At 42.5% G+C, this 144,179-nt stretch overlaps 1 protein-coding gene and 1 long non-coding RNA gene across 2 annotated transcripts; one reads left to right on the top strand and one right to left on the bottom strand.

Annotated features, from left to right (window-relative positions):
- The first annotated feature begins 6,080 nt into the window (after positions 1-6,080).
- Positions 6,081-12,593, top strand: LOC124234666 (uncharacterized). Its single transcript, XR_006887370.1, has 4 exons — positions 6,081-6,281; positions 7,269-7,416; positions 10,835-10,943; positions 12,136-12,593. It is a non-coding gene; the product is annotated as an uncharacterized LOC124234666 (long non-coding RNA).
- A 73,000-nt stretch (positions 12,594-85,593) lies between these two features.
- Positions 85,594-128,309, bottom strand: AQP9 (aquaporin 9). The gene is made up of 6 exons (XM_046655296.1): positions 127,864-128,309; positions 104,308-104,434; positions 99,559-99,696; positions 98,005-98,123; positions 92,214-92,431; positions 85,594-87,537 (listed from the first exon to the last, which is right to left on the bottom strand). The coding sequence occupies exons 1-6, from the start codon at positions 127,972-127,974 to the stop codon at positions 87,363-87,365; spliced, it is 888 nt and encodes a 295-aa protein (XP_046511252.1). The 5' UTR covers positions 127,975-128,309; the 3' UTR covers positions 85,594-87,362.
- Positions 128,310-144,179: the final 15,870 nt, after the last annotated feature.

Genomic DNA, 144,179 nt, shown 5'->3' with positions numbered 1-144,179 from the left:
GTCTAAAGCCTTTTGGATCTGGATGATGACACTTGTAGCAAGATAGAATGCTATTTTTTCAGGCATGGAACAACAGAACTGACATTCGTTTTAAGTTTTGTGTCCATTCGTTTGTTCACAATCATTCATTCAAACACTGATTTAGTTTTTCTTTAAAAAGCCCAAGGTCTTAAAGACAGAATTAGATTTAAAGCCTGCTGGTTTTCAGAACCTGGGTTCACATCCTGCCGTTAACCAGTTGTGTGTCCTTGGACAATTTCTTTTTCTGAACTCCCCTACATCCACGTCCTCACTGGACAGATAGAATGTTTACCTTGCGGGGTGAGGTAAGGAACAGCCATGTTTACGTGAAGCCCTTGCACAGGGTCTGGGGCATGGAAGGTGCTTAACAAATAGATGATTTTACTATTATTCTTGTTATTGTGCCAACTATGAGGATGGACGTAGGAAAACCAAGACGGGTAAGATATGGTTCTTACCTGCAAGGCAAACACACACACATACACACACACAGGTAAATCCACGCTCTCCTGGCCCCCTTCCCCCAAGCCCTCGTCCCGTTCTCCGAAGGGAAACTTTATTAGCTGTTTCTCTTTTTTTCATTCTTCTGTGGTTTATTCTATAATTCAAAATAATCAGCTCATATCATTGTTTCCTAATTTCATCAGCTTTAGAACGTCCTATTGACTCCTTGTTATGCTAATAAGGAGGTTACAATTTAGGTCACGTGGCCCTGTACTTCTGCCCCTTCTCTTCCTGGTGTGTGATAATTATCCCGTTTTCTAACAATTCCTCAATTGCTGATATTTTTTACTTTACTATGCTTCAACCTCTATTTCTTGTTCTATCAGCTTCAGTCAGTGCTTTACTCTCTCTAGGAAAGATAAGGTTATCCCTCTTTCTCTTTCATCTCTTACCTTCTGTAAGACATAGCCAAATTCTTTAAAATGCAATTTGATGAATGACAAATTTGCTGAATTTACCGAATTTGGGCTTTTGGCATTTCATGTTGCTGTGATTGCTTTGGAGTCCTCCACAGTAGTTCCATTCTTGTGGAGGATGTGAGAGGACTCCCCGGGCTCATTCAGAGCCTCTCTTGTCAGTTACACCTCGGCTTTCATGTTGTCAACATGCGAAAGATTTGTGTTCAGTTCTGTAGTAAAGGCTTCCCTGCTTTCTCTGTGGCCGATTTAAAAAGTTATAACCCCCACAAAAGGCATTTGCGTTATTATGAGCAGTTAATCATTGTCCCCTGCAGGGAGGGACAGTATGCCAAGATTACATGTCCCTGTCTATGTCCAATATCAGGAGCTATGGGCAACTTCCAAGGCAGGAGGTACAACAACATCAAGCTCAAATGGCTTTTCTTTTCTTTCACTCTATCGTTGCTTAAAATGATGTCACATTTACTTGGCTTTGTATTTGGATTACCACCTTCACCTACAGACTTTGGCCTTCCTGACATTTCTCGTCTTTTATCTTTCTTCCTCCCTTCCTCCCTTTTCTCTTTCCTTTCCGACAAAAAAAAAAAAAGCCTCAAGTTTACTAAGCCTTTCAGACGTAGCAACTCTTGCAGAGTCCTTGTCTTTCTCCCTGTCTTATGTTCTCCTACTGAGCTTGGACTTGTTGCTGTCTTCCGTATAGCTGTCCTTCCGGATTTTTCTGTACAGTCCTGTGTTACTTAATGATGGGGACACGGTCCAAGAATGCACTGTTAGGTGGTCTCAACAGTGTGCCAACATCATAGAGTGCATGTACTGCACAAACCTAGATGGTATAGCCTACTGCACACCCAGGCTATATGATACTGATCTTATGGGACCAACATTGTATATGCCTTGCGTCGTTGACCAAAACATCGTTATGTGGTGCGTGACTGCATAACCTTCCTAGGTCAGATCCACTGTTTCCTGGATCCTGTGTCTTTCCCTTTCTGGTTTGTTCTCATTCACTGATGATGTATATCCCTAAATAACTTCTTAAGAAAGGCAGAAGTAGTTTTGTGAGGCATTGTTTGTCTGAAAGTGTCTTTATTTAGATCAATTACGTTTGATTGATAGCTTGCCTGGGTAAACAATTCTGTCTTCAAAAATCATTTTCCCTCCACTTTCTTCTGACATCCAGTATTGCTTATGAGAAGGCCGATGTCAGCATTTTCCTTATCTTTTGCTGGTAATTACAGTGCCCCCACTCAACATCATAGATGCTTTTTATATTTCCTTATTATTATTATTATTATTATTTTTTTGGTGAGGAAGATTGTCACTGAGCTAACATCTGTGCCAATCTTCCTCTTTTTGCTTGAGGAAGATTGTCACTGAGCTAACATCTGTGCCAGTCTTCCTCTATTTTGTATGTGGGAGGCCTGCCAGAGCATGTCTTGATGAGCAGTGTGTAGGTCCATCCCCGGCGTCTGAACCCGTGAACCCCGGGCTGCCAAAGCGGAGCGTGTGAACTTAATCACTTTGCCATGGGGCAGGCCCCGCATATTTCCTTATTCCTGATATCATGTGTCCATTTGTGGATCTTTCAGAAATTTTCTGTGTTGGGCAAGAGTCATTCTCTGATAACTTGGAATTTTAATTCTGGGGAAATTTTTTCTATTATTTTGAGTAAGTTCCTTCTCTCCACTTTCGTCACTTTTCTGTGACACCCGTTAATTGGATAATGGCCTCCTAGTTTGATAGATAGTCTCTTTCCATGTCTCATCTTTTCTGTCATACTTCTTATCTATGGGTTTAGCTTTCTCTTATAAAAGACTTACTTATACTTTATGTTTAGCCCTGCTATTGCATTTTTAATCTATCTTTCTAAAATTTCAAACTTTCTTCTTTTTGACTCTTCCTAATATATGTATATGTAACAATAACATAAGACAAAACCCTGAGTTTATATACATGCTAGTAATATTCTGTATAACTAATATGTATTATATGTATAAAGCTTATATATAATATATATTTTCCTATTTCCCTTTATATATAAGATGGTTTTGTCTTATGTTATTGCTAGCTTTCTTGCTTGCTTCTGATTTGATACTTTCTGTTCATTGAATTACCTGTTTCCTCAAATCAAGTTTTCTTGTAGTTTTATGTTTTTCATTTTTTCAAGCTGTTGGTTTTCTTATAGGTATTTCTGTCGATTCTTCAAGCTTTCTGATGTGCTGCCAATACAATCCCTTTCTGCTTGAGTTCGTGAGTCTGCTTTAGTTCTGGGCAAGGAAGAGCTCCGATTACTATTCTCTTTCATTTATCCCACTTCACAAGGCGATTATGTTGAGGGGGGCCCTGAACGGTTTGAAAAGAACTGCAAGGCTGCTCTCAAAGTTATTCTTAATGCCAACATATAAAACGTTACATGTTCAGACTGGATAGAAGAAAGCCTAGCCTGAATTACTCAGGGATGCTTTAAAATATTGTTTTATTATTTTCAATTTTTATGAGGAGATTTACCTCAGCTAAGAAAATGTTGCAGGTAAAACCCACTGGAGAGTGAACAGATGAGAATATGTTTCTATTTAAATGATGCCTCTAATACACTTGAGCACTCTCTAATGTTTCATGTGGGGAAAACATGAATTTCACAGTTTTACAGCATTTCCATTCATTACCTCTCTGATGGGAAGGTAGAAACCTAAACTTTAGCCCAAAACCTTGATCAGAATTGGATTTAGTGAGAATAAAAGCTGTCACAAACCTTGCATTTCCAATGAGAAGGCATGAGATGGTCCATTTTATATTCACATATATACGATATAGACAGCTTAATATTCAGCAGAGATATACCAAATGACAATAATAACACGCTTATTAGATCAGTGTCAGATTCAAAAGGGAACTAATATTATATAAATCAATTTTCCTTTGAAACCAGCAGAAAGATGCACTGAATTAGATTCCATTTTGGAATTGCTTTACCAGTGTCAACGCTTCACATAATTTCTTCAGAAAGAAACCAATTTGATCTGAGAACACCTGCAAGTCTCTGGAACATTTACCCTGGCACCTGACTCTAAGTTTATAATAAGTTCAGACGTTCTCACAGATTGTGACATATCTTCGTTATTATGAGCAAATAGCGTCTGTGTATTTAGAATCCAATTGAAAGGGAAGCCCAGGAGCTCTGCGAACATCCCCTCAACAGTCCGTGAGGTCAGGGAGGGACAAGGATGCTCGGTCCAGGGCCTGTAGGATTTCAGTAGATTTCCCTCCGTGCTGGAGGAAGAGAATAAGGCTCTGAGGCAGTGAGTTCACTGCTGAAGGATTCACGGACGTCTCAATTTACTGCAGGGCTCTCAAGTGACCACGTCAAGTCATCTGCCAAAGTCCCACAGCTGAGGAGCAGCATTGTGGGGATTCAAATATCTACACCATACCCACACATGGAGACATGGCGTGTTTGGATGTGCCCATGGGATCTGCGCAACTGAGGGAAGAGGTAGTGTTAATAGGGCAATGGGACCCTAAAGAGGTTTGACAGAGATCTAGAGAGAAATCCAGTTTTCACTGTGCCCAGGGCCAGACCCCGTCTGGTCTCGAGCTCTGTCCTCAGGGTTGCAGAGTTGTACTTCCCACGCACCTCCCTTGCTGACGCTTTCCCGGTAAATGATTAGACGAGGAGTATTGATGTTTTCCTGAACCATGTCGCCTCTCCAATCATTAACGTGGCCCTTTAGCTCCTCTCTTGTCACCCAAACTTCTTCCCTTTGAAGCCAGTTGTGAAAGAGATAAAGTCCCAAGAATTATATCTCAATCCTAGGTCTTTCCCAGAAGGCGGTGAGTCATCTGTTTGAAAGGCAACCACCCTCCCACCCTCTGTACATCTCGTCCATCCTCACCAGCCTGTGGCCCCTCTCCCACCTCTGACCCAGTCACTTCCCTGTGCAACTCCTTCACAGCTCCCCACAGAGCAAGGTTTGGTTTCTTGCTCTGGCCCCCCCAGTTACCCCCATCTGCCCTTCCAGATGGAGCTCTCGCGCCCTCCTCGGCCAGTCAAACGGAAAGCTTCGTGGCTCCCTCCACACTGTTTTCCTGTGTTGGGCCTTTCTCTTGCCCCCAGCTGGGATGCCCTGGCTTGCCCATCTCTGCATATCTAAATTCTCCTCATTTTCAAGTCCAGATGGAAAGCCAACACCTTCCCCCAGCCTCCCTGGTCTGACAGCTGCGGCCTCCCTAATAATACCAATAAGGCTAATAAGGCTACTGGTGGGGAGCTAAGCACCCTCTGAGAGCTTTATGTGGGGGACCTCATTTCATCCTCACAACCTGTGACACAGGGACTGGTTTCAGGTGACAAAACCGAGGCTTAAGGAGGTTAACTTGCCTAAGGATCTCGAGCTCTGAGTGCTGGACCAGGGAAGGGAGTGCAGGCGTGCCTGAGCTCAGAGCCTGGCTTTCCACCATTCTGGGATGCTCCAAGGGCCTGAGTTATTGATGTAACTGGGGTCTTTCCCACTGTCAAAGGCTCTAATGTCCTGGGGAGAAGGACGATGTCCAATTCACCTTTGCTTCCCTGCCTAATTCTACTATGGACTGGGTGCTGAATAAAAGTACAAGGAGAAGGTGAGGCTCTTCTATATGGATGGGCAGCAGCACTTGCCACTGGGGCTCCCCTGAGGCCTGCTGGGTTGTCGGACTGTTCCCTCACTCCTTCTCAGGTGCCCAGAGTGCTTCCCATTTCTCACCACTCCATCCTGTCTTCTCTCCCTTGTCCTTCTGTCTGCCCAGCTGCCACAGGGGGAGACCATAGAGCCCTCCTCCCACTTCTCCCCTTCCGCTCAAGCTGGTTTGATGTCCTTCCCACCTCCATGTGTCTTTCCTTTTCTGGGCTCTCCGGAGCTGAAATATTCACCTTCCCTCTTGTGGTACTATGTCTTTGTTGTGTCCTGATTAGAAATAAAGCCCAGGGGCCAGCCCGGTGGCACAGCCGTTAAGTGCGCACATTCCACTTCAGCGGCCCAAGGTTCACAGGTTCAAATCCTGGGTGTGGACATGGCACAGCTTGGCAAGCCATGCTGATGTGGTAGGTGTCCCACATATAAAGTAGAGGAAGATGGGCAGGGATGTTAGCTCAGGGCCAGTCTTCCTCACCAAAAAAGAGGAGGATTGGCAGATGTTAGCTCAGAGCTAGTCTTCCTCAAAAAAAAAAAAAAGAAAGAAAGAAAGAAAGCCCAGCCTCAGTGCCTTACCTGAGTACAATCGGCTCCTCTGATCGCCGCTTCTCGGATGCCTCCAGCACTCACAATCGGAACTGTGTCCAGGCTCTGAATTACGGACTGCCAGGTAATTGATCCATCTCTCCATTAACATGTATTTATCAAGGTCTTATTATGTGTGGGGTCCTGATGAGGCTGCAATGAACAGAGTCATTGTCCCTGCCTGCATGGGCCCTTAAAGTTTAGCGTAATGTATTATAATTGGTTTGTGGAAGTCATCTTGTCTCCTCACCTAGACTATTAATTCCTTGCTGGCAGGAACCTTATTTTCTGGTCCTCTTGTGGCCTCCACACAGCCTAATACAGTGCTGGGCATGACATAGAAACAGTAGCAATGGATAATGTGTAGTGAGTTATAAAACATTTACAGTTTAAGAAGCATTTTTCACGTATATGATCACATTTTTAAATTGAATCATTAGTCCCATGAGGTCGGCAGGGCAAAACTGAGGAATGTTGGTTCTAAGTAGTTTAATGATTTTACAGTTCTTAAAATCCATATTCAGTAAATATGGTTCAGCATTTATTAAATGAGCACGGGGAAACTACCTTTCCAGTTTTTCTGTTCAGAGCAAGAAATTTATATGCATTGAACCTTATATAACAGTAGGAATGTTAATTTTTATAAAACATGATGTATTTAAAAAAATAATATTGGAAGAGCTTAGAATGAAAACTCTTGTCCCCACTCTTTCTTCCCCCTGTGCTACTTCCCAGAGACAGTCAACTGGACCTTTCTGTTTTTGTTTCCTCTGCATGAGAGAGAAATGTAAATAATTGTAGGCGGAGGGCAGACGGTAGTAGATTGCAAATGGGTCCACAGATTTCTCCTATTCTGTTATGTTCACTCCTTTGCAATCTGACTTTGCAGCTCCCTCCATCAAGAGACAGAATCTGTTCCCCGACCCTTTGAATTGGGGCTGGCCCTGGGACTTCCTGTGTCCAGTATGTAAGGCAGAAATGATAGTTTGCAAAATCTCAGGCTAGGCCTTAATGGGCCTTGTAGCTTCTGCTTTTGAACTTTTGGAATGCTGTCCTGTGGCTGTCGTTTAAGGAAACCAGGCTAGCTACAGAAGAGTGAGAGGCCACATGGAGGGGACCTGAAGTACCCCAGTGGACAGCGAGCATTACAGCCAGATGTGCAAGGAAGCCCACCTTGGTCTGTCCAGTCCAGCCACCTCTCTGGGGAATGCAGCCCACAGGTGAGCCCCAGCGAAACCAACGGAGGAACTGCCCAGCAAGTCCACAGAAATACGAGAAATAACGAGTAGTTGCTGTTTTAGGATACTTTCTTTTTTTGTCTATTTTTGGCATTATCCTTTAATTTCCTGCTATGACAAATGAGGACTTAGTTCGTTACTTCACCCTGCTTCCGCCACACACCCTTATTTTGTAATATTATCAATAATCTTGGCTTCTCTCTGCATCACCTTTGCAACCTCAAAATACTTAAGCCTTCATTTCTTCTTCCATAAATAACAATATCTACTGACTCCCCACTTTTTAACTTGAAAACCTTATTGCTCCGGGCCTTCTTGCACCTGTGTCATCTCCTTTCACCTCTCAGTTTCTTTAGGCTCTGCCTCCAGCTTGCAGAGCTGTCACCAACATTTGCCTCTGGAGCAGTCTTGCCTTTTGTGTTATTAAAATCTCTTCTGTTTTGATTGTAATGGGTAAATTTATATATTCAAGATAAATAAGCAAAGGAATAAAATCGCCAAAACTAGAAATTGTGCTAGCCTATCCACAGTTTTTCACATTTTGACTATGCTTGAGCCAAACATCAGATTAAAAAAAGAAAGCCAGTCTGCTGAACACAGTGTTTCACAGAAGGCTACACAACAGACACACACACTCACACACATGCATGCACAGACACAAGTGCACACACATCCTTCAACTTTTTTCTCTTTCCTTGATTTATTCATACAAGCTACAAGTATGTACCCAAAGCTCATGCATTCTTTTTAATATAAATATTTAAGACAGCATTCCAAACACAAGTAAGCCTTCTGGTTATATGAATCCAAGTAGTGAATGAAAAAAGAAAGCCTTAAACTGTTGAGGGGAAGATTGGAATTACAATTTTAAGAGAAATGAGTGAACGTGTGATATCCAAGAAACAAAGGAGTCCACGTTGCATTCCATCAGAGACAACACTATGAAAATAAGGAAAGAGAGGAGGGATAGACAGACCCCAGGTATCATCTGTGCTAATTGGAGTGGGGAAGTGTTTGCAAGGGATTGGAGCTAATGACCGCGCTGCTCAGAGCAGCGGGGTGACCTCTGTGTCTGGCCGCATCTGGAGCTGCATTTACATCTTCTTCATGAAAGAAGGAAACTAGGAAACAACAAAGGTAGGGTTTCTATTTTAAGCGGGAGCAAAAGAAAGAAAAACAGATAATGAGCTGTAACCCGCCAGCTCTGGTGGCACATTTCAGCCTAAGAATGAGGTTGTCCATCCTTCCACCTCTTCTCCACGACTCAGAAGCTACAAGAGTTCACCACAGCAAGCAAACTTGTATGTTTGTCTGTGATCACTGACGTATTTATTTATTAGAAAGTGAAAACAGCAGTAGCATTTATATATGTATTTATTTACTTTTATTATTATATTTCAGTAAATTTCTTAAGAAACTGTATAGATTTGGAGTGTTTTCCCTAATCCTAGCTTTCCTGTATATCCTGTTCATTTTATGACACAAAATTCCATAGCTTGGTGGTTTTACCCACACATCCGTGGCATGAAGGATGAAGTTACGTTATACCGGTCACTGCTCCCTCCTTTGGGTCTGGCTCAGTTATCTTTTATCTTTCTCTGCTTCTCCCCCTCCCTTTTTCTCTCCCTCCTCTCCTCCTCTATTCCTCTTTCTTTGACTTTTGGCGTTTAGGGCCTTCCCTTACCTTCTTGTGATCTCAGCAATGCATTTAAAATTATGTTTGTTGTAACTGGTGAAGGACTTCGTTTTCAGCAACAAGGTCCTTCAGAATATTCAACCCACTATGCTCCCAGAATGAAAGTCTGTATCCACTTTTCATCTTGCATCAGTGTGTTGAAATCTCTCATCCATCTATAGCCCCTTCTGATTCTCTTCACTGTTGTTGACTTTGTCCTTTTTTATTCTTCTAGCTTCATCTTAATGTAGTCTCTGGGGAAAGAGGAGATAAATGTGTGTGTGTTCATGCATTATTCTGAGCCGCAAACCAGAGTCGTTTTTTTCCAACTTCATATTTAAATATGCTCTGCTTTGTTCTTCAGTGGTTTTAATTGCACACCAAAAAGACAGATTAAAAATAAATAGAAATGTCGATCTAAGTTCTAAGGAAAACAAAATTACCATTTAGCTAGTAACCTTCAAAGTGATGAAAAAATATTTAATACTTTGAGAAAGTAATTTACGGAGATTTTCAAGGCTTTTTTCAAAAGTAAGTCTAACGTGTACCTAGGGTGTCATTGTCTACATATTTATTTAAAATATTTTATTTGTTTGAATAAGTGATGTGATAAGGTAGCACTTTACCTTGGGATGATCTGTGGGTTTTTGTAATGTTAATTACTCTCATTCACTGAGGCTATCAGTTACTCACATGGCCATAGTTACAAAGCCTTCTTAAAAATAAGTTTAAACGTTGCTCTTTTATGATTTTAATGTCTGACAAGACTATATTTTGAGCAGTGTCCTTTGCAGTTGATAATAACGCCTGGATTCATTTGACAGGGACATTTAGAAATATACTTTTAAAAAAATTCACAAAAATAGGATTCTCCCCCAGCAGTATTTGTATAATTCACTACTGTAGAAAAATAGTGTTTACAGGAATCTCTTGGATAAACATGCTAGTTTCTTTCTGCACATAGACCTCGGCAGGAGACGGCCGTCATTGTTCGAGCGAGGAGGCATCCAGGTGCCTTCCTTGCAGTGGCCCAAATTACTTTCCGAGCGACGGCTCTCCTGAATATGTGCAGAGCAATCAATCACTGGCACGCTCTTCCCTTTGGAACCTTAAGGCTCTGTCTGTCGGATGCAAGTCCAAACCCTGGTGGCAGACAAGAAGGCTACCACTTATGCTTAGCTACCAAGTGTCTCACTCTCTCTCTGTCTGTCTCTCTCTCTCATACACACATACACACTTGGGACTTTGAATTTGGACTGGAGTGTCACAAGGATGAGATAAATGATTGAAGTCATTGAGTTAATCCGTGGTCTGCCAAGGCGTTTGAGCTGTTCCTGCCACTAAAATCTCTGAAGATGTCTGTTTCTGCCTCTTCCCTGCTTGGCTTCTTCAGTCTCCTTTTCAGTCCTGTGAGTTTCCTTCCCATACATTCTCTTTCCACCTGAACTATCTAGTTACTTTTCGTTGTTGGCTAACAATTCACCTTAGTGTGATTCACCTTATAACACAATATGATTGAGGGTCACAGGCCACCAAGCAATACTGCAGTGGATGATGTTGGGAACATCAGTCCAACCTGCTTAACTCCCCAAGCTGGGACTGTGGTATTCAGCAGACAAGCGGACTATCTTCACCCCTGCTGGTGTCAGAACCATAAAAGGAACTATCTGACACAGCAGGATTGAACACAACTCCACTCTGATTTCTTTTTCAAACTTGAAATAGGAATCAGATTTTGCACAAGAAACTTCTCAGAAACAGACGGAACGACATCGACACAGCCATGGCTTCCCTTCAGCCAGCCTGAACTGAGTAGAGAGCCTGGATTCATTCGGTAAAATTGTTTCTACTTTCCTATCTTTTCTGTTACCTCTTTAAATGTTAAAATAATTTTAATTATGAGACATTTCAACATATAGAAAATAATATAATAGAATCCATATACCAAAGCGTTACATAGGACTAGGTTCAGGAAATTGTAACAGAAAAAATGAAAAAAGGGGCTTTAAAAAGTTTATTTTCCTGCCATGACAAGAAGTTTGGAGTTTGGCGGTCCAAGCTGATGTGGTATCTTAGAGACGCCCGCGAGGCCAGGCTTCCCTCTTTCTTCTTCTCTACCCTCAGCACCAACTTAGGTGGCTTCCATCCTCATGATCTGAAGATGGCTTCTTTTCTTTTCCAGGCAGAAAGAAGACAGAAAAGGGTCTTCTCCAAACACAGAACCTTGTTGTTTTTGTTTTATTGCCTCAGGAAGCCCTTCCCTGGGACTTTTGCCTACCTCTCTTTGGCCAGAACTGTATCCTATGGCCATTCCAGGCTACAAGAGACTTTGGGAAGGTGACATTACCAACCTCATAAAAATCAGGGTTCTATTAACGAGACAGAAAAAGAGAATGGACATTGGGCAAGCAACCCACCAATGTCTGCTGCCACCTACTACCAGGGTTTAACAGATGTTAATATTCCACCAATTTGCTTCAGATCTTTTATTTTCTTTTAAAGATACAAATCATTACAAATAAAGCTAAAGGCCCATCTTGATCTCTTTTTCCTCCTTCCACCCCAAAGGGAACCTTTAACCTTAAGTTGGTGTGTGTAACTCCCAGATAATTTCTATACTTTTATCATTTATCGTGGTTTGGTTTCTGATAATGTTGGGCTAGATAACTCAAGCCTTTCCTTGGCATAAATATATGTAAATGCTATCTCAAGTATATACAGAGATTTTTTTTCCTAAACTATATTTTAAAATCGAGTAAAAGTCTTATGGAAATGACAAGATCATAAAGAACTATTAGGCCCGAGTTTAAGGAGAAGGGACTAGGGAGGCAAGTTGAAGCCCAGCTGTGCTGGCACCGCCCTTACTTAGTGCCCTGGGGGTGGATTGGAGCAGATTCACTTCTGGTCTACCTTCCCCTGAGGGTGTGGTCTTCCGGGACCAGCTCGATATGGAAGAGGGTTTCCTACTGGAGTCCGGGTCTCAGGGTGAGCTCTCGGCCATGACTTCTTTTTCTCTCGCTTCACAGCGCTACCAAAACTGAAGCCCAGGTTTGCCTAGATCAACAACAGCCCTCAAGGCCAAAGTTGTGTCAATGCTCAGGGGTCCGTCGTACCTGCAAAGATGAGCTCTCCACGAAGGCAAGGGCAAATGAGCACTACAAAAGTATTAATAGTTGCAATTTCTCAGGCATGTTTTTACTAATCTTATGATCTCCTTCCTTCTATGTTCTTTGAATTTACTCTGTTTTGTCTAATTTTTTATCTAATTTCTTAGCTCATTGATTTTTTCTTTATTAATAAAGCAAAGTCATAATTTTCTTTTCTATAAATACTACTTTATCTACATCCCAAAAGTTTTGATATACAGTGCTTCATTGTGATTTATTTCTAAAACATTTCTAGTTTCTTTGACCTACAAATTATGTATTTAATATACATTTTTATAAATATATATGAAATATATGATGCATTCAGGAAAGAGCATAATCATAAAAGGATAGCTATATAAATGTTCACAGAATGAACATATCCATGTAAACACCATCCAAATCAGAAATGAAACAAAGATCTTACAATCTGTCTGCTTTTCTTTTTGGTGAGGAAGATTGGCCCTGAGCTAACATCTGTTACCAATCTTCCTCTTTTTGCTTGAGGAAGATTGTACCTGAGTTAACATCTGTGCCAATCATCCTCTATCTTGTATGTGGGACATGGCCACAGCATGGCTTGACAAGTAGTGTGTAGGTCCACACCTAGGATCTGAACGTGTGAACCCTGAGCCCCTGGAGCAGAGCCTGCAAACTCGACTGCTACACCACTAGGCCACCCCATAATCTTTGTCTTTTAACTGAATTGTTCAGTCCCTTTACATTTAAGGTAATTTCTTCTAAGTTATCAATTTTCTTTTAAGTATACTAATAATCTTTTCTTTTTGATTGTTTTATTATCAGAAGTTATTGCAGTTCTAAGCCCCATAATTATTATATTTGACAACACTTCCTCATCGAGGATTACTTCTTCGTGAGTTTTAAAATTTTGGATTGTGAATTCATATTCAGCAAGCTTTTTCTGTGAGAATGCCATGCAAACGGGCTGAGGAAACAGTCCTTCACAATGTTTTTGTGCTTACTCCTGTTAGGTCATGTGGATTTGAACCCTTAATAAGTCATAGGCCAGGGATTTTGTGCTTCCAGTTGTATTAGTCTGAGTCTAATCAGGAGACAGAAACCACACAATACTTTAAATAGGTTAGTGAGAAGAGAGTAGCTAAAAAGATAGGAAGAGAATGCTAAAAGGAAGGACAAGCTTGGAATGGGGCCTCCCTAAGGCTGGGGTCCAGACCTTGTTGGTGACGGCGTGGTTAAGCTCACAGGAAGGCAGACAAGCGTACTCGGCTGCCCAGACTCAAGTGGATCCACAGTTGCTGGGCAGGCAGGAAACAACTTCTGGGGTGCCCGCATGCCAAGGCTATTACGTGGGTGCACGCAGGGACTGGAGAAGCCATTGTAGGCATGAAATGGAGCATGTGACATCTGTGTCAGGAGGGCCATGGAAAAGGTGGTGACCAGGCTTGGGCTGGGGCATTGAGGTCCCTGAGGGACTGTGCAGAACACCACTGGGTGTGCCCACACACCCACACTGCTGACCAAACATGCAGCAAGAGCGAGAAAAAGCCAAAGCCCCACGAGGAACCAGGAGGAGAAGCCCCCTTCCTCCTGTAATGTCCCTCCAGTGCCCTCTGCTGACAAGGCATAGTATCAGGCTTCAGGCGTCCAATCCACTATGTATCAGAGACCAGATACTAAAAGGTGAACTGGTAACTGAGAGGCAATAAATTGATAAATTCCCTGCTAGGAATGACATTTTTCCTTATCCAGACCGTGGGTGAAGACACACTTCCTTGATCTATGTGCCAGTGGGTATGTTAATATTCGTCTACTATTCTCTGAAGGTGCTGCCCTCTGAGACTAGCTTTACTCAGGAGTCTTCTTCCCGCTCTCACCTCAGGTGGACTCAAGGACTCCTTTCCTGTTCCCGCATGGGCATTAACCCCAAACTCCATGGAAGCTGATGTCAATATCACCTTATCCCATTGAACAGCTGCTCGGTCAGCCCATCACTTAATACTTTCCTTTCATGTTTTCTCTTCATCGTAATCACTTGGGAACTTCTCTTTTTGGTTGTGAACTCAGTTGTGTGCTAAAAACAAAGAGGAGTATGTTACACCCAGCATTTCTAAGTGGTCTTAGAGAGAGGGTTTTCAGTCTGTATTACTCTGGCAGCTTCACAAGACCTGGTCTTGCTCTTTCTTCAGTTTTCTTTTGCAACTTTTGGGACCTGGTGACTTCTTGAAAGACATGCTAGAAGGTTTTAGACGTAAATAAAATAACCTTGACTGCAAATTGCACGACTCTGCTTTAGTCTATCAGCAGACTATGGCCGCTAATTTCAGGTGGCTGATGAACTAGACTCTCTCGGGCTTGGTGGAGCGGCTTGTACAGTGGTTGTCCCATGTGATTTTCATGTGTGCGTTTTAAAAACACTCCAGAGATGGATTCATGCTAGCAAGGAGGGGTTTTAATTTCCACCTGAGGGCTCTGCATACTTTGGTGGGCGGGTAACCAATTTCCGTTTCATTAGTTATGTAAAATGTCACTTATCTCATTCTTAATGACTGGAACCACATTTCTATTTCTGATTTATTTCAGCAATGGATTAACACAACATATAGGTCGTGCTATAAATTGGCCTTCTCCTTAGTGTAATTTTGGAGGTTGGTATGTTACTTTACTGGAGAAACTGATGCTCTGTAAATTTAAGGAGATCCTCCTCTGAGCTCCTGACATTTTTGTACATATCTAGACTACATCGCCGATCAATTGTATTGCAAGTTTTGTTTACTTGTCTCACATTTCCTCTGTAATGGGGGATCTGTGAGGATGGGATTTTGTTATCTGCCCCAGGGCCTAGCACCGCTCCAGAAGGGAGGTGATAATTAAATATTTGTTGAATAAATACATTTTTGCCTGGGATCGTACAGCTAAGAGTAACTCGCATTAACTTATTTGGGGAATCATTATACTCGAGCAGTTAGCTAGAGCAAAAGGCTGTGAGGGAACTGTGGCTGTGGAGGGAAGCGGAACCCAGATCTTGAATGTCTTGGATGCCATGCTAGGGTTTGAGAATTTTCTTAAGGATGCAGGGAAACATTCAGAAGGTTCTGTCTGAAGGGAGACATAATCAGACATGCATTTTGAAAAGATCACTCAGTTACTTTTATATGGATTATGTCGTTATACAAATGGCTCTCATTAAATACTGGTGGAATGAGAATAGATGAAAGAAGAAATTAGGGAGGTGCTCTGAGACTTTCTATAAATGAGCTTTCCTTTGGTTTTACTGTCTGAGACAGAGTGCCTGCTTGGAGGGTGTTATGGGTTAAATTGTGGCTCCTCACTCCCCCAATTCATATTCTGAAGCTCTAAGGCCCAGAACGTCAGAAGGTGACTGTATTTGGAGATGGGGCCTTTAAAGAGGTAATTAAGTTAAAAGAAGGGCCTTAGGGTAGGCCCTGATCCAATCTGACTCGTGTCCTTCTAAGAAGAGACCAGGACACAGGGAGAGACCAGGACACCAGAGACTGCAGAGGGTCAACTGCGCGAGGAGGGGTGAGAAGGCAGCCGTCTGAAGGCAAGGAGAGAGGCCTCAGAGGAAACCCACCCTGGTGACCCATTGATCTTGGACTTCCGGAGTCCAGAGCTGTGAGAAAATACATTTCTGTTGTTTAAGTCAGCCAGTCTGGGTGTTTTATTTGGCAGCCCAGACGGAAGAACAGAGGAGGCCTCAAAGGCTGGCCCGGGCTGGGCGTCCCTGCCTACTTTGTTATATGTTAAGGTCATTGTAGGAGTGGCGGTGAAGGGCTTTTCTCTTTCCACTGATTGGAGGATTAGAGAGAACTGGTAAAATGCATTAGGACACATTTACCTTAGGCCTAAAAGCACTTCCTCAAGTGTAGGAGATGAAGTAGTAGGATGTCTGCCCAGTGGCTTCTCAGGTTTAAGGAAACGATTGATCAGATTTCAGTAGATCCTGCCTGAAAGTGAAGGAATCCATTAAGTGGCATCGTGAGATGCTTTCCAGCCTTCTGGGTCTTCACTAATTATTTAAGTTATTTATTCAGCATTTTTTTCAGGCTATTTATTTATTTTTGAGGAAGATTAGCCCTGAGCTAACATCTGCTGCCAATCTTCCACTTTTTGCTGAGGAAGATTGGTCCTGAACTAACAACTGTGCCCATATTCCTCTACTTTATATCTAGGATGCCTGTCACAGCATGACTTGATAAGCGGTGTATAGGTCTGTGCTCAGGATCCGAACCTTTGAACCCCAGGCCGCAGAAGTGGAGCATGCCAACTTAACAGCTATGCCACTGGGCTGGCCTTATTCAGCATTTATTAGTCATGCAAATGTACCAGGCACTGTACTCTGCACTGGGACAAATAACTAGAGCCTACCTTTTAGGTTAATTTGAATAACTCAATTAACTAATTAAGATTAATTAGACACAGACCTTGCTCTCTGCAAGGTAACCATGCAGTGAAAAAGACAGACATGAAAACAGATAATTAATAACACAATCAGGGCTATAGTAGAGATATTACCTGGGGGCTGTGGGAACACAGTGTGCCTGAAGAATAGGGAAAGACTTCACACAGGAGGTGACGTGTAACAGGGTCTTGAAGGGTGTATAGGAGTTCGTTAGACTGATGAAGGCACCAGGAGAGAGAAGAGCATTCTAGGCCATGGGAAGAAATCCTGTGCAAAGGCTCTGAGGCATGAGGGCCATGGTGTGTTTGGGAATCAGTGAGGACTGCACTGGGGCAGGGTGCATGAAGGCGAGAGCACAGAGCCATGGCAGGTGAGACTGGAAAAGTAGGCTACTGCCAGATGTGGTGGACCTAGCATTCCATGCTTGGGGACTTGACACTGATTTCGCAGGCAACAGAGATTTAGTGGTTCGGACAAGATCACTGCAGCCACTGTGCAGAGACCCAGTTCTTCACTGGATCATCTTTGCCACCCCAGTGGCCACTTCTGTTATGACCATAGCAGATGCTGTGTGCCTTTCTGCTTGCTTTCCCTGCTGCCTTGCCTCTCTGGTTTCTACCTCTTTTCTGAGTTTGTCTTTCCAGTTTTTCTATCAGTCCAAGAGAGCTACCCAATGTCCTGCCAATTGTCCTAGTCGAGCGAATCAGGTTTGGTCCCTGTCCTGGGAATAAGAGCATAATTAGAAGGAAGATTACTGTAAATGCTTTTGTTAAACTATCTCTCATATTTTTTTATTTCAGCTTTATTGAGGTATACTTGACAAATAAAATTGTAAGATATTTTTGTGTACATTGCGGTGATTTGATATGCATATACATTGAGAAAAGATCTCCCCCATCTAGTTAATTAACACATCTATCACCGCACACGTTTATCTTTTTTTGGTGAGAACATTGAAGTCCTACTCTCTTAGCAAATTTCAATTATACAATACGGTGTCGTCAATGATAGTCACCATGTTATACCTTAGACCCTCTCATATGTTAATACTCAATGTTCAACAATAAAAAGAATTTTTAAGTATCATTGGCATATCAATCATGTCAGCCAGATCCTAATGTATGTAATAACAATAAAAAATGAAAGATATTCTTGTAACTGAGGAGCTTATGATTCCTAAAAATTCACAAATATAACGCTCTGCTGGACACCTGCCTCCCCATCTGGGCCTGGCCACTCACATCACCTGATACTGACTCACTCAAAGATCTCAGACTACATGGGGCCTCCCTCCTTCCCTCCGTCCCACAGTTCTGGTCAGTTCACTCTCCACTCTTCCCAGACTACTGACCTGGGGGGACGGCTCAGGCCACTAGCCTCCTTCCGACAGCGCATCATCTCTCTCCTGCAGGCATCTCCATATTCTGTACCACTTCCTTGTCTTTACTCCCCCACCCCATGCTGCTTAGAGCCCAAAGCCCGTTCCCTTAAATACTTTCTTGCGAATGAATCTCAACATCCTTGCTCTTGTCCCGTTTGCTCTACCCACGTGGTCAACCCTGTTGCTAGATAAATTCAACTCTACCTCTGGGCTGCTGAGTGGGGCTGAAAGAAAAACAGTTATAGTAGTCCCCCCTTATCTGAAGTTTCGCTTTCTGTGGTTTCAGTCACCCGAGGTCAACAGCAGTCCGAAAATGTTAAATGGAAAATTCCAGAAATAAACAATTCATAAGTTTTAAATTGCATGCTGTTCTGAGTAGCGTGATGAAATCTTGCACCATCCCGCTCCCTCCCACCTGGGACGTGGATCCTCCCTTCGCCCAGCGTGTACATTACCAGTGCTTTATTCACTTAATAGCCGTCCGGGTTATCAGATCGACCGCTGTGGTATCGCAGTGCTTGTGTTCAAGTCACCCTTATTTTACTTAATAAAGTCCCCAAAGCACAAGAGTAGTGATGTTGGCAATTCGGATATGCCAAAGAGAAGCTGTAAAGTGCTTCCTTTAAGTGAAAAATTGGAAGTTCTCAACTCAACAAGAAAAAAATCATATGCTGAAGTTGCTAAGACTATGTTCACCTTTATTACAGTATATTGCTATAATTGTTCTATTTTATTATTAATTACTGTTAATCTCTTACTGTGCCTAATTTATAAATTAAACTTTACCATAGGTATGTACATATGGAAAAACACAGAGTACATATATACACGGTTTGGTACTATCTGAGGTTTTAGGCATCCACTGGGGGTCTTGGAAAGTATCCCCGTGGATAAGGGGGGACTGCTGTGCTCAACCACAGATCCTTGCCCCTATTACATGAGCCCCATCTTCATCCTTGTCTTCATCACTGAGGACAAACCGCTCCATTTTCTGGTCAGCTCTCTCCACTTCATCAGAGGGGCCTTCTCAAACCCCATCCACGCTCCCCAATCGAAGACACCATTGCTGCCCCTCCCTGCCCTTAAATCTCAGGAGATGACTTCAGCTCCCACTTCAGCAACAACTCGTGTTTATTGAGTACCTACTCCTATTTGTACAGGGAGCAAGTGATGTGTTTATCTGAGGGAAGGAAAAGTAAGCAAAGCCTCTACAATGGAACAAGCTAGGTGTGTGTGAAAAACAGGGAGGAGATGGGGTGGCTGGCATAGTGCGGGAAGGAGAGTAACAGGAGACCAGATCACCAGGTGGGGAGGGAGTCATACGTAGGGTCAAGGCGGCCATTGTGAAGATTTAGCTTTTTATCTGAGTGACTTGGGAACCATTGGAGGACTTTGGGCAGAAGAGTGACAAGATCTGTTTTAAGTTTTAAAAGGATCATTCTGGTTGCTGGGTGGAGAAGTGACTGGAGTTATAAGAACAGAAGAAGGCGTTTCAAGGATGCCAGAATTGTGGTGTCCCTTTGGGGAGGAGATGAGTCTATTTTTGGTTGCACAAAGGAGAACAACAGTGGTGGAAGCACAGGGGCGGGGTTGGGAGTGACGAGGAGGTTTAAGTAAGGGAAGAAGGGCACATGCGGATGATGGGAAGCCTACGGAGAGCCATTAGGGTAGACCGTTCTTGCTTGCTTTGCTACCCAGCGTGGAATTATCTCCCTGCTGGGGAGACGAGAGTTGTTGTTGGAATGTGGGGCTGGGGATTCCCTTTAAAGAACTCCTGGCAGCTAGAGAATGGGCTGGGGACCTAGGCTCAGCCAACTGAATGCTCACACCCTGGACCTTCAATCTTGCTGGAATGATGCACAGAAGACATTCCATCAGCTGAGAAATTCTTCATGATGGCTGCAGCAAGTTGAGAGTCCTGCTGGTGGCAATGGTACCAGAGATGGTATCTCAAGCAGAGTCCTCCCACTCGGGGGCAAGCAGTCCTCGGTTGGGCTTCCTCTCTCACGTCCTGTTCTGTGCAGGCCCTGTTTTCCTGGCCTTCAGAGTCATTTCTGTTGCTTCCAACCAAGAACCCTGCAGATGCAATGGCAGAAGATTTTTATCACCCAAGAATTTTGCAAAGTATTACTTTCTAAAGAAAGTCTATTCTCATTCAAGCAGCCCTCACTCTAGTTGCAGGGTGAGAAAGGTCACAGAAGCTATTCAGAATGAAGTTGTATTTAGAAAAGAGAAGAGTGGGGTGAGAACAAAGACAGGCAAAAGTGAAGATGAGATGAAACAAATTAAAATGCTTTATGAGATCAATTTGAATATCACAGAATAAAATCAACACATTTTGGCAACTTTTTTCTTTTAAAATTGTTTTAACAATTCTTTTGATGAGAGCTGCTGATTAAATTTTAATTCTGTTCTTGAGAAGACTTAGTTGGGTATTCTGATTAGGTAAGAGATTGTTTCCTACGGACCAGGGAAGGTTGAGCACTCTGTGTTTTTTTGCATTTCATAAGCTCTCCTAAGTTGAAGAAGCCTAATTTTATATCAACTAGAAACTTCACTTCCAAATCATCAGCCTGGATAAAACAGTGGCCTCGGAGTCAGGAGTTACAACTGTGAAAACTCAGTTTCTCTTTGTTCAAGCAAGGAATAGAGAGAGAATAATCTCAAAAGCTTCGTGCAGCCCTAAAATTTTGATTCTACCTTAAACTGTTAAAAACTTTTGAAGACATTTTAAAAACACAGAAAATTGAGTAACAGACAGATATATCTATCATGTAGCTTTAACAGATCTTAACATTTTGCAATATTTTCTTCATATTTTTAGTTTTTTAAAAGTTACTATGCAATAAAATTGGCTTTTTAAAAAAATTCTTTTGATGTACAGTCCTATGATTTTTTTTTCACTTTTTTTTTTCTTTGTGAGGAAGATTGGTCCGGAGCTAACATCTGTTGCTGATCATTCTCTCTTTTTTGTTTTTCCTCCTCAAAGCCCCAGTACATAGTTGTATATCCTAGGTGTAAGTCATTCTAGTTATTCCATGAGGGATCCTGCCACAGCATGATTTGATGAGCTGTGTGCATGTGCGTGCCCAGGGTCCAGACTAGCACACTCTGGGCCGCCGAAGGGAAGCGCATGAACTTAACCACTTGGCAACGGGGCCAGCCCCTTTGTTCACTTTTCTTAAATTGTGATAAAAGATGTATAACAAAAGTTACCATTTTCACCATTTTTAAGTGTACAGTTCAACGCTTTAAACACATTCGCATTGTTTTGCAACCATCACCACCATCCATCTCCAGAACTTTTCTCATCTTCTCAAACTGAAACTCTCTACCCATTAACAGTGATTCTCGTATCTGCCTCCCCGCAGCCCCTGGCAACCACCATTCACCACCACCTTTGTGAATTTCAGTCCTATGAATTTCAACACCTTGTAGATTAGATGTTACTGTCATCACCATCAGGACAAGAAGAGTCCCATCAACTCCCAAACTCCCTTTATAACAACACTGTCCTCTGATCAACTGCTCATCTGCTCTCATTACCCTCGTTTCTTCTTTTCACTGTTGTCATAAATGGAATCATAAACGATGTCACCTTTCAACACTGGCTTCTCACCCGCAGCATGATGCCTTCGAGGTTCCCCTAAGTCTGTTCCTCTTTATTGCCCGTCTACCCCTCTCCCCTCTCCAAGGGTAAACTAAGGGCCTTAAGTTGGGGTGTTTGAGTCTCATGAATATTTTTATAGTTTTAGTGTGTATGTGTTTAGCCACGAAACAATATATACCTTTTGTTTCCTATAGTTTAACACTTAAATAACTGGTATCATAACATGCATGCCATGCTTTAAGTTGCTTTCATAAGTTATCCATGTTGGTGCCACGTTAATGGTGGGTTATTAAATTTCACTATAATATTCTGTTGTATGAATACATATGTATAACATGAATTTGTCCATTTGCCTATGCATGGACATTTTTTTCCCAGTCTATCTCTCTCTTAACCCCACCCTGATTAGCAGTGTTAGGCCCCCTAACCCAGTCCCACAGCAGACCTTACAGATGGTCAGAAATGCCCACTTAGAGGTCAGAATGGGGAAATCTGAGATCTTGTCTCCAGGCTGGTTGCTTGCATGGCCAAATACCAGGACACAGTTTGTGTCTGGATCCTCTGACCCCTACTTGACCCAAAGTTTCAGCGAGGTCTCAATCTTGGGCCTGTGTTAGAATCCCCAAGGGAAACTTTAAGAAAAGGAAGAGAAAGAGAGAGAGAGAAAACTTAAAAATTAAATCAGCATTTCCAGGGCGATGATATTTTTTCAAAAGTCCCCAGGTGATTTTAAGATGCAGCTAGGGTAACAAACCCCTGATTGAAGAAAAGCTCAGCAGGTGGGGAGCTGGCTTCCAGCCCTGGTCCTAGCACTGAGAGCTACTCTGCACTCCCCACCAGCTCCTCACCTCTTTTAGTCCCTGTGGCCTTCCTGGAGCTGCCTTTTCCTGCTTCTAAAACCTGATCCCCAAGGTCCTGGCCTCAGCCCTGCTCCTTGACGGGGTTTCTCTGCTGCTTCTGGTGCACAGCGACATTTATCTCGTTTCTGTGCCTGGCTACAGTTTGTAAATTTCCTTGACTTGTGTTTTATCTAATGTTTCTATAAATTGGAACAAAGGTGTCGCCTGAGAGCATAAACTCCTGGAAATGGCTTCTATCTCAGACTCCAGAAAGCACGCTTACCTGCTGAAGGGTCGCTCCTGTGACTTCAAAGGAACACACGCTGCCCCCTTATAAACAGCCCTTTTTTGGGGTTTTACCTTTTTAAAGTGAAAATGATTGCCTTTTCTCATTACAAAAGTAAATCATGCTCGAGGTCAAAAGTTAAAATGTTGTGGAAATGTCTGCCTTAGAAAGTAAAGGTCTCCCATAATTATTCCCCTGCAGATGATTACTGCAAATAATTTTGAGTATATTTTTACTATGCACATATTAATTTTTAAAAAATAAAAATGGAATTATATTGGTGAGTGTGGGAGTGTTACACTTAGTGTATCACGGCAAACTGTCTGTACTCAGATACTCACCTCATTATTTTCAGAGGACACATAGTCTTCCTTTATCTGGTTGTACTGTGGTTCATTTAGTGATGGCCGTTTGGGATGTCTTGATCCTGGGCATCACAGACGGTGTTGAAATAAACATTCTCACATGTCCATCCTTGTGCATTTGTGTGAGGTCAAAAACTGCCTTAGCTCCTTGGAACCCACATTTCCTACCAAAGCCCGGAGTCAGTGCATTCCCAGGGGGAAGGAAAAACAGCCTGGGGAGTGTGGAGGAGGTTGGTAGCTGCCCCCACTGTCAGAACACAGTGGACACTCGGTGCTCCCTTCAGAGGCTCAGCCGTGTTAGAATCAGCTTCCTGAGTCTCTAAACTCTCCATGTTGTGCATGATGGGACAGTCTCTTCGCTCCACCTTCTCCCTGACCTGCCCGGATACCAAGCACCAGCTTCTAGAAAGTCAGTTTGAAAAAGTTTAGTGCTGTGTTTTTCAAACTGCAGGGATGTGACCCATTAGTGGGCTATGAAATCAAATTAGAGGGTCACAAATGAGTAATTTAAAAAATCAAACGGAATAGAATAGTACAGAAAATGTCAGATGACATCACATGAAGTGTAAGTGTTGTTTGCTGAAATTTTATTTCAGGAGTGTGTGTGAGTGTGTGTGTGTGTTGGGTAGTGTCTTAAGTCAGGTTCTCCAGAAGCAGAGCTCAAGAAAAGAATTTGGGGGTGTGTGATCTCTTTAGGGAGTGCTCTCGGAAAAAACGAGAGTGAGGGGAACTGGACAGGGCAGGGGAGGAGTAAGAAAGGGTCAGCCCTCATGCCTGATCCCGTGGGGAGCTCTGAAACTGTAGCAGAGTTGGTGCTGCCTGAGACAAAAGGGTTTCCTCATGAACCCCAGTGTCAACAACCAATCATTGGCTATAGGCTGCTCTGAGGAAGAGAGATGTGTAACCTTCTGGAAAGGCAGCTCCTACTCAGCCAAGAGCAATTCTCCAGCGGAGGAGGCAGCTGTGATCTTCAGCAGCCAAGGGTCTCAGCAGCTGGGGACGGGGGCACCAGCCTGTACAGAGTTACCAACAGAGTCTGTTACAGGAAGTGATACAAAATGTACTTCTTAGCGTGGATCACTGTAAAAAATGTTTGAGAACACTGGTTTAGAAGATTTTAGTCCATCAACCTGTGGGAAAGAAAACGAGGCCTTTATCACCACCCTTTCCTTATTCATTAGACAAAGGCAAATTCCCACGTATAACAGGAATTTTATTCCCATCAGAGAAAAAGAGTCATCAGCAGAAAGAAAAGCAAACACATACCACCCTGGGGATTTGGGAATGGATGGGCTGTTCGAATGACCTAGAAACCATGAGATACACATGACACATGTTCAGGAAGCATTAATTTTACTCACTTAAGGATTTTTAAACTTTTTCCTTACTTCCATGGATATAGTACGGAACAAATATAAAATTCACATGAGCTTTTAGATGAAGAATAAAATTACAAAGATTTCTGATTACGGACGCCACCTTGGACTGCGCTCCCAGACTCCCAGAGGTTCTAGTTCATTTGCCTCTGCAGTTAGATGCTTAAGAGAAAATTATGAAAAGCAGCAGTTAGAGTAACTATTCTTCCCCTTTCAGGAGGGTCCAGTTAACATGGAAAGCCGGGCCCAAGTCCTCCAGGATCCGAGCAGTTGGCAGGGAGCTGATGTTTACCCAAGGAACGGTCTTGCTCCCCAGTCTTAATCCACCAGAACTGTTCAGTCAGTCAGCAGACACTTAGTAAGCACCAACTATGGTGAACAAGACAGACCTTCCTGCCCTGATGGGCCCTTCTGCTCAGGGGAGACAGACAAAACCAAATAAATAATGTGAGAGTCATTAGAGCTGCTCACCAAACCTTTCCATCTGTCTGCCCATGTTTGGAGTGCAGGGGTAGAGGTCCCTTGTGGGTGGGTGGGGACACTGATGAGTTCTGGCCAACGAATCATGACTGGAAGTGATTTGTGTCCCTTCTGGGCTGAATAGTTAATGTGAAGCTCCCTGGGGCTCTGTTTGCCCTCTGGCACAATGACCAGCAAAGTGCTCCATTTGGTGGCTGTTCGGTCAGCCTGGTCCCTGAGCTGAGCCTCCCAACCAACCCTCAACAGACATGTGGAGTGGGAAAGCAACAAACCCTTGTTTCAAGCTCATGAGATTTTGGGGGTTTTATTCCTGAAACATGATCTAGACTATCCTGACAGATATAAACAATAAAGTAAAATATTAGAGCATAAATTGTGATAACTGCTGTGAATAAAGTGAACGAGTTGCTAATAGAACATGACAGCATGGCTGGCCCGGTGACATAGTGCTTAAGTTCACACACTATACTTTGGTGGCCTAGGGTTCGCAGGTTCAGATCCCAGGTGCAGACTGAGCACAATTCATCAAGCCATGCTGTGGCAGCATCCCACATAAAATAGAGGAAGATTGGCACAGATGTTAGCTCAGTGACAATCTTCCTCAAGCAAAAAGAGGAAGATTGGCAACAGATGTTAGCTCAGGATCCACTTTCCTCACACACATGAAAAAGGATGTGACAGAGGCTGGTCTACATAGTCAGGGAGTGCTTCTGTGAAGACAGGAAATTTAAGCTAGGATCTAATAGGTGGAGGTAATGCATGTTTCCTTGATTAGGTCAGGCCCTCTATAGTAGGGCCAAGACTAAGGCAAGGCCAGTGAGGTACCGAGGATGCAACACAGAAGGGCCCCACTCTCTGGGCCTACCCTACACTTATGTGTCCCTGAGAGTGTGTGCCTCCTTAAAGACTGGGCCCTTAGGGGCTCACACTTAAGGTGACACTCTTTCTCGGGATCATGCAAGCACAGAGTTGACCCTTGGAAGTAAGGGCCTCCTTAAACATTGCACCCTAAGCACCTCACTTGCGTCACTCTCGTCCCAGCTCTGCTCTGCACCCTGTTCTCAGTAAAAATAACATACAGGCACGTAGCATTTGGACTACTATGTCTGTGTCCTTGGCATTCTGGGTGTATCGGCAGATCTAGTCTGAAATAACACTACGCTTATTGGGACTATGTGACAGAGAGCATGGCATTTCAAGATGGGAAAGTGAAGAATTTTCAGGCTGCCGAAAACTGGCTTCTTTCCAGAGTCTTTGGTGGGTAACCAAGCAAGGAGAACAGGGAGTCTGGGCCCGGGCCAGGGCCTGGCCCCCTCCTCAGCATGATGAGGTTGATTTGATTATGCCCACTTTATGGAGAAAGAAACTCCCAGATTCTAAGGCATTGCCTATCTGCACACAGATCTACTAGCTCTTACCCGCAGAGGACAAGGGGTAACGGAAAGGATAAGATGTGGGGGCCAGAGTGCTGTTTGGAGGAGAGGACGGATGACAGAAGACAAAGCCGTCTGCTTTACAAGATCATCTTAACCCCGGCCACCCCTGATTCGACCTAAACTTTCACAAATCCACCACCTCCTGGGTCATTGTTCTCAGGCATTTTCTTGCTAGATTGATGAACAAGTGGGTGTATATTCAACAAGACCCCAAATTTATACAGACTTTCAGGGGCATGGAGAATCTCCATTTTGCCACAGCTTAATTTTTTCATTTTTACCAAGGTGTAATTTACAAACCATGGAATTCACCTGCTATAAGAGTAGAGTTGATGATTCTTAGTGAATTTATACAATTTTAAAGCCATTGCCACTTCTCTCATCCCCAAGTTTCCTGTCGTGACTATTTATGGTCATTCCCCATTCCTATCCCTAGTTCTAGGTAATCATTGTCTACTCTCTATATCTATGGTTTTGCCTTTACTAGAGATTTCATATAAATGTGCATTTGGTTCTCTCACATAGCATAGTGCGTTTGAGATTCACTCATGTTATTACCTGTATCAATATTATTCCTTTACATTGCTGAGTGTTATTCCGTTGTGTGGATATACATTTCATTTATCCATTCACCGGTTGATGGACATTTGGATTGTTTCCAGTGTTGGAATATTGTTAATAATGCTGCTATGAACATTCACATACAAGTTTTTGTTTTGACAGATGTTTTCATTTCTCTTGGGTACATAACTGGGAGAGGAATTGCTGGGTTGTACGGTATGTTCAGGTTTTTAAGAAACCACCTAATTTTTTTCCAGAGTGGCTGTAATCATTTTACATTCCCACCAACAGTATATGAATGTTCCAATTTCTCCACTTCCTTGCAAATACTTGTTATCATCAGACTTCTTGGTTATAGCCATTTTAGTGGATATGTGGTGATATCTTTTTGTGGTTTTAATTTGCATTTTCCTAATGTCCAATGTTGTTGACATCTTTTCACGTGTTCATTAGCCATTCAAAAATCATCTTTGGTGAAATATTTATTCAAATCTTGTCTCATTATTGAATTTTGAGAGTTCTTTATGTATTTTGGATACAAGCTTTTATCAGTTATATAAATTACAAATATATTCTCTCAGTCCTTGGCTTATATTTTAGGTTTCTTAATAGTGTCTTTTGAACAGTGTAAGTTTCCTAGCTTTGAAGAAGTCCAATTTAACAATTTTTTTCTTTTATGGATCACGCTTTTGGTGTCATATCTAAAAAGTCTTTGTCAAATTCAAGGTCATAAAATTTTTTTCTAGGTTTTCTTCTTGTTTTGTAACTTTAGCTCTTACGTTTAGTCCTATGATGCATTTAGAGTTATTTGTTTATTTATTTATTTTTTTGCAGGGAAAGATTTGCCCTGAGCTAAGATCTGTTGCCTGTCTTCCTCTTTTTCTTTTCTTTTTTTCCTCCCCAAAGTCCCAGTGCATGGTTGTATATCCAGTTGTAAGTCCTTCTATTTCTTCTACGTGAGCGGCCACCACAGCACGGCAACTGACAGATGGGAGGTGTGGTTCCACAACCAGGAAATGAACCCAAGTTGCCGAAGTGGTGAGAGCGCTGAACTTTGACAACTAGGCCATCAAGCCTGGCTCCATTTTGAGTTAATTTTGTGTAGGTACATCTTTTGAACCCTCCTCTTGACAAATGTGGAAACCGAAGCAAAGGGAGTTAGCTCAGGTTCTGAAGCAAAGTAGTGCCAGAGCTACAATAGATTGTTAGGGTCCCTTACCGACAGCGTTTGCCCTGATGGGGCATATTTGAGTCCACATCTTCTAGCTTTGAGGCTGCATGATTGTTACCTCTAACCTCACTTGTTAAAAAGTCCTTCTGAATGTCTGAGCCAGGTGTTTTTTATGAGCTCAGGTCCGCTCTGTCTGCTCCTGGACTCAGTAGAAGCACAACTGTTGAGCATGATTGTTTATACACTTGGAGCCAGCTGAGCCCATCTCACCCACGTTTCTTCCAGCTAAATAGCTTTGGCTTCTTTTCCTCCCAGGGGCTGTCTCGGCCCCTCCCATCCCTTGCACTGCTTCCCGACACTAATGTCCTATACATGGCGCTTGCCACTTAGTGTTGAATGTTACAGCTTTGAAAGCAAGGGGAGGCTGGGAACATGCAGTTGGGTGGATTTCCCAGAGGATGCAGGAGGGAAAACAGCTGCCGACTTCCAGCCCAATTAATCAAGCAAGACAGCTGAGATTGTTAGGCCTTTCAATTTCCTGGGCTCTCTTGGAGGGAAGGAAGACCAGGGCAGAGAGACCTGTGAGTAAAGGCTGGTCCAAGGGAACCCAAGAATCATACATGTCACTCAAACACTTACAGAGTTGGTGGTCTATCTTCTCATAGTTTTTATCCAACTGTAATGTCTGTTCTTTTCACCTGATCTTAGAAAGACTGCATCAGCAATTATCTGCTTCTTGATGAAACAAAGTTTTAAATTCTATTTAGGTGGTGGTTTGACAGCAGTGAGTTGGGAGCAACATAGATGTTCATCTTTACAGGAATGGAAAAGGGGTATCTGGTGGAGGCATGCTACAGAGTGTTCTGCAGGAGATGGATGCATTAAACCAGGTGTGCATGTACACACAAGTGTGGAAAGACCTTAAATATATAGAGTTGAGTACAAAAAAGAAAGAAAAAGATATAGAGCACAACATGAATAATATTGATCAAAACCACGTACACCCTCAAAACAACACTTCATGTTTTGCAAGTATGCATACTTTTATCAGGACATACCTCAATCACCTAAGAGCAGTTGTCTAGTGTGGGGAGTGAAATGATGGTGGGGGTCTGTATTAGTTTCCTGTGGCTGCTGTAACAAATTAGCACAAACTGGGTAGCTTGAAGCAACAGAAATGTGTTCTCTCAAGTTCTGGAGGTGAGAAGTCCACAAGCAGTATCACTGTGCTGAAATCAAGGCATTAATCCCTCTGGAGGCTGTAGGGGAGAAGCCACTCCCTGCCTCTTCCAGCTTCTGGTGGCTGCTGGCTTGTGGCCACACCACCCCCACCTTCAACGCCAGCATCTTCAAACCTCTCTGCTCCATCTTTACCTCACCTTCACCTGTGTGTCAGGTCTCCCTCTGCCTCCCTCTTATAAGGACACATGTGATTGCCTTTAGGGCCCCCCAGATAATCCAGGATGTAATCTCCCCATTTAAACTCCTTAATTGCATCTGCAAAGACACTGTTTTTTTGCCATGTAAGGAAACATTCACAGGTTCCTGCGATTAGGATGTGGATGTCTTCTGGGGAGCCATTTTTCAGCTTACCACAGGGTCCTTTACTCCTTTTCTTGGACACCTCCCACGAGATCTCTCTGCAATTCACGTTGGCTCAACTTTCAAACGTATCAAGAATTGACCAACTTCCGCCACCTCCGTGGCTCCCAGCCATCCTAGGTGAAGCCACCATCACGTCTCACTGGCCTCTTACCTTACCTGCTTGTCTCCCCACAATGCATTGTCTACACAGCAGCCAGAGTATTTCTTTTCAAACCTCAGTTAGATCACATTAATCTTCTGCTTTTCATTCTTTTACTCTGCTTTATTTTCTCTTTACAGCATTTATTCACCAGTTGTCATATATTTATTTACTTGTTTATTGTCCATCTCCTCGACCAAAATAAGCTCTCCAGGAGCAAACACTTTGTTTTATTCTCAGCAGAAAAAAAACAGTGCCTAATACATCATAGACACTCTAAATAGTTGTTGAATGAATAATGGAAAAAAGAAATAAGTATAAAGAGAGAGGGGCTCTGCATAGACTCATAGTGAAGATGTGTCATAAACGAAGGAGTACAATTTACTCTGCTGTTCTACTGTCCAAGGAAAATATGAGTAACTGTAGAGCCCTAAGGTTACATAGCAGGATAGATGGCTTCACCTTCAGGCCACACTAGAGTCCTGTGGCCAGTTAGTGGACATGCCCCAGGAGTAATTCCTCTGGAGACCGGAGTGGATTTTCCATGGGAAAATCATTGCTCTTTGTGTACTACGCTACTGGCCAATAAAAAAGGTCAGTTAGTGGACACATTTGGATCAAGTCAGGCATCTCAATATCTGGAAAGTCATGTCTGTCCCACCCCTATGAGAGGGGCTCCCTCCCTCTATACTTTGAGAGCACTGCCAGCTCCCCTCTGGCATAGCCCTTGCCATACCCTGTTGTACTGGCCTATATAACCGTCTCTGTGCCACACCAGAATTCTGTGTGGAAAGGTATGATGTTTTAGTCATCTTTATACACTGACTGTTGAATGGATAAATAATATGAACATACATTTCATTTCACTAATTCAATTCAGTGAACATTGATTGATGCCATGTGTCTCGTTGTGTTGGTCTAGGGATTGTGTGTTATACCCTCTGTGTGGATAGAACCTCCAGACTTCTGCTGGGGCAGGAGAGGAGCAGTTGCCAGGCAATCAATGGGACAGACAAGATCTGGGGCTCTAATTGCTCCTCATAAAGACCCTCACCAATCCTCCTGTTGTTAGCCTTTTCTTCACTTCTGCTTCTGGATCTACCCAGCACCACTAATTTCTGGGCCTTTGGGGGTGCTGCAGGATAAATTGAGGTGCTTCTTATCTTCACTATAAGGGCTTACGATTCAGCTTTCTCAGGACGGCTCGGTCAGGAACCACCCATCCATTTGCTTTCTAGCTTCAAGAAATCTGTTGCTCTTTTCTCCTCTTCTCTGGACTTCGTCTTTGTGAGTTCATACCCCCTTGTGCCCCCATCTTTTTGGTGGGATTTGAGTAGGAAAGGCTACTGTGTTTGTTGAGAGTGCATCTGTGTTGATTTCCTATTGCTGCATAACAAATTACCACAAATGCAACGGCTTAAAACAAATTTATTATCTTATAGTTCTGAAGGTTGAAGGTCCAACATGAGTCTCACTGGGCTAAATCAAGAGTTTGGCAGGGTTGCATTCCTTTCTAGAGGCTCTGGATGAAACTCTGTTTTATTGCCTTTTCCAGCTTCTAGAAGCTGCGTACATTCCTTGGCTTTTGTCTGCTTCCTCCATCTTTAAAGTCAGTGACAGTGGGTCAAGTCTTTCCACACTGCGTCACTCTGACCTCCTCTTCCTTCTCCCTCTTCCATCTTTCGGGACTCTTGTGATTACATTGGGCCCAACCTGGATAATCCAGAATAATCTCCTTATCCTAAAGTTAGCTAGTTACCAACTCTACCTGCAACCTTAACTCCTTTTGTCACGTAAAGTAACATATGCCCAGGTTCCAGAGACTAGGACATGGACATCTTGGTGGGAGGAGCATTATTCTGCCTATGGCAGCATCATTAAGTGGAATTTAGAAATATGAAATTGAGTTTTCAAAATTACCAGAATAAGTTCATTTGCCACCATCTTCTCTCAAGACTTAAAATGACTCCAGGCTCCAAAGAAACTTGAATTTTTTGTACAATCCACACTTCTTAAATTTTGCATAGGAGTTTCCAAAGATGTATAGAAAATGAGCAATACTTCCTCTGAAATCATTTCATTCCTGCAAGGAAGTAGTAGATAAGCTTTTGTTTTAAGAACTTCAAGTAACTGTAGTGGACTGAATAGTGTCTCCCCAAAAGAGAAGTCTGAGTCCTAAGCCCCAATAGCTGTGGATGTCAACCTCTTTGGAAAGGAGGTCTTGGCAGATGCAGTTAAGGATCTCACGATGAGATAATCCTGGATTTAGGGTAGACCGTAAATCCAATGACTGGTATCCTTGTAATAGAAAGAAGAAGGAAATTTGAGACACACAGACACAGAAGAAAGGCTGTGTAAAGATGGAGGCAGAGGTTGGAGAATAGCCACAAGCCAAGGAATGCCAGGATTGCCAGCAACCACCAGAAGCTCGGAGAGACAAGGAATATGTTCTCTCTCACAGCCTCCAGAAGGAACCCACGCTGCCGACACCTTGATTTTGGACTTCTGGTCTTCACAACTATGAGAGAATAGATTTCTGTTTTTTTTTTTTTTTTAAAAGATTTTATTTTTTCCTTTTTCTCCCCAAAGCCCCCCGGTACATAGTTGTGTATTCCTCGTTGTGGGTTCTTCTAGTTGTGGCATGTGGGACGCTGCCTCAGCGTGGTCTGATGAGCAGTGCCATGTGCGCGCCCAGGATTCGAACTAACGAAACACTGGGCCGCCTGCAGTGGAGCGCGCGAACTTAACCACTCGGCCACGGGGCCAGCCCCATAGATTTCTGTTTTTTGAAGCCACCTAGTTTGTGGTAAATTGTTGTGGCAGGCCTAGGAATCAAGTATAGTAATCCTTTAGCCAATTTCTCCTGTCAAGTAATAAATACACACGTTGTGTTAACTTCATTTTACTCAGAGAGGCTATTCGTCCACTGTGAGAGCTGCCCCTGTAACCTTCAGAATGTGTAGAGGCCATTTCTATAAAGGCAAAATCAAATGGAAATGTGCGATAACCGTCTGGTTCATATAGGAAAGACAACCTAAGATTTATTGAGGCAGGCTCTGCGTTAAATGTTTTACAGTCATTATTTTATGCAATCCTCATAATATCTCTATGAGGGGGTTACTATAATAATGTCTTTGTTATGGGCTTGGAAACTGTAGCAGAGAAAGGTTAAGCAACAGAAAAAAGATTCTAATCTAGGTCTTTCAAAACCCTAAGTATTTATGCCTAAAGAGCCTAATTGGCAGTTGAAACTGATCAAATCTTCTAAACAATTGTTCATATTTCCCCTTTCCATCATCTATATAGAAAAAGCTAGAAAGTTCAAGGGTTCCTGGAGCCAACTCTGAAAGTTAAAACAAAAAAATGATGAGTTGAGTAAATCCAGAATATTCCTTCATTTTCATATCAGACCCAAAGGCTTTCTCCTAAGAGAAGCTGCTAAAGAGTCAAGTCATTAAAAAATACGTTAGAAGCTGCTGCATAGATCTCACTGATACTCATTTGATTAAGAAAATATTATCTTTCCCCACAGCTAGGTTTTTGTCAGAGATGGGAAAAGATAACTGAACTGGCAGGTCAAAGGCTCAGAGAATTCATTACTAAGATAATAGAAAAAAGGGGAACTTCGAGAGGCCCTTTGCGACTTACCAGAGTTTGCAGGGCGATCGTTCTTTCCAGGGTCTCCACAGACCCTTGTTCAGCTCAGAAAGTAAAGACCAGTTGATAAGCCTGGTGCACAGTAGGTGACCCCGTGGATTATCTTCGTGGCAAACACCTTGAGCAGCTTCCCTTTCACTTTATGGCAAGTTGGTTTAAACAAAATTAAAATGAAAGCCAGTCAGTGGCTGTAACCGCAATCCCAGGGTCACAGCTGCGTGACTAGTTTGAGTAGAAAATAAGCTCCCATCTCTTTTATCTTTCAGTATTGAGATTACGTCTTTTTTGCTGCCAGAATCCCCCATTCTGGTGATAAGTCTCAGGGTTTACTCATTCTATGATAGTAATCCTGGTTACAATCTCTTTGTGGAGAGAAAACCCAAAATTCAGATCCTTCCATCCTGCCTCCTGCTGCCACATGCTGCTCCTGTCACAGCCCAGGCCGACGGCTGCTCTAGAGCTGGCCTTGACTGGTCTGGTTGCAGGAAGGCTGGGAGCTCAGAAGCTGGGGCCTGGGCCATGCCCCCTCTCTTCTTGGTGTCACTGCCATGGTGGTGTCATGTGTGGAGGGGAGCGTGCTGATGGAGGAGGTGGGAAAGGTGCAGAGCCCTGGGGTATCCTCGCCCAGGCTTGTCTCCAGAGGCCTGCGGCCCTTCCCCTCCAGTCTCAGGATCACTTCCTATAGCTTCACCCCCAGTCCCCCAACCCCATCACCCAGAAGTTCTTCCTCTTCCACTGCCAAGGACTTCCCCTGGGCTGGCATCTGTGCTGACACCAGCACTTTTCCCAGAGTGGTGGTTGGGTCAGAATAATCCAAGGTATAGGATGTGTGCTGTCACCAGGGCAGTGGTAGAAAATAAAATTGGATAGCCAAGGTGCAGCCAGACCGTGGTGGACCTGGGATGATTGGCCAAGGGATCCTTGGAGGATTTTGAACTGGAAGGGAATCACCTGCCTGAAATCCCACCTCCACTTCCAGCCACTGCAGCCTATGTCTCAAAGATGTTGATTTTTCAGTAGTGTGCCTGGGTACCTGAGGCAGGAAGATGGTGAGAGGTGACTTACTGTGCCCACCCCTCCCGGCTCATCCTGGGGAGCCTTCCTTGGGATCTCTTCCCTCAGTCATTGTCCCCTCTATTTCTGATTCTGTGAGTGAGCTGGAGACTTGAGACCTCTCAGCACCTAAATTATGTTTGAGACGCTCTCCCCATTTCCTGAGTCAGCTGCTGACTCCATCTCCTTGACTCTCTTCTCTTCCTTCAGCCGCTGTTCCAACCAAGGCTGTGTATTAGTGAAAGAAGGTGTTTGGAAGGAATGCTACATCAAGGACTTCCTTTCCTTTCAAGGCAGGGTGGGAGGGCAGGGAGTGGAGGGAAACAGGCACCAGACTGGGTGCTCAGAGCCCCGAGTGTGGGGTTGGGCTCTGCTGACCAGCCTTGGCACGTCCCCTTGCCAAGACTCAGTTTTTCCATCTGTGAAACAAAGGAGTTAATCAAGATGACTCCTAGAGGTACATCCAGCTCTCATCTGATGACTCAGTTTTGAAACCCTGCTTACTCATTTTCTATTATTTTCTGAACACTTGACACTCCGGTTGCAGTTCCCTCTCCTCTCTGTACTCTGTCGGCACAGAATGGCATTCTAATCACCTTGGCACTGATATATTTCACAGCATTTTTTATCTCAGAGAATCTTGAGAGTGATATAGACAAGCACAAATTTGATACAAACTAATTTTTAATGTGGCTCTTCCCTCCCTCCCTCCCGCTCTGTCTCTACCATTTATCAGGGTGTCTGTTTACACCTGTCTCGGGTGCATTTGTTTGCTTAAAGCTCAAGGGATGCAGAGATACAGCACTTTTGAGATTGCTGGAAGCTTCTGGAAATGGGCTGCCACTTTTTCTGTTACTTCAGAGGGAAGGGCAGGGAGAGGAGTCCCTGCTCAGACCCTGACAACCTTGCTTCTCGTTTCTTGAGCCCAAGATCTCTTGGGAGCTGGCTCTACCGCTAATTCACCTGGTGACCTTGGGCAAGTTATCGGACTTCACGGAGCCTCAGTCTCCTCCCTGTAAAATGGGGATCATAACTGCGTCCACCGTGTTAGGTGGTTGGAGACTTCCTGCTTCAGAACCGCCTGAAGTACTTGTCCCAAATCCAGGTTCCCGGGCCCCAGGTCAAACCTACTGAATTGGCATCTCTGGAGTTGGGGCTCAGAATCTGTGCTTTCAACAGCTTTCCCAAGAGACACTTTCGTAGGCTAAAGTTTGAGGACCCGTCCCTTAAATGTATGATGCTTCCTAGCTCATCCAGCATTTTAACCCGCATCCACTCTCTCAAACATCACTGCGACTCTGAGAGGTAAACAAGGTGGCCTCCCTTCCTCTTTATACGTGGAAAACTGCTGTCCATGGCCACACAGTGTCCCCAAACCCCAACACCCAACATCCCCTTCCATTTTTCTCTCCCGTGGCTGAACCTTCTTGCAGGAAAGGATGCTGGGATGCAGCCCGTCCCAGAATTTGGCTTGACTTCTTTTCATATCTTTGTGTTCAGTGGGTGAGTTTCCTTGCTCCTGTTTGGCAGATAGCCATCATCTCCCTCTATAAACGTTTTTATCTGCTGCTGCTTTTATCTTATCAGACCCTCAGTATGTCTTCATCTTTCTGCTCCTAAAGATAATTCTTGCTTTGCTTTATGTCATACGTGTCATCTCAGTCTTGGCTCAAAATAACGAATAGATTTGTTTCCAGTGAGGAAAGAAAGCTGGCAGCTCTCTGCTTAGATGGAGCGAGAGTTCTGAGCTTTCACCTTCTGCTCCCCGCCATGCCCTTTCAGGGACTTGGCTGTACACTTCGAGAGATGCATAGGGCCCCGGTCCCCCGGCATTGTACGGGGGACAATGTTGAGTGCCACAATGAACTGAATAAATAGGAATGAGTTGGGAGAAAGTGGGGTGCTGTAGTCTGGACAAGTTGAGGCAGTGTCTTGGGTCATGGCTGCCCACATCTACAGTAGAGACAGGAAATATGCCAGGATCGGGGCGGGGCTGGGGGGTGGTTATAGTCACCTTATCTGCAAACTGAGTAGCCCAGAATGCAAGTGAATTGGCTCTTCTGAGAGAAGCAATGACCTCCCACCCCAACCCCTGCCTTGGGGCACTTGGTTTGCAAGAGACATCAGATTTGACTGCTGGAAACCAAGTGAGTGGAGTCCTAGGGCTTCTGTGGGAGGTTAAGGATGCAAAGGTGATTGTTCCTGTGACACTACAGAACCATCACCACGGGGCAGTGAGAGATGGCAGGATGGGGATGCAGCGGGGTGTGGGGGTGCAAAGCCAACAGACTTTAACACCTATCATTAGCTTATTACAAAATGTATTGTTTACATTTCTTTTAATAAAACTTGCTATGATACACAGGGGCAGCATACACCTGCACAGTGGTACCCGGCTCCAGGCCTGGCTGCCCTCCAGAGCGGGAGGACTCTAGTGTGGTCCTGTTTGCGGGCAGAGTTAAACTGAGGCTTCATATCATGGGCATCTCAGATATGAGTTTCCCCAAAGAACAATGGACTCCTGTGATGATCCCACCATAGACCAGGGTTTCTCCACCTCAGCACTATTGACATCTTGGGCAGGGTAGGTCTTTGTTGTGGGGGAAGTCCCGTGTGTGGTAGGATGTCCAGCAGCTTCTCTGGCTTCCACTCATGGACGCCAGGGGCCCACATCCACTCACTCCCAGTTGTGGCAACCAGAATGTCTCCAGATGCTGTCAAATGTCCCCTGGGGCCAAAATTGCCCCTGGTTGAGAACTGCTATCATAGAGGAACAAGAAGAACATATTTTCAGATACTGTGGGACTTGGAATGGTTAGAAAAACACAAAACCTTTCTGTGAGGGTGTGGCCTAAGAGTTACCCGGAGATGGCCAATTTAGCACAGCCCCTCCCTTGTTCTTTGAGGCCTTGTCTGAGGATGGCCCCTGTGACCTGGGACCTCGACCTCTCCCTTCTCCCAGGCTTTAGAGCCACTGTCCCAGGACCGTCCTGGGCCAGGTCTTGCTTCTGACTTCCTTTGGGTGCTGTTCATCATGCAGCCAGACACCCTGCCTCTGCTAGGCTAGATTCTAGAACTGCTCCCTGCATGGATTATCCTGTATTCCCTCCACTGCTGCTTCTTAGTGGCAACTTCCTCGGCCAAGAATCACCCTTTCTAGCTCGTTTGAGACTGAGTCATTTCCTAGCTCACAGGCAGCCCTGTTGCACCCTCCGGAGTGTGCCTCAGGGAGGAGGGAGCAGCCGGGACCAGTGTCCAGCACTCTGCCACCACTGTGCACCAGGCCTTCTTGGCCTGATGTGTGTCCCCACTCCTTGGATCCAAATCTGCCCTGGCAACTAAATCATCTGAGATGCTTCTTAAATTCCAGCTTCAGGGTCATCCCCCAGGAGGGCCTGGAGCCTGGGAGTCTGCTTTCGCACAGGCTTCCCAGGTAACAGGGCACTGCCGGGCTCAAGAGAGACCGAGAGCTGACCTTGCTCTCGAGCAGCTCAGTCTCCCATGCCGTCACCCAGGCCTTCCTTCTGTTGACCCTGCACTTGCTGATCTAGTTTCCAATCCTTGATTTCACTTTTCTTGTCTTTACATTTATTTTTGAGTTGAGAAATCCAAAGTGAGACAGTTGTGTAGAAATCCAAATCAGTTACCAGACGTCCACACGGGTGCTGGGCGTGGAGGCCATGGGTGGTGAGGTGAGGGTCCAGGGTTAGGAGTCAGAGTCAGAAGGCTGGTTAGGATCCTACTTCTACATCGCTGCATCGATTCCTCTCTACAGACTTTGTTTCTCCATCCATCAAACAGGGTTGGACAGAAAGTGCATTTCAAAATCCTTTTAAAGTGATGGGATTCCATCCTGCCTTCAAATGAAAACTTGTTTGGAACTCCAATATAAAAAGCAGTGAAAACATAGTTTGAAGAGGGAACAGTCCTCCAGATCCCACACTCTCAGCCTTCTCTGTGGTCCCTCCTGTCCCCAAAGCTTCGCTAGAGGAATCCGGGGCTCCACACACACAGAGTGAGGTACCCAGGGCCTACTCTCTGCCTTGGCATTTGTCGCTGGCGTGCACAATGCCTGGCCTCTGGGCGTGAGCAGCCACAGCTTCATTTTCCTTTCCCACTTTAAAGTAAATTAAATGGAAATACTCCCCCCGCCCTTAGGTAAAAACTCCAACAGGCCCATAATTTTCAGCTCACTCTCAGTTAATATGGTCACTTTAAGTCACAAAACACAGTCTCAATTCCATTGTGTCTGCTCCAAGGGATTAACCAAAACTCTGAACTTAATTTTATGGCAAATCTTTGCACCTTCTCTGCCCGCTTCCATTCCAGCTTGCTAGGCGATTTGTGACTCCTCCAGGGTCAGAGAGGAGGGAGAAAAGAGGTGGTAAATAAGGAGTTGATCAGTGCCCGAAGCTGGCCTCGTGCTCGCTGGGTCAGTAGACATGGACTGCTGTGTTTCCAGTGAGGGGCTCCCCTGGGCTCCTCACCCCTGGAGCTCTCCCGCAGATCCGTTGATCTGGTGGGTGCATCTCTATTCCCGGGGGCTGCTGGTCATGCTCCTCCCTAGGAGTCCTGAGTCCATCTCCAGCTTTGTGCTGCTGAGCTTGCCCTGCCCCTCCCGCTAGTGCAGTTGATTAGGGCCCAGGACAATTCTGCTACCCCCTGAAACTCTGGGAGCGATGGAACCCAGAGCAGCCGCCCTGATGCTCTCCTGCCGCTTTCTGAGGTGCAGGTTAGGTGGCTGCCCTCCATGGCTCAGCTGCGGGGAGCACTGTCAAAGCTCTCGGAGGGGGCCCAGGGTGGCCCATCATTCATGAGACTTGAGGTACTATGGAATAAGGAATATATTCTAGCATTGAGACCATACACAACTGAGGGAGGCACTGGGGAAGGAAAGGTTTGAAAAGAGGAGCTGAAGGTCAGAGAAAGGTCACGAAGCAGCCTTAGCACAGCTGACTTCTCAGCGCCCTCAGGGACACCTGAAAGCTGGGCTGTCCCAGCTGCTGGAGTAGGACCATGAAGGGGGCAGGGACAGAAGTCTGTGGAAGGTTGTCTGTTCATCATGGCTGCTACCTTGGAATTTACAGCTAGGTGTTTGTAGGCCTGAGGTCACTGCTGCTCGGTGAGGTCAACAGCCGGGAAGGAGAGCTGGCGACCGTGCAGGGAAAAGTGAAAACAAACTGGAACCCACAGGCCCTCTGTGTTTGTCTCTCACCTCCCTTAACTCACAGCAAGCACTGGAGGGTGAGGGCAGCTTCTCCACTTCCGCCTCCCAAACCCCACACAAGTTCACGTTCAAGAAACTCAAATCCGGAACATTCTGTAAAGGAGATTCTGGGAAATGCAGTACCCAGTGAAAACAAATTGACACTAGAACAACCCAGCACAAGGAGTTGTGAAGCTGGTGCTCTTCTTCTTTTGTTTTGTTAATTCGATACTTTGCTTTTTACTCACATCTGTTATATCTTGGTGACTAGTAAAAACTTCCAATTTTAACACGCTGTTACCCATTCCATGATTCTTACCTTTCATTTGGCACATTTAAGAGCATCCCTCAAAGAAGCAAAAACTCACAAGCCAATGATGCACCATTTGCAACTTGCTCTTGAGGGAACCAGCAAAGAGCTGTTCTCTGGCCTGGGGCTACTTTTGAAAATGCAATCAGTGGAGCAAGAAGGTCATGGGGGAAAGGAGCATATCTGTGACACACTCAAGCTGGTGACTAGGACGTTAGTCATCAGTTTCAGATACTGGAAAAGAAAACTCATTAAAATAACTCACATTCACAGGAGTTGTTGGTTATATTTTCCAAGTTACAAAATTTAAGACTAAATTTAAAGGTATTAGTGTGCATCACTAGCCCCACATGGAGATGGGTAGCAGCTGCCGGGGATGCTACAGTCAATTAATTGCTGTGTTTTCCCACAGTGTGGTGCAAAGCAGTGGAAGGGAAAATGCTGGAAATTGCTTTTAAGGATGAGCCAGTTGGAGCAACCAGCTGACCTCCATCCATGCTTTGTTGCGAGTTTCCGTGGGTGTGGCACACACCGCCACCAATCCACTGAGGTGGCGATTCATTCTAACCACTGCTTACCAGACAGTCTAACAACTTTGACTCAGGGAGAGAGGGCTTGGGAAGGTGGGGTGAGTGGCCTCACTGCAGAGCTGTCAGAAGAGAGGAGGCAGACGAAAGGAAGAAGGAGGCCAAGATGCTAAGAAATCTACAGGGTGTAGAAATGTACAACCTGGTGGGGCAGGTATAGAGAAAAAGACTCATCCTCTGCTTGTGAATAGAAACTTGGTTCTCTGGCTCTAGATCCCCAAGAACGCTCACACACCCAACTATATCCTCTTTGCTTGTAAAATCTGTGTCCTCCCACTCTCCCTTCATCCAGCTAGGGAAGGCAATATTGTGCAAGAAAATTAACAATATTGATAATAATAGCCAACACATGTTCGAGCACTTATTGTGTGCTCGGACTATTGTAAGTACATTAAACATGTTAGGTCATTGATTTCTCACAGCAACCTTATAAACTGGATACCGTAATTGTCCCATTGTCGTCATGCAGAAATGGAGGCACAGAGAGGTTGTAAAGCAGGTCCAGATGGGAGAGAAGGTGAATTGGCTTATGTAGGGATTAAAAGCATTAGCTTTGAATTCAGGCCATGAAATACTAGACATTTGGCTTTGGACAAGTTGATTAACATAAATGAGTTTTAGTTTTTCATCTAGAAAATGGGAATAATCATAGTTCCTCTGTCTCAGAGCTGTGGGGAGGGCTAAACATTATTGTGGCATTTATATGCCTGGTACATAATAAGAGTTCAATAAATGGTCTACTGTTACCATTCCCTCCTAGGATCTTTCAAGTCTTTTTCACCCCAGTTGCCAACCTCCCCCTCAAATGCCCTCTTTTGCCATCTAAAACCTGTGTGTGTGTGCATGTATGTGCACGTGTGTGCCTGCACACTCCTGGTCACTGGGGAAGAAGGGAGAGGGAGAAATGGGGCAGCCACTCAGAACTCAGCCCAGCTCTGGGAACTATGCAATTGGCTGCAGCATCCCTGGGGTGTCATCTACCTGCCACTTTTTGTTTGTTGATTTATTTTGATTTGACACACCAGGGCAGATGGCTGGGGGAAAGGGAGTTGGTAAGAGTCAATATTTGGTGACATGTGAATAATGCACTTGCAGAATTAATCAGCCTTATCATTTTTGGCTGGTTGCCATGACTGTGGAAAGTCGTGTGTCTTGAGTAAGTCAGAGTAAAGGGATCACCGCAGATCACTGCTCTTTGTTTTTCTCAATCAAGGCTCCTTACAGCATCCCTGACCTCCCAGTCAAGGCCGTGCTCTCAGGCACCGTAGGTACTGCAAATGACAAGAGGCTCATGGATGCCCCTGGATGAGGGGATGGACCATGTGTATTTTAGGGCAATTGTTCAAAGACCAGAAGACAGGCTTGGGAAACAATAGAATTACCAGCATTTTGTTTTGCCATGTAAGTGCATTAAAAAGAAAAAAAAGCCACCAATATCTATAAAATGGCATTTTAATACCCAAAAGCAGGAAGGACAGAATTTCGGAATGAGGATAGTTCTTTAAATAGAAGAAATTTAGTTTAATGAAAAAACTCTCCATCATCCTTATTTTTTCCCATTTCGTTGATGATTAGTGAAAGCTTCCTAACACACTGGCCATGTAAGTGTACTTTATATATACGGAGGCGAGAAGACAGAACCCCTGAAACAGAGCTTCATTTGGAATTCCTGTGGGTATGATTACTGGAGACTTGGAGGCAGAGCAATCAGCTACTCTGGGCCTCGGTGTTCCCAGTTATAAAATGGGTATATCAATTCCCACCTTGCTTCCTTCATGGGGTGATTCTGAGGATTAACTAGATGATAGAGGTGGAAACAAGTGCTCATCTCTTACCGTATTTGGGTGGTCCACGGGGGCCACAACTGTGTGTCTTTCTTTGGCGTCCTTAGTGTCTGTTGCATAGAAAGTGCTCGATACAAGTCTACTGAATGAATAATACAGCAAGTCAGATGAGTGAATGCAGAGCCAGGAATCCAAACCAGACAGGAGGGGAGGGCACTCCCAGGACAAGGGCTTAGCTATACCTCCTTCCCCTTTCCAGGTTGGCCATTGCTTATTCATATTCATAAAGCCTCGATTCAATACTTAACAAGAGTCTTAAATCTCGAGCAAACTCCACCTGGTATCTCTGGAATCCATTTAATTTTCTTTTCCTTGGGGAAGACATTTCCAGTAGTGACTGTTGTTAGTATTTGTGACACAACAGGTTAGGGTATTGACTTTGGAGCCGGGCTGCCTGGGTTCAAACACCGCCTCCTCCACTTATAAGCTGCATGCTCTTTGGCAAGTTACTTAACCTCTCTGTGTCTCAGGTTACTCATTTGCAAGTGGGGATCACAACAGAAGCCTCCTCATGAGATTTTATGAGGATGAAATGAGTTAGAGCATGCCAAGTCCTTAGCATCGTGCCTGGCACATGGGGGGCACTCAGTAAATGTTAGTCTGCTGTTATTAATGCTTAGAGGCTGCAGTGAGACCCCTTCAAAGAACAGAGACAGAAATTATCCTTTGAGGGTCCAGCTAGATCCCAGCAGCCATGAGCAGAATCTGAGAGAGACCGCTTGGCTCCCAAGCCTCTGAGACTTGATTAATTTGTCAAGTCAGGCAATGCCAATTTGTTCACAAGGGCATGGTCACCATGGGAACTAAGAAAAAGGAGAGGCCCCCAGACAGTGGTGAGCAAGGTCCATCTGAGCTTTGTCTTGGTTGGCGGTGGTGCCAGGAACATTAAACATCACCATTTAAGTCTTCCCAACCTGCTGATAAGGGAGACCCAACAGTGAAGACAGCTGCCCCGGCAGTCTTAACAATTGCCATCTTCCACCTGCCTAACTCCTCTCTGTCCTGATCTAGGACCATAAAACATCGTTCCGCAGCTAGTGGGCTTCCCTCCCAGATCCATCTTCAAGAGGAGAATGGCTTGATGTATCAGTCCCGCGACCATGGTCAGTTGTTCTCTGTGCCTGTCCTAAGACCAAAGGTCAGACCATGGACCATGGTCAAGTCACTAAGTGAATACCGGCCACATCGCGAAGCCTCTCAGCAGACAGCTGTCACCCCTTTTCTTACTTTGAACTTCTGTGGGCAGAAGTCTTTCTGTGCCAGCTGACACATAGACAAAGGAGCAGCTCTCGAGTCCAGGCAGGGCCAGTGGCCAACGCGCTGTGCACATTGCTGACAGGAGCATTCAGCGCCCTGAACAGGATCGGACCCACCTGGAACCAAAGTCCCCAGGTGGCTCTTCCTTCTAGCAACTAACTCTGCTGCTGAGCCAGGCAGATGCTGCCGGAGACTCAAAGTGCTTTGTGAGAGTTAATTTAGGGAGTAAAACAAGCCACATCAAGCCTCCATTTGTCCTGGAACAGTAGTGACTAAGAGCGGGGCTTTGCCTTCCTCTGCGTCATCAAATAAAAGTCGACCTTAGTGACAGGAATATGAACTGGATTACGTTGGAGTGGTTTTCAAAACGCCCTGGATCCTTGTAACAAGAAATTAGGTCTCAGCAGCGCAGAAGGAGCCAGAGAGGAGTCAGAGAACTTTTTTCTCTTCCCCACACACTCCAGGCCGCTCGTGCTCCAAGCTGTCACTTGTGCTGCTGTTCCAGGACAATGGAGTGGCACAAAATGCCTTTTGTCCCTGTCTCTGGCAAACACCCATCCTCCAAACCTCAGCCGGAACAACAGATCCGGAAGGAGCTTGCGGGCATCTGGGTCAGTGCTTCTCAATCCTTTCACGGCCGAAACCCCTTTCAGTAGTTTACTCCCTGGGCCCCAGGTTTTAAAAGATTTTGTCTCCCAGATGAATAGCATTTACCAAACAATAAGATAGTTAACCAAACACATATAATTGTCAACTGAACTTTTGATTGGCAAATGACCAGGCTGAGTTCATCTAATTCCAGCCTAAAGCAAAGAAACTTGATGTTTTTAGCAGTCTGGGGCAGCCTGCTCTCCAGTAACTGTGTGACTTCAGTAGGCTTTCTGGCAGGAGATAGCCAGAGGAAGCCCTATGACTATTTTCTAGGCTCTCTGGAGGTCTGGGGGCCCTCTATTGCCCTCACTTGTCAAGTGAATTCATTTATTTGTTACGTGGGGACAAATGGACAGGTAGCTGACATTTAAGGCATCTCTACCACGTACAGGACATTGTGCTAGGCCCTCTCACATATGTGATCTCATTAAGAACACGTGTTACCTTTATGAGATGGGTAGTGCTACCATATCATTCCTATTTTACAGATGGGGAAACTGAGGTAAGGGTAGTAACTTTCTCAAGGGAATACAACTTGTAAGTGACAGAGTTAGGACACTGATTCAGGGTGTTTCGTTCTGTTTTAATAGCTGTGTTGAGACATAATTCACATCCAATGCAGCTCACCCATTTAATGTGCACAATCCAGTGGTTTTCAGTGTGTTCACAGAGTTGTGCGACCATCACTACAGTCCACGGTAGAGAATTTCATCACCCTGTAAAGAAACCCCGTGCCTATTAGCAGTCACTCCCCATTTCTCCCAACTCCCCCTCCCACTCCTGGGCAACCACTAATCCACTTTCTGTCACTATGGAGAGACTTGCCTATTCTGGACGTTTCATATCAATTGACCCAGGTTTTTAGACAAAATTCCTTTTCACGATTTTATAGACTATTTCTTATTTAACTTTGAAACTACATAGAATGCACAAATGCTCCATCCTTCTCTTTCGAAGCACACAAAAATGCAAATATCATTCCATACCAGGGTATAAAATAGCAAGCAGTTATTTAGCTGTCATACGCTAGATTTGAGTGGCCACATTTCCCATTCTGTCATACGGCTTTGCCAGGCAACCACCCAGCACTCGGAGAGGAGACCTCCCGTTCTTGCCCTCTGTAAGACCTCTCCTCATTTGGTTTTGAGCTGGGTCACCAAAGCTGCCTTCAGTGTCTCCTGGTGTGTCTCCCTCTGAGTTGCGAGGGTCCCAGCCCAGGTGGTGTCTCTCAGGTCCCCTCCCCAGCTGAGAGACAGTTCTGTGTTCCCAGCTCTCCTGTTCGCTTCTCCTTAACCTTCCCTTCCCTGCAAATTGCTGCTGGCAGCATGATGTATTCTCCTGCCACAGCCCGTGGGGATGTTCAACACCCATGTCTAATAGTTTCCCGTATAGAAGTCCCCTCTTGTCAGCTGCTTTGTCTCCCAGGTTCAGGCGCTGTTTTCCCAGGTGATTAATTATCCCGGCTAGATTTGTCTTTCGGTATCTTTGGGGTCTGTTCTGAAAGTCTGTCTTGAGCACACGTGTTTGGCTCGCGCCTTGGATTCAGTGAAAAGTGCTCATGTTCTGCAGTCCAGTCGGGTCATAACGGGCATGGATGGGCCTCCCTGGAGCTGGTACTCCACAAGGAGTCACCACCGCCTTGTTCTTTTGTACGTTCATTCATCTCTCATTTTTTCACTGGCTTGTCCAGAGCATCTTCAGCTTACCGAGCTTTGTGGGTGCGTGGGACACAGCTCCCTCCCCATCCGGTGCTCTTTCTGCTGGCCCTGCTTCTCACCTGAGGATCAAGTGCACGGGGTACCAGGCAGGGCTCTGAGCTGGGGTTCACGAAGCTTTTAGATGATCATGGGGCCTCTCTCTGGAGTGGCAGATTTACTGGCTATTTCAGAAGGAAATTTTTGTATTAAATCAAGGACAGAACCATTATGGGGAAAAATGAAAAATTAGCGTGATTTTTAAAGATGAAGTATGAGATTTCAAAGACATTTTTGGGCTTATGGGGAACTTCCTTGACTCCACTCCCCGGCTCCCCCTACCACAGATACCACATCAGACACGCACCCAGACCAGCCTCAGGCGGACATTCACAACCTCCTTGACAGGTATAAGGACCTCTAGGTCCAGGGAGATGAAGGATCCTCTTGATTCTGCTTCTTTCATGATTCCATTTGGAAAATCTACAGGCAAGTCTGCAGCACAGTCTTTTGAATAGAGTCTCTTTTGTTGAGTCCCTCTGGCAGTCGTCTGGCAGCGATTTCCCACCCAGGGGCCCAGCTCACCCAGTGAAGCCTTCAAACGTCCACTGAAAGCCAGAGAGGTGAATCCTCTTCAATGGGCCTGGAATATAAAAGCTGTTTTTCACACAGTTCTGGGTTCTCTCCCCTAGATGGGAGAAGAGAAAGGAGATGTTCATTCCAGGATGAGCAGATATGCTTCTGGTACCCCTCGGATAACCTACTGGTAGTATGACTGGTACCTATTTCTTGATCAATCAATGCCCATACTAGATCGGTGTTTAAATATTTTGAAAATCATGTCTAATACCAAGGAGTCTTTATTCTTAACAGTGCACCCTATTACGTGACCTTAAATGCCTGCCTACTTCTCATGAATGTCTCTAGGCTCCCCTCAGATTGTCATGTCCAGACAGGGAGGGGTCACCTCTCCCACCATTGCTGATGGACCAACCAGCAGCACCATAGTTCAGAACATGGACTCACCAGCTCTGAAATCCGGGCATGTGTCCTAACCTCTCTTTGCCAACTTCTTCATCTGTAAAATGTGGCCACTAATACTTCATATTCACAGGGTTGTTATGAAATGGGCTACAGTGTGTAAGGCGCTGTGTGACATACCTGGCACATGGGGCTGTTTTGGTAAACAGTCCCTGTTAGTTCAATAAATGTGTGTTGAATATATACATGGTTGAAAACTTTTCATCACCAAGGAATACCTTTATTATTTTGTTTCCATGTGCCCCAGTTTATAAACCAATGCTGTAACACAGGAATGAATCCATTAGTGGGGATGGAGTTATTTATCTTAAAAAAAAAAGTCAGTTTTAGCAAAGGCCTGAGAATTCTTAGTGATTTCTCCATCTCCTTTATAATTTTCAAGGTTCATTTCTGTTCCTTTTCTTCTGGTATACCGTTTACCTTCTGCTTCTCAGTGTGTGTGTGTGTGTGTGTCTGAAATACACCATATTTGCTTAACTTCTTGTATTTGTGAAAGACTTACGGATAATTAATATTTCAAAGGACTGACTGCCCTGGATCTCAGTGCATCTTGCTAGGACACAGTTTCAAGGTTCCATCAAGTCTAAGCTATGTAGTCACACAAGGGCTCTGGGATCTCACATATTTAACGAGATTTTCTCCTTAATTCTAAAAGGTATGTTAAATCTGCCATTTACATCTTCTCCTTTAGTAATTATAAATGCACACCATTATTTCTCTTTCAGCCCTAAGACCCTCTTGTCAAGTGGATTAGTTCACACAGTTTGGCGCTATCTACCTTGGGGAAAGAAAAAAGGCCTTTGCTATAACAGTGAAATCCCCCTTTCCCCTAACTAGGGAAATCTGTGCATGGCTGGGCTCTTATTCTATTGCTTTGTCATTTGGGACCATCTTTCTTAATGGAAGCCTTTGCCTTTGTCTGTTTCCAGCTAGCCTCTATCTCTGCGAAGAGGTTAAGGGATTTAAAATCAAACTCCCTTCTTTGTGTTAAGAGGTCACCCGAGCCATTATTATAATCTGGATTTGAATATCTTTCTCATAAAAGGGTTCATAAAAGAAGTTTGATCAAGACTGACTCGTTCAATGACTTTGGAACCCTTTGCTCTCCATTTAAGCCTCTTTGAGCTTGATTCAGATCTGGACCATTGATTCTTTAGGTTTCAGATGTAGCGTTTCAAATTTCTTTTTAAAGTGAACGGAACTCGATATGGCTTTTCAGTGCATTATTTTCCTTAATCATAGAATAGATGACGTCGCTTCCTTTGTGATTATTTCCATACACTTGTGCCAACTCAGACTTACCATCAGGATACAAATCACAGAACACTGGAGATGGAAGGAGATTAAACATCATCTGGACTCCATCTCTCACTTTATAGCTGAGGAAACTCTGTGAAATGAGGTGTTTTGGTCAGTCACAAAGTTACAACAGATTGTATTTCCTATAATTGTTCGATTAAAGCCACACTTCTGAGCCACTTGTGTTATAAGTTGGGGGAAAGGGCCAGGAGGAAGAAAAAGTCTGAGATATCAAAGTCAAAGACAGAAAGCGAACTGGGACATTGTGTGGATGGTGCACGTCAAAAGGGAACCAGAAGTTACCAGATAATCAAAAGTGGAGATTGAGCACAGACAGGAGACATAGGTCAGAAGTCAAAGGATGGGGAGTTATGAAAAGTTGGCCAAGTGCCAAAGAGCAGAATTGTGAGAGGAACTTGGGGGAGCCGGGAGGCTGGTTTTGTTTGTTTGTTTTGAGGAAGATTAGGCCTGAGCTAACTGCTGCCAATCCTTCTCTTTTTGCTGAGGAAGACTGGCCCTGAGCTAACATCCGTGCCCATCTTCCTCTATTTTATACGCGGGATGCCTGCCACAGCATGGCTTTTGCCAAGTGGTGCCATGTCTTCGCCTGGGATCCGAACCAGTAAACCCCAGGCCGCCAAGAAGTGGAATGTGCGCACTCAACCGCTGCGCCACCAGGCTGGCCCTGACAGGCTATGTTCTTAATTGCATAAACTCCTCTCATAGGCTTGCCTTGTTTAAAAATAAATTTTACGTTTTTAAAAAAAATTAAGTAATTGTATACATAATTAAGAATCAAATAGTGCTGAAAAACTCATAATATAAAACAGTGGCTCCCTGTATCACCCTACACCAGCTACCAGTCTTTTGCCGAAGGAACTGCCTTGAACTTTTATATGCTTTTTCTGGCAGTTACCTTCACTTTTTTCAATACTATGCATGAATTGCAGGTTTTTTTCTTTTTTTTAGATTGGCACCTGAGCTAACAACAGTTGCCAATCTTTTTTTTTTTGGCTTTGTCTCCCCAAACCCCCTCGTACATAGTTGTATATCTTAGTTGCAGGTCCTTCTAGTTGTGGCTAAATTGCAATTTTTAAGTTTATAAATGTTATGAGATGAAGGTTTAATATCTCTACCTCTCCTTCCCATCATCTCCCCAAAATTTTATCATACACTTAATTATTTCAATAATTAGTGTTTACATCATTAAGACAATGTAAATATTTTTCTTTGCAGAACCCATTAGAATACTATGATTTCATGTCCTTTCTTGTACAGCCTTTTTCCATCCCTTGAATTAACAGTTGCCTACCTGCATCTTCTTCCCAGGTGCTCCATCATCTCATCTATCATCTCATCTTTTCTATTGGGTCCACTTTTTTCCTGGATGCTTCTTCGTGAAGCCTCTCTCTCTTCCTGCTCTGTTGTGGCTTGGTGGCTCCCTTATCCTGCCACGCAGTTCTCAACCTGGAATCCTCTCTTAACAGCTTCTCTAGGTTGGATTTACTGTTTCCAGGTGCCATGATTTCCTCTTTTTTGGTTTACTTCTTTGTCTTGCTGACGCATATTCTCCAGTCACTTTCTAAGAAAGGAAGGTCCATTTTCTGAATCTAAACTTGTTTGAAAATGTCTTTATCCCGTTTTCATACTTGACTGACAATTTGACTGGATGTAAAATTCTAGTTTGAAAATTTATTTTCTTTAAAATTTTGAAGTAGTTGCTCCATTGTTTCCTGGTTTTTAGTATTGCTGTTGAGAAGACTCATACCATTCTGGTTCTCATTCTGCTGGGATATGTTTCCCTGGAAGCTCTTAGAATCATCTTTTTATTCCTGATGTCCCAAGTTTTCATCTTTTTCATTCATTTGCTGATCATTCAGCGGGCTCTTGATAGCTAAGTGTACCGACACCAGGGTCAGATGGCCCAGATTCCAAACCTGGCTCCCCCACCTACCAGCGATGGTGCTGGTTAAGTTAACAACCCTCTCTGAGCTAGTATCTTTGTCTGTAAAATTATGAGGAACCTTATGATATTGTTGTGAGGATTAAAATAAATAACATAAATGTAGCATTTAGAATAGTGCCTGGCACATGGTGGCAACTCACTGCAAGTTTCTGCTGTATTGCTATAGTCATCATCAGCATTCAGTTCTGTGGACTCAGCATAGGAAAGTGTGCCTTATCCAATTATGCATCTCTCTCAGTTGGTCTGGCTGCTAGTTACTGATGGCCCTCCAGGAAGATCATCTGGCACCAACCACTTGTTCAAGGCTGCAGAGGGGAGGTTTCAGTCACTGTTGAGGTCTGTCTCTGTCACCACCTGCTTGGCTGACCAGGCCCTCAGTGGTGGTGGCTCCAGTCCTGCCTGTCACTCATTCATAGGAATAAGTCAACAGGACCCTTGCTAATTCTTCACGCCACCTTTCTCTCACCTCCTGCCCTAGGGGTTCTCTGTTTCCCCTGAGGCATGAGACTCTGCATTCACTCAGCACCCACGCGTGCCTGCTGGCTCCCCGCATGGGGCCTGAGATTCTGCCGGCAGACGTGCAAGCACATAGGTGTGCCCACTTGCCTGGAGGAGACTGCTACAATGGGATCTGGCTTCCTTGGTGGCCTCGGGAAGGGCCAGATGGAGGAACCAAGAAGTGCATCGGAGGGAGGGTTGCAATCCCATGAACAAGTTTGCCCAATGGAAACGGGAGCAGGAGATCAATTATGTTTCCTCCTGGTTAGATTGTCAAGAGGCTGACAAGCGATCAGCTAGCTGCACTTGCTGGGAATCCATGGCCAGCTTGTGAGCAGCCCCTCTTAGACTTGCTCTTCCTCCTTCTCCACCTTCCTCCCTCTTTTCCCTTATTCCCGCTTTCCAGCAATTGTACTCCTTGATGAAGCATCAGCAAGCAAACTTGTGCTTTGGCTCAACTTTGAGGGAGCCCAGGCAAAGGCACTTGAGTTCCAGAGCTTGAATTCTGGTCCTGGCCCTGCTGCCACAGGGCATGGGGTAAGTTACTTAACCTCTCTGTGCTTCAGTTTCCCCACCTGTAAAATGGGGATAATAATAATGGCTACCTCAGGGTTACTGAAGGAATAAATGTGTTAATACTTATAAAACACATTGTAAACACCCAATAAATGTTAGCTATCATTATTCAGTTCTGTGAATTTTCCAATATCATTTTTTGACAGTTTCCTTCTTGGTTTTCTGAAACACGTTATTATGTGAGTTAATGCTCTTTCTGAATGGAGTCTCCATGGCTTTTATATCTTCTGTCATGTTTTCAAGATCTTTGTCCTTTTGTTCTGCGTTACGAGTGATACCCTCTTCTTTGTATTCTAAGCCTTCTACTCAGGTTTTATTTTGGTATCATGCTTAAAATTTTCAAGATTATTTTGTTCTGCAGTTGTTTTGTGTTAACCATATTCTGTGCTTTTTTTGGGAGGAAAAGTATGTGATGTTATCTCATATATTAAGCATAATAATTAGAAGTTTTAAAGTTTTTCCCCCTTGTATTTGACATTATTACGTGGTCATATAATTCCTTTTTTTTTCTGTTTATTTTGGTCTCTCTCAGGGAGGGGAGGGGGGCTTGTGGGGAAGGGTGGGGAATTTCCTCCAATGGTTGATGTCCTTGGTTGTCTGTTTATATTTAAGATTATGGCATAGACGAATGGATTGGAGGCTCTGTGAATTATGTTTGTGTCTTGGGGCAGGAGGAGGGTGACATGGGGGGGGGGGGTTCCTTCCTCTGAGGCCATTCCCTCTGTCTGGGGAGGACACTTCTCCCTACCTGGGGTCGGGGTGGGACCTTCAGTCTGTCTGGGCTCCCATGACTCCATCTGCAGACTTTCAATGATTCCTACTGTTTTCAGCCCAAATGACTTTCTCCTGTCCTCTGCTATACCTGGAGTTTCCAAGGCTGATGCCTCCCTTTCAGTTTCTTCCGGGGACAACCCTCTGGTCTCCTTGCCCAGGGACACCCTGCCTCCTGGTGAGGGGGTGGGGGCTGTATATTTCTGCTTTGCGATGACAAACCCTGATTCCTTTCCTCGGGCATGCCTGGCCTTTCTGAACTGAAGCCCCCACAAGCTCCGTGGGTTTTCCACGGACAGCTGTTACCTCCCCTGCAGTCACCTGCTCTGCACCTTCCAGAAATCGGCTGCCGTCTCTTTCTGTATTCCCTCATGTGCTTTCCTCCTTCTGGGTTTATAACTCTGCTTCCTCCCACCCCATTCCCCTTTGCTTTCACTGGAGTGGGTCTTTAATAAGAAGAATTTTGCCCACCTCTTTCCACCATTTAAAAGGGAACCTTATGTGCCTAACACAGCCAATGAAATCGTTTTCAAGGCCTGGTCATTTGCTCCAGCAGGAACAGGGTGAGCTGGAAAACGCTGAAGCCTTTTGGAGGGGTTCTTGGGAGCTTCTGCTGCGGAACCCAGCCCTTCTCCACACTCCTGTGCTCTCACCACTTCTTCCAGACGATGCTGACGCTGGGCCAACTTCCCTTTCCTTTGCCTTATGACAACGCTCCTCTCCCCGTCTCACAGTCTTTTCCTTTTTGTTCTCAGCTGTAGCGTGACCAGATTCAGCAAATAAAGATACAGGATGTCCAGTTAAATTTAAACTTCAGATAAACAAAGAATAGTACTTTTAGTATGAGTATGTCCTATGCAATATTTGGGACACACTTATACCAAAAGGTTTTCATTGTTTATCTGATATTTAAATGTAACTGGGTGTCCTGTATTTATCTGGCAACTCTATCCAGGTGGCCTTTCTTTTATTCTCTGCAGATCAAGGTAGGCCTCAGTCAGTAGCACAAAAGGGCCTTGTCTTTGAACCATTTCTTTTCTTAAAGGGACCTACAGCTATTTACATAACATATGGCAGTCTCACACTCGTGCAATTGTGAATTACAGCCTGCTTATTCATTTTCAAGTTAGGAACTCAACCGTATTTCTCAGCTGTCTTCAGCTCCCCAGCCTCAGATTCAATAAATAAATGTGTTGTTCTAATAGTGTTTGTGCCATTGTGCTGTCTTTGTTTATTGTCTGTACCCACTCAGGGCCTCAGGGATAGCCCTACCGTCCTGCTGTGACATTGTATGGGTGGTCAGCATTCTGCTTTATTCTTTGGAGGGTTTGGAGGTAATTCTTACGAGATCTAAGTTTTTAAGAACATTACCATGTCCCGTTGGTTCTTCATTAATAGGCGCTGGCAGGTGACAGGTGCACAGAGAGGATTTGTTAGTATTGCATGCCAGAGAACATGAACTTGACAAAGAATGCTTGTCCTAAAGAAAACCTAAATTACGACTGAACCAATGACACGAAAGAATACAGGAAATGAATACAATGAATATAAACTGCTGAGAAAAGTAATTCAGAAAATAGCATTAACATTTTCATCTAATCCCCATGGAGTCATCCTTTAAGCTATTTCCTTAAAGATACTCTTATTTTTCAAGTTATAAATCTGTCCGTGTTATTTCACTCCTGATTCACTGTCGAGAACTCCCGTTGACACATTTCTGAGGAGATCCAGGGGGTCAGCTATTAACAGAGCTGGGCTAAATATATCCCTTCCGGAGCCTCCAGTCTCTGCTCCAGAGTCAGCATCCTCTGTCAGCTGGGGCCGACTGCCTTCCTGCTTCCCTTCCAGCCAGCAGGGCAGCCTCAGCAGAGGCCTCAAGGGTCAGCCTCAGAGGATGGCATGATGAACTGAGGGACTTCTTAAAGACCCTGTCTACTTACAGACCCTGTCTACTTACCTGACATGGTTGGCCCATCTGCTCCATGTTGCACTTCTCCAGCACACGCATTTACGCATCTGCTATATACCCTGCCTCTGTGTAGGATAGAGAGCGCACCCCTAACCTAGCAGCAAAGACTCACACTAAAGGAGGGCTCCTATAGTGAGATTTGTGTGGTTCACCAAATGGCGGGGCATTTTGCTTTTTTTATCCCTAATGGAAAGAAGTGAAGATCTTGGAGCAGAGAGTCTGAAATGGGAAGTTGTATTTTTCTTTTAGTTTTCTTAGGACAAAGGGGTTTTCCAGGGTGCGGGACTTTCAGGGCTAAAACTGAGACAGTCTTGGCAAACCAGGACAGTTGGTCACCCTCCGTCGCCTGCCCCATCACCACCCTTCAAATTCCCTTCACCGCTCTCTTATGCTAGCCGAGGGAAGGACAGGCTGGGAGAGAAGTGTAGCCTAATACTGAGTTTTGGAAGTTTCTGCCAAACACAGTCTGGAGATTTTGAGGGTTTCACATTAAAGCAACACAGGAAGGAACCAATAATGTTCTTTGGAAGGTATTTGTGAGAAAAGGAACCTTAAGAGGTTGAAGGGAAAGATGTAACTATACTTCACATTTGTAAAACCCCTCTAAAGAGCTATTTAAAATGTTTGTTTATAACTTGCTTGCATTTTGCTATTTCAATAAATGTTTCTAAAAGATAATAGAAAAATTTGTGATTGTAAATCTGCAGGGTTTGAACCCAGAACCACAATCAGTAATTTTAGCAAATCCTCCTGCTCTTTCAGGCTTCACAACCCACAGCACTCTGCCTCCACCTGGTGGCAGTGTACATAACTGAAATCCTGACCGCCCACCACACTCCTCCATTTTCACCTGTGCTGAAAGCCACCGTTTTGTGAGTTGAATCTTAAAAACCAAGTTATAAAGATAGCAATTTGTGTCCTATGACATTATCATCCTTGTTGGGAATGTGGGGTCAATGTGGAGCAAAGACTGCCTTTATTTGCTTTCTACCTCATTCTGTGAAGCACTATGAACCCAGGAAGCCTTATAAAATAACTGATTACCTTAAAACTTCGAAAATATAAGAATATTGTAAGCAAACACTAAGTGCATAATTTGTGACAATATCATGTGTATGGATCTTATTAGATTACAATAATCCAATAAAGCTCGTAAGGAACGTATTAATCAGACAGGGTTTATCACATGCATGATCACACTGAGTTCCACAGTCATCAGTTCTCATCGGGGGATTTAATCAGAATTGCTTTTACACAGGTAAATCTTTTTTTTTCCTTTTCTTTTGTTCTCTTCTTTTGTTAACTCTTCAGCATCTGAAACAATCACTAAAGTTCCTGGGTTGTTTTATCGTCCACATACTTCATGGGAGCAGAAGACCCAAACCGCACCCACGCATTTTGCTCCTTCTTGGGGTGAAGTGATTTCGCTTCCCCAGGGCTGGGCTTCCGGGTCTGTAAAATTGAGATAAGAATTATGTATGTCATCAGGTTACTGCAAGAATCAAATATTCTGTGTGCGTGTGTATGTGTGTGTGTGTGTGTTTCTGCTCTGTTACCTAGATGTTAGTCTCAGGGACATTCTTATCACTTGCAAATTGAAGACAAAGATTCCAGTCTTACTGCCTAGGCCCTGGCTGCCTTCTGCTCCTTATTTAGATCCCAGGACTGAGTTTCCCTAGAATATACCCAGGAATTCTAACTCTCTCTCAGCCTGCTGGGCCTCATCCCTGCCAAGACCTCTCCCAAGCCCCTCGCCCTCACTCCCCATGCCCCCAGCCCCTCCCCGCTCCCGTACCTCATGAAAGCTGCCTGTGCCAGGGGAGAAGGGGGGCCAGACCTAGTGTGGGAGTGGGGTTCTGTGCAGTGGAGAGGGCCATGGCGAGTGTAGATGGGATCCAGACTCTGTGACCCAGGCATATGGACACAGAGAGAACAAGTAGAGTTAAGGGCAATAGGAGGAGTTGGGAGTGAGGGGAAGAGTAGAGGCAGAGCGTGGCCGCCCACTCCTCCCCTCCAGCTGGGTTCTTTGATGTGAGTAAAATAATTCCACCTTAGGTCCAGTCTTAGGAACAATCTGATTCCAGGGGGAGGAGAATCCTATATCTCCTTGTCACCCTCACCAAAATAAAAAGGAAAGGGGGGCATACAGACTTTGTTATCATCTCTCCCACATGCTTGTGTGACATGTTCCTTTAATAAGAGGCAAAGGCTTTCCGCTCCCCTGAGTTAAAGGTGTGAGAAGGGATATGGGGCCTCAGACGGATCTGGGAGGAGTAGAGGGGTAGAGTGTGGGGGAGGGGAGCTACAACAGATCCTGAGGTCCCGCAGGTCTGAGGGAGCAGAGTTCAGTCAGTGGACATGAAGAGTGAGAAAACATGGTCCTTCCCAAGAAAGGCAGCCCGGCCTGGCCATCCAGACCCCACCGTTCCTTCTCCCAAGCCGGGTCGGGCCCTTCTCCACACCTCACCCTCTTCGCACAGGGGCACCGACAGGTGGCTTGTTTCTCTTGCTGGGCTCATCCAGCTTGAACAGGAGCACGTAGCATGCATTTCTGGAAAACAACTTGGATGCCACACTTCATCTTACTAACCTAATTTTACTTTCATCTTCGTCTTGATTTCTTCCTAAAATGGAACATAACCTGTCTCAAATCTTCTTTTGGAATGAAGTTGAAGTTTCCAGCATTTTGGTCATTTTTAGAAGCATTCAAATTCACTGCTGTTTTCAGGTTCTAATTGCTTTTCCCAACTCTCTTCTGTAAAACATCACCTCGGCTTTACCTCTTGGCGTCTACCGTCACTCCCTCCCTTGGCGGCGCAGCTTCTGACGAGCGTCTCCGTCACTGGATGGCTGCCTCCCAGGTGATGGAGCCTCTATTACTGTTGTGGAGTTGGAGCAGCAGCTGAGCTTCTGCGAGAAAAAGAAAAAAACCCAGAAGAAGCATTTCCATCTTCCATCTCCTCTGCAGACACCCATCCTGCTGCTGAGGCCCATGGTGCTGTCTGGGCAAGAGCGCTCGGCGGGTTTAAAACCTTCCAGAACAAAGTGCTGGTCTGCCTCCTCCTTCCTGGAGTCAGATCTCTAAACCTGTCGAGGACCCCCAGGGGGACAGGGACACGTTTGGAAGTTGGTTCATCCATTCGTGGGGGCACAACCCATGCCCAAACCTTGCTGTACCACATCTGCCATTGGACAGGGGAACCCCAGTGGAGGCACCTGCTGGGGGTACCTCGGATCCTCCAGCTGCATCTGGGGTGGAACGATGCTGCTGGAGCCGGAGCACCTGGGCCGGGTCTCCAGCGTGGCTGGTGGAAACACTTCTGAGACACAATTTGCCTTCAGAAACATTTCACAGGAGGTTTCTTCCTTTAAAAAGCCTTTCTGTGTCTGTGAGACCGTAACTGGTGATACTGTCTGCTATCTCATGTAACACCTTTCACATGAAACCCAAATGGAAATCTTTTGCATGAGATTATTGCCAGAAAACATTTTGTCACTACAGATAAAATCCTGATGTGAAAAGGAAAATTAAAACTATATAATTCATCATGTTTTCCTCCAACTCTCGGGTGCCAAAATAGCTAAGAGTTAAATTCATTGTCCAGTGTCCTCATGAGCTCAAATCATGTGCCTTTCCTTCAGCTGTTTTTTTTTTTTAAACTGGATTATCTATCTGTCTGTCCACCCATCCATCCACCTGTCTGTTCATCATTTATTATTATTTTTTGTTTTTTGGGTTTTTTTTTGAGGAAGATTGGCCCTGAGCGAACATCCGTGCCCATCTTCCTCTACTTTATACGTGGGACACCTACCACAGCATGGCTTGCCAAGTGGTGCCACGTCTGCACCCGGGATCCGAACCCGCGAACCCGGGCCGCTGAGAAGCGGAACGTGTGAACTTAACTGCTGCGCAACAGGACCGGCCTCTATTATTATTTTTTGACTGAATTTTAATCTGTCAAATGGCCCAAGCTGGCAGAAGCAGGTATGTAGGTATAGACTAGACTTGAAACTAGTTCCTCAGGTTGTGGAAGAAAGGGCTGTTTCACAATTGCGGTGACTTCTTCACAGTTATATTCAGACATTCTTTTTCATAGCTACATTCATTCGTCTTTCAAACATTGGATGGTGAGGCAAAGAGACTGAGAAGTACAGAGTGGTACCGATTTCTATTTGTTTTGACAGGAGAGGTACCCAGGGGAGTGGGATGGCACAGTGCTGAGGGCTCCGCAGCAGTGGGTCGTGTCTGGGGGCGGGAGTACCAGCAGCTTCATCCAAAGAAACTTTCTGTGGCAAGACCCTGGCTGTCTTCCTGCTGCCTTGGTTTCAACCCACGTTCCAGGCTGGCTCTTCGGCTTTGGGGCCAATTCCGTGAGCAACCTGGTATCTTGTCTGTAGATTCCCTTTCCACTTACATTCATCAGATTGAGTTTCTGTTGCTGACAACCAAGCACTCTGACCCATCTATTGAGTAAGCTGGTTACTTCAGGGATTCACTTCATCAGCGTTCTCCTAGCAAAACACCCTTGTGAGGTCAGCAGGACTTTTCTTCATTTTATGGAAGCAGAAATTGAAGCTCCTGGAATCCCAGTTTTGAAAATTAAAATCTAGTGTTGGGGGTTTTAAGAGGTGTTTTCTAGTTCTTTATGATCTCCCTGTAGGCAGCAGAGTCAACATATCCTCTTCAATCCTGGAGGATTTTGAAGTCTCATCACTGGGAAAATACCCAAGCTCAAGACCCCAGCAGTGACCCACCCAGTTGGACTTCTGCCTCCTGTCCAGGAAGAACCCAGGTATGACGGCCAAAGACCCTCCATCTGTAAACCGTGTAGGCCCAAGAATGGGGAGGCTTTTGTTGGGACCTTTTTTGAACAGCACCCCTAGGAGACCGTGTGAGAGGAGGGAAGGGAGGGGTCAAAGTTCGAAGGCAGGCTCTCGTAAATGATATGTAGTGTCCATCATTTCCACAAATTATTCTACCTAGAATCCTAAAAGAGAAATGATTTTGCGAATTAATTCTACCGAAACAAAGATCTTCCCCGTATTTAAGGCTAAGCTAAACCTTTCTTCCTCTTGTAGAGAAAGAAAGAGAAAGCAGTGTAAACAGTTTGTAAAAGATAAAACCTTTACTTCCCAAAGCCCTGGGGCAGGCAATTGGAGATCCCTGATTGTTTGATGGAACTGACTATGTAGACAATGAATTTAAGGCTGTTCTGCCAATGCCAAGGTCACGATTCTGTAGGGCATAGATAACAGAAATCCTCCTAGTTTTTAGAAGTCTTCTTGACAAGTATTTGGCAGAGGAAGTGTCCCCCCACCCCACCCCAGCCCCTCCGCTCCCGCCACGTACTCCCCATTGTATCTACAGAGGCTTGTAGGGTGGGAGGTTAGATAGGGAAAACCAGCGAATTCCCCTCTGTGGGTGGTCCTTTTGGAGGAGAGACCATGGCCTTCTTTGGAATCCCATATGTGGGTAATGGGCAAGGGTAGGGTGGGTAGGAGGAAGTGTTCTCTAGCTACAGGCTGCATTTTTTTTTCTTCCTGAGGAAGATTCACCCTGAGCTAACATCCACTGCCAATCTTCCTCTTTTTGTACAAGAGCTGTTTCCACAGCATGGCCACTGACAGACAAGTGGTGTAGGGATGCACTCAGGAACTGAACCCAGGCTGCCGAACAGAGCATGCTGAACTTAACCACTAGGCCACCGGGGCTGGCCCAGGCCGCATTTTTAGCAACTTACAAATGAACTGTGGAACATAGTAGAAATTTTTAATCTGACATTCTCTCTGCCTATTGTGCAGTTTTCAATTTATTCTTATAATATGTTATATTCTATTTCTACATTCTATATATGTAATTCTAATTCTACATTGCACTACAATTATTGCCACTTATCATGATCTCCATCTTTTGAGGAGGCAATTTAGCTTGCTTCCCTGACAGTTATGTCATTTTTCAGTTCACACTGTGGAAAAGGTTGAAGGTAGACCTGGCCTCAGAGACTATGATATGTAGGAACTCAAACACCATTAAATCCCTCTCTTGATCGTTACGTGTTGGCTTCATTTCTTCCTAGTACAGATAAACTTTCTCTACTCAATAGGGAGTGTGGCTGCCAGCAGCTTCCAGGCGCTCATCCTCAGAGAGGAAAGAACTTTTCTCATTAGTTCTAATTTTTGCAGTCCCCTGAAGGGACTCTAATTGGCTTGAATCAGATCATGTATTTGTCCCTGGGCCAATCATTGCGGCTTTGGGGTTCAGAATGAGTCACTCCAAGACATGCCACTGAAAACAATCAAGGAAGAAGTCCTTCCCCCAACTGCCTAAAAGAATTTAGACAGAGGACCTGTTCCAGGAAATTAGGTATCACCATAGATAACCACAGTATGACATGAATGAGGTGTGGTAGACAGGGAGGAATCTAGCAAGGCCCACTTGATCAAAGTCCTCCCTCTGTCCCATTGTTTCTGGATGGCCCAGCAAACATTTGTTTATCAAACATTTACTCTTTTTTTCCTTCCTGTAAATTGCCTTCTTTCCCTTTGAAGTCCCAGCCCTTAGTCCAGAATGACATATATACCTCCTTTTGCATGGCTGTCTTTGGATTCTCTCATGTTAATGTGGATTTCCCATACACAGACAATTAAAATTTATTTTCTCCTGCTAGTCTGTCTCATGTCACTTTAATTATTCAACTAGCCCAAAGAACAAAGAAGAGAAAAGGGGAATTTTCCCTTTCCTGACACAGCTAAATATCCACATGTAAAAACATAGTTACTCAGATTTGGATCATGTATTATAGTGCAGAAAGAAATGGCGGAAAGAAATTGGTCTTCAAAAAGACAGGGACATTATTCCCAGAAGGAGGGAGAGGTCCTTGTCTAACAAACAATAAACATTTATTGAGCACCTACTATGTGCCAGACCAGACATTTAGAAGCAGGAGCCAGAGCCAGAATTGTTCTAAGAATATAAGATCTTTGGGAGTTTTCAGAAATCTTATGGGAAGCTTTGGATTTCCACAGAGCAGAGAATGGGGCTTCAAGCAACCTTATCTAGATCACAAAGGGTTGAGAGATCTTAGTGATATCTGGTTGTGTTTTGAGCAAAACAAAAATAAAGCATTATCTTTGATGGGAAGTAATTCAAAGGTAGAGACCTTTTGCCCTAGAAGTTTTGACTGGTGGCATCAGTGTTCTTAATAGTTAGGTAAATTGACAAGGAACTGAAAGGTAATATGACACAGTGCAACGCAGTAGATTTATTGTCAGAAGATTTGGTGTCTAGTTTTGATTCTACTCGTAACTGGATGGCTCTGGGTGTCTCAGGTTGTGTCCCCAGGAGGCGGATGCTGAGAGGGAGATCAACGTGCAGAAGGTTTACTAGGGCACGCCCTTGGGATCAACACCTGGGAGGCAAGAAGCAGAACCGGGCCGAGGGAGAAGTTGGGCTGGGATGCAGTCACAATAAAAGCTCAGCCCACCCCACCAGAACTCTGCAGCTGGAGGGGCCCTTCAGAGCTGCCCTGAGTAAGGGAAGGGGGCTGGACTTTATAGCCTCCATAAGAGCCTGTCTTTGGGAGCAGGCTCATCTTAGAGAGGAGTGGGATCTTTGTTGAGGCAGCTTTTCCCAGCCCAGGGCAATTCTGTAGGGAGTGCCAGTAGTGGGCTCTCAGGCACTCAGTCGGTGGCAGTCCTAGCAGCTGGAATTAGTTCTTTAGTCCTGCAGGGGAATCTAGGTAGCACAGTCCAGCATCTGCTACCTGGGGTAAATCATTTTGATGTGGGCTCGGTGAGTTGAGGCGTCAAAAGAAAGATTTCTTGGACTCTCAAGGTCTGGTAGTAGTGCTCGTTTATTTAGAGAATAGCATGGGGACAGGACCCATGGGCAGTGAAGGGCTGCAGGCACAGGGACAGGACCCACGGGCAGTGAAGAGTTGTAGGCGTGGGGACAGTATCCATGGGCAGTGAAGGGCTGCAATGGGTTGAGGGCAGGGCTAAATTTATAAGACATAGATATGTGAGTTATTTCTTTACAAGACAAAGGAAAGATTATGTAAAAAAAGTCATTAAAATGGTATCAGTGTAGGTGGGGTCTGGTTATAGGGTGGTCCTATAACTTTAGATAAGAATCAGATCGGATCAGGTCAGGACATCCTCTGGGTCCCAGAGGATGATATAGATCAGGACGTAGGGTAGGTCATCCTGGACTTCTCTCCTTGGGGCAGGGGCAGCCTTGATCCTCATCAATTTCACCCCTCTGAGCCCCAGTTTCTACAACTATAAAGTGGAGAAGTTGGCTCACTTGATCTCTAAGTCTATTTCTGACTTTAAAATCTTCTATTATAGTGTCAGGCGCTTATTGCTTCTTGTTTCCTGAAGTCTCATTTTGTAAAGATGCCTTTAAAAATACCAGGTGATACATGAAAAAGAATGAGGAAGATTTTTATGAATGGATTTGGAGTAACTTTTAGCATATATTGCTAAGTGAAAGAAGTGTAGGGGATTGGAAGTGCCCACCCCAAGATCTGTATCTTTGGCGTGAGGAATATTTTGGGCTGGTTACTTTTAAAAACTGCAGACATGAGAGAAACTCTGAAAAGTAGAAGTTACCTTTTGTTAAGAGATATTTATATTTGTAAAGGACATCTCCATCTGTAAAGGTGTCTCCCTCTCTGTACCAGGAAGAAGGGGGATGACATTATCTCTAGAAACTCCCATCAATGTGGAAGGCAAGGACTTAAATCTGCCTAATAACCTTACCCTTGTTTGCTGTGCTTTTCTGGTAATCTCTCATAACTGACTCTCCCCACCCCTAACATCCTCCTTTGTCTTTAGCTAAGGATGGTTTTTAAGGTGAGAGCTTCTGCCGTTTTGGTGAGTTGCTCATTTTTCCTGAGTCTCTCCCATGTATGCATGTTATAAAGCTTTGTTTAATTTTTTCCTCTTATTCTGTCTTATGTGAATTTAGTTTGTAGCCCGGCCAGCAGAAGGACCCAGAGTGGGTAGAGGAAATGTCTTCCTCCCCTACAGTTGTGTAGGGGAGGAAGACATTTTCTCTTCCCAAATGTGGGTTTGTCTGGCCAGAGAACGAATTAAATTCACATGAGACAGAATAGCAGGAGAAAATTAAACAAAGCTTTATGAGGACCATGGCCTGGGGCCTTTCTTCCCAAAGGAAGAAAGGGCACCGAAGAAGTGGGGTGCACATAGTGGTTATATACCCCCAAACAGGGTGTTTCACATGTGATTGAAATGTCCCTCCCACAATAGTCACAAGATTGCCCTGTCGGCACAGCGCTTGATGGACACAGCAGGTAGTGGTCTGCTGTCTCAGAGGGTGTGGCAGGAGGCAAGTCGATTGTCTGGAGCTAGGTGGTCACAGGTGACTGCAGCAATCAGTTCCTAGCCTAAGGAAAGATGCTTAATCCTTAAAGAAATGCCAATGGGAGGGGAAGGGAAGTCAGTTACAGGAGGTTACCAGACTAGCACAATAAAATGCAGATTTCAGTCCTTGCCTTTGGTATTGACTAAGAGTTTCTAGAGAGAAGGTCATCTCCTTTCTTCTTCCTGGTACAGAGAGGGAGGCACCTTTTACAGATAGAGATTTACCTTACAAATGTAAGTGTTCTAACAAAGGGCAAGTTCCATTCCTCAGAGCCTCCTTCCCTGTCCCAGTTTATCAAAACCAATCAGCCTCAAATAATCCTGATGCCAAAGAGACATATCTTGGGGTGGCCAATTTCAGGTCACTACAGTTGCAAGATACAAAAAAACGCCTGTAGTGGATACCCTTTGCCCAGAAAGAAGGGAAAGTGTGTGTGTGTGTGTGTGTGTGTGTGTGTGTGTGTGCTTTGCAAAAAGAAACACAGGAAGGATAAACCAGAAATTAATGAAACCAACAAGGTGGAGGAGGTGGGACTGGGGTAGAGGGAATGAATATGGGAGCAGGTGGATGATCTTATATACTTGGAAAATTGAATTAAAGGAGATGGAAAGAAGCAAATCTAAATTGGAATACAATAAAAACCAAAGAAACGTAGCTGTATATTGTATTGATAAAATAACCACACAGAGAAAAGAATTGATTCAAGTAAATTTTGATATTGGAACTCTAGCTGACTATCCCTTAGTGGGATATATTCTAAGAATAAAAAGAATTCAATGGCATCTAAAGCTTAAATATGTTTATTGGTTATTAGTAATAGTATTATAATTTTGAAACTATATGTAAATATTATAGGAAAAAGTAAATAAGTAGATATAGTAATATTATTATGAAGCAAGACTTTAAGAGGAAACAAATGAAAATAGAAAATAAAAGAAGTGTAAAACAGATTTTATATTAAATTTGAGTATATGAATTCTGAATATATATATAAATATATATATTCCTAGTGATGAGGACCAAGGCTGCCCCAGGGAGAGAAGCCCAAGGCTTCCTGCCCTATATCATCCTCCGGGAAGCATAGGACGTCCTGATCTGATCCGATCTGATCCTTATCTAAAGTTATAGGACCACCCAATAACCAGACCCCACCTACACTGATACAATTTTAATGACTTTTTTTTTACATAATCTTGCCTCTGTCTTATAAAGAGATAACTCACATATCTATGCCTTAAATTTAGCCTTACCCTCAACCCATGTCTGCAGCTCTTCACTGCCCATGGGTCCTGTCCCCATGCTATTCTCTGAATAAAGGACCACTACTACCAGACCTTGAGAGTCCAAGAAATCTTTCTTTTGACTCCTCGGCTCGCCGAGCCCGCATCACGAGCTTTGCCCACTTGAAAGACTTGGAAGTAATGACACTTAGCTGCCATAGCACACTTCCTGCCCAGAGCCTCAGGAATACCTTTATGAAAAAGAAGGACTGCTTGGTGAATGGCTGAATGCAGATCTGGGGAAGGCAAATATAAAGCCAATCAGAAATATTTTACATCGCTTGATAGTAGAGCAGAACTAAAAGACCAGTGTGTTCTTATAAAAAGGATATGGGATCCATCTTAAAGGGACTCCTTCTAGCCTAATTTGGGACCATTTGGACATCAAGAAGAACAAAGGACGTAACTGATTATAACACATTAAATATAAAGGAAAAGCATGAACCATAGTACTATGAAGAAGAGGAAGAAGGAAACAGTGGGAGAGAGAGACAGACACAGAGAGAGGTGATGGAGAGAGCAAGAGACAGACAGGGAGGGAGAGGAAAAAGAGTAAAAGGAAAGCTCATCTTCACAGAAGAACGCTAATAAATATAGAAGGAAGGATAAAATGAGGCAATCCCTGCAAGCCCAAAATAAGGATGGATTCAGGTAAGGATATTTGATGGATGCTGAAACAGTTAAGTGAGGTTTATTCATATGACAACAGTTTTACCCCACAGACTGCTAATGACAAAGGAGGAGAAAACGCACCTTTACTCCGGAGAGATCTGGCCAACAGCACCTTAACCAAGGGACCAAACTTAACATCATGGGTGCTGGGACAGCAGGACATTATGGGGCTCCCGGTGGGATGCAACACGAAGAACACAGAATTGTCTATGAAACGTTCTTGCCAGAGATGTTTAACGTGAATCTGATCAAGTCATCAGACCTAACTTTCAGTTTACAGGAAATATAGAGATAAAGGAACACCTTAAATTTCACCGTGAGAAAGTCAACGTTATCCAGAATGTGTGAAACATTCTACAAATAACTGGACTCTCAAAAAGTCAATGTCAATAAATTTAACAAAGAGAGAGAGGAGCACTGTTCAATATCTCAAAATGTTAAAGGATGAAAGGCTAAAAACAACAAGCAAGTGCAAGAATTTGGTACAATTGTAGGAATATGAATTCAAACCGGATATTAGATTATACGGAACTATTGTCATCTTTTTAGAAGTGATTATGGTATTGTGGTTATGTAGAAGAAAGTCCTTATTAGGATGATGAAGTATTTAGTGATGAAATGTCAGAATGTCTGCAACTTAATTTAAGTTATTTAACAAAAAATGATAATAATAGATATATTTTTCTTCCTGTGTTTCATCTGTAGATGGATAGAGAGAGAAAAACAGAGGCAGAAAAATAAAGCAAATGTGGCAAAATGTTAACACTTGGTGAATCTGGGTGAAGAGCATATGATGTTAGTTCAATTCTTTTATCTTTTCCATAGACGTGAAAATTTTCAAAATAAAACGTTGGGGGAAAATGCCTGACTCTATAACATAAGACCTGGCAGAGTCCTGGGATTTCTATCTTCTAAATCTTTCATTTTGTAAATTGTGAAATTAAAACCCAAAAAGGTTAACGAGCTTCCCCGAGGCCACAGCCTTAGCAAGCAAGAGAGCTTGGCCTCGGGTGCTATTTCCACTACTCCCTGCGGCCTCTCAGGAAAATTAACCTCACTTTTTTGGCATGTAAAATTCTTTTTAATCTCTTTTAGTACCGCACTGGCTTTTCCAAATCAAAATGACCGGAGGAGGGCAGGGCACATAGGAGGTCTTGACATTGTCCCCAGTCTCTCTCCAGGGCCGTGGTTTCTCCTGCTCACTAGACCAGAGCATCTGGATGGCAGGACGCCCGGCTCGCTCACAACCCCTCTCGCTCACAGCCCCTCTCACTCAGTCGCCATCACAACTACCAGGGCCTCACTGTCTTCTTGTTTCATTAGCTTGGTGCCCCTCTCACTGATCTGGCTGCCACATGTTTTTTCATAATCTTGGGCTGATTTTTAAAAAGCTTCTTTGCATTATTGAAACAAATCATAACATAACCAAGTCAATATTATCATATCTTGGCCATGCTAATTGGAAACCTCAGTTTTAACCAATAGGCTACACTCAGGGCAGTCACTTCTCCCCATCTCCAAGGCGGTAGCCTGAAATACACCAGCCTCTAAATGAAACCACCAGGCTGAGTTTGCAAGGTAGTGAAACAATGAAAAATAAACATGTTTCCCAATCAGCTCTTCCTCCAAAGGAAGGAAAGATCCCTTAAGGACCTTTAAGAAGTTGGGATTGAAGTATTCTGCTAGTTAACCTCCCTTCGTTTTTACATTTTCAATTAACATTACATTTTCTCTGTTCTATTCTGATATGCCTACAGTTTATTTTTCTTTGTTGACTGGAAAAAATGATTTTTATTTTTAAGTATATTGGAAGTTTGATATAAAAAATTCTAGACACTCAACCTCTTTCCCCTCACCTAGCTGTTGCTTACAATAAACCTCTTTTCAATGAATATCTAATGAAGGTAGCTGTTAAATAAAAATGAATGTTATATATAAAGTTGTGAAATGTTATTTTCTACCTTGTAAGGAAAAAATACATCAGTGTGGAATGTATAATTTATAGTCAGGCTGGAAGACTGTGGCAACTTAAACGGCATCAGGCGTGGAGTGGGCAGCGAATCTAAAGTCATCAAGGAAAGTTGGAGGATATTCTAGAGATTGCCAAATAATCCTGGGGGGTTCAATGTGTTTGTTGAGTAAAGTCCTTAGAAAAGCAATCCTGTGGGTTTATCTCATTGGCACATTTCCTCCAAATGAGAGACATAATTTCTTCCCTGAATTTGTTGGGTTGAATGTCTCAATTCTAGTAAGTTGTGTGTCTGCATATGGAGCTCTAAAATTAGCTTTAAAGGCAGGCATAACAAGTTGGCCTGGATTTTATTTGGTTTGTACAGCATTTTTTAAAAATCAGAAATTTGCACATAAAAACCCAGAATTGCAACTTCTCGTGACATATTAGAAGTTCTGGCTACACTGGGCTTGTATTTCCTCCTGGTAAATGTCGATTGTCTCCCACGGCCATGAACTCCGAGGTTTGCCACAATCCCTAGAAGTCCCAGACAGCTTTATTTAAATGGCTGGCTCCTGGAAGCATCTGAAATTGAAACCTACATTATCCAGTTTCAATTCATTTAGATAAAAATAATTTCTTTTGAAAAAATAGGTAGTTATATCTATTAAGGCACCTTGCGCATTCAAGGCACAAAATGCCCTACAAGGCATTTTATATTACATTATTTTATTTCCTCCTCCCAACAACCCTTTGAAATAAGTGTAATTGTTATAACCACTTTGAAGATAGGAGTCTGAATCTTGGAAAGGCAGTGTAACTTGCCCGTGGTCCCACAGTTAGTAAGCAGCAGAGCCAGGACTCAAATCCAAAGATGACAAGATGACGCTGTCAGATTAACTGAGGAAAAGAAAATGGTGGGGCTGCACATGCCTGCAGCTCGTTTCCTTGAAGTGCAAGAAAGTAACATGGTAGAATAAAAAGGACCCTGGGTCAAAGCCCCACCAGTTAGGATTGAGAGCACAGGCTTGTTTTTCTGAGGCCTTACCAGTTATTTGTTGGTAACCTTGGGAAATCCCCTTTCCTCTCTTGGCCTCAGTTTCACAATCATTAAAATGAGGGTGAGGCGGGGTGAATGAGGAGAGCTCTAAAGGCCTCTGACCTGTCACCTGGCTCTGTGTTTGGTGCCTAATCTGAGAAAGCATGTGCTCCTTCTCTTTGGCTCCCTCTGCTGGGCATGGAGCACCAGAACACAGTTGCTGCCCATGCCATTTCAGGTTTAACTCAATTATTTAAGGAGGGCTTGCTCCGGACGAGATCATGGTGGGCTCCTGGTTACCTGGGGAGCAGACTTAAACTAGAAATGATTACGAATCACCTTCTGATCACCACTGAGCTGAGCAAAATAAGTGATGGTCTAAAGTAACAAGGTTCTGTCATATACACGGAAATCGTAGACTGGGAAAACTAAAATAATGCTAATCATGGAAATAATGAGAGCTAATGTTTATTAAGCACAGACAACAGGCTGGGCATTATCCAAAGTACTTTTTCTACTCTCATTTCTATTTTATCCTTAAGATAACCCTATTAAAGTTGCCATTTACTATCCTCACTTTGCACTGGGAGGGAGGTTAGAATCCAATCCCCTACTTTTCCTGATGAAGAAATTGAGGCCCAGGGCATTAACTGACTTGCCCAAAGTCACACAGCAGCTGCCTGTTGGCAGAGCTAAGACCAGAAGCTAGTCCAGAAATCTTTTTATTCCTTCATCCAGCTTCTCCAATTTAAAATCTGGCTGCGGAGATGGGGCTAATACACCAAGAAATAATTAACAGGAAGAGAAATGTAATCAGAAGCTTAGATTTCGAGAGCTGAAATGGGCCTTAGAGGCCTTAGTATGACTTCCTGTTCAGACAGAAACTTCTCTGCCTACTCCCACAACTGGGTACTTAACAGCTGATTGAAACTTACTTCTAGTCCTAATTTTGTTCCCTGGAGCTATATAGGATATATCTAAGCCCTCTTCTCTACGCAGGCCTCTGAGAATTTGAAAGCAGCTCTTGTGAACCTATAAAACATCGTGTCCATGCTAAGATCTCCAAATTTATTTAAGTCTTTCATATTATACAAGAATTTTAGAGTAAGGTTCATTATAAACCTTGTTGCCCTCATCTGATGGACTCCAAAGATGGCCTCTGGTATTCAGGTCCTTGTGTAGTCCCTCTCATCCTGAGTTTTGGCTGTCCTTTGACCTACATAGAATGGGCAGAAGTGACTGTGCCAGTTTTGGTCCTAATCCTTAAGAAAGGCTGGCAACTTGTATCTTCGTGCTCTTGGAAGCTAGCCACATGTAAGAAGGTTAGCTACCCTTCTGGAGAGGGAAGACCTCGAGGGCTGAGATGTCACATGGAGAAGAACTGAGGCGTCAGCTCCGTGCATGAAGAAGCCATCTTGGATGTTCCTGCCCCAGGGCCTGCAGACTCCTCCAGTCCCACCTGTCAACCGACTACAACTTCAACAGAGATTCCAAGTAAAACCAACAGAAGAACCACACAGCTGAGCCCAATCAACACACAGATTCATGAGAGTCAAGAATAAATCTTTTTTAAGCTGCTAAGTATGAGTGGTTTGTTATACAGCAATAGATAACTTGAAACAACCCACTCAAAAAATATTCCCAGAAACAAAATTGGTATGTCTAATGCTGAGGATCAAAGGAATAATGTCTCTGTTTATCCTCACACTATTAACACTGTCCTGGATTTAATTTACGTTTAGCAATTACACCATCCGATTGAATTGAATGTGTAGCCAACTGCAAGTCCCTGGCATTTGTCACAGACGGTTGTTTAGCTGTGTCTCCCCACTGTCTTCCTAAATGGTGTTATGGACCTAAACAAAGGATCCTATATTTTTTTCTTGATCATTTTCATCTTGTCTTTTGTGACATCATTCCAGCTGGATGAGATTTTTAGAAAAAATTTTAGTCCTGTCATCTAATATAATAATTATCCCTCGTGTCCTTTGCAAGTTGACAAGCATGCCATAAATTTTTTTTTAGATCATTGATCAAATGGTTCAACAGAACTGGGCAAATTCAGAGTCCTTTGGCAGGGCTCTAAAGACCTCCTGATGAGCAGGGGTTTGTTCCACTGATGGAGCAGCGCTTTTCGGAAACGATCATTCCAGCTCTAAGTCTGTTTAATCTGTTGTCCGCCGAGCTGCTTTTCTTCTCTTGATTCCCAGTGACATTGCAGAGAATTTGTTTTGTTGAGGTCAAGGGATATTTGGTCTCTAGCCTTTCCCTGACTTTTTAGGTAAAATTTTCCAATAAAGTAGTTTAAATCTAGTCTGACATGACTGGCTGTTAATCAACTCGTGTAGGCTCCTACTGAACACCACTTGATTTCCTACACAATCACAAACATTTGTTTTGGAATTTGTTTTTTGAAAGATTTTATTTTTCCTTTTTCTCCCCAAAGCCCCCGGTACATAGTTGTGTATTTTTAGTTGTGGGTCCTTCTAGTTGTGGCCTGTGGGACGCGGCCTCAGCACAGCCTGATGAGTGGTGCCATGTCCTCCCCCAGGATTCGAACCGGCAAAACCCTGGGCTGCAGAAGCCGAGTGCATGAACTTAACCACCTGGCCATGGGGCCAGCCCTGTTTTAGAATTTGAGGAGCACAAGTTTGGTTCTCAAACACACTTGGGTTGAAATCCTGGCTATTTTTATTGTGAACTAAGGCAAGTTACTTAACTTCTCTGAGTCTCAGTTTCCTCATCTGTAAAATGAGGATAATAATACTTTCTTCATGGGTTTGATGGATGATTAACATGAGATAATGTATGGAAAGCACTTAGCACCCCGCCCGGCATGGAATAACTCAATACACGTTGGGTTTCATTATTGTTACTGTTTTATTATTTTAGTGATAAATTGTTACTCAGTCTGTAGTTTCTAAAATTGACCTCTTTCTTTTCACTTTTCTGAAAATTTGAATAACACATGCCTATCCCTGGTCCTATGGCACTGTGTTGAAGAATGTAGCAAAAATAAAAATAGTGCTGTTTTCTATCTGCCATCTGTTAACATTAACCATCTGCCCAAAGCTGTGGGCCCATCCATTTTTTTATTCTTTCTGCTCAAAACGTTGATTAAAATGTATCCCCACCCCCACGCCCAACTCACAGCTTTTGTGACCCTAGCATGTTTCTCATGGCTCAACTCATTTGGGGCTCCAACCGCCACCAGACAGACCCATTGGGGCCACTCTTTTGTTCCTGCCATATTTTGCATGGGTCTGTCATTACCAGCACTGGGTTGGGACAGACCTAGAGGTCATTTAGCTTTGTCAGGATGGGATAGAAAACTAGGCAACATTAAAAGGTCATGGGATCTAGGGTTAAGGAGCAGGACTTGGAGAACAGGAGAGCATCCTAGTCACGGGGGAACTAGGTCACCAGGAAGGGAAATGAAATAGAATTATAGTAGCAAAGACCTGGATACCAAATCATAGAACCAGGCACAAGGCTGACATAGTGAGCTACCCAAAGTACCAAATCCAGGGTCCCTTATGTCCTCCCTCTGAAACTGGTGGTACCAGATCTTGTGTCTGAGTTGTATCTATAAGCAGCGTTAGATGGCCCCAGGGGTGGGTGTTACTGTGCTGCCCCAGTAGAGAGCCAAGTGAGGTACTAAGGTGTCCTCCAAGAGAATTTCCAAGATCCCTGACACTTGCTCATCCCACCCAGTTCTTCCAGCAGGTCCCGAATTAAATACTGGAGAGCTTTTCTCTTACTGATTTCTGAGTCTTTTGAGAGATGACCTTATTGTAAGGCCAGTCAGAAACCTAACACATGCCTTTCTCTCAGCAGGAGGACAATATTTGACTGTAGCTGAGTGGGATCCAGGTCACTGGTGACTCTGAGTACTCGAAATGTCAATTTAAGGCTAGAACAGATCTGATAAGAATGGAGAGAGACAGTGATGGGTTATACTTTACAGGGCAGTCATTTTTAATCCACTTTAATGACCCAAGGGAATGAAACTGGTTATAATTCTCTGGCTGTCTGCATCACCAAGGTGCCCTTAAATGTCACTCAAAAGGCATCTAGGACTTGCCATTTTTTAATCTTTTAAAACTAAAAAATAAATCAAAAAAAGTTCTTTTGAAAGAGATGGAGAAATAAACCCCACCACAATACCATCTTCTGGAGACAATTTCCGCTAAAATTTTGGAGTACATCTAACCTAGCTTCTCTCTGCCCTTCTCTCCTTTCCTCGTTCCCTCCCCCAACCATTGCTTCTTTCTTGTCTTCCTCCTTCTCTTTCTTTGAACCTCAAGGGCAGAGAGTTGAGTTTATTTATACTTCTCGGTCGTGGCACACATCAACATTTGCATGTCCTTGGTTTTGCTTCTATTTCGTTTTATTATTTTCCCTCTTCATCCTGAGTCTTTACTTTCAGTCCCCCCTCCCACCACTAGTAGCTATTCTAAGATGCTAAATTCTTGCATTTGCATGCATCACGGAAGAATATATGGTATTTACGTCTTTTCAATTTACGTAAATGGTACTTGCAATAGGTCTTGTTGTTTCTTACTTTTTATTTTTTAACTCAACACTGTTTCTGTGATCTATTTATAGTGTGGGGTGTCCATCTGGCTTATTACTGCTAACTGCTGCGTGGTGTACATATCCCCTACATTTTATTTATCTATTTCCCCAGTGAAGGACTTTTAGGTTGTTTCTAACACCCTGCTGTTGAAAACAACACAATAAACATCCCCATGCGTATGTCCCTAAGGATCTGATTATTAGAGTCTAGAGACAGGAGTGAGACTGCTGAGTCACAGGGATATACATATTTAGTATCACTAAGTGCTTCCAGATTGTTCTTCAAATGGTCATGACATTTTTTAAAATTGAGACATGATTCATATACCATAAAATTCACTCGTTTAAGGTGCAAAATTCAGTGGTTTTTAGATTATTCACAGAGTTGTGCATCTAATTCCAGAACGTTTTCAGCCCCTCCACAAGAAACCTGGGAACTATTAGCAGTCACTCCTCAGCTCCTCTCCGCCCATCCCCCGTCACCCGTGGGTTGAAAATTGACTTCCTGTCTCTATAGATTTGCCTTTTCTACATTTCATATAAATGGAATCATACTGTATGTGGCCTTTTGTATCTGGTTTCTCTCAGTTAGCAAATTGTTTTCAAGGTTCAACCGTGTTGTAGCATGTATCACTACTTCATTCCTTTTTATCGCTGAATAATATTCCATTGTATGGAGATATCATATTTTATTTATCCATTCATCAGATGATGGACATTTGGGCTGCCCTTTGGCTATTATGAATAATGCTGCTGTGAACATTCACGTACAGGTTTTTTGTGGACATACATTATCAATTCTCTTGAGTACAGACCCAGGAGTGGAAGTTCTAGGTCATATGGTCACTCAGTTTAATTATTGAGGACTGTTTTCCAAAGAAGGCGCATCATTTTATATTCCCACTAGCAATATATGAAGGATCTAAGTTCTGTACATCTTCACGAACACTTGTTATTTTCCATCTCTTTTATTATAGCCGTCCACGTGGGTGGGAAGCAGTATCTCATTGTGTTTTTTTTAATGGGTTAGAGATTTTTTTTTTTAAAGATTGGCACCTGAGCTAACATCTATTGCCAATCTTTCTTTTTTTTCCCTTCTTTTTCTCCCGAAAGCCCCCCAGTACATAGTTGTATATTCTAGTTGTGAGTGCCTCTGGTTGTGCTGTGTGGGACACCGCCTCAGCACGGCCTGATGAGCAGTGCCATGTTCGCGCCCAGGATCCAAACCAGCCAAACCCTGGGCCGCTGAAGCAGAGCGCGTGAACTTAACCACTTGGGCATGGGACCGGCCACTCATTGTGGTTTTGATTTGCATCACCTAGTGACTAATTATTTTGAGCACCTTTCTATGTACTTATTAGCCATTTATATATTTTCTTTGGAGGAATGTCTGTTTAAATCCTTTGCCCATTTTTAAATTGGGTTATTTGTCCTTTTATTGTTGGGCTGTAATAGTTCTTTATACATTATGGATACAAGTTCTTTGTCAGATATATGATCGCAAACGTTTTCACCCGTTCTGTAGATTGTCTTTTCACTTCCTTGATCATGTCCTCTGAAGCACAGTAGTTAATTTTGATGAAGTCCAGTTATCTATTTTTTCTTTTGTAGCTTATGCACCTGGTGTAAACTATTATCTAATCCAAGGTCATCAAGATTTATGCTCATGTTTTCTTTAAAAGTTTTATAGTTTTAGCTCTTACATTTAGAATTTTTGATCCACTATAAATTCATTTTTCTATGCGTTGTAAGGTATGGATCCACATTCATTCTTTTGCATGTGGATCTCCAGCTGTCCCAGCACCATTTGTTGAAAAGACCCTTCTTTTCCCGTGGAATTGTCTTGGCACCCTTGTTGAAAATCATTTGACCATAAATGTGAAGGTTTATTTCTAGACTCCCAATTCTACCCCATTGTTATAAGTCTATCCTTATCCACACTGTCTAGATTACTCCAGCTTTGTACTAAGATGTAAAGTCAGGAAGTGTGAGTCCTCCAACTTTGTTCTTTTTCAAGATTGGGAGTGTTACCATCTGTATTAGTTTTCTATGGCTTCTGTAACAAATTGGCACCAATCTAGTGGCTTAAAACAACAAAATTTTATTATCTTAGAGCTCTGTAGGTGAGAACTCCCACAAGGATTCACCACAATCAAAATGTTGGCAGGGGGCCAGCCCGGTGGCACAGTGGTTAAGTGTACATGTTCTGGTTCGGCGGCCGGGGGTTCGATGGTTCAGATCCCGGGTGTGGACATGGCACCGCTTGGCGAGCCATGCTGTGGTAGGCATCCCACATATAAAATAGAGGAAGATGAGCACAGATGTTAGCTCAGGGCCAGTCTTCCTCAGCAAAAAGAGGAGGATTGGTGGCAGATGTTAGCTCAGGGCTAATCTTCCTTAAAAAAAAAAAAAGTCAGCAGGGTTGTGTTCCTCCCAGGATGCTCCAGGGGAGAATCTATTTTCTTGTCTTTTCCAACTTCTAGAGGGCACCCTCATTCCTTGGCTCATGACATGCTCCTCCATCTTCAAAGCCAACAATGGCAGGCCATGTTCTCCTCACGCTGCTCTCTTGCACATCCTCTCTTCTGTAGTCATACTCCCCACAATAATGTTTTGTAGTTTTCAGTGTATAAGGCCTGCACTTCTTTTGTTAAATATATTTATAAATTTTATTCTTTTTGATACTGTTGTAAATGGAATTGTTTTTGTAATTTCATTTTCAGATGGTTTATTGCTAGACCCTTCAGATGGTTTTTTTGTAGACCCTTATAAGGTTAAAGTTCCTTCCTATTATGATTTGCTGAGTGTTTTTACCATAAAAGTGTTTCAGATCTTTGTCAGATGATTGTGTGTAGAAATAAAATTGATTTTTTGTTTTTTGATCTTATATTCTGCAAGCTTGTTGAACTCATTTATTATAGGCAATAGTATTATTTTGTGGAATCCTTAGGATTGTCTACAGACAAGATCATGAAACCTGGAAAAAGAGGAAGTTTTACTTCTTCTTTTCCAATCTGAATGTCTCTCATTTCTTTTTCTTGCCTAATTGCTTGGCTATGACCTTCAGTAACATGGTCAATAGAAGTACCTAAGGGGACATTCTTGTCTTGTTCCTGATTTCAGTCTTTCACCATTGAATATGATGTTGCTGTGCATTTTTTTTGTAGACCCTTATGAGGCTAAAGAAGTTCCTTTCTATTACTAATTTGTTGAGTGTTTTTATCATAAAAGTGTTTTGGATCTTTGGTAAATGACTTTCCTACTTCTATTAAGATGAGCATGTGATTTTTGTCCTTTATTCTATTATGGTTTATTACATTGATTGTCTTTCACACATTGAACTAATCTTACACTCCTGGAATAATCCCAGTTAGTCAACGTGTACAATTCTTTTTATATTTTGCTTGGTTCAGTTTGCTAGTATTTTGTTGAGGATTTTTGCATTTATATTCATGAGGGATTTTGGTCTGTATCTTTCTTTTCCTGTAATATCTCTGCTCGATTTTGGTATCAGGATAACACTGGCCTGATAGAATAAATTGAGAAGTATTCTCTTTTTTATTTTTAAGAAGAGTTTGTGAAGAATTGGTGTTAATTCTTCTTTAAAAGTGAGGCAGAATTCACCAGTGAAGCCATGTAGTCCTGCATTTTTCTTTGCGGGAAGTCTTCTGATTACCAATTTAATCTCCTTACTTGTTATAGGTGTGTTTAGATTTTCCATTTCTTCTTAAGTCAGTTTCTGTAGTTTGTATCTTTCCAGGAATTTGTCTGTTTCTTCTAAGTCATCTAATTTCTTGGTATATAGTTTTCACAGTATTCCCTTATAATTGTTTTTATTTCTGTATGTTCAGTAGTTATGGTCCCTCTGTCATTCTTGATATTAGTAATTTGAATCTTTTCACTTATTTTGTGATTGATGTAGCTAAAGACGTCAATTTTGTTGATCTTTTCAAAGAACCAACTTTTCATTTTGTTTGCTTTATTGTTTTCTGTTCCCTTTTTAATTAATTTTTACTCTAATCCTTATCTTTCCTTTTTCCTTATTATTTTCATTAATTTATAATAATAGTTTACGATAACATATATAAAGTTAAACTATATATATATCTATGTATACATATATAAAATTAGTTATTATAATAATAGTTAGTTTTGATAAATACCCCCTTAATTTCAATATTATAAAAAACTCTTAGCTCCTATATAGCTTTATTCCCTCCTCTCTCCTTTGTGCTATTATTGTTGTACAAATTACATCTTTACACATTATAAGCCCATCAACAGAGGTTTGTAACTACTGCTTTATACAGTGATCTTATAAAACAGACCATGGGGAAAAAATTTACAACCAAATCACGTATATACTGCCTTCTATATTTACCTCTGTAGTTACCTTTTCCAGCCTCTTTATTTCTTCATGTGGATTTAGTTACTGTCTAATGTCCTCTTATTTCACCTTGAGAGATTTCCTTTAGTGTTTCAGTAGGGCAGATCTGCTAGTGGCAAACTCTCAGTTTTTGTTTATCTGGGAAAGTTTTAATTTCTCCTTCATTTTGAAGGATAGTTTTGCTGAATATAGAATTCTTGCTTGACAGTCTTTTCTTTTATTGCTTTGAATATGCCACCCCACTGCCTTCTGGCCTCTATGGATTCTAATGAGAAATCAGCTGTTTATATTTAAAGAGCTCGTGTATAATTTATACATAGTGAACTATACAGATTTTTAAGTGCGAGGTTTGATGAGTTTTGACATACATACACATCCATGTAATCTCTAATCCAATCCAGATATACAAAACTTTTATTTCCAGAAAGTTTCCTCTAGTTCTTTTGTAATGGATACCCCCCGCCCATCTCTGAAGCAACCACTGCTATGATTTCTTTTTCCTGTTCTTGAACTCTGTAAAAATGAAATCATACATTATGTACTCTTATTTCTGATTCCTTTTACTCTGCATGTTTTTAAGATTTATCCAAGTTGTGACATGTATTAATAGTATATTATTTTTTATTGCTGAGTAATAGTTCATTGTAAGAATATACCACAAATTGTTTATCCATTTTCTTGTTGAAGGACATTTGGATTTTTTCCAGGTTAGGATTATGATGAATGAAGATGGTATGAACACCCGTGTTTAAGGATTTTTGTGGACATATTTTTTGTTTTATTTGGGTAAATAACTGAGAGTGGAATTGCAGGATCATTGGATAATAGATGTATGTTTAACTTTATAAGAAATGGTTTTACAAAGTAGTATCATTTAACACTTCCACCAGAAATATATGAAAGTTTCAGGTGCCGTTATTTGCTGTTGTCAATCTGTTTTGGAGTTAGCCATGCTAGAGCCTGTAACATGATACATCATTGTGTCTTTAATTTGATCTTTCCTGATATGCTTATTGGCCATTCATATATATTCTTTACTGAAGTATCTATTTAAGCCCTTAACTCGTTTAAGAAATTCTATTGTCTTTTTTATTGAGTTGAAGAAATACTTTATATACTCTGGGTACAAATCCTTTGTTAGCAATAGGTATTAATAATTTTTTTTTCCTTGTCTGTGGCTTGCCCATTCATTTTCTTAATGAAGTCTTTTAATGGGTAGGAGTTTTAAATCTTATGGAAATCCAATTGATCTATTTTTTATGGTTTTATGTTCTTAAACAAGAAATCTTTGCCAACCCCAAAGTTGTAAACATATCCTTCCATATTTTTCTCTAGAAGCTTTATAGTTTTAATGCTTAAGCCTATGATCCATCTTGATTAACTTCTGCGTATTGTGTTATTATGAAGTAGAAGTCAAGGTTTCCTTTTTTTTTCAGTTGTTCAGCACCATTTGCTGAGAATTAGTTTCCTTTCTCTATAGAATTTCATGGGCTTCCTTATTGAAAACCAATTTACTGCATAAGTATGGGTAAAAGTCTGAATTCTCTGTTCTGTTTCATTAATCTATTTCTTCCTCCTTATGCTAATAGCACAATGTCCTGATTACCATGGCTTTGTAAAAAGTCTTGAAATTAGATAGTACAAGTCCTCCAACTTTTCCTCTTTTTCAAATTTATTTTGGCTCTTCTTCCTTCGTGTGTGCATTCACATTTTAGAATCAGCTTGCCAATTTCTACAAAAATGCTTGCTGAAATTTTGATTGGCATTGCATTAAATCTGTAAATCACTTTTATTTTTGATGGATATTTGGATTAATTTGGTAGCTCCATTAAGCAACTAAGTAATTTGGTTTATTACTTTATCAAAGCTAGACTCTCTAACTCGTGAACTAAGCATGGCCCTGTGCAGGTTCTTTGTGCCTGAGTATATAAAGAGAACTGTCAAAGCTAAGTCAGTCACATGAATTGGATTAAGTGTCAGCAAGTTTACACACTTGGGGATTTTTCCTTATTAAATTCTTTAAGTTACCAGAGCAGGATATGCAGCTGAATTTGTAAATGTGAAATAATAATAGAATTAGCTGAGACTTAAGAAGAGGAAAGTAAATTCCAGGCACGGTGTTAAATGTTTCACAGGCATTTTCTTAGTATTTTCAATAACCCATAAACAGCAAGTGCTGGTGGCATTCCCATTTTATGGATGAAGATACTGTGGTTTAGGACCACAGAGCTATTCAGCACTAGATCAGAATTCAATCTGGCTGTCTCTGGAGCCTGACATCTTGAGCATGAGTCACACAGCCTCCACCCTGTGACCTCACAGCTTCCCTTCATGGTCTTGTCCCAAAGGCCAATAGTTTAGCAACAAAACATCTACTCCCTGCCCCTGGCCCCAGGCTAAGACCAGGCCCTGATGGTCCGACCTTCCCCTCCATCCATGGAGGTCTTTTGGCCGTCACTGTGTCATGTATTAGATTAGAATCTTATTTTCAGAATATCACCAGATGAGATCAGCCATCGGAGGGCCATCAAAGTCCCCTTTCGGTAGAGATGATTTCCTTTATGCAAAGGTTGGAAAGCATCGTGCCACTTTTTTATTAGCTTTTACTTCCAAAGGTCTGAAGTCTTGGGTAAAAAGTATAAATAAATAAATACAAGGTATCGAGAAAACACCACGGCTACCGGTGATAGCAGCTTAGGAGTTTCTAGGTTTTCACTTACCTTCATCAGCCAGAGTGTTCGCACAGGGCTGCACGATGTTAAAGATTTGGATTTCTTTTCACAGCATTCTAGCTTTTAAAGTGTAATCGTTTTGTGGAGTGTGCTTTTTATTTGAGGAAGATTAGCCCTGAGCTAACATCTGCCACCAATCCTCCTCTTTTTGCTGAGGAAGACTGGCCCTGAGCTAACATCCGTGCCCACCTTCCTCTACTTTATATGTGGGATGCCTACCACAGCATGGCTTGCCAAGCGGTGCCATGTCCGCACCCGGGATCTGAACTGGTGAACCCCGGGCAGCCAAAGCAGAACGTGCGAACTTAACCGCTGCACCACTGGGCTGGCCCTGGAGCGTGCATTTTTTGATGTAACAATAATTACTAAAGATGTGTTCCACAATTTCAAGCAAATTTGAGACTTCCTCGCTGCTTAAACATAATTCCACTCCTGGCAGACGGTTACTTTTACTAATAGGCAAATGCATTTTCCTCTTGGTATGAAAATGAAAATATTTTGCTAAAACCTTACAGAAAACCTTGACACAAAGGTACGAAACCAAGATAAACTAGTGCTAGAAACCCCAGTGTTTTCCTGAGCGACTAGACAGCAGAGGAAATCACCTGCTTCCACCTTCACAGGTTCCGCATCGTTTTTCACCAGACTTAAAGGACAATCTCACTGGAAATGCGAACTGTGACTGGATATTTGATACTATTAAGAAATTATTGATAATTATTTTTATCTGTGATGATGGTATTTTGATTTTTTAAAAGAATCTTTTAGATGTATGTATTAAATGTTCATGAATACAATGATATGATGTCTGGGATTTGCTTCAAAAATAATCTCAGGGGGTAGAGAGAAGCAGAGAGGGGTATAGATGAAACAGTAGGACCACGTGTTGACAACTGTGGAAGTCGGGTGGAAAGTACACTATACTATTTTCTCCACTATTGTATATTTTAAAAATCTTCCATAATAAAAAAAATGAAGGCAATTCTATTGACTTCTGTTAACACTAAAAAATAAAACTGAATTCTTAGGTACTTGAAAGACGGTTTCTGGAAGATACCTGTAACTGAAGATTATTAAATAGTGGAGAATAAGAGAAGAGCTTCTAACCAATTCTAACATCCTTACTCCATAGTTTCAAATGACAACACGTTATAATGACATTGATAATAATAACAATGGCAGCTACTGCAGCAGCAACAGTTCACGTTTAGTGAATACAAACTATGAGCCTGGAACTGTTTTAAGAGCTTTACGTTGATTATTTCACTATTAAGATCCTCACTTAATAGATGAGGAAACTGAGGCTAAGTAACTTGGCCACTGTCCCAGCAAGTAAAATCCTGAGGAGCCAGGATTTGAATCCAGAGAGTCTGATTCCATAATCCATTCTTTCAGTCATTCAACAAATATTTATTGAGCAGCTACCATGTTCCAGGCCCTGGGGTAGCAGTGGTGAATAAAAGAACGAAACTTCCTGCCAGCGTAGGGCATCTATTCCAGTGGGAGGAGACAGACAAAACGCATCATGCTTAACAAATAATATGTGTATTTTAGAGACAGTAGAAGTACTTTAGAAAAAATAAAGCAAGGAAGAGGAGAGGGAATGACAAGGCTGTGAGAAAGACCTGACTAATATGGTGACATTTGAGCAGAGACTTGAAGGAGGTGGGGTGGTCAATTTCAGGCAAGAGGAGCATCATGTGCAAAGGCCCTGTGGCAGGAGATTTGCTTGGTGTGTTCAAGGATCAGGACAGAGGCCCATGTAACTGGAGCTGAGGACAGACAGGGAGAACAGTAGAGGCGTGGCTAGCGAGGTCAGAGCCTGTGATGCTTTGAAGGGCATTTGGGCTTTTAGTTTGAGTGGGATGCGGGCTACTGGGGTGGAGGCTTGAGCAGAACAGGGACCTTACCTAAGAATCACTCACGCTACTGTGTTGATAACAGGCTGCAAGAGGTTAACCGGAAAGTAGGGAGCCCAGTGAAGAGGCTCTTCGAGGACCCAGGAGAGATCCCAGTGGCTTAGACCAGGGCTGTGCGGGGCAAGAGGTCAGATCTGGACTATATTTTGAAGGTAGAGCTGACAGAATTTTAATTAATAGCTGATGCTTTTACAATTCACATTTACAGTTGCTTGAATTTGAAAATGAAGACCTTCTCTCTGTCCAATTAAACCAGGAACGTTTTACCTGCGGGAGATCGTGAGCCTGAGGGAGCGAGTCAGCCTGGGAGGAGCCTGCGTGATGGGAAGCGTGTGAGTCTTGGCTCAGGACGCGGGTGACCAGTCTGCCCCGGTGATGACGCTGACTCCCTGCATCCCAGAAAACCCCGGAGCCCAGAGTAAACTGGGATGATTGGTCACCCTACTCAGACATGTGGTTTGTGTTACACCTCTGCCACTCTTCGCTCTGGAACTCCGTGCAAATCATTTAGGCCCCTGAGCCTCAGTTTCCCCATCTCTAAATGGGGGTGATAACCTACTTGCCCGGCTGATCTGAAAGTCTTATGAGACACTGGATGTGAATGTGCTTTGTAAACGGTGAGACATTTATATGCAAATAACATACTAGGCGTCTCTGGAACTTACCGTGCCCAGGCCCAAGGACCTCCCCGCTTCCCTCTCAGGTCAGGTCAGGTCAGGAAGCCCCTCTGCCTCTAGGTGCTTGAGAAGGGAGAAGGACGACCCCCACGGCCCCAGGCCTGGCCTCTGGAGTACCCCTCACAACTTCCAGAAGCCCCCCGGCTCTCCTGTGTCTCTGTCCCTAGTCCGGGGCTCAGCCTGCCTTTGGCCTTGTTTCCTGAGACCCCACACGCGGGGAGCCGAGGGCCGCGCGGAGCAAGAGACGGCGGTGTGACTGCGCTCTGGGCCACCAGGGGGCGCCCGGGAGGAAGGGAGCGGGCGGCAGGGCCCACTCACCCCTTCGGCACCCACAGAGCCCAGGAAACTTGCGGTAGCCCGCGAAAATGTTCTAACACCGTATGAAAAAAGTAGTATAATCTAGCTAGCCACCAGTGCAGTCATAAAATATCATTTATACAGGAAATTTTCTGGGACGGAAGGGGCGCACGAAGGCAAAAGCGCTTCAAGTCCACAAAAGACATAACGCAGCCCTGGAGGGAGATGAGTGAAACCAGGCTCGGGCAGCATCTCCGTCCGCACACGGTTCCATGGCTTCTCTCAGCCAGTTCAGTTCATTTATTCATGGTCCGTTTATACGGCGGCCTCCTTTTTATTCGTCTAGAGACGGCTCCTTTTGGGTAAGAGCTACTTGGTTTCCAGCCACAAGAGAGAGGTTGGGAGGTAGTGAATCAGTCCATCGATCTACCTAGCTAGCTTATCTATCTGCCTATCTAGTATCTGTGTATGTGTGTAGCATCTGTGTATGTTTGTATCAGCTATCTACCTATTTCTTTTTAGAGAGTCAACCAGGAAGCCTGACCAGGACTACCATTGCTTCTCTCCATGCCGTGTGGTTAGTAAACGTGTTATCTTGGAGAATTTAAATTCCCACTTTAAGAATGGATGTACAACATCGGTTTGGGGATGTTTGCTGGGTTGAGCAATTCTGTTTAACCCGTCTAGTTCATTTGTTAAGAAGTCTTGGAAAATTACCTCAGATTGAACTAACATGGCCTTTGGAAGTTTCTATACACGAAACTTTTATAAAAATGTTCATGAACAACTTGTCCCAAATCCTTTACTAATGGTCTTTTACACTATGTTCTGAGGATCCTCTCAACAGACACACACACACACACACAGATACACACACACACATTTCTCTTCAGAGACCCCTCAGTGGCTGCTTGCGGGGGGGGGGGGGGGGTGTTAGATGACATCACACGCGAGATGAAACTGCCTTCCTGCCCCACCCTTCCTCTGTTTAGAGCAGCCCTGGTTTACTTGTGGGTACCACATAAGATTTTAGTTGAACAATAGCTTCTGTGGCTAAATAAAACTTGTAAACCATTCTGTATAACTGGAAGTTGTAATTCTTTTTCCACGATGATATTTTCAGGTGCTAACATAACTTTAAACAAGATGTGTGTAAGCAATTTAAAGAAAATAATTTATGTCTTCAGCATCAGATTTTTAAATGTGAAATTTTTACTCATTTATCCTGTTCGGTAGCTGAATATTTACTCTGGCTCTTGCTGCTTAGAAGAGTCCTACAACCTTTGACGTGCTCTGAGACCTCAACTGGCTGGGGAATCACAGAGAAATTTTATTTTTGGCATTAAAATAAATGCTTCTACTAAGTTTTAGGATTGACAAGGAAGAAAAGAGAGGGGGGATGTTGCAAGTCTAGCTTCTAAGGATCTATTTAACAAATAGGTGAGTTGGCTCTCTCTAACTGACTTCTTATACAGATCATTCAGCCTCACAGAACTTCCTTTGATAAGAACCAGACACAAGCAAACCCACTGACAAACTGGGGGAGGGGAGGACTTGAGCGTGAGCACAGGGAACAAGAGGACTTTTTTTTTCCAATTTAAAAAACCTTCCTGGGGTTGATTTCCTTAAATGTACATTTCCTCTTTCTAATCCTAGTCATTAATCACCAAGTAGTGTTTAATGAGCACCTGCATGGATCATAGACTTGAACCAATGTGAAAACTCAAATTTGGGGTTGCCTCTACCTCTGATAATTATAAGCCACCCCCAGGGTCTGTTCCCAACTTGTTTGGCATCTCTGTTGTTGGCAGAACTTGAATCAGGGCACTGGATTTCAACATCTTCTCTTACTCCTCTCCTCACCTTTTCTCGATTCTAGGGTCTCTCAGCCTCTGCGTTATTGACATTTTATGCTGAATAATTCTATGTTTCCGGGGAGCTGTCTTGTGAATTGTAGGATGTTTAGCAGCATCCCAGACTTCTACCCACTAGATGCTGGTAACACTGCCCCCCCAGTTGTGACAGCCAAAAATGTCTCCAGACATTGCCAAATGTCCCCTTGCAAGGGGAGTGGGTGGAAGTGGGAAGGGAACAAATCTGCCCGCTTTTGAGAACCACTGGTCTCTAATCTGTGAGGATTCTCAAGATGAGAATCCTATCAGGAATTATCTGGCCACCGCAAGACGTGGTTCTCAAAGAAACCTTAGACCCAAGCAATTTAACCAAGTCAATGTTCTCAACCCCGGCTACACATTAGACTCACTGAGATAGCTACAAATGACCAACTGGGGGTGAGTATTTTTTAAAACCTCCCCTGGAGATCTCAGTTTGTAGACAGGATAGACAACCTCTGAACTAAGTGTTCTTAGCAGTCTTAGTATTTATACAAACTTTAAAAAAAAAAAACAATTTTATTGCAAATAGGAAATATCCAGGTAGTTTCAGAGCAAGAAAAAAATTGCATATGTTGGTAGATTACAGAACATAAGCCACTGGAAACATGTCATATGTGCTTTTTGCTGTTCTGTTACCATCAAAAAGCAGTTGGGAAACTGAATGCCTCTGGGAATGCTGGGCTTTGTAACAGTTTGGCTGGAGGTGCATCACTCGATGTAGAGGAATTCCTCTGGTGTTTGTAGCTCACAGAGATGCTTTTGACCAAAGTGATATCCATCAGAGAACTTCACAGGCAAGAGCTTGGCCAAGAGGAAAATCCTCAAATGGAATGTTTGGGATTGGCAGGGAAGGGAGGTCAAGGCTTGGCAAGACCAAAGCTGGGCTAGGAAGGGAGGCCTCGTGGTAATATTTTTCAGCAGATGAAAAATATGATCAAATCACTCCCTCTTTCCTTTGTTAGTGCTTCAGTAACAGCAGGAGTAACTCCAGACAGTGAAGGTCTTTCTATCTTAGGATCCAGGAGAATTAGGTTTAGAAGGTATGCATGTTCTGGCAGCTGCCAATCCCACTTCGTCTGGACAGCCAGGAAGGGCTGGCCAAGATTCTCATCAGTTATTGATCTTCTGGAAGGTGTAGGATGCATTAGACGATGTTCAACTTTCCACGTGACCTTAGGCCACTCACTTAACTTCCCTGAGATTTTGGTGTTTTTATCTGAAAAATGGGCAGCATGGTATTGACCTCACACAGTCACTATGAGGATTAAGTTAGATAATGTGTGTGAAAGTGCATTGTGGATTATAAAGCCCAACAGGTATATTATCTTTCCAGGGACTTTCTATCCTGAAGATTACACTAGTCCAGGAGCCAGTGGCTTTCATTTTGGCTTCTAGGAGGTGTATAGAATAATGGACGAGTGTAGCCGTTGACTTAAGTTGTGAAAAGTCTGTGCTCAAGTGGGCAGTTAGGAAAATACATTTGAGCTAAAAATACAGACTGATGTATTTTTCATGATGGAGGTTATGATTACATTTTAGGTTATTATATACTAAAGACCAAGAAATTCATTGATGCCCTCTAAAGTGCAAAGAGCAAGAGATTAGTCTGATAAATGGTTTCCATTAAAAAAAATTCCATTTGGTTTCCGAAATTTATCTTGTCTCCTGGGGTTTCTGAGTGCCACAGTGTCCTCCTCCTGAGCTGCATTCTACTGCTTTTTACATCCCTAGGTCTGTAGAATATCAATATTTATGCAAATACAGAGGCACAACATAACTAGAGAGCTAACCCACTATGTCCCTAATTCGTGGATATGTAACTGAAATCACTGTTTTGTCTTTTAGTTTAGTTTTGGTTGATAGAATGTAATCTTTGTGGGTGTTGAATAAAAGGCTTTTGGTGATGTTGTTTCATACAGGTAATGCAGCTGAGACCATCCAAATAAGTCCATGGTCAAGGTTCCAAGTTATTAGTGCTCGCTTAGTAATAAGGACTCCCATCAAAGGATGAAATAAACAGGGCAGGAGAGAAGATTGTTTCAGGGGACAGGCAGTCAGTACTATTCTGGGGGACGCTGGTAGAGAAGAGGTCAGTGTTTTCAAATCTTCACTCAGATGCTTTTCCAAATAGGTGTCCCACATGGTTAGCAGAGAAACTTGGGCAGATCCACCCCAGTCTTATGAAAACACAGACACCTGGATGCCATCTTCCTGAAGAGAACACTTGCTCAGCCAGTTGCAAACCCAGAACAGAGCACACTCCTACATTATCACATTAAGTTCATATTTCTCTGGTCTGCCCTCAGATTGTTCTGCCTCGAAGTCTGAGTCAGGGTCTGGGTGGTGGATTTCAATGACAAGAACATAGATGAGGCCCCCAATGGAGGCACCAACCAGAGGGCCCACTACGGGAATCCACCAGAAGTAATTTCCAGCCCTGCAATCAAACAAGAAATCAGTGATACACCACTTCGCCTTCCTCCTGGTATTACTGCTAGTTATTCACTATCCAGCTCGTCTTTCTCATGCTCATGGCCCCCTTTTAACTCAGCAAGAGCTAAATCTAAGGGCACTCACTGTAGCTTGGTAACCATCATCCTAGATTTTCCGGTATACTTGATTTCAGATGATCTATTCCATTGTCATATTAGTACTTGTGAGAGAATATGTCCCATTTATTTTCCTTTCGGAAAATCTAGTCTCTGAACCCAAGGTCAAAATTGAGGACATCTAGGGAAAGTTCAGGTCGAATATTCAGGAATTGCCTTTCCCTCATCCCGAAATAATGAGTCCTGGGGATTATGAATGAAAAGGAGATGTGAAGAGATTCTCAGACATCATTGGTCTATAAGGGCAATCACAAAATAAACAACCAGGAGATGTTTGTCAATGAATGAATGAATTAAAAAACTCAAAGGTGGTTATAAAATTACTTACTAAATATAATTTAATTCAGTGCTTATTTTTTGAGGTTATGGTTTAAAGTTACTTGCTGACAAGGCTTTTGTGCCATGAATCTCTCTCCCCTCCAGAAATCCTCAGTGTCAGCACGTCATATTAAAGGTATAATTCCAGGAGAAAGCAGGTGCCCTTGTGAATTGTCACCAATCTTTTTCTGGAGACAGGAAATCTATTTAAAGAACTCTAAAGAAAGGACCATGAATGCTCAGAATCAAGCAAAACTATGCAATATATTGTTTAAGGCTATGTAAATTTGAGATAAAACTTTAAAAGCAGGAGAATGATGAAAAAAAATTCGGGATATTGTGGAGGAGGCAGAGGAAGCAGGAGGAGCACAGATACGTGAGGATTTCAAAGTGTTCTAGTCGGGGGAAGGAGTCATGGCTGTTCTTCTCATCGTTACGCTTAATAACTACACATATGGTCCATGAGGGCTTTTGTTTGTATCAAATTTTGATTAGAAAGGATAATAAAGGAAATAAGCACAAAACAAGAGGCCTGTCCTAGAATTCATGAGACCTAGTTCTAATCTCGGGACTGTCTAGAAGGTCTTTGAGCAAGGGTCCCCGCTCTGAGCTTCCTTCTGCCGTCTGCACGGTGGTCCCTTCCACCTGGATCACCCAAGCACTGTCTTAAGACATCAATCTTTGACCACAAATGCAGGCCCCAGGGAAGAGCGCTGAGGTTGAGCACAGCAGCCACCAGATGTCACTCTTACTGCATGGGAGAGGGGTCGCTGCACTCTGCTGTTCTCACAGCACCCTTTCCCACACCCCCACATCCAGATGGACTTTTCCATAAGAGGCACATGGCCTTTAAAAAAGAACTAGGAGACTTCCCTTCAGCGAAATACATGAAGCAAATATAAGCCACTTTATTTGGCTCATCATTTCCTTTCTTCCATCACTGCTTTATGGCAAATCTTCCACTGTCATTTAACAGATTAGGGTCCAAGATGTCTGCCAGCACACATGTCCTCCTTTCACTGGCCAGCCTTTCCTCCTTCTGTCAGAGCTGAATGCTTTGTGCCAGAGTCATGTCATAAATGGAGGAGCTCAGGTGTGGTTCCCTGCCTGGCTCAGTCTAAGGTGTACACAGGGTCATTTGCACACTATGATTTGGGGGCTGCCAGGAAAATGTCTGTGTTCATTGCTTAGGGTGCTGTCATCAGGGATTCATTCCTTTGGGTAAACTATTTGAAAAATTAACAACACCCCTGAGATCTTTCATCCGTTCAGTCACTAACACCTTAATGTGCATTAGTGGAGAGAACTTGCACGGGAAGCATCCTATATTTAACGGAAAAGCAAGAGTCAGCCAGGGTCCGTTGACTCTTGCCCTCCTCAGAGCCTCTGGTGCCCACTCCCCCTGTCATCCTCACTGCTTGCTGTACAGAGGCAACCAAGGATCCAAGAATAAGGCAGCCTTGATTTTAGCTGAGATCTTGGGTGTGATCCAAGCCAGCACAACTCCTGAGATCCTTACCTTGGGTAGCAAACCCTGAAAGGATGGGACACTCTAGGGACACTTATCTCTCAAAAGTTTTCTTGGGAACTTTCTGGGTGAGGATTACCAGCCAGCCTAGCTCTTATATAACTGGTTCCTGCCCCTTCTACTCTCTCCTTTTTGACCCACTTTATATAATGATGTCAGATTAGTTTTCGTAAATTGAGGATCTAAAAATGTCACATTTCTGCCCTAAATCCTTTGCTGTTCTTCATAGCCTATGGAATAGGGAGCATCAAAACCCCAAAATTTTCATTCTGGGAGTCTAGGACCTCTATGATCTAACAGTTGCCCTTTCCAAGCTTCTTCATGTACCCTTCCAGCTAGACTGAAGCACTCGCTATTTTAACAATCTGCCTTTGTTTTAACCTCTCTATCCCCTGTTTAAGGATGTCCAAATGCTATAAAATGGCCCTACTTCCACCTCCATCAATCCTAAATCTGGAGCTGCAAATCTCCTCTCAATTCCTGGAGTTAATCAGACAGATTTCTTTAATGGCACTCGACAGCTTCAACCTTGTGTAGAAACCTGTGTTAACTCCTTTGAAATAAAACTTAAATAAAACAGTGAAGGGTAGCGATTGGGTCATATCATCTTTAGCACAGGGCCTTGAAGAAGAGATCACGTAGCTGCATGGATGAATGAATGAAAGCGTGAAGGGAAAAGACTCCGATGCTAACAAGGGACTTGGAGCTCAGAGTTTGGCATTAGGTAACCCCAGAATTCTCCCACAGACATGGTCTCTTACTATATACTTAAGGAAACAAAGAGAGAATAAGCAAGAACTCTGTTTTAGAACCACCACGATAAGCTCAAAGGGAGGCCAGATCACCTTGAGGGGGGGCATCTTTGTTCTAGGGGTCTGTGTAAAGCTAACAGAGGTGACCTGGTGGTGGAGGCAGTGGTCTCCTAGAGTGAAGCTAAGGAAGATGGGATTAAAGGAAACTCATGGGCTAATTCTGGCCTCTGGGAATAAGGAGATCTTTTGGACATATGTTTTAGATTCTCCATTGGAAGACCACAAAGCATCCTTCTCAGTTGGGGATATTTTGTTCAATCTTTTCACATTCTAGTGGTGATCATTCTCCATGCACTCTTAAAATTTTTGGCCAAATAATTCTTTGTCGTGGGGATCTGTCCTGGGTACCTTAGGATGCTTAGCAGTATCCTAGTAACAACTTCCACCTCCACCCTTCCCAATGTGACAACCAAAGATGCCTCCAGGCAAACATCCCTAGGGGCAAAATTGCCTGTAGTTGAGAACCACTGCTCTAGGAAATTCCATGTAATGTTAGTTTCTTAAAGGTAGGGAATGTTGCTTGGTCCTCTTTGTATCCTCATCTCCTAGGATGTGTCTGGCATACAGCACTTATCCGTCCATTCTTTGATTCAGTAACTTTTATTGGGACTTCCTGTACGCCAGGCCCTATTCTAGTCACTGTGGCTACAAGAGTGAAAAGCTGTGAAGGTCCCCATCCTCGTGATCCTTACAGTCTAGGGTTCTCAGTGCTATCTGTGGTGGTCATCTGAGTGGTGTCAGTTATTTTAATAGCTTGCTTTTTGTGCTGGTGAAGGCAAGGCAAACTCTCTCTTAAATAAGTCATCACGTGTGTCTGACTATATGTACAGGTCAGCGTTTAGGGACACTCAAGTCTTTTGTTCTCACAGCAGACATTAAAATTTGCTCACCTGTGTTTTTTCTACTTCTCTTTCTCCACGTTAGAAACTTGTTTCCTGATAAACCACAGTGAGTTCCTTTCCGTGGAGAGATGCGTGAGTGGATGGGACAGACTGCTGGGACGGACTGCTGGGACTTTATGAGGAGAATGTGGGGAGGAATTAATGGGAAAAGTTTGTCCTAGGAGCTTGGTACCAAGTTGGCATATTTCCTCAACACATTCTGAGGAGAAAAGCACGGGGTCTTTCCATTTCCTGTGCACAGACTCTCATTTGTATCTGTCCTGCCGGGAATTTCTTACTCATACCTCTAGACCCGACTTAGCTCTCACTTCTTCCGTGGTGCTTCTCCAGCTCCCCCAGGCAGAGCTAGCCACTCCCTTATCTGTGTTCCCTCAGCACTTTGTTTTAGAGGTTGCTAGATCACTTATTACATTGCTCAAAGCTAGTGTCTTAGCTGATTTTGAAATTTCCTTGCCTAGTACCGTGACCATAGCATAAATAGTGTTCAATGAAGATCTGTTGAATAATGAAAGAATGAATGAAGCATTGCTAGCCTGGTTGACTAGAAAAAGCCCTGTAGTTGTATCAGATGTAAATTCCAGTCCTGACTTTGTCACAAGTGAATCTGTCGACAAATTATACAACCAAAATATTCACGTAAAACCATATAACAACTGAGGAACTATTATTGTTATATAGGACAGGCCTATCTCTTTTGAGTTTATCTAGAGGCTCTCTCACTGTCTCCCTGTGTCTGTGTCTATCTTTCTTTCTCTTCGTCTTTCTCTGTCTCGCGTATACACACCCCAAATCACCAGTCGCCAGTGGAATATTTCACACTTATGACCAGAGTATGTGCTTCACCTCCACCATCCCACTTGAGCTTTCCTGGATCTCCAAGTCAAAGCACAGCTCTCCTTGATAAGATGCGCCTGAATATTTCCCTCCCCACCGTTGTTACTTACGTGAAGACCTCAAACCCCCATCCTGCCAAAGCAGTGAAAAATCTGGGACCCAGGTCTCGAGCTGGGTTCATGGCACAGCCACTGTTCAGTCCCAAAGAGCAAGATATGACAATAATCAGGAGGCCGATGACAATGGGCTCTAGGCCTCTGGGGACTCCCAAGTTTCTGGAGTCAAAAATGGCAAAGACAATCATGAGGAGGAACATGGTGGCCACTACCTGAGGAGGGAGAAAATGTGCAAGGGGGTTAGCTTGTAGTCTGCCCACTCACCCACCTCAGATTCACCCCCTCTTGTTAAAACAAACCTAGTAATAACTAACATACTCTGGGTGAAGACACTGTGCCAGGCACTCTTCTTGTCACAGCAATCCTAGACGTGGTGCTAATATCATCCTCCTTTACAGATTAGTTATCTGCCCACGGTCACACACTTAGTCAGTGGCAGACAGGTGTGGACCCAGAGGGTTCAGCTCTGGAGGCTGTTACCTTGACCACACTGTTCTGCTAAGCTAATACCCAGCTAAATAGAAGCGCACGCTGAACAAATGGACAAAGGGGCTCATTCAAAATGGCGAGAAAAACAATGCCAGATATCAATAGATAATCGGGCAAAGGAAACGAATGGAAAATTCATAAAAGAAAAATAGAATTAAGAAACAAATAAGTGGGAAAAATGGATTTGCAATGAGAAAATGCAAACAATACCAAATGTTAGGGAAATGATATCAGTTCTCTCAGGCTTTTCTAGTAGAACTAAACACATACCGCACTTTCTAAATTTCTAAAGGAAATTCAGCAGTAATTTAGCAATATGCATTTTAAAAACCCCATAAAGTTATTTGTTCAGTTTGACCCAGCTGGATATTTGAGAACCATTCCATGGAAATAATCTAAAATATGGAAAAATCATAAAACAAACACATTCACTTATGAATTATTTATAGAACTGAAGATCTGGAAGCCACCTAAGTACACGTCAATAGGGAAATGGCTAAATTATGGGGTGCCTATTTTATAGGCTGTTATAGGGCCATTAAAACAATAAATATAAAAGCTATGGGGCCACATTTAAAAATACTTATGATATTAAGAAAAAATATACATGCATTATATTTTACATTCAAGAACACTTATAAAAGAAAAAGTGCAAGAGAATCTACACACAATGATAACAGGTATTCTGAAGCGGTGGGTTATAGCTGGTGTTTTCCCCACTTTCTATTTTCTAAACTTGCCAAACTATTATTTTACTTTAACAGCTAAATGATAGCTACTATTCCCTGAACACTTACTATGTACCAGGTACTTCATATGATTTTTCTCATTAGGACTTCGTAACAATTCATGAGATAAGTCCTATTATTATTGTCCGTTTACAGGTCAGGAAACCAGTGTAGAAGGAGGTTAAGAAACTTGCCCAAGGACACACAGCCTTTACGCAGAAGAATCAGAATGAGAACCAGGCAACTTTAGCATTTTATCTGCTTTCCAAAATAATAAGATGAAAAGAATTTGTATTCAAAGAGATATGTGGTCGCAAGAGCTCTGTTCTCTGAAAAGCCTTCCGCGCCCTCCCAGGCAGGGTGGAAGCTTCCTCCTCTGGGCTTCCATTGCCTTTGGACTTTCCTTCTATCACAGCTGTTATTACCCTGCAAGAGAGTGGTCTGCTTATTTGTCAGATTGAGCACCAGATGCTAAACTCCTAGGAGAAGGAACAGCATGGAGTTTACCCAGCTCAGCAGGGATCAATAAATATTTATTGATTGAAAGAATGATTGTTTATTAGTTAAATTATGGAATAAGCTTGGACCATATTTAGAGCAAAACAATTTAGTAGTCTTGAGATAAGATGGCCTAGAAATATGGCCATGGTGGCCAAGAGTGCTGTTGGGTGTCCACTGACTGATCATTGGCACTTTCTGGAACTCTCCTCAAAGCCTAATGAATACAGAGCTTGCAGGGCTTGCTAATGGTTGAGCACCAGCATCTTCTAACAATTGTTTTCTCTACTTAGCTATACATAATAACTGGCTTAAAACTACAGTCCTTAGAGAAATGGGAAGCCCACTTTGAGACAAGCACACAGTGAAGAAAACTGAGGAGATGATATGTGGATAAACATCAGGCAAGATATGTAAACCCTCAGTGAGGCTGAACCTCCACTGACCAGAAGACCGAGCAATTTCCTTGTGACCAAGACACCCGGTGAAATGTCTTGAGGATAGGAATTGGGAAAACACATAAAATTCTATGAGATTCCATTAGAAGAACAAAGTTGGGAGGAAGAGAGAAAGGGAGAAAGAGAAGGAGGAAGAAAAGGCCTGCTAATGGTAGAAAAAAGACCATTTGTTGACTGACCACTATTCGCCAGGGATTTTATTGCCATGGTGTATTACTCAGGTATTATTGATGCCATTTATCAGAAGACTAAACTGATGCTTCAGAAGGTTCTGAGTAACTTGTGCAAGGGCAAAAGCGTGGGGACGAGTCAAGGCTGGGACGAGTCTCCTAGAAGACTGCAGAATTCCAAGAGAGGCTCGCACCACTCTCCTGACCTTGGAGTGACCTTGTGTCAGAGATGTCCTGGCACCCGCTAATTCTCTGGAGGAAAGAAAGGAGGAGAGCATTGCTCCAGGACTCAGCGGAGAGGGCCTCTCTCTGGGGGAAAGCACACAGGGCTGGAGTCTTCACTCGCCCCTCACATTCTCCAAACAGCCCAAGAGTATAGGGAGGTGACTGTGGATCCAAATCACAAGGAACAAAGTCATAGTCTTTTTCTCCAAGGTTTGAGAGAGAAAGTCATTCTTTCTCTCTTAGCTCCAATGGAAAGGACCTGAATTCTCATGAGAAATCACTAAAGATCCTTTAAGAGCTCTTGGCTCCAATCCTATCTTCTTCATTATAAGATAAATTGGGTTTGAATTGAATGGAAAACAGGATCCTTGAGTAACCCTGTAATTCTTACTCATCCTGAAAGCCCATTCTGAGGCACCCGCTGGGGCCCTAATTGACTCAGCAAATACCCAGCTAATTGCTCTAGTCAATGTGTGCACTCACAGCTTAACAGGTACCACCTTCTCTGTCCTTCTAAACCTGCCTAGGAGAATAGACTCCTGGCACTTTGAAGCTAGAAAGAATCACCTGGTCGATCACTCTTTCTCTCTCTCTCTCTCTCTCAGTAGAGACTGATGCCCGCAGAGGTAAGGGACCCGTACCATCTTGCCTTCAGTGATCTCTTCCCCCTCCTCCTAGTCTTCCCTCCTCACCTCTTTTTCTGTGTTGCTGTCCAAGTTTATGAAACAACTGCCCTCCTGCCTCCTTTCTTCAGTTGGTACCAGTTTTTCCTAGTTTCCAACTGGCTAATCTAGTCTCCAAGCTGGAAAGGATCTTAAAGGTGACATATCCCTCACTGCCCGCCATCTGGTGTTAGAATCTCCTCAAGAATCTCCCCATTCCCACTTTCTACCCCTAGAGGTCACCCAGACAAGCCTCCAAACCTCTAGCAACTATTGTCTTGGGTCAATAGGGTCTATATTTAGCCCAACCCCAATTGCTAGAAAAGCCTTTCTTTTATTGAATGTAACTTTATCTCACCATAATTTCACTTGTTTATGGACTCATCCATTCACTGAATAAATATTTATTGAGTACCTATTATGTACCAGGCATTGTACTTCCACCAAGTCTCTATGGGGGGTATACACACCAAGTCTAACCTCTTTTGTGCTTGGTAGCCCTTCAAATCTCTGAAAGCTACTATCCTATCCTATCCATCCATCCCCCCACTCCCTTACACACCTTCTCTAGAGCAAACACCCCCATTCTCCTCACTGCTGTGTGACGTCATTACCTTTTTGGTTCCTCTCCTTTGGTTGCATGCTCCCTTGAAGTGTGACATTTGGAAATGAGTCTAATACTCCCAGGACAGAGTAGAGGAAGACCCCCAACTACTTCATTTGAATACTGTGCTTCTATTATTGCATCTTATGATAACATTCCTTTATCTGGCAGCTACATCTCTCTGTATCTTTTCCACTGAAACTTTTCCTATCATTCTAGCTCTGTTCCTAATCACTAATGTGACCCCTACAGTCCTCTTTCCTATCTAATTATATTCAGTTTTCATTGTTCCTTTTGTTCTTATATGATCATTTTGATCTTCAACTAGATTCTAAATTCCTGGGCAGATACCGTTTACATGGCATTTTCTTCATATTATTCACTTTATCCTTACAAGTAATCTGATAAGTGCTAACATTATCCCCAATTCGCAACTGAAAAGCCTGAAACCCGAAAATTCCAGTAATTTGCTGAAGTTACACAGGGAGCTGTGGGCAGAACTCATTTTAATTCATGCACTCAGACTCCAAACCTTGGATCTTCACAACTCACATTTACTTGTCCCTCAAGTTCCAGACACAGGGCTGAGCACATAGTGAGAGCTCTATGAAGATTTTTTGCCTATTTGGCTTATTGATCAAAGTGGAAAGGAAAAAGCTGAGGGCATGAAGACATAGTTTTTTCATCTGTCCGTTGAATGGAGCCGTGCAGAGTTGGCAAACTGGAAGATCTATTTAACACACATGCCCACTCTAACCTGCCCCATTGTGTACGTCCTGATCACAAGAGAAGAACTTAGAGTTGCTGGAGAAGATGTCCTTCCTTCCTCCCTTCCTCCCTCCCTCCCTTCCTCCCTTCCTCCCTTCCTTACTCCCTCCCTCCCTTCCTTCCGCCCTTCCTCCCTTCCTTCCTCCCTTCCTCCCTTCCTTCCTCCCTCCCTTCCTTTATTCCTCTACTCTAACTGAACAGCCTTCCTGGGATACAGTAAGGGAGGTAGAGTCTGTTGGGTTGCCAATGTTGATCCTGCCACAAAGTGACCAGAACAGTTGTACTACTGGCTCCACTACCGATGCTTAGATGCAGTTTGTTTAAACATCAATAAGGCAGAGATACTTCTGTCTATCTTGAGAGTCTGGATAAACCTATGTTCATGGAGAGAGATACAGAGGATCCACGATACCCTGGGCTCAACTACCACACTTCACCATCCTTGAATCGAGACCAAGATGTCTTTTCTTGTGGCCTCCACATTTAGATAATGCACACAAAAATACAATAATAGTGAGGCAAACTCCTTTTGCCCCTGGGGTTGAAATGTCCAGTCATCCACTCTCTTCTGGACCTCAACTGATGTAAAACAAGTGTTAAAAAAGAGACAACAGGCCCCAAATGGGGTCACTTGTGCTAAGCCTGAGACTTACTACCCAACCTAACTGCAGTTTCAGCCTCTCTCAGGAATGCAATCTTAACCAGTCAGTCTGGAATTACCTGGTCAGCTCTCGTGAGGCAATCTGCCTGGTAGACCCCTATTGCCCTCAAAGGAAGGTGCCTGAAACAATTCGCTCTTTCCTAGCAATTTCCTTGTCCCACCTCCTTCAACCTATATAAACTTTCCATTTTGTACGCTCTTTGGAGCTCCTTTCTATTTGCTAGCTAGGATGCTGCCCAATTCATGAATTGTTGAATAAAGCCAATAAGACCTTTAAAATTTAGTCAATTGAATTTTTTTTTTAACATAAGTGTATGTATTGAAGAGGAAGCAGAAAACTGTCTTAGTGGTGTCAACTCCAGCAAAGGCAAAATTTGTCAAGAAAGCTTGGGTTGTGCCTTGTGATCTCTGATTTTGGAAACACAGCCTTTTCTTTCTGAGAGATCCATAATGCTCCTATGTGTTCCCCTGTTAGATTACATTTTTTCACCAAAGTTAGGTCTTTGTTGAATGTACACTTACTTGGTCTGCAAATGCATTCGCCAGAGACAAATATGGAGCTGGGTACGTTGCAAAAATGTGTGCTGTTGCATTTTCTCCCACGATGAGCAGTTTTCCACCAGCAAAGGACATGAGTCCATCTATGGAAGACAGAGCTCTGGCATGTTAGTGTGCTCTGGCAGGGGCGAGGGATGCCTGTGCCAGGTCTTGTGCTAAAGAACTACTGTCAAGCACTCAGGTTCAGTGTGGCAGATCCATATCGTTTACCTCTCTTTGCTTCATAGTATGGCAGTTTTAGGGAAGCCTAGAGAAATCCCAGGATGGAGGGTCAAGGATAGAAAGCCCTGGGTGCCCTTGATGGTTCACTCCAAACTTGAGCCAAATCCTTAGCCAGTGAGTCCTGAGAGCCAATCTTCTTCTGGGGGAATTCTTGGAATTTTCAAGATCGACTCAAAGCCTAAGTGGAGCTTGGGCTTACTCTAGGCAGAATTCATAATTCCCAGAGGGCTCTCGGTAACCCCTAACACCAGTCCAGAATTTGAGGGTGTTGTGGTACAGTGCAGGGGCCCTTGGAGCAAGGAGGACAGCAGTCCCCCCCACACAACCAGTGTCAACCCCGGGTCTCTCCTGCCACAGCAACTGGCTCTCTGAGTTTCTGGTCTGGTCTTGAATTTCCCTATAGTCTTCTTAGACTCTAATTCTCAGAAAGACACTGGGAAGAGGCCTCTTTCCACAATGTATTTTTCTAAGGCCCGGCTCATAGATTCTAGTTTCTAAGGGCTTCAGTTTGAGAAGTCATAGTGTATTAAGACTTACCTTGGGTTAGACAGAAGGAAATACCTTAACAGTGGATTTCATAGAACTCCAAGACATTTTAGTTTGAAGGACCTTGGAAATCGTTTAGTTCAATTCCCTCGTTTTCCAGAGGAATCATCTAGTTCAATTCCCTCATTTTCCAGAGGAATCATCTAGTTCAATTCTCTCATTTTCCAGAGGAGGAGGACCACACAGCTACTTATTTAGTTCACACAGAACTAAAGTCTGGGTCTTCTATTGTCGAGACTGTGTTTTCCCCCGAGGACTGCTGCAGAATGGAAGCCCTGGCTGTCGGACAGAGGGGGAAGATGTTCCCCACACAGCCCTTTTCTCTGCTCTGCCTCTTCCTTCAAAGACTGTGTTCCAGATTCCTACTCTAAATACTCCCTCATCATATCCCTTGCTACAGTTAAAGCCTCCTCTCTCAGCCAAGTCAGAGAAAGTCATGGAGAAGCCACTGGCCTACGCTTATTTTGTGTATGTTCACACTGTAGTGCTGGTTGGGCCTAAAGATAGACTTCCTTTAAGTTCTTCCCCTGTTCCCTATTTAAACTGGGAGCATTTTCATTAAGAGGCTTCATGAATTTGCCCTAATGATAATGTTGGCCCCATTATTTAGAACCTAGAACTGTTAGAACTGCCTGTTAATTGTAAAATGCTTCCTGTTCTTGCTTTATCTCACTTTTTCCTACCAAGTAATTCTGACTGCCAAATTCTGCCCAGCTCTGCCTAACCTCTGGACTCAGGGGCCCTACTCACCATAGTAAATGCCAAAGAGGGTTGCGGCCCCCGCAAAGGCCCCCAAGAACTGGGCTCCCATGTAAAAAGGCAATTTGAACCATTTCATCCGTCCAAAAAGACACATTGCAAAAGTCACAGCCGGGTTGATGTGGCCACCTGTGAGGAAGATAAGATGATTAGGAGTGTCGGAGGGCAGGCCAGGGAGAAGTATTATGAAGAAGCCTTATCTGGAGACCTCGGCAGAACTCAGAGAACTGTAGGTGAGGAGACAGAGGCTTGGGTATGTGTGTGCCTGAGTGGGGAGGGAGGAAGGACTAATAATCTTCATGGCATCATTAGACACTGTTTAGGAAGCTTAGCCTGCTGAAAGGGGAGTCTTTACAGAAAGGAATTTGTACTCAAGTGGCTCATTTTCTATCTATCTATCAGCTATCTGTCACCTATCATCTATCATGATCATCTATCTACTGAGTTTTATCTATCTATAAAGCAACAACCCCAAAGAGATTGATGTAAACTGTTAATTTCAATATATATTTTAAAAAGTCAGTGGCCATTCCTTGGTCCATGTCCAGAGGATATAAAAACAATCTTTAAGGGGAAATGCCCCTTGGTTGGTGGGCTGTGCCTCTCACTGAGGTAAGTGGCTCCGTTTATCTGAGGTGATCACAGTGTCTGAGTAGATTCCCCACATTTCCTCTGCATAAACAATGTATGGCTCTCACATCCAGAGATACAGCAACACTTCTGTCACCCCAGCCTAATCTAGAGAAATCAGCCTCCTTGATTCCCATGTACCCACAAGATCAGTTAGAGAGTTTGCTCTGTGGTAGATCAGTAATATCCCCAGCTGGCTTTGCCAGGAACAACAACATCTATTGAACACCTGCCAGATGCTGTCATAGGGGCATTACATGCACTTGATCCTTGTAAGAACCCAGTGAGATGGGTACTGCTCCAGTTAACTGTGAGGAAACTGAGGCACAGAAGTAAAGTAACTTTCTTAAGGCCATATGGTTAATAAGTGGTAGAACTAGGATTCCAGTCCAGGTTAACCTGAACTTTGGTGCCTCTGTTTTTTATGTTATACCACTTCCAGAACTTCTTCACCAAGTCTATCAAGGCTTCTTCGCCTTAGTGGGCAGGAAATAAAAAGAATTTCAAAAACTATCTTTGAGCATATGGGCTCACTTCCTATGGATGAAGGATGTTCACTTAAAGAGTACAGATGACATTTTGTGTGGAGGGGGAATTACAGTCACTGTCAATGCGACCACATTGAAATGTGGACCTTTGGGTTATGGAAATGAAAAGAAGGGTGATGATGATGATGATGATGATGATGATGATGATGATGATGATTCCTCTCCATTTGACCCTCCACAGAACCTATCAGTGAACCTGTTTTTGGAAGCTCTCCCCCTGTGAAGAAAGACATGCTTTTCTCAAATTTCCAAGCCAAAGTGGGCTTGCAGTGAGGAGGGGTTCTGGCTGCAGGCAAAACCACGAGTCTTTTCTTCATGTGCCCTTGCCACTCGGGCTAATAAGAGCAAGAAAATTCCAACGTATCAAAGTATAGATGACTTCCTGAAGTCTTACAAACACTTAAACTGTTTTGTTTTACTTTTAAATCCAAGACAGCCACAATTCTGGAGACTAGCAGGAGTACAGCTTACTAGGAAAGCTGGAAACAGGGGTTAGGAGATGGGAGCACGCACGGTGGTGGAAAGTTCCTGAAGCCAGCTCTGTTCCTATTGTCCCAGAGGCTGGTTGGAGAGTAGCCGCCACCGAACCAGCCTAGAGGGACCCATTAGGAAAGGACGAGAGGACATAAGAAATCACCTCCAATCAAAGATACCACTCCTCCTATGAGTTTGCCAATCAAAGAGTTATTTCTTTAGCAAGCTCCTCTTCCAAAATAAAACTTCCCGTAGACAGCTTTATGCTTTTTAGCCCCTCATAAGCACCCTGAGGCAGGAACTCTTCTTCATCTTGCTGCAAGGCACTTCACACGTGTTCAAGATATGAATGTTGAAGAAATAAGAGGTCTGTATTCCGAGGGCTCAGACTACAAAGATCTACAGAGAGGGAAAGTTGTTTGGGGGTCAGAGAGGGTGTGTCTGGGAGGGTGCCCTGCAAAGCAGTGACGAAAACTCTCCTTGCAGAGGTGAATGGTCGCTCCAGCTTAGTGGAAGGAAAAGGCAGAGCAGTGTAGCAGAAAGAACACGAGTGCTGGAGTCAGAGTGGGGCACTCCACCCTTGCCTTGGATCAGCCAAGGTTTTTGTGAAAATCAGCTTATTTATTTACACAAAGAGCCCGGGGTTGCAGCTGGAGACCAGGAGGCCTGAGATGAAAGTCTTATGTGAGCAGGGTGAACTCCTTCAAGGTTCTATTCTAGACAAGTCCCCTCCTGCCCGCTACCCACAGACAATTCTGTGATGGAGATAAACTTGGGAATTTGCCATTAAGCAAAGCTATTTTGCTTTTCCAGTGAATTTATATTACTTATAAAACACTACATCAAAAACAACTACGGTAGTCTAGGTACGAGTAGGCACTGTAAACACTTCGTGGGGGACGCCGCATAATTGGGGTGCTGTGGGTTCTGATTGGCGGATTGGCTGGCCAGACCACTGGTGTGTTCCCAACGGAGCAGGATGCAGGAACTTCCTGGCAGTCAGGTCATGTCTTATAGATCAAAACCACAGGGCAGCTGACCTTACCAGTCTGCAACCACAAAATGGGATCCCATTTATGTTTCAGCCCAATGTACACTGGTTGTTTTTGGAATCCTCAGAGTGGGCCTCATATGTGCCCATCAACCAGTATGTTAGCTGTAGCCACCACTGAGAAAGTCACCTCCCACTCACAATCTCTCTCTCCTGTTCCTGTGGCTGCTGAAGCCAATACTGACATTGGCGTGGATGTCATCAGTGGGCCGTTGTGTTGTCTTGGCCTGTTCCCAAAGCCACCAGTCCTCAGGAAGCTGGAACAGCGCTAGGTTCCAAACAGAGCTGGCAAGACCAGTTCCCTTTCCAGCCCAATGCTGCCTTTTATCAGTCAGGCTCAGAAACAGCTCTACTTGTATTTTGGGGTCTCAGCCTCTTGTAAACAATTTCATCAGCTCCTGACTCTCACTCGGAAACAAGCTCTAGTGAAAACAGCCCCATCAGTTCTGGGCACCCCTCTGAGCACAGGGGCTTTACCCCAGTCCAGGCCAGATGGGAAGACTCCACGCCACCCCTCTAGCTACATTGGTAGGGCCAGGGACCAATTTATCTTAAGTAAATATTTGACAATGTTCAATTTAGGGCATGATGCTGGCAAAACACTCCAAAACCACATCTCCAGCTAAAAAAATAGCTGAGAATAGGCCCACATTTGTATTGCACGGTCTGTGGTAACCACACTTGTGTGAATGTAGTGGGAGCATGTAGGGGGTGGCAGAGGAGTATGGTGCGTGCTTGTTCTAATCCAGGACTGTGTTCTGTGTGTCAGATCTGCGCTGTAATAACGCCTTGGCACAGTCGGGTGGTCCCCTGGTTATTCTTGTGCCTTAGGAAGGCAGTACTATGCTGGGATCACAGCAAAGGCTCGACAAGAGTTTGAACAGAAACACTGCTCATGCCAAACAAATCAGGGAGTACACAGGAATCTGTAACCCAGCCTGCCCCTGGATCTGTCTGACTGTGATATGGAAAAGGTGCCAGCCAGCAAATGACCGTTGCAGGTGCCCAGCCCAAGGAGGCTCCCAGGGAGTCTGAGCAATCATTCTTCAGGGCTCCAATGACAGCATTTGTCACCAGGCCAGCTAGGTTAACTGCAGGATCCTCTGGCAGGACCATTCTGCCCAAAAGTCCTGCCTGGAATACCCTTCTCATAAGAGACCTTTTGAAATATCGTGTAATAAAGGGGACATGAGCTTTGCTGTCACATAGACCTGGGTCAAATCTTTGCTCTGCCTCTTCACCAGCTGTGGGACTTCCAGCAATTTATTTAATTCCTCATAGCTCCAGTTTTCTCTGTAGAACGGAGACAATAACGCCTGCCTCCAAGTGCTGCGGGAGAGGAGAGAGGAGATGAAGTCGGTAGAGCACCAGCACAGTGTCCAGCATCACCAAGAGTCCTGCCTGAGTGTTCGGAGCACCCAGACCAGGTTGCTGAAAGATTCCGAGTGCCTTTGGGAACTGGATCATTTCCACATCAGCTTCCTCCTAAGTTCCCAGACTGCATTAAACACCATCATTTCATTTTGCTTCTCAGAACCTTGAGAGAGGCTTCTAATCAGCCTACCTCTCAGGGCAGAATTAGATCAAGACTTCCGGATCAGACCTGTGTGCCCATGAAAGCACCAGCCATTGTGCAATGACCTAGACTCTCTCTGATAGCGGTGGCTCCAGGTCCAGGGACTTGCCTCTGTTGGAGTGATCTTCACTGGGCTGTTCAGAGTATCTGGGAAACAGTTTCTAAGCATGGGGTAGAGCAAGTAAAAGATCATTTTGACTTGAAGAATATGATGCACTGGTCAGATTTAGGAATCAGTCAGTTCTGAGTTCTAACTGCCATCTCTGTCTCTTGCTAAATGTCGCCTTTGCACAAGTCACTATTTGCTGCCCATTGCAATTTATCATCTATCAAAACAGAATCAAATAGATATTCTTGCAAGATTGTTGAGATCTAAATAAATTAAGGAATGTAAAGCGTGCAGCACTGTTCTAGCACATTGGAATGAGTTAGTAGTCGCTATTATTATTTCTATTACTCACCAGAGACACCTCCAGTCACATAAATGGCCATTGCAACGGCCGTTGCAAATCCAACATTGATAGTGACAATTCCTCCAAAATGTCCTCGACTGAGGATAGCTTGGGCAACAGAGCCACATCCAAGGACCTAGAATGAGAAGAAACTCAACAGGTAAGTGGCAATGGCCACTGTCAAAGATAATGGAAAGTCACAATAACAAGACATGTTTTTTAACCAAACTCATGGATTGGGCTGCCTCAAGCTTCATACAAATCAAATTATAATGATCCACCTATGTGCAGATAGCAAAATGGTGGTCCCAAGACTGCATTTGGCTTACAGATGAGTTTTGCTGGGCCTGCACAGTGTTAAAATTTTGCCTGCATTTGTAAATTGGGTAATGCCACACAATGATCCAGGTTTCTGGCTTTATTTTAAATTAACTTTTTTACTTTGAGATAGTTGTAGATTCACAAGAGGTTATAAGAAGTGACACAGAAAGATCCCATGTGCCTTTTACCCATTGGTTTCTTTAAATCAATCAGAAAATCTGGCAACCCTCAGGAAAATAACTTCCTGGAGCAAAGTAGCAGTTGGCTGCTCCCTTTGAGCAGAGTGTGTGCTCTCCCGCTCGCTTCGCTTCACTTCACTCATTTAGGTCTCCTTTCTGGGCCCTATAGGAATTTGGGGTTGAGATCCCTGCTCTAGAAGTTCCCAGTATAAGCCAGATCAGGCTCAAAAATAATCACATGTACATCCAACAAGTGGAAAGGCCATTCGTACCATGTGCAAGGCCATTAGAAAGAGTGTGTGTTGTGTAAGAAATCAAAAGAAACTGTCGGGGGATAGAGTTGGCAATGAAGCCCTCCTAATCCCCATGTTTTTTCTTTCTAATGAGACCGTAGTTTCCTAAAGAGCGGAAGCTGCCAAACTTACTGCTTCTTGCATTTCTTAGGGCACTAAGCACAATGCTGTGAGCACTCTGCACCGCTGTACAACGCAGGTGAAGTATGATAGTGAGTCGTCCGCAATCTGCAGCTGCTAGAGGATCTTTTGGAGAATAGAATCAGTGTTCAGAAAGGTTTGGAATAAATACATTATGGTCCATTCCCTCAACAGAATACTATGCAGCCATAAAATAGAATGAGGAAGATCTGTGTGTACCAAAGTAGAAAGATCCCCAAGGTATATTATTAAATTAAAAAAAAGATGCAACGCAGTGTTACAGCACACTGCCAATTGTATTAAAAACACATTATATATATTTCTTTTCATATGCATGGTCTATTACCATGAATGCACAAACGGCAGGAAGTGGGGTTGGATCTTAGAGGGGGAAACTACATGGCCAGGACAGGAGTCGGAAGAAAACTTTTCATTGTATATTCTTTTTTTTCTGTTTTTTAACCATGTGTCTTAGTCCATTTGGGCTGCTATAACAAAATACGACAGACTGGGTAGCTCATAAATAACAGAGACTTATTTCTCATGGTTCTGGAGGCTAGAAGTCCAAGATAGTGCCAGCCTGGTCAGGGGAGGGCCCTCTTCCAGGTTGCAGACTTCTCTCTGTGTTCTCATGTGGTGGAAGGGTGAGCTAGCTCTCTGGGACTTCTTTTATGGGGGCACCAATGTCATTCGTGAGGGCTCTGCTCTCATGACCTAATCACCTCCCACAGGCCCCACCTCCTAATACCATCACCCTGAGCATTAGGTTTTTAACAAGTGAATTTGGGGAGGGCACAAACATTCAGACCATGTATTTCCTAATTGTTAAAAAGTGGGTCCTATATATTCATTGAACAACCAATTAAAACCATTTAATCATGATCCATTAAAGAACATCTGGTGAAGCAGGGTTATTGGGAAAGATGGAACAGTGCAGACAAGTTTCGTAGGAAAATAACAAGACACCATGTTAATGACCATCAGCTCATGCTGTGGGTTACAGAGCTCGTGTGGTCCTGGAGGACTAAGTCCTGGACTGTAGGATCGTTACATCATTGCTCTTTATGTATCCAATTGGCCAAACTTTTTCTAAAATAGAGAGTCCAGTTTGGGTGTCATCACTAAAGAGCAACCAACTTGAGGGAGGGCTCAGCACCAAGTGATGAATATTATTGAAGGACGTACGAGGAAAGTTTTCAGAGACAAATATATCTAAGAAAAAAGAGATAAAGAACGTGAACACTTCTTTTCTGGAAGGTAATAACCAGCTACGGTGTCTCTTCCCACAAGGATGAAACTGGAAGTTTGAGGCTGTAATATGAGAGCTTGCACATAAACAGTTTCCTGGTAGTGATGAATTAATTCTAAATAGCTCTCCCGGGGGGCACATTTGTGAGGTCTTCCAGAGAAGTATAATTTACAAACAAGGGATGTTTAATACATATAGAATGACTTTGGTTTACTCCTTCCTGAAGACAGAGAATTACCTAGATGATCTTTTAACATCCTTCCAGTCCCCAGTTCTGGGATATATTGACTTGCCTTAGTTCTAACTACTAGACAGCAGGGAGAAGTAGGCGGGCTTGACATCTCGAGGGAAGTGCTACGCATCCCGCGCACATGGCTGTCTTTGACTTTCATCACAGCCTTGCCTCCAGACTCTACATTGAATGCTAAACAAAGTTGCAGGAGGAACACATTCCCTTTTCCCTTTTCAAAATAATCCCCTGGGTTCATGGCATAGCCTACCAACTTCACCTAGACTTGACATTATTTTCTCTAGAATCCCTATCTACTATAATAACTGTCAGAATTAAAACCACATTGGTGTCTTTCTTTCTTTTTGATTTAAAGCCACTTAAATGCCCTGGGCACAACTTGCAACCTAACTAGCATTTAGGTAGCATCTTCTGTAAAGAACTAAAAAATACTACCGACAGCGGGATGACCTGATTTAGACAACTGAGGGGTTAGAAGAAATGCCTTCAGACACGGGCCATCCCCGAGCTATGACTGCTTTTCGAATGAGCATCTTCTCTCTTTTGTGGTCTGATGTGCATGATGCACTTGTGCTAGTCCAGAGAGGGCGTGAAAACTTTAAAGGGCCTGAGTGGACCTGGGGAGGCCTCTGTCCTGTCAAATTTCACTATGATTGATACTCTCCTCTTCCACCCTAGATGCTGAAATTGCTTTTCTCGTTCTTTTCTTAGAAGCATGTACCTTCATTGCTTCTATTGCCATCTAGTGGGGCACTTAGTCACAGATGTCATTGAACTGTTTCCGTATCTATGCCTAGTTTTCCCAATTTTATAAGAAGATACTCAAGATCATGTATTAAACTTCTTTGTCTCTGTAGTAGCGTCTAGTATATTGGAGGTAATTAAATAACCACATCCCAGGTGCTGCTTCCAGGAATGACTGGTGTCTGTGTAAATGAACACTTCACTTTTCAGTCTCAGCTTGTTCATCTATTGAAGGGGAGTAAAAACACCTGCGAGGCTGTTTCATAAGACTGTTCAGAAAAGGTTCAGATAGGGTAACATTAGTGAAGGCACTATTTAAACAACAAAGGGCAATAATAAGTACAACTATTATTGCTTTTAGTATAAACTCAAAAGGGAAACTCCAATTCAGGGTGAATAAGTTAAGACAAAGGGACTCATGATCTTAACCACTAAATCAATGTCTGGCAATAAAAACGGGAGAAAACACATCTATGACAGATTTTAGAAATAGTTGCCGTTTCATTCCTGGATCAAATGGATCACAATTTGCAGAGAGGGGGGAGTGGGAAACTGAAAGACCTTCAGGTTGTTTTGTCTTTCTCCAAAAAAGAGTCATTTCATCGCTGGCGAGGTTTTAGTGCTTTTGGTGGGAAAGCAATGCTAGCAAAGAGGAGAGAGTAAACAACTGTGTTTATTATCAGGTTCCACGCATGTCAGGAGCAAGAGTAAGAATTTCGATGGAAAAGAAAGAAAGACATTTAAAAGGCTGAATTCCTACAAAAGATAGATTGGTGAGTGAGGTATCCGCAAGTCATTCCCAATCACCCAGGCCAAACATTCTGGAATCGTTTGGTATTCCTTCCCTTTCTCTCTCTTGGCCACTCATAGCCAAGCACACCCAAATCTCACTGAGCCTTCTTCTGCAGCCTCCAACCAGTATCCCCACCTCCAGTGTCTCCCCCTCTGGTGTCTCCCATGCCAGATGAAGCACGACTTATATGCTGCCCCTCTGTTGCTCAGGAAGTGCCAGCACAAACTCCTCAATGTGGTACGCGGGGTTCTCCAGTGCCTTGTCTCACGAGCTCCTGCCACTTCCTGCCTTATATTCTTCAGCATAAATCTTCTGCATCAACCAGGCTAGCATCCTAATCACTTTGAGTCCTCTGAGCTCACGACACTCATTCCCACCTCTGCACACCTACTCATGTTGTACCTTCCAGCAGAATGTCCTTTCCCTGCACCTTCCCCAACCAAACCCAATCTATTCTTAACACTGAGCTCAAATCCTACCTTTCCCGTAGGACTTTCTCTGACAACTTAAGCCCTCAGAGGCCTCTTCTGCTTCTTCTACCATGTCTTTACAATGTCATTTCATTATATTCCACCTTGCCTTGTGGCACCCTCACCAAAACTATAATGTCCACCAGAGCAACTCACGCTTCTTTACATTCCATGCTCAAACAATATATGATGGAAGATATTAAAATATCTAAACACAAGTGGGAAAGAAACCCTGTACAAATGCCTTTTCAAGAGAAAAAGTAAATTTCGGGGTAGGATGTGAAAAGTGGCAGGTGTAATTTCTAAGAAGTATCAGTTGGGACAGCTGGGAAGTTCCCAGCTGAGCCATGACCCTTATGATAAGCTGATTACTAGACACAATAATCACAATATAAACACAATAATAAAACCTAATGTGATAAAGTGATTATCGTGAACTGAAATGCTGGGGATGGGGACAAAGAATAGCAAACCCACAGATTTTATTTCATTTGACCCTTCTCAAATCTCTTGCACATCTATTGCCTCCTTTAAAGTGCAAACCAAGCTATTCCCAGCATAGTACATGGTGTGTAACAGACACTCAATAAATATTTGTTCAGTGAGTATGTAAAAACTGAGCCCTTCCAGAAAAGCAGTAGTTAATGAAAGTTAGGACTTCCTTAGTAAAATGTTTGCAAATGCATGCAACCTGGGGTCAAGGGTCACCCGGGAACCTTGCAATTATTGCAAGGGCCCTGTAAATTTTTGGGTGCATCAAACATTGTCCAAAGAAGGAAAAAGTAATGTGTCTTGTGTCTCTCTTTTATAGCTCAGTATTTTCAGAATTAATGGACATTAAAACAACAGTTTCTATTCTAGGGAGATCTTGAAACTTTTTGAAGTTGAAAGGAGTTCCCTGGGACACTGTCATGGACTTTGGAATAAAGGCTGTATGAGATGTTTACTGCCTTCACTCTTCTGTTTCAGGTAGTGGGGATAAAGGAATACAAATACCAGCTCCCGTCTCTTTGGTGTGAGATTTGTGCCAGGTTCCATGCTAAGGGCCTTACCTGTAATACTTCATCATTATCCCATTATTAACTTATGATCACCCTGGGAGGGAAGTATTATTATCTCCGTTTTATGGATGAGGAAATGAGGCTGAGAAAGGCCAAGCAATTTGCCCAATGTAACGTAATAAAAATAAAGGAGACAGAGCCAGGATTTGACTTCAGGTCTGTCTTGTCAGAGGCCTGTGCTCTTAACCATTATACATCAGATGGGGCAAGAGGTCATCAGAAGCAACCAATGCCCCCAAGAATTCATAGAAATATTCAAGGAGCACACTAGGGTTTCACAGGGTGTGTCTGGGACAGGGGCACCAGTTTTCCTATCTGCATACTGAAAGCGAAGGGCTGTCTGGGAATGCTGAAGGACTTGGAGAGCCCAGGCAGCAGCCGGCTGTTACCAATCTACCTATAACAGGCCTCACTGAAAACCAGATACATCAGTCCGAGGAGAAAGGACTGAAGATGAAGCTCATTTGGGAGCCTCCTTGTGGGTCCTGGTCTTTGTGTCAGGACAAGTGGGCTTTCCTGGTGACAACAAATGTGGTCACTCTGGTTCATAAAAATACCCAATACTTGTGCTTTTCCACCAAAGCTTCCATGACCTGGAGAAAAATCCTTTTCAGCCCCATATCCCTTCTTTTCTCAGAGGTCAACGAGATATGTAGGTGATTAAGTACAGCTTTTTCAATTTATGCAAAACCTATTTTATTGATTTCTATGTGCCTGATTTCTAGCTCCCCTTGCATTGACAATTTCCACTAGATGACCAACTGCTCACTACGGGAAAACCAGACCTGAAGGCCCAGTTAACCCCTTTCCTCTCTTGTTCTTTCTTGCTATCTCCTTTCCTCATGGTGTCTCCCAAGCTTGTGGTCATCAGCAGAAGGCACACTCATTCCCCTAATGCTGATCAAACGTGCCTTGTACTGCGAGGGAGTGGGCTGAGATAATGGTGGGGCAGGCGTTTTCCACACTGATGAACCACACCCACGAGCCACATAGATTTTTGTGACAATGGCCAGCATTTGGGGGGCTTATTAGAACTCATATCTAATCTCATCACCAAGACCCTAGAAGCCAAACAATTCTCTCACCCCTGCCTGCCTCCTTAGTGCCTTTTGTTGAATCATAGCCAAAGAAGAAACCCCAGTGGCCATTCTAAAATGCCCCAATACTTCCAGAGCAGACTGGCTAGTTTCTGTTGTTGTTCTTTTAAAAACTTTTATAGGAAGCTAATATCCTCCTTTAATCCAGGAGTGCCAGTTTCGGGCATGTTTGCTATGTGCCACGTGGGCAGCAACAATGCGACCCAAGACTATGAGTCATGTATGACTGTTTATCTTGTACATTGCAGGTTGTCTTGGAAATAGGTAAGGAATGTATTTTAAATGAAAAACATCCTCCAGTAAACAACTTGTCATTAAATGATGCAGATGTTCATAAAACAGAAAGCAAGATTAAAAGAGTATATCTATGGCAACATTTGTGTTTTAAATAAACGGATTTGTTTTATATATATGTGTGTGAGTGTGTGTGTGTGGCTGGGTGTATCAGATATGTAGACACACAGACACACAGACATGTACATATATATGTTATAAATACTCTCATTTAGTCCTCATAATAACCTGAGGGGAAGGAAAACTCTGTTGTTTTCATCGAAAGAAACATTGGGACAAAGAAATTAAGTAACTTGCCTGAGGACAGACAGCCGGTGAAAAAGCTCTTCGTGAACCCAAAACTAGTTTGTGTCTACAGTTTGTGCTCCTTCACCTACACTCAACTGCACTGGGCCAAGTAAGCAGTTTGTTCAGATTTGTGCTTTAGAAGTCTTTCAAAAGGTCAAATTATAGGAAACTAAGATCCCCAAGTCTACAAGTACCTCTAACTGGGATTTGGCATTTGTTCAGCCATTCCTTCCTCCCTTCATTCATTCCTCCATGTATATGTACATTTGAAAGTTCTAAGCGCCTAGTGGTAGCAGGAGTACAAAGAGTCAGACCCAGGTCCTCTGAGAGCTCATGGACAGTAGAAGAGGTAGGATGGCAGAGAACTAGTAAGAACAGCAAGAAAAGTAGAGGCGAAGTGATGAACTGTCATTTAATGTTAGAAGCTTGATATTAATGAATGGCTTAAGCATCTATGCCTAGGAAGAGGCTGCAGGGAGATATGGTTTTGTAATTCAGTCTTACTCACTAAATGATGGCTATTTGGACATTCGTCTTCCCAAATTCTTGAATCACTTGATTAATACTCAAAATTATTGCACCAGCTGACATAATACTACTAAATCTGAGATATATTAATATATGCACGTAAGTGTATGACAGTGCACTAATGCCTAATGAGGAACTCAAGATGATATGAGATCAAGATTTCTTTTCTGATATTTCCTGAAATAAAAAAGGTTTTCATGCTATTGCCTCAACCAATGTTACCAGTTGGTAGGATGGGAAGAGAAAGGAGCTACAACCCTACATGCAGGCATTAGATTTCCAGTAGGCAGGCCTCCTGTAAACAGATGATACTGAACAGAAGGCTTAGACCCTCACAATCTCTCCATTTGCCCTTTTCTGGTGAGAAAATTTTGTCTTTGTAGAACGTGGTTAAGGACCCCTTCAGAGCAGAGTCATGGTCTGGTAGTACACCCCCGAAGACAGCCTGTGAGTGAGACTGACCCAAAGATGTTTTGTTTGACTCACACCGTGATTTTTTTTTTAACTTTAGAAAATGTTTCCAGTATTTAAAAATGGAAAAATTACACATAGAACTCTGGATTTCTGACCATTCTTGAAAAACTGGAAAATCTGATGAAGTCTTAACCTATTCCTGCTCAGCCACAGTGGAGAGGGTCTAGGTGGCAGATGTCCCTAAAACAGGGCATACACTGTCCACTTCCTTCCTAACCCCACCTTGTCAACTTCACTTAGGTGTTACCTGCCCAGTCTCGATAAGCTTTGGGATTGTTCTCTCCCCTCTGAAGAGAAACCCATTTGGCTTTTGGTGCCAGTGACGTCCCGGCCCCACAGATACCATGGTGATAACATACCTGGGCTGAGATGCAGCACAGCCTCCCAGTTCCTGGAGGTGGGATCTGTGGCTACCTCCAAATGAAGGACCAGCTATGGGCAAAACTTTATCTAAGGTGGTGGAGATAGGGAGACCAAAAAACACATTCCCCATTCTTGAGAAGGGAGTCACTTTGGGGCTTGCCAGAGATTCCCCTCCTCCTGTAAACATTTTGCTTTTTGTAACTGGAGTGGAAGGAGAACAAATACCAATCTGTCAGTACAGCATTCTCTGCAAAACTTGGCCCTCCAGGCTGGGCTGTGTGTATGTTACCCTAAGTCCCACATCCTACTCCACCTGTCTACATACACCTATTTAGTTTATGTGACTATAACCATTGGAACATGTAATAGTAATAGTAACAACAACAATAACAGCTAATATTTATTGAGTGCTTTTTATGAGCTAAGTACTTTCCACACATTAGCCCATTAATCTGCACAATGACCCTACAAGTTGGGTGCTCTTACTGTCTCCATTTTACAAATAAGGAAATGAAGCTTAGAGAGGTTAAGAGGTCAAGAGAATTTCTCACATTCACATGAGTAGTAAGTGGTGGAGCCCAGGTTTGTGCATAATTTTGACCACTGGATGGGTGAACGAGCAAATGTTTCTAGCATGTCCACTGTGGGCCAGGCACTCTCACATACATTACTTCCATTATTCCTCTCAACACTTAATCTCCATTTAAAAAGCGGAAGACTGGACAACTTGAAAAAATTCATATCGCTAATTAAGTGGCAGAATCTGAATGTGGAGCCAGGTTTTGTGATTCCCAGCTCTGTGTTTCTCCTCTGACAACTGCTGCTGTCTCAGTAGGTCTACTTGTTCCCTTTACTAGGACAGAATGCATATTTATGCACGGCTTTCTGGTCAGTTAGTTTTCCAATTGAAAATAAAACTTTCTCAGTCATGACAAAAATGGTCATCAAGAACCAAGACTGAAAACTGGACATTCTGGTTAAAAATAAAGTATTCAGTGACATGCCGCCTGAGGGACAATCAGGATGAGATCAGTCACCCCTCAAGAACCAGCTGTACTCAAAAAGAGATGATATTAGGGCAGGCTCATAAAAAGAGAGGAATCTGAGATTTGAGAACCAGGTGAATGGGCAAATGGCCAACCAAGAGAGTACCAAGACCCAACTCAGACTTCAGAAGTGAACGGTGACTTTTGTTGTTGGTTAGTGAGATACCAGTGGTGTAGCCTTCAGCATCACAAAACACGCAGCCACCACAGTATGACAACTGACAGATGGGTGGTATGGTTCCCTGGTTGGGAAAGGAACCCAGGCCATGGTGGTGAGAGCACCAAGTCTTAACCACTAGACCACTAAGGCTGGCTGTTAGAAAAGTGTTTACACTCCATTATTTTTGCTAGGCTGAAGAAGAACAATGCTCTCCTTTTCTGATCTACACCAGGCATTCAACTCCCTTAACTCATCCCAAATAATGCTAGCTTAGACAAGAACTTGATCATGATCCTAGGGCCAGAATAAGAAACGAAACATTTATTTATTAAGATGTGCATATTTATATTAATGATGAGGACTTTTAGGTTGCTTAATTTAAAATGGTTTATGATGAGGATTTTAGGCTGGTTATTTTTAAAACTGCAGATGAGAAGCAGACTCCGAGGACTGGAATTTTGCTTGCCCTTTGGAGAGACATTTGCATTTGTGAAGGAAGGGGGGATGACCTTGTAGGGACCTGAAATTGGCCACCCCAGGATATGTCTCTTTGGCATCAGCATTGTTTGGGGCTGATTGCTTTTGATAAACTGGGACAGGGAAGGAGGCTCTGGGGAATGGAACTTGCCCTTGTTGGGACACATTTACATTTGTAAGGTAAATCTATCTGTAAAAGGTGCCTCCCTCTCTATACTAGGAAGAAGAAGAGAGATGACCTTGTCCCTAGAAACTCTTAATGGGGAAGGCAAGAACTTAAGTTGGTTGCTGTCTGGCAATCTCATGTAACTGATTTTGGGTGGTGGCTTCTGACCTTTACTTAATCCAATTTGATTCTTGTCTAAAAGTCATGGGATCACCCAATGACCAGACCCCACCTGCACTGATACCATTTTAACTTTTTTTCATGTTCTTTCCTTTGTTTTGTAAAGAAATGGCTCACATACCCATGCCTTATAAAATTAGCCCTAACCCTCAACTCAGAGCAGCAGCAGGAGCTCTGACTGCCCGTGGGTCCTGTCCCCACGTTCCAGCTCTGCCTGCCCATGGGTCCTGTCCCCATGCCAGCAGGGGCAGCAGCAGCGGCTCTGCCTGCCCATAGGCCCTGTTCCCATGCCAGCGGCGGCAGCAGAAGCAGCGGCAGCAGAAGCTCTGACTGCCTGTGGGTCTTGTCCCCATGCTACACTATTCTCTAAATAAAAGAGCACTACTGCCAGATCTTGAGAGTCCAAGAAATCTTTCTTTTGACTCCTCGGCTCGCCGACCCCGCATCATTAAGATAACCACAGGTCTGAGTGTGCTAGGTGTGGATGAGGAGTTGCTGAGGACAGTTCTCTCTTTATTCAGAGCGGCCCAACAATGTCAAGTATACCTTGGGTCACTCTCAACCTGAAAGATCCCTGAAGATGGAGATGTTCTGGGAGCTGATTTTGTCTTAGATTCATTCCAGGGCCTGCGGTTCCCAAAGAATGTTCCATAGATCATCAGTTCCATAAGATGCTGCTCCAAAAAAAGGGATTTGTGGTCAAGTAAGTCTGGGGACAGCTGTATATTCTAGTCTTGTCTTAGAGATTTATAGTGAACAGTAAAGGCTCTGATAATTCCTGAAGTTGAGAAAACTACTTAACTTGATTTAAACCAGTGTCTCCCAATCATATTTGGGAAGGACAACATGTTTTCTTTCACTTAATTCTTCCGTTTAATTTGTATTTGCATTTCATGGAGCTAGTGTTCTTCAGAATATATTTTGAACCACTCTGTAAGACACTTGGAAGAGACAAATTCCATCAAGTGAGCTCTTTGGCAGGAGAGGGAGGTGAAGAAAATATACATGAACCTATAAATTTTTTTTAATTACAAAAAATGTACCATAAAATATAAGGAAATCATCTCTTTCCCACCCTAGATTTCATATTTTATTCTCCACAGGTAACTAATATCAATACTTTCTGGTGTATTTTGTCAAAAATATGTGGGGTGTGTATGTTTATGCAAATGGGAGCATCTTATACATACCATCTTCAACCTGCTTTTTCAACTTAACAGCTTAGAGAGTCTTCGCATATGAGCATGTAAAGATTGGCTTCACTGTCTTTAATAGCTACTTAAGAGTCCATTGCATGGATACACCCCAATCTCTTTAACCACTCACCTATTGAGAGAGGTGCAGGGTTTTCAGGAGATTTCCTCCTAAGAAAGTCTAAATTTCCAAACAGAGACTAAGTCATGTGGGCTGATTCTAGGCTGAGAGGGACTAAGCCCTGAGGTCCTTTTTGGTCTTGACTGGCTACCCCAGGCCTGTGTCTTAGCATGATTGGCCAACCTATCAAGATGGAGAAGGGGGCATGGTCCGTTTTGCTGGCATATTTCCTCTGAAAACATTTGCAATCCTACCTCAGACATGAAATAAGGTGCTCATCAGATGTGGAGAGCAGCCTTCTCTGCTGGGCTGTTTAGCATTTTGATCAGTTCTATTGGTTATCTCACTTTTATGAGGCTTCCCTTCCCCACAGTCCTTCACTTTATGCCCTATCTTCATCACAAGGCTGATGAGTAAAGAAGAGCCAACTTCTGCCCTCATTCCTCTGTTCCCCTTTCTTGTCAATTAATGAGAACATGTTGCAATGGACTTTGTCACTGAAAAGAACTAACCAAACCCACTTCTGGGAAGCAGAAAACAAAAAACTTCCCCTTTGACAATCAATGACAATAGCGAGTTTTCTGGGTCCAAATTAAAATTCAGGGATCAAAAGCACAGTTCTCTTGAGCAGAATCCGGTTTGGCTTCAGGAATCTGCAGCCCTAGATCAGTCACTCAGAACAGACTCCCCAGGTTCTTTGGAACTCTGAAATTTCCCAGGCCAGTCTGGCCCTTCATGTTCACTGTTGCTAAGGGGAACCTGCAGGAAAGTCCTCCTTCAGCTGATACTGACTCAGGGTCTAAGGACTGGAAGAGAACCAGCCTGATTTGGAGAAAGCGTAGGATTTCCTAGTCCTTCATGGTTACACATCCCACGTGGGAGAAACGGAGCAGAGAGCTGTTCTTCTGGGAGAGCGCTCTTCAACCTGGCACCCACACTCATCAATCTAACCTCTTCAGTTTTTCACTTCACAATAACCCTTTCTGGTTGGTAATATACCTGGGAAACCTAGCAGAAGCAAATGCAAACAGGTTTTGGAAGAATAGCTCCACAGTTCAGGCCATATGGAATTCTCACACTGAACAATAAATGTTCCTGAAGAGTTTATGATACAAATTTACAAAATACTAAAGGAAATGACCCTCTGTGGATGACAATCAGTGGATAAAATAAGCAAGAAGATTAGCTCCCTCAAGACTTGAGATGACAGAATAATCGTATATATTAGACCTTAGTGGGTTAAAGAGATAAAAGAAATAAGCACATAAGAAGAGAAAAGAAAAGCAATTAAGAAAAAGAACCTAATAGAACTTCTAGAAATGAAAACATATTAATGAAACTAAAGACTTAATGAATGTGTTAAACAGAAGACTAGATACAACTAAATAGGGAATTAGTGGATTGGAAGGTAGATTTGAGACAACTACACAAAACTCGGCATGGAGAAATTAAGAGAGAAATACAAAGAGACATAATGAAATGTTGAGACATAATGAAAAAAGTGAGAAGGTCAAGCAAATACACAAATATAATAGGAGTTCTAAAAGGAGAAAATAGAGAGAGACTGGGGGAGAGGCAAGGTGATAAAGCTGAGAATTTTCCAGAATTGTTGAAAATTATGAATCTTTAAATTAAAGATAAACAATGAATCCTGAGCACTACAAATAAAATAAGTTCACCCCTAGTCACAATATAGTGAAATTTCAGGGGGGCGAAAAAGGGCAATTCTTAACCAGAGAAATGCAGAGAACCAGAGAAACGCAGATTATGAAGGACAAAAATTAGACCAACAACAGACTTGTCAACAGCAACAATAGAGATGTTGAGGTGGCACCCACAAAATGCCAAGCAAAAACAATCATCAATCTAAAATTTATCAGCTAATTTATCATTGAACCTTGAGAGTGAAATAAAGACAGATTCGGGCAAACAGAGACTGAGGAAATTTATCCCTCACATCCTTTTTCTGAAAAATGTCCTAAAGAACGTACTACACAAAGAGTGCACCGAAAGAAAGCAGTGGATATATGCAGTCATGAGTAGCAAACAGACTGGTAAGTAACAGTAAATTTAAATAACTCCTCAATATTAAAAACACCTATAATAATAATAAAGGTAGAATTTAACTATTACACAATAAAGACCTGTAAGATGGAGTGGCTGATCACAATTAGGATTTTTAAAAATTTTGTATTGTTCAGAAAGAAAGATGTTGATTTACTTTAAACTTTATAACTCAGGAATACATTTTTTTTAAAAGTATAAGGGTAAATACTCAAGGAATGGGAAGAGCAATAAATAAAGAAATAAAGAAAGCTGATCAATTTAATGGGAGGATATGAGAAAGGTCAAACCAGAAACTACAGAAGGGAAAACAAGGAAATTGCATTAAAAATTAAAAACAGGACATCATCCCGGGTACAATAGAGATTTTAAAAGCCGTAAGCAAATACTATGAAAAGTCCTTTCAAAATTATTGCTTGCCCTGTATTAATTTGAAACTATTAACCATTTTGAAAAACTACATTTGAAAACACACATGAAGTACAGTTTCCTAGAAAAAAAAATAAATTGCCAAGATGGAACTTAGAAGAGAAAATCTAAACTAGACTTACAACTTTTAGAGAAATCTTCTCTCGCACACACCTCTCTCTCTCCACACCCTTTTCACTGCACATACTAAGTAATCTCTAAGAAACAGACAATCCTCATTTTATACAAAGTGTTCCAGAAAATATAAAAAGAAGGAAAGAACTGCAATTCATTTCACGAGGCTAACATGAATTGATAATAATACGACAAGGACAACATAATAAAAAGAAATTATAGTCCAAATTCTTATTAAAACATTGCAAACTAAATGCTGTATGATTAGGTGGGAAATTAGTCTCAGGAATGTAAGGATGATTTAAGGCCCAAAATATTTATCAGTGTAATTTTCTTCATCAATAGATAAAAGAGAAACCCATATGTTTCTCTCAATCGATGTAGAAAAGGTACTTTTTAAAAATTCAACAATAATTCCTAGTGAAAGTTTTAGTAAATGAGGAGTAGACAAAATTACTCAAATTAAGAGTGTCTACCAAAAACCTACAGGAATTGTCACATTTAATGGTAAAACATTGGAAGCAGATTTTTTAAAGTGAGGAATAAAACAAGAATCCCCCCAATTATAGCTTCTAATGATGTTGTGCAAGAGGTTTTAATCATGATAATAAGACAAGAAGAAGAAACTAAATGTTTAAGTTCCAGAAAGAAACAAAAGAAAATAAAAGCTCTCATAGTCTCAGGAAAAAAATAATCATCTGTGTCAGCACATCCAATAGAAGACTTTGCAATGAAGGGAAAGTTCTAGATCTGTGCTGCCCAGTATGGTAGCCAATAGTCATATACGGTTCTTGAGCACCTGAAATGGGACTAGGAAGACTGAGGAACTAAAGTTTTTATTTAATTTAACTTTAATTTTAATTTAAGTAGCCGTATATGGCTTGTGGCTATCAGATTTGACAGCCCTGATCTATACAAAATATCCAAGATAATCTATAAACTAACTTGAATTAATAAATGAATTACCAAGTTGCTGAATACAAGGTCAACATGCAAAAATCAATATTGTTCCTAAACCCTAGTAATAACCAATCAGAAAATATAATTTTTAAAACGTACCCTCCCCAATAGTAACAGTAACCCAAGGTACCTAGAAATACATCAAACAAAAGATACATATGACTAATACCAGGTAAATTGTAAAACTTTAAAAAGAAATATAAAATCAGACCTGTAAATGAATAACTATTCACAGCTAAGATTCAGTATTTTAAAGATGTCATTTCTATCCAGAATAACATACAAACTCAATGCAATTCCAGTCAAAATCTCTACAGGGTATTTATGGAACTCAATAAACTGATCCTAAAATTCATGTGGAGGAATAAAACCCTAAAAATAGCCAAGACAATATTGAAAAAATAATAAGGAAGGAGAATGCCAGACAAAAATTATTTAGAAAGTGATTCTAACAAAAATACGTGACGTTGGTGAGGGTTTGGAAAGAGAGATCAACGGAACTGAATAAAGTCTAGATGTCAGCCATATACACATATATGAACTAGTATATGACAGAGACGTCATCGCAGTCAGTAGAGATAGGATAGACTGGTCAAAAATGGTACAGGGACAATTGGCTAGTTTTCCAGATATAGATAAAGAGACACCTACTCTATGTGGCACACCAAAATTAATTCTAATGACTTAAAGACCTAAATATGAAAAGCAAAATATTAAACTGTATAAGAAAACACAAAATATCTCTAACGTCTGGATTTTAAGTAAATACCAAAATCCCTTAACCAATAAGAAAAAGAAAAAAAAAACCAACAAAAAAACACAAAATGTGCAGAGGATATGAACAGACAATTTACAACAGGAAATCTAAAGTTTTGGTAAACACGAAAAGATGATCAACTGCACTAGGAATTCATTAAAACTACTAGTGAAATTCTATTTCCTATGTGTCAAATGGACAAAAATGTAAAGTTGGATAATATCAAGGGTCAGTGAGTATGTGGAAAATGGGAACTCATATGTTGCCGCTGGAAGTACAAATTTGAAACCACTGTGGAGAGTAATTCTCCAATACACATAAAGTTGAAGATGCACATGCCCTCGGGCCACCAAACCCACTTCTAAGTATATACTCAAGAGAAACTCTGGAACACGTGTGCAAGGAGACGTGTACAAAGATGTTCAGTGCAGCAGTGTGGGTAATTGTGACAAATCGCAAACAACATAATGGTTCCTGTGGGGATGGACATCCAAACCCGCCATACCACACAACAATTCAAATGAATTACCTACATCTCCATGTCCCCAAATAGATAAATCCCAAAAAGTGTCTTCAGGGAAAAATCTCAAATTGTACAAGGTATACAAGCTATGAAGCCATATATGTAAATTTTTTAAACAAACAGAACAGTGACATATATGGGCTATAGGCAGCAGTGGTAAAAGTTCAAAAGCATACGCGAGAATGATAACTTCAGCAAGGGGAAGAGACACCAGAGATTCGATTTCAATCCTGGCCCCACCAAACACTTGCCTGTGGGCAAGTTGCTTAACTGTACTAACCCTTAATTTCCTCATCTGTAAAATAAGAACAATTCCCTCATCTCATGAGATTTTCAAGGATTAATGAGAGGCTGGGTATAGGGTATTCTCAGTAAATGTTACCCTCCTTCCCTGTCTTTTGTCCCCAGCACTGTGTCTGAAGGAAGAGAACTACAACTCTTTAACTTCCTGCTTCAGGCCCCTTTACCACTTGCTGAAGATACAGGACAAGAATCCGCATGGAACTCTCCCTCTTTAGCTCTTCCACACCTTCAGATTTGGAACCTTGGACTTTCTTACAGTGACCAAACACCCAAGTACAGAAGTGCAGATCCACTTGAGTGGGTGTCCTGCCGAGTACAGGACATAAAAATCATGAGTAAATAACAAGAAACAAGTGGGATTGACGGCGGACATTCTCTCTGGTGTCCTGCTGTGGTTGAAAGAGCATTTGACAGAATTCTGTGAGCATGTGGGTCTCTGTTGTCTCATCTGAGAGACATAGGGACAGGACAACAGAGACCACTTCATTCCAAAGCCAGTGCATCGGGGCCTAAGGATGGCAGATCCTTCCATGCCTCTGGCCGACAAGCCATCCATGGCCGGAATCAGCCAGGGCACTTCTCACAGCAGAGGCTTCTGGCCCATCATCCGTTGGCAAACTGACAGATCTAGTGCTCTGCGACCGTCGTCCTGAACATCCCAGACTTGGAGTAGGGCATGGCATTGCAAAGCAAGAAGCTAGAACCAAGCAGAGAAGAAACAGATAGAGGGCTGGGGACTGCTGAGCCAGAAAGCAAGAGAGAGGAGTTATGGGGTCTCTTAAGGCCCACTTCCCTGTAGGTCCTTTGCTCTGAGCCACAGGGTAGTTTTAAGGAGAATCTAGAAAATAGAACCACCAGTGGAAAAACGCATTGTAATGCACGGTCAATATGCTGTACCCCCTCACAACCCCAGTGTTACAAGAGGCTTGAATGTGTTTGTAGGGGGAAAAGAGGTCGAAAACTCTGCTAATAGATCATCTATAAAATTTCCCTGCCATCATCATGTCTGTTCTATATAATCAACTTTTGACATCTCTAATATCTAACGTGTTTTAGGCTATAAAATTAGTAAAGTTCTCTTGGGCTTTCACATAAAAGTAGTTAGTGCTCATCAAATAATGGTATATTAGGAATGACTGGAGTCAAGATATCAAGCCCAGGTCTTGCATGCATGGGCTGGGTGATCTTGGGTGAACCTGTTAATTATGTTACATCTGTTTTCTCATCTGGCGAAATGGAGTTGATCACCTCTCTCTGTCACCCTCTCTCTCTCTCCCAGAAAAGATATAAAGACAAACAGGAATCTACATGAGGAAACACCCTATGTCTCTTGGAGGAAAATCACACTGGAACCCGAGGGTGAGTGAGGACATAGGTTGGGCAACTGAGCTCCTGATAATTCAGAGGACATGTGATTGTACCAGCCTGTGTCTCAGCTTCCCCATCAATATGAAGGACCAACTACATCCATCCCACCCTTATTTCAGAACTGTCCTCCCAGTTCCTGGGAATTGTAAGTAATGTAGTAGACCAAAATTGTCCTGAATCATGCCCTGCAAAGCAGGCTTATTTTAAGAACTTTCCTATTTCACTCTAATTGCTGACCATGTATTCTTTTGTTTCAAAGCTCTCTAATATGGAATAGACCTACTCCAAGATCTGAGCACACTTTGTAATAATAACTTTAAAGTCCTAGGATTTCAATAGTCAGCACATCTGAGAATGGAATGGAATCCACACAGGATGGAATGATGAATGCGGTGACTCTGACAAAGGGGACAGTTTAGTCATGAAGTCATGGAGGGAGGCCAGAGCAGACAGGAAACACTGTGGGGTCTGAAGTTTCTCATGTAGCATCAGTCACACTTCCTCCCCCCCTCCTGCATGGCCCACTCTCCCATGCCCTCCATGGCCTGTGTCCCAGGCTCTACCCTTTCCATTTCCCTTCAGGGCACAGATCAAGGGTATTACTTTTTTTTTTTTTTAAAGGCTTATTTTTTTTTTTAAGATTTTATTTTTTTCCTTTTTCTCCCCAAAGCCCCCAGGTACATAGTTGCATATTCTTAGTTGTGGGTCCTTCTAGTTGTGGCATGTGGGACGCTGCCTCAGCGTGGTTTGATGAGCAGTGCCCTGTCCGCGCCCAGGATTCGAACTGACGAAACACTGGGCCGCCTGCAGCGGAGCGCGCGAACTTAAACACTCGGCCACGGGGCCAGCCCCTCAAGGGTATTACTTTTAAAAGAAGTGCTTACATTTTTTCATTCTTAGAGATGTCAAAAGGTAGATCTCTAATGGGCAAGCTTGATAGGATGAGAAAAGAATTTAGGGTCCTCCCCATTACATAAGTAGATGCTACCCACTCATGAGTGCAGCCCCAGAAGGATGCTCTTCTACTGCAGGAGGAAATATGGCTGCTTGCTGGCCTGTTCACCTCAGCATCTTCAATAGGATGAGCTCTGTCTCAAAGAATCCTGAAATGTTTGAAGAGAGAAGAGGGTACACAGAATAGTAGGGAGTGAACATGGCTACTATGAGCACTGACTAGAGATCCCAGGAAGTTTAACCCAAAGAAGAGATTCTAATTCAACTCACGTTAACAGGTCCCATTTATGTATGTGCAGAGGTCCATGGCAGATGCTGGGGGAAGGTGTCTGCAAGATGCCCAGGAAGAGACAAAGCAGTTGTTTTCAGATACTATAAGGACTTTCAAGCAGAGGAGGAGAAGGAGCAGGTAAGGGGAAAGGGAGCTAGCATTTAATGAGCAATGTTCCCTATGTCAGGAACTTGACGTGAAGCGTGTATTTAACGTGCATTGAACTCCCCAGATGACAGGCCCCTGTGGAGGGGGCTGAGCAGTCCTCTGTTCTCTATCATCACCTTAAACCTGTCCACCCACATTGAGCAGTATTTTCTGCTTCAGAGAAAGTAAAGACATTGACTTTAGGGCACAAATAGTGGTCTGGTCTCATCAGGTGCCCGCCAGTTAAACTCACATGGCCGCAAGCAAAGGGGAGCTAATGCACGGCTCCAATCTACGGAAATGTTGAAGCAGAGGGAGTCTGATTTCCTATCTATCAAGGACATTGACCAAGGGATTCCAGCAATGGGTGGGAAGTGGAGGCTCTAGAATTAGAAAGAATCCCAGTTCTCTGCTTTCCTTGTTTTGGCTTGCTGCTTCATCGCTTTGGGCCCTCATTTCTCCAACTGTTTTTGGGTGATAATAAAGCCACCCTAATGCAGCTATACTTACGGCTTAAACAAATGGACGTAAAGAAGCTAACATATGATAGGTACTTAATACATGCTCCCTCCCTTGGCAGCTCAGGGTTCCGAGACCTCTTCCCTGTAATAGAGAAGATGCATTGCAAACCTTCCTGACACTAGCAAAGGTGAAAAGGCCTATCTATCCCCCGTCTAAATGCCAAATTAGAGCCAGCTCTTTGTCACGTGACTTAACTATTGCTGTTTTTAGTTGTAGTTTAGGAAGTATTTTTCATGGACCTTCTTTTCCCTTAATGCTAGCAGTAAGCCTGATCAGTCATTTAAACCAGGGTGTGAATGAGTTTGACCTACTTCCCCTAAGAGCTGTTTTTGAGAGAAGGGGAAAAAAATGGCACCAGACTCCCAAGGTCTGGGGGAAAACCAACTTCAAAAATCTGAAGGACTGATGGGTCCTAATATCCTCCACTGTCTTTTTTTTTTTTTTTTTTTTTTGAGGAAGATTAGCCCTGAGCTAACAGCCGCCACAAATCCTCTTCTTTTTGCTGAGGAAGATCAGCCCTGAGCTTACATTTGTGCCCATCTTCCTCTATTTTATATGTGGGACACCTGCCACAGCATGGCTTGATAAGCAGTGTAGGTCTGTGCCTGGGATCTGAATTGGCAAACCCCGGGCTGCTGAAGTGGAACACATGAACTCAACCACTGTGCCACAGGGCCAGCCCTTCCTCTGATGTCTTTTATTTATTTATTTTTTTGAGGAAGATTAGCCCTGAGCTAACTGCTGCCAATCCCCCTCTTTTTCCTCTGCTGTCTTTTTAATGCTCCCTTTCCTCGTGCCTTATCAACATGCAAAGCATTTTACAGGAGAAAGCAAGGCAAAATGGACATTTTTTAATAAAGCAGAAACAATTACTTTGGATAACCTTTGAGCAAAACCATGTAGATTTATTGGCTTAAAAATGATTGTGTTTGTGCAGAAATTTCTTGTTTACACATCTCCAGAAACCTGAGCAAACTTGCAGATTATAATTACGATTACAGATTTCATCAGGGTTCACTTTAGAAAGATAAACATACAGTGTAGATAGAAATCAAACCTTCCAGGAAATGATTGGCTTTAGCCAGAAGATGAGGTCTGATTTTTCAAATTACAATATTAGGATATTACTTCTTTAGCTCCCACCTTGAATGCTAGGGGAAGACATGCTGCTAGTTGCAAGAGTAGAACAGTGAATGGCTGAAAACGACTTTCACTTACTCATCCCAGATGGGATGGGATTATGAAACAAGTTCTTGTGAAGAAATAAAGAGGGTTTTAACTTTTTCCGTTGCAAAATGGATTCACTTCCTCCTCTGTGTTTTCTGCAGAGCACTCAAAATTGTGACTGAATTTGCTTCACTTCTCCGGACCCTAAGTCAGAGGCTTCGTGGGCTGAAGTCAGTCTGTGGTGACAGCCACTCTCTTCTTTGGGACCAGATAGTCAAATAATAGAAATCCAAGGATTTGTGTGGGCGATTTTTCAGTAAGCAGTGATTGGAATCAGAAGAATCATGGGTTTTCATTTTCTTTAGAGTTCCCCCTACCTAAGTCACACCGGTGAGGACAGTCAAGGAGTGAGGGAAATTGTCCATAACATTTTGAAAACACTGGAATGAATCAGGTAAAAAGAGGCTCAAAGAGACCAGAAAAGTTATGACTCTCACTCATTTTACACTAGTTCAATTTTTCGAGTTCATATTCATTTCTCAATCTTGGCTTATCCTCCTAAATTAATATGTGTCTACCCAAAGCAAAGGATTTTCTTTTTATTGAGGTACGATTGACATTTAACATTATATTAGTTTCAGGTGTACAACCTAATGATTTGATATTTGTATATACTGTGAAATGAGCACCAAAGTAAGTCTAGTTAACATCCAAACATACATAGTTACAAAATTTTCTTTTCTTGTGATGAGAGCTTTTAAGATCTACTTTCTTAGCAACTTTTAAATATGCATTACAGGATTATTACTTGTAGTCACCATGCCGTATATTACCAAAGAACTTCTTAATGTACAAAGTTTATGGACAATTCTCTATAAGCTTAACAAAAATGAAATTATTTATACCTAGAGTAGGGAATCTTTGAGCAGTTTTTTGTTTGTTTGTTTGTTTTTTTAAAAGCAAGCTAAAATCAGTAGTTGCTACACATGGGAACAACTGAACATTTAACTTTCTGTACACAAATAGTCTTGCTCCAACTAACAATTCAAGATCCAGAGAATGCTGGAAATGCAGCCAGATGAAAGCCTACAGCCCACGCCACTTTAGTAATCTTCCCAGTCTTTTATTTATTTTAAAATTTATTTTATTATTTTTTGAGGAAGATTAGCCCTGAGCTAACAGCTGCCGCCAATCCTCCTCTTTCTACTGAGGAAGACTGGTCCTGAGCTAACATCCATGCCCATCTTCCTCTATTTTATATGTGCGATGCCCGCCACAGCATGGCTTGATAAGCGGTGCATAGGTCCCTGTCCAGGATCCGAACCAGCGAACCCCAGGCTGCAAAGCAGAGCGCAGGAACTTAACCACTACACCACCGGGCTGGCCCCTCTGATCTTTTATTAATAGCTGCACAAATCTCTGGACAAAACCTCGAGAGGTTCTTAGAATCAATCCTGCCTTTATATATAGAAGTTTCTCGAAATTGTCTAATTAAAGATCTTTAGAAATTATCTTGAATTAAATAGGGGGAAAAATGACACAAAACCAAAGCTAGACTACCGCACAGTCCACTATTTCCACCTAGTGCAATTTCTAGCTTACTAGAAGTCAAGTGGTCCGACAACACAGTGTCTGCAAAGCAACTGTAATAATGAGCTGTTTCTTGTTATGCATATTTATTGACTTTCAATACTTATTTCAAGTGACTGAGTCACCTCGGTGTTTGTGGGAAACAAGCAGGGTATAAACCAATTAATCAATGAGGAAAATTGTAACCAATTAATCAATGAGAAAAATTTCTAACAGCTGACTCTAATCACAAAGCCCTCTCAGAGTCTGAGTAAATCTCTGAAACGAAGAAAGTACTTCACCCCCCCGCCCTTCTACCCCAACCACTCTTGTGGATAAAGACATGAGAAATGGAAGCCTAATATTGTGGCCACTAAGTAGCCAAACAGCCTGGAAGTAACTTGGTGTTTCTTGGAAGAGATGAATCTAATGATGAACTTAAAGAAAACAAACCAAAACTCCCCGCCCCCAGCTAGGTAGACAGGGAGGCATTATTGGGTCGGAACTCAGGAAATTAGGAAATACTTACAATCATTATAAACGTGCCCAAGAACTCGGAGAGTGTTTCTTTAGCTAAGCTGCTCTTCAAAACCAGTCTCCGCTTGAAGCTTTTCTCATTTTGTCCCTTCTCAGGCTGCATCTTGGGGCTTCTTCAAGGACCACTCTTTCCACCAATACCTGCTTCCTCTGGTCCCTACTTCACTCGCAAATGAAGATGGAAGTTTTGACAACTGCACAGAGGTTCCTGGAGATGTCTGGTGAGATTCTCTGTGCAGATGCAATTAGAGCCTGTGACTTAATCCTCTTCTGGTGAAATTGTCATTCCCTGTTCACTGCTGTTTATTTGAATTATCGAGTGAGAACCTGAAATCCCCAAAACGATCCTTTTTGTGCCCGGTGGATTAATCATTACCTTTATTCTCAAGGTATTTTTTTCTCTGTTGGGTTTTTTTTTCAAGAGATGAGAAAAGAAATGCTGTGCTGGTTGTGTTGCTAAACCACGGGGATGGGCACGAGTCCAGAAGAGATTTACATGTTACACAATTCAAGCTTCTGATTTTTTTTTTCCCCTATTCGGAAGTGGGTGGTTGGGGTGTAGTTTGGAATTGTCAAACCAGGTATATATACATCGAGCGTAAACATTCTTTTCTGAAGGAGCTTTTCATGCAAATTGGAAAACATGAAGAGAAGATAGATGTGCTGTTCTGCAAGATTCATCACTCTTGTTTTCTTCCAGTATCATTTCAGTGATTTGATGACACCTTCCTGAGGGTGGTAAGAACCACTGTGTCCGTTCCTGAGATGGGGAAATTAACATACAGAGAGACCATTGCAAGTTTCACATTGGAAGTCTGTAGAACAGCGTGGGATCTCCTTCTTGTTTACTGAAGCTGGGCTTCATCTACTGAGGAAAATTTGGGATCCAAGAATCAGAAAGATGGAGAAGGCAACTTGACTTTCTTCTGAAAAAGGATTCCAGTTTGAAAGCCAAGTTACTTCTCTTCGTTTACCATAAACTATTTAGGCAAAACACACAAAAATAAACAATAGCAGCTTGACAGTTTATACTTCTTGGAGATCCTTGAGCGAGAAAGAGATCAATCTGAGTATATGCCACTCCAATTAAACAAGAAAGGAGATAAATACACCTAAACAAGGCTCCTAGTTATACCATTGGAGACGAATTAACATCCTCTCTGGCAACAAATTGTGTTCAGGACTAGCTTCTTATCACATCAAATAATCAAGCCTTGCTTTTCAAAACTGGTTTGTCTAAGAAATAGAATCCAGCAGTTGTTTTGGAATACCTCTGCAGGAAGCGGGCAATCATTTCTAGGTGAGGAGGCAGGCAGGAAGGGAGGGAGGAGAGGTCTGGAGAAAACAGCTGTTGAGAGTCCAAGGGTAGGAGGAGATATGTAATCTGTAGGTGAAACACAGACTTTGAGCCTAAAGAAGTTATAACTTGCTTGAGGACACACTGTTGCAGAGCCAGGACAAGAATGCAGCATTTTGCCTTAACTCCTGGTTAAGTTATCGTGAACACCATTGTCTTGAAAGTTACTTATGACCACATGATTCCCAAGTCCCAGTGGATGGACCAGAGAAACAGGACTTTATCGCCGTGACTACAATAAATACCACACAAGGGTGTTCTTTGGGCTCTTCATTCACTCATCTGACAAATATTTATGGCATATTCATTATGTGCCAAGCACTGCACTTAGCAAAAGCACAGGGTATTCTTGTCCTTCCCAGAGCTTAAACTCTCGTGAGGGAGATAGACACGAGTGAAATAATCATGCATACAAATACGAAATCACAACTGAGATGCATACCAAAAAGATGGGGGACATATTTCTATGAGTGAATATAACAGGGGGATTTCACTTTGTCAGAGAGATCTTCAATGGCTTCTCCAAGGAAATCATGTCTGCTCTGAGGTCAGAAGGAAGGGTAGGGTTAACTACATAAAGTGGGGAAGGAGATGCATAGACAAATGCCTTGGGGGTGGGAGTGGAAAGAGTATGGTGCTTACCCAAGAATGAAAGAAGCCCAGTGTGACTGCCTCCCAGAGAGAGTGAAGGAGCACAGTGCAAAATGATCCTGGTGCAACTGTACTGAACCTTGTAAATCATGTTTAGGGCTAAAAGCAATCATAAGTCACTGAGGTGGTTTAAGCAGGAACACGATGCCATCAGATTTGAGTTTTAAAAAGAAGAGAGCAGAGGCTGAGCTTTTGGTACTGACCATTTCATGCTCTGGTAGAGGAGGAAATCTTTGTTATTTCTTTTATTCCACCTTCAGATGACAGTCACACTTTTCACCTCCATCACCATGAACAACTTATCATCAAACATAACTCACTTACACTCCCCAGCCAGCCACCGAATATTCAAAAGCATCCAGAGAAGGTAAGCAGGGAATAATATCTCTTCTCCATCCAGGAAGAGATCTTTGCAAAGCACCTTCATGCTAATATTCCAGTTGGTAGTATAGGGTGTCTTAGTTTCTTTCATTCATTCATCCAAAAAAACCTTTCATTGAATATTTACCACATGTTAGACACAGCATTGAGCAGTGGGCCTTCAAACACGAGGAAGCCAGATCTCTAGTGTTAAGGAATTATATAGTCTAAGTGAAAAGACCTTCAAATGAATACTTCATGTAATAAAATAGAGGTATATGCAAAGTATTGAGCCAAAATTCCAGCTATGACCACATGGACATCTGAGAGGTCACTGTACATTGCCAACATGTTGACTCATCCTGCCACCAACAGTTCTAAAATTGTGCTCCCCTTGATGCAGTGCCTTGCTGAATCTCCAGAGCTAGCCTACCCAGCTCTATAGTCCCCCTTTACTGTGTCCCTCCCTGACCCTAACATTCTCTTCTTCTTTATCTGGTTTTGCCTCGAGTAACCATCTTTGCCTCCACTCATGGAATTCAGCAAGTCTGGTATTCCTAAGGGTAACCATCTCACACTGTGACCTCATTTCCCCAACCTCTTCTACTTTGGCCAACTTTATATCCACTCTAGTCAGAAGCCCCTTTGATGGCCCCTGTGGCGACTGTGTCACCATCTCCACTTTCAAAATCTTTTCCACCAAGACACATCTCCTTGACTAAAACTTCCAATTCTCGCATTTCATCCACTCTCTGACTTTCACAAATTTGCTTTGCAACCTCTTCATGAATTCCAGGTCCCCAACTCCTCCGCCTCCACCTAGTTCTTACCTCATGATTACCCAGATTAATGATGCACTTACCAGCCTCTTAGGTTCCATGGACCCGTTGACTTTCTTCTATACTCATGCTGCCAAAGCCCAACTCTGGTCCACCCAGGCATCTATTTTTCTCAAATACTCTCTTCCCAGGCCGTTGAATGATGCCTGAGAAAATCATACACGTATTGATTGATCCTATTTCAGATCATCGTGATCTAGCATCATCAGTGGCCCCATATCCTTAGTTAACCTTTTATTTCAAAAGTTCCAAGTTTCCAGAATTTAGTGCACATTAGGATCACCCACTTTCAGAGACTACGGTTTGGTAGATCTGGGGTGGAGCCTAGGAATCTCACAAGCATATCTGATAATTCAGATACCATGCCCTATTTCGTTCTGTGCGGCAGCAATAGGCCTCTTCTGCACCCCTCCAGCTCCCAGTCCCAACCCTTCTACTCAGCTCATGATCTTTTTTCCCAATCTATTGGGAAGACACATGGGTTCATAGGCTGTAATACCTTTGTGCCTCTCCTCCTCAAAAAGTTGCCCTAACTTTATCCATGTTGTTTTCCTTTCCTTTCCTTCTTCTTTCTAAAGTTAGCCCTGATGCTGGTACACTGTTCCTGTCCCTCTGGGATCTTGGCTGATTAATGTTCTCCTCACCCTCTCAATCTCTTTCCCCCATTGGCTTCTTTCCCAGGACCTAAAAACAAGCTCAGGTCTTATCCATCCTGAAAAACATTCCTTCAGAGTTCCACCTCAAATTCCATTCTCTTAGTCAGTCCGGGCCACTGTAACAAGACCTGGAGACCGGGTGGCTTAAAAAACCAGCATTTATTTCTCACAATTCTCGAGGCTGGAAGTTTGAGATTAGGGTTCCAGTGTGGTCGGGTTTGGGTTCGGGACCACTTCTTGGCTTGTAGACAGCCACGTTCTTGCTGTATCCTCACATGACTGAGAGAGAGCTCTGGTCTTTTTATCCCCTTTTAAGGGCACCCATCTCATCATGGGGACTCCACCCCCATGCCTTCATTGAAAACCAATTTCCCCCCAAAGGCCCCGCCTCCAAACACCCCCACATTGGGGATTAGGGCCTCAACAAATTTTGGGGGGACATAAACATCCAGTTCATAGCAACCATTTCATCTGTCTCCTCCTTCTTCTTTCTTTTTCATTTGGGGAAGAAACAACCACTTTCTCTTGAGCATAAAATCATATTAAACTGAAAAAAGTAAAAATAATTCAGAGAATATAAATTAAAACATAAAAATCTCTCATAATCTCAGCAAACAGAGATAACCACTGTTAACAGATTGGACTATATCCCTCCAGAATTTTTTCGGGAGATCTATATCTACTGTGATCTAAAAGTAGGATTGTACTATATATACTAGAATAAAGTGTTTTATCCACTTAAAATATTCTGTTCATCTTTCTATGCCAATGTATAGCTCATCTTTTTAATGACTGCGTAATACTCCACTATACAAATGTGTCATAATTTAAAGCTCCTTTTGATAGAGAGTTGGTTGTTTCCAGTTTTCCCCCATTAAATGAACATCCTTATGTATATACTTGTCTATCTCTTAGCACAACTGTCAAAGAATATGCATATATAAAGTGCTTTAAAAGTACCTATTTCTCTTCAATATTGGTAATGTAAATCCTTTCAATCTTTCCCCAATATAAAAATTCAAAAATAATATTGTTTTAGCATGCATTTCTTTGGTTAGTGGTGAGATTGACCATCTTTCACATGTTAGGTATCTATATTTATTCTTTTATAAATTTTATATTTGTGTCCTCTACCCATTTTTATCTATGGTGTTTAATTTTTTATTTATTAGTTTTTGCCACTCTTTACAATATAAGGCTATAAATTTGTTATCTGTTATATGTGACAAATCATTTTCCAGTTAGTCATTCATCTTTAACTTATAGCGTTGTTTGGCTAACATATAGAAGTTTAGAAAATGTATGTACTCAGGTCTACAAACCTTTTTCTGTATGGTTTCCAAAGTTGGTATTTATGCTAAGGAAGACCTGCTCTATCCCAAAGTTACAAAAATTTTAAACTTTGTCCTATATTTTGTTCCAGCATTTTCATGATTTTACTTAAATTTTTCTAGAATATAAGGTGTCACATAAGGTAAGACTCTAATATATTTCCCAAATATTTTGACAAGTTTCCCAATAATATTTGATTTTAAATTTCATCTTTCCTATATAAAAAATTTCTAGAAGTAAAATTATGATTTTAATTACTCTAGTCTTGCTATACTTTTTGATGTCTTTCCAGTAGAGTAAGTCCCTCATTATTATTTTCAAATATTTATTAGCTAGGTGAACTTTATGATCATTTTTTAAGTTCCATCTCCTCCCAACTATAATTAATGAAAAAGCATTAACTTTATGAATAAAGTTATAATACTGAATTTTCTTACTCAAAAATATAATTCTCATCTCACCATTTATTCGAATTATTATTTTTTATGTTCTTAAGTAAAATTACATTGTTTTCTCCTTGTGTCTTGCAAATTCTTAAGTTTATTTCTAGGCATTTGATATTTAGTTGTATTTATTTTTAAAGTTAGGATGAGACCTCCTTTTGTATTCTATCTTCTGACTGACCATTACAAACAAAATCTTATTTCTGTGTGTACATCTTGTATCTGACCATCCTAATGAACTTTCTCATAGTTTCAAGTACGTTTCCAGTTGATGTTGTAGTGAACATTGTTAGTTGCTTATGTGACTCTACTAAACTCTCTATTAGTACTAGATTTTCATTTGGATATCCACTTTTTGTGTGTGTGTGTGAGGAAGATTGGCCCTGAGCTAATGTCTGTTGCTGGTCTTCCTCTTTTTTGCTTGAGGAAAATTGTCACTGAGCTAACATCTGTGCCAATCTTCGTCTATTTTATGTGGAATGCCACCACAGCGTGGCTTAATGAGCCGTGCTAGGTCCATGCCCTGGATCCAAACCTGTGAAACCTAGGCCACTCAAGCAGAGTGCACAAACTTAACTGCTACGCCACTGGGCCAGCCCCAGGATATCCATCTTTTTTCTATTCAACTATAGGTGTTGAGTGGAAGATTGATTATAGCCCAGTTTAAGGGTAAATGCTGATTAGTCTAAGCTTATCAGAATCATTTGCTCACCCTTGAAACTGTGCTTAGTTCAGGAATAATAATGTGATTTAATTTGGGCCAATGAAATTTGAGAAGAAGCTTTCTGGGGCTTTGGAAAGGAATTCCTCAATTCTCTGAAAGTTATAAGAATCTAGTTCTCTGTCATCTGCTGGACATGAACAAAGAAGCTATAGCCCCAACTATTACAGACACCCATCCTATAATCTTGGGGGAAACTAGCCTTCTAATTAAGCTGACACAGAGACCAGTAGGACATAAAGACAGAATATACCTGAGTCCTTGATGACATCACTCAATTACTGGATCAATCAACCTGAGGCCCACTCCTTCTCTGGGTTTGCATTTATCTAAAATAAGAATGCTTCCTATTTTCAAAATCAATTTGAATGGGATTTCTGTTAATTTCAATATTAAAAAGCCTAACTTGTTTGGTTATCTTGGACTTTTGAGATAGAATATAAAATAAACTATAAATAATCATCATTTACTTTCTTCCTTTTAATACTTTCATTTATTTCTTTTTCTTGCCTTATTGTACAGGAAGAAATCATTACAAAAATACTGAATCATACTAATGAAAATAAGCCTCCTTATATTGCTCTTGAATTTAAAGACAATGCCTTTAATGGACCATTCATTAAGTTTCATGTTTCCTATTTATCATGCTAAGAGGTTTTTTTTTTAATGTACTGAGATTATTTTTATTTTTATTTTTTTTAGGATTATTAGCCCTGAGCTAACATCTGTTGCCAATCTTCCTCTTTTTTTTTTTCTCCCCAAAGCCCCAGTAGATAGTTGTATATCCTAATTCTAAGTCCTTCTAGTTCTTCTATGTGGGATGCCTGCACAGCATGGCTTGATGAGTAGTGTGTAGGTCCGTGCCCAGGATCTGAACTGGTGAACCCAGGACCACCAAAGCAGAGCACACAAACTTAACCACTATCCCACTGGGCTGGCCCCAAAATGTTTTTTTAAAAACAGGAATGGAGGTTGGATTTGATCAAATGTCTTTTGAATATTTAATGAGGATACTGCATTTCAAACAATTCTTCTGTTACTTGTTAGGTTATTAATTAATTATACTATATTTTAAAGCCAACCCTGGTGGTCTAGTGATTAAAATTTGGTACTTTCACCACCGTGGCTTGGGTTCAGTTTCCAGTCAGGGATCCACATCATCCGTCTGTAGGTTCATGCTGTGGTAGTTGCATGTTGCTGTGATGCTAAATGCTATGCCTCCAGTATTTCAAACACAAGCAGGGTCACCCATGGCGGACAGGTTTCAGTGGAGCTTCCAGACTAAGACAGACTAGGAAGAAGGAACTGGCCACCCACTTCCAAAAAAAAAGTTGCCATGAAAACCCTGTGACTAGCAGTGGAGCACTGTCTGCTAGAGCGCCAGAAGGAGAGAGGATGGTGCAGAAAGGCAGGCGGGGTTCCGCTCTGCTGTGCACAGGGCTGCTAGGAGTTGCAATCAGCCAGATGGCACTAACAACAACAACAACAGCTATATTTTAAATGTTCGGTTGTTGAACTAGCCTTGTATTCCTGAAAATATCTCTACTTGGTATGATACACATATGCATATATTGCTGATTTAATTTTCCAGTATTTAGTTTTTTATTTCTTTTTGGCTTGGATATTCACAAATAAAATTATAAACAGGTTATTTGTGCTTTATTTGTCAGACTTTGATATTAGACTAATACTATTTATGAACAAATGAACTGGAAAGATTTCCGGATTTTTCTATCCTATGGAACAGTTTAATAACCCAAGAACTGTCTGTTTCTTAAAAATTGATGGGTTCCATTTATACGTCAATATAAGCCAAGCTTCTCTTTGGGCAGTAGGTCTTTGAGAATGTTTTGATGTCTACTATACTTACTGTTGTTTATACATCTTAAGTGAATTTTGGTTGGTTATGCTTTCCTAGAAATTATTTTATCTAGAGTAGATTTTCAAAATTGTTACTACAGATGTGGCATAAAATTTTAAAGCTTCTTTTTTCATTTCAAACACTATTTACTTACATTTTCCTTTCTTTTCTCCTTGGTCTCAGTTGCCAGAAGTGTATCACTTTTATTGTTATTTTTGAAAAACCACACCCTCATTTTATGTCAATTATAGGTTTGTTTTGTTTAAAATCAACTAATTTATTATTTTTCTTAATATAGTTCTTCTGATTTATTTTAATTTCTTTTATTGTTCTTATTTATTTATTTAAGTTTACTGATTAATTTATTTTTATTCTTTCTTGTAGAAATAATTAAGGTTGTGAATTTTCTTCTGAGAACTGCTTTAGTTGTTTCAATATATTTTGACACACTGTGTTTCATTGTTGTTAATTCTTAGAAAATCTGTCACTTCTGTTTGATTTCCTTTAAATCAAAAAGTTACTTGTCAGTGTAATTTTTTAACATAGCATCCAAGAAAGTTTTATTATTAATACCTAGCTTTATTGTAGAATACTCAGAGAATGTATCCTATAAGATTTCAGATTTGTGGAAGGTATGGAAAATGTCTTTGTGGTCTAATATATAATCAAGGTTTTCAGTGTTTTGCAAACTTTTGAAGGATTACATTACATTGCACAAAGTTATATATTCACATAAGCAAGATGAATGTGTATCTAAATTTGTGTTACTTTATTATACTTAGTGTATTAGTTTTCTCTTATTGCATAACAAATTACCACAAACCTAGTATTGTAAAACAACATGAATTTATTATCTCGTAGACTGTACGGGCCACAGGCCTGGCACGGCATAGATGGTTCCTCTGCTCAGGATCTCGCAGGCTGAAAACAAGGTGTTGGCCAGCTGCATCATCATCATCAGGAGGTTTGACCAGAGAAAGAATCAATTCTCAGCACCTCAGGCCATTGGCGGAATTCATTTCCTTGTGGTCGAAAGAATAAGCCTTCTACTGTGTTGCCAGCTGTTACTTGGGAGCCACTCTCAGCACCTAGATATCGCCTTCAGGTCCTTGCCTTGTGACCCCCTCCACTGGCCCTCTAGACTTCCAAACTTCTTAGTTTAGGAAGGGCCCAGTCCATTTTAAGGGCTCCTCTAATTATATCAGGCCTGCTCAAAGTCAACTGATTAGGGACTTTAATTATATCTCCAAATCCCTTCAGCCATATAACATAACATAATCACAAGAGTGCTATCCCATCATATTCACAAGTCTGCCTCACACTCCAGGAGAGGGGATCATAGAGAGTGTATACACCAGAAGGTGGGAAGCTTGGAGACCATCTTAGAATCCTGCCTACCACACTTAACCTATCAAATTCTGAGAAAAGTATCTTCAAATCTTCCCCATGATAACGATTCCATGGAATTCTCCTTGTACTATTGGAAGTTTCTGCTTAATATATGTCCGTGCTATGTTGTTCATGGTGGCTTTGTACTGTGTCAACTTTCCTAGGCTGAATGCATTTGCCAGAATTCCCTTTTCTGTATGTTTCTGGTTAGGGTGAGCTGCCAGAGAGATCTTGTGTAAGATGTGAAGGACAGAATCAAAGTAGTAGCCGTTTTGTGGCTCACACGTGTCGCTGCTTGTCTGCTGGCTCACCACGTGTGAGGCAGCAGCCAGACTTGCACCTGCTCCACCTTCCCCTGGATCCTCCTTCAGCTTCTCTGACTCCTGCATGAGGTGTGTGTGTGTTTAACTCCGTGATGAAGTGTCCCAACTTCTGTAGGACATCTACAGCATTGAGGTCAGGGGCAATAAGAACGGACATAGTTTTCAGTAGGTGTCAGTCTGTCTTTATGAACTCCTGATTGTGCTGGTAGTTTCCAGTTTGTTCTTGTTCTCCCCCACCTTGCATCCATCTTCCCTTCCTGAGTGCCTGCCCTGTAGACCTCAAGCTTTGGCACCAGATTTGGAGACAACAGTCTTGGAAGAAACTGCTAAACCAGCTCCCACAATCACACAAAGTCAACTCCCTGTAACAGATCCCTTTACACATACGTACAAATATTTGTACATGTATATATACACACATACCTATATATACACATCATATACATAACATACATATATACACACACATATATGTACACACGTATCATACATCTATACACACACGTACATATACATACATTTATATGATTCTGCTTCTCTGAACCCTAATAAATTGTTTTTGCATAAATTTTCCTGGCTATTACAACTTTATGTTACATATTTTATCAAAATAAATCGTTCTCTTTCCACCATTAAATGCTTTTTCGTCTCATATTACACTTTATGTGCTATTGATATTGCCACTCTCTGCTGTTATATTTGTTTGCTGTATCTTTGCCCATCCCTCAGTTTTCTATCTGTTGAATAAGAATTAGATCTATGTTATATTTTACAGTTGATCTTTTATAGTCACTTCTTTATTTTATTAGTAAAATGGTATTTTGCAAGGAGGAATGCCTTTAGCTATATTCCTGGGTGTAATTGAATCTTTACAGTCTACTTAGTTTAATTAGAACTAGATGAATGAAGTCACAGTAAGTAGGTTAATCAGCACGTGGTCAGTAAATATGAACTTTTTATTGCAATTATAATTTACAGCTGTAGTATATAAATACAATGTGCAACAGCAAACATTTTAATAAATGCTTTTCCTTTAACAATTATTCACATTCTAAATGTTACAAGTCAACAATCCTTGTAACTCGAAAAGGAACCTCTAACTATTGCAGGAAAGTTTTTGTCCTTTTTAGTAAACAAAGAACGCTTATGCTCTGAGGACAAGATTTAAATTAAGAATAGACGGAATTTAAATTTTTGTAGCTGGTATGCAACTATCTGCTAGTCTTCCCTCCTATCTATATAAGCTAAGGCAGCATGCTCTAGTACTCTGCTGTTCTCAAAATTACTTAGGACAAAGTACCTGCTCTTGAAGTTTGTGGTCTCTGGTCTCAATTTTAATCAAAGCTGAATTAAACCTATTTGGAACTTGTAATAATTTATTTCTAAAAATCTTTATTGTATTTTTTGTGTGGACAGTTGAAATTGACTGATCTCCCTACCTTCAGAGTCTTCCTCTCCAGCCCAAATTTTAGACTGTTTTCAGCCATTGTCCTAAAACACAGGTTATGCCTCACTTCTCCTCTTTTAACAAACTATAGAATAAGGTAAAAACTTCTAGGCTGAGAATTCAAGGTCCGCTGTTGTCCCCAGAGGGATAGATTTCCTAAACAAGACCCAAATGCCCGCACCATAGGAGAGAATGTTGATATGTCTGACTACATTAAAATTAAAGAAAGTTTATCAAAGGATAACACAAAGGGAGTCCAAAGACATTCCGAAGAAGATATATGCATCACATATAGCAAACAAAGAGGATGTCTAGTACCTGTAAAGCAAAATCAGCAACCCAAAGAAGAACGCCAAGTGGCCAATAAACATGAAAATACGCTCCGCTTTGCTAGTAATTGACCAAATGCGAATTAAAACACCAGTGAGATAAACATTTCATACCAACCAGATTGGCAAAAGCAAAGAAATACCAGGGTCGGCAAGGATTTAGAACCACTACAACACCAAGGCATTGCTGGTAACAGTGTAAATTGGTATAACCTCTTTTGAAACCAAACCTAGTTTGGCATTATCTAATAAATTTGAAGGATGTGTGTACTTAATGACCCAGCAATTCCACACCTGGGAATACACTCTGGAAAAATTATTGCATAAGTGTGCCAGAGAAAGGCACAAAACAGGACTGTTTCTAACGGCAAAATAACTAGAAACAACCCAGATTCTAATCACTAGTGAAATGCATAAATGGACTACGTTTTTACAATGGAATACCACAAGGCAGTAGAAATTAATGAATTACAATTACACATAACAAACAACATAAGTGAATCTCAGAAACATAATTAAACAAAAAAATGTGTTGCAGAAGAATGCATAAAGAATGATTCCTTTCACGTTAAGAAAAAAACACATGCTAAATTGTTCAACGTAGTTTTAGGGACCAAGCATCCGTGGTAAACCTATGAAGAAGTGCAAAGGGATGACAGATAAAAAGCTCACGAGAGTGATTACCTCTGAGGGGGTGGGAGAAGGAAGGGATTTGAGGGGCCACATAGGGGGCAGTAAGGTTACGGACCTACTGCTCATCATAGACTGTGAGCGGGGCTCAGAGTGTTCATTGTACCATGAATTTTTATACTTTACATTTGTTTTATTAACAAAGAGAAAAAATAAAACAACATTGAAAAATATCAGAAAAAAATGAGCTCCCTGCCTCCCTCTGCTCCCTGATTGACTCTGTGCTTCCCCGAGAGAGAAATCTTTTTAAAACACAATTGAGTTACAACATTTACTTTGGTAAAACTCAGTGATTCCCCATTCTGTAAAGGATAAAGCCCAAACTCCCTACTCTGATATTCAATGTCTCCCACCAGTCTGGCTCCTCCATATCTGCCCTAATATGTGTGTCAATATCCCCCAACACCACACACTCCGTTTCATCCAGAGGGGCCCATATAGGTCCCACAGAGTGCCTCACTCATTTCTACCTACAAGTCCTTCTTGTGCTGTTGTCTTTTCACTTGGAATGCCCTTCCTCTGCTTCTCTTCCTGTTCAAGCCCTACTCATCTCTTCTTTCGTAGGCCAAGTCCACTTTCTACCTCATTTATGAACCCTTCTCTCACAATTCCATTGAACAGTGAAATCTCCCACAGTCAAATGCCTGCACCAGTCATGGTGTGAGTTACTCACTTAGCCCTTAATTATATACAGTTTCTTATCTGTTCTTGTCTGTGTGTGTGTACGTGTGTATGCCTGCAGGTGTTTTTTCTCCCCTAAATAGATGATAAACTCTTCAAAAGTAAGAACTGTGTTTTATATTTCTTGGTATGGCTTAAAGGGCTTAGCACAGTAAACGTTTGTCATACAAATAAATAAGCTTTTTCAAAATTTGTCTTTCATGGCATGGGATACTTTGAAAACACCTCAAACTAAAATCAATCTGGAAAACAGTTTCCAAAATTAATTCTAATGTTAATCTATTGGAGTGTGTCTAGCTTATAGTATATGCTGTGACATTCAAATTTCCCAGCAGCCCTCTGTCTTCAGAAATGCCCTCACTTACATGACATTCTGATATAGCCATTTTTACCCAGGCAGTGGTACAGTGCCTGGTATGTACCCAAGAAGTACGCATCCACCTGGTATGTACCCACTTTTATATGACCCAAGAAACAGATGTTTAAATATTTAGCTTAAACAAAGCTTACCAGTAATGTGCATAACAGACCGCCCATCCTATCCTCCCCGTCTTCTGAGACTTGCCCCATCTGTGACCCCTGATTTCTCTCTGAGTATGCTATTTCATAGAATGAATACACCACACTTGGGAAAAGTGTCCTTTGGTAGACTTGCAGCTCTCTGTGAGAGTGAGGCTGAGGTCAGGGCTCAGTCCTGTAAGTGCTGCTTGGCCTGGACAGACTCCACAGCCCAGCCACGTGTATCTCCCAATCACACACAGCTGATCACATGGGCCAGGAGTGATCTTGTGCAAATCCACCTCCAGAGCTGCAATAGAACTGAAATCGAGTGCCCCACAGAAAGCGTATTAGCAACAACAACTGTGTATAGGGCAGTTGGTACTATAACTGCAACTTCAGTCTATCAAGAACCTAAACTGTTCATCAGGTTGGGGATCAGGGTGAGGAGTCACATGTCCCACAAGGACATCCATTCTTCTGGAAGTCCATGCATCCCCCCACTAGCAAGGGTGTTGGACACAATATCCTGAGAAGGGCATTGAAGACTTCCCAAACCTCTCAGCAACTGGGATAGGAGTCCACTGCTTGCTTTTCGAGCTCTATTGGTGGAGATCCCCAAGTGCCTTCTGGCTGCTGTGAACAGCGCAGTGTGCTCTCCACACAGTCCTGGGAATCTGGAAATTCCTTTCTGTTCTAGCAAGTGCTTATCACTCTTTCAGTTCGTTATAGGGTCAGCCATGTCTATAAAAGTGTTAGATCAGAAGGCTTTCTTTCCAGAAGCTACTCCACAAATTACAATTCTAACTGCTCCATTAACTACAGAGGGCGCAAAAATCTGTTTTTAGAGCTCTTTTCCAGGTAGCTCTCTTCTCCTGACCTCACATTGTTGTAGCTCAATGGGGAGAGGCAGCAATGGTCACCGATCCACTTCTCAGTCAATGGCAAAGTAAGGAGATTAAGAAAAGGGTGACCTTTACCTTATCCTTAGAGAAGACGTGGTGTCATAACCTAAAGAACATCCTGGAACTCTCCACCGACTTCTAGGAGAAGTCTGCCCATGAGACACTGAGGCACACATGCAAGGTAAGTTTCCCTCATCTCCTGAATCCACCGAGGTTTTTATTATTATTACAATTTTTAAAAATTTAACTTAGTGGCTGGTGAAAACTATAATACAATGACCTCTAGAAATTTTAAAATAAAATCATATGGTTTTAAAAAGACCATTATTTAGGAACTCACTGCAGAATACGCCACTGGCAGCAAAACCTCTGTCTTTGGTAGTGAATTAAAGGTGTATTTTGAAATACCATATTTTTCAGTGAAAGTATGCTGTCAAAACATCTCTAATGTCTTCTGGTTTAATACAAAGAATTTGGAGACTATGACAGTAGCTACTCACACAGACCTTTGCAGATTAATCTCTGACTATTTAGTCAAATCCCCACATAGCCAAGGTGCTTTTAACAGTTGAATTGATAAAAGTAACCAATGAATTAATGATCACATAAGCAGTAGAGAAAAAATTTAAAGTCACCTCCATGTTGACTGAATGGTCTGAATTGAACACAGTCATGGCTAATGTGTGCTCACCGAGGGGATCTTTGACTCCATGACTCATGATCTGAGTTCATTGATCTTCTGGGTACAAAGACGAAGAACATCCGGTAAACCAAACATTTGCTCAGAGAGACTTTGTTTAAGGGAAAGTGTGTTGACTAAATGAAGCAAGGTTAATTTTGCTCTTGTTTGTTCTATGGTATCAAAGGGTTTGGCTGTTGAAATTGGGTATGAAATTGGGGACACGAAGGAAAATACTACAATCGGTTTGAAACAAAATGGCAGTCAATTACATTTATCAAATGAGTGTTTAATCTATAATTAAAAAATATCTATTATATTTAGTACATGGAGAGAGGTCAAGTGATATCTTGAAAGTGGTTTAATCCACTATCTGGAAACATACTGGGCATACTGCCTGTGTTGTCTTTAGTATGATAGATTATTCTTATCCCCATTGATTCAGCTTGGTTCAACACACATTTTTTTAGTCTACAAGTGCTTAGCGCTGTGCTAGGTCCTGGACACATGAAGATCGATGAAAAGCAGCCTGGGTCTTCAAATGATTTCAATCCAATTAAGAAACCACATAGATTGTTGGTAAATTTGGTAAATGCATGAGTGATTGAACTGAGTAAACTCTTAGTACATGGAATTCCTGGAACTTCTTGCTCCTAAAAAGATGTTAGAGACAGGCTGACTAACTCTCTCACGAAAGGAGATTGTCCTTTGAATGGAATCAGTTGAGACCCAGGATGTTGTCTTCAGCCTCACAGGTGTAAAACTTAATTTATTGTGTCACCCAAATGTAACTAAGCCCTGGAGGACAGACTGAGTTACCAAGTTCACTAGATATGCTGACTAATAAATGAGAGGCCTGTTTATTAATTTACAAAGTGAAAAACAACCATGTTTGTTTTTGCTCTTGGCTGATCAACACACACCTCTTCAGTAGTAAAGTCTTCATAGAAGCCAAATGACCGATGCAAGCTTGGAAAACGTGGATTACAGCAGAGGAGTCTGGCTGCCTTGACAAGTGCTCCTTTCCCTACAGCTGGCTCCCTTCAAGAAAGGATTTGCTTCCCATTCCACACTCAGGGATTCTCTCTTCAGGCTCCAGATCCTCCTGAATCTGATGACTGCATCTTATTGGCTCCCTTTCATACTC

This window comes from Equus quagga, chromosome 2 (genome assembly GCF_021613505.1).
Source record: "Equus quagga isolate Etosha38 chromosome 2, UCLA_HA_Equagga_1.0, whole genome shotgun sequence".
NCBI classification, from domain to species: domain Eukaryota; kingdom Metazoa; phylum Chordata; class Mammalia; order Perissodactyla; family Equidae; genus Equus; species Equus quagga.
The sequence above is the reverse complement of the archived record's forward strand: the minus strand, read 5'-3'. Positions and strand labels throughout refer to the sequence as shown.

Bases quoted from the DNA above. Each gene is read 5' to 3' on its own strand.
- AQP9 (XM_046655296.1), bottom strand. From the start codon at position 127,974: ATGCAGCCTGAGAAGGGACAAAATGAGAAAAGCTTCAAGCGGAGACTG. The intron at 104,435-127,863 runs GTAAGTATTTCC...TTCTCATTCTAG, and splicing joins TGGGCACGTTTATAATGATT to GTCCTTGGATGTGGCTCTGT. The intron at 87,538-92,213 runs GTAAGTAACAAC...GTTTGATTGCAG, and splicing joins TGGGGGTTTGAGGTCTTCAC to GGCTGGAAATTACTTCTGGT.